This window comes from Pelodiscus sinensis, chromosome 23 (assembly GCF_052426305.1).
Source record: "Pelodiscus sinensis isolate ZL-2025 chromosome 23, ASM5242630v1, whole genome shotgun sequence".
Lineage (NCBI taxonomy): Eukaryota > Metazoa > Chordata > Testudines > Trionychidae > Pelodiscus > Pelodiscus sinensis.
Genome location: NC_143074.1, coordinates 5,612,992 through 5,757,170, shown reverse-complemented (window position 1 = coordinate 5,757,170; position 144,179 = coordinate 5,612,992). Strand labels below are relative to the sequence as shown.

Here is a 144,179-nt window from a genome sequence, read left to right as displayed (position 1 = left end):
AAAAAATGGTTTCTGTAATTTTCCAATACTTTTTTCCTTTGGTTTCCTCTTTCCTAGGCTAGCCAGCTCTCCACTTTGAGAACGCCTTCCTGGACACCCTGTCCAAACAAATCTCTGGACCTGACCCCCACCACCAGGGCCTGCAAGCAAGAAAATATTTTGCAAGCTCAGTTTAGGGTTTTTAGCAACTTTAAAAATGGTGTTTTCTGCTCACACCTCAGCATGATCATTGATATCGAAGAGCCTGGTTTGTCATTTCATTAGTCAAATCTTTATTTTCATGAATACAAAAATGTGCTCAGACAGTAGGACGGATAGTTTACTGGCTATTGGGGTGAACTGGGACTTGGGAGTACAATTCCTAGATCAGCCGCTGCCTTCCTTAGTCATGAGTGTACAGCCAAGTGCAGATACAAAATCTCTATCCGCGGATGCAGTGGATACTCACAGGGTCCTCCCAGGAACTGCAGTGGCAAAATCGGCAGCATGCCGGGCCACTACTCACAGCACCCACCTAAACAGCTCCTCTGCCCTTGCTGAATTGCCCCTGGGGCAGGAATCAGGCTGAATGGCAGCTGTTCCTGGCTGTGCTAGAGTGTGCAAGCAGCTCACATACTCCCAGGCAGGAGATAGTGTGGAAGGGACTCCCGTTCAAGATCTCATGATGATTTCAGTTCAACATTCCACTCCCAAGTGCTCCACCATCTTTCCATTCCATGCAGAGCTGCCAGGACCTCAGCTGCAAAGCCAGAGCACACAGCGAGACCCAGCGGTTCTCTCCCTTAGGGTATGTCTACACTAGCCCCCTAGTTCGAACTAGGGAGGCTAATGTAGGCATTCGAAGTTGCAAATCAAGCCCAGGATTTAAATATCCCGTGCTTGATTTGCATCTTCCCGGACGGTCGCCATTTTTTGAAATGTACAAGTCCGGACTAACTGCCCGCATCTACACGTGGCAGAGACCTGGTAGTTCGAAATAAAGCTCTAGTTCGAACTACCTGTTATTCCTCCTGGAATGAGGTTTAACAGGTAGTTCAATTTAGGGCTTTATTTCGAACTACCGGGTCCCTGCCGCGTGTAGACGCGGGCAGTTCATCTGGGCTTGTAAATTTCAAAAATGGTGACCGGCCGGGAAGATGCAAATCAAGCACGGGATATTTAAATCCTGGGCTTGATTTGCAACTTCGAATGCCTACATTAGCCTCCCTAGTTCGAACTAGGGGGCTAGTGTAGACATACCCCTAGAGATGAAGTGCTACAGCAGGCGAGATATTGCCTCTTGTTTCTGAGGAGACCATCTGACGTGGCTGCAGCTGGGGGCAGGCATCAGCTGTGTTCGGCGAAAAGTGTATGGAGCACGAGGCAGTTTGTTCTCCAGCTACATTTCTGAGCCTTCAATCAGAGCTCGAATTAGTTCTGCGTGTGGGGCCAAATGGACAGCAGTCCCTAGATGGGCAGAAGCCTAGAAGATACAGGGAGCTCCTTCCTGCCTTGCATTTCTCTGCAGAAGGCCTGCGTGATATGCTAGCTGCACTGCCTGAGCAGGGGGTGGACGGATGCTAATGTTGCCAGCAACAATTCATGACCCAGATGTGTCTGGCAAGGAGGGGACTTGGCCATCATTCTACTGCCCTGCAATGTTCCCACACATGGGGCAGCATCTGGTAGCCAGACTGGGATGGGTGTATGACGTTCAAAAGGGACTGTTGATGACTGCGCTCCCCCGGGACAAATGGAAGCCTTATTTCTCTCTGCCTCCAGAGGCAGATGACCTTGCAATGTCGAGAGGTCCTGGTGACTTTGTCAAGCAGAAATCTCTTTGAGATGGGGGTGGAGGGACGGGAGGCATCCTTCAGAAGTCTCCCAGCTACGACAAAAGGGAGTGAAGTTGCCTGGAAGTTTGTACTGAGCTGGAGGAGGGCTTTTGCGGGCGTGTATGTGTATGTGTATGTGCACAAGAGAGAGATGGGAGGTGGAGGAGAACAAACAGAAGAGAGAGAGACACAGAGGCAAAAAGCAAGAAACCCAAGCAGCAGCTGAGGAACACCATGTGGGCCTGTAAAAAGCTGGAGAAAGGCTTTGAGACCAAAGAGGCTTGGGGCTGTAAGCTAAGAAGCTGCTCCTTTTGTTCTTGGTTCCTGCTGCATTTGGAGAAGCAGGTGCTTTATAAATAAACAGGATGGCCCCAGGACTATCACCACTTTTGTCATTCAACTGGAACGTCCTCAAGGGTCCAGATTTTCACTAGCCACACAAGTCAAAATAGGGTAACACCTCCTTATACCACTGTCCGAGGGGCTGTGCCTCCACACAGAGCCTGGGCAAACTAATGAGGATGTTTGTGATGGAGAAACACCCTTGCCTCCCAAGTACATGGCTTGTCATGGGTTGGCTTTATTTTTTAATTGGCTCAGAGGGACTGTGATGGGGTGAGCCTTCGCGGTGTTAGGCTAGAAGGAGTCAGCCCTCATGGTGGATGGAGGAAGTCCGGCCCCTCTGGCTGTATCGAGCATGCTCGAAGCGCCAGGTCAGTATAAAAGGCAGCAAGAACTCCAGAGAAGAAGGACATGTCTACACTACCCTCCTAGTTCGAACTAGCGGGGTAATGTAGGCATACCGCACTTGCAAATGAAGCCCGGGATTTGAATTTCCTGGGCTTCATTTGCATAAACCGGGCGCCGCCATTTTTAAATCCCGGCTAGTTCGAGGAATGAGGAGTACAGCTAGTTCGGATTAGGAAGCCTAATCTGAACTAGCTACTCCGTAGCCACGCGGCACGGGGTTCGAACTAGCCGGGATTTAAAAATGGCGGCGCCCAGCTTATGCAAATGAAGCCTGGGAAATTCAAATCCCGGGCTTCATTTGCAAGTGCGGTATGCCTACATTACCCCGCTAGTTGCCCCGCCTACATTACCCCGCTAGTGTAGACATACCCTGAATGCATAACCTTACACTTCTCACTATTAAATTTCATCCTATTACTATTACTCCAATTTACAAGATCATCCAGATCTTCCTGTATGATATCCCAATCTTTTTCTGAATTGGCAATATCTCCCAACTTTGTGTCATCCGCAAACTTTATTAGCACACTCTCACTTTTAGTGCCGAGGTCAGTAATAAAAAGATTAGATAATAATGGTCCCAGAACTGATTCCTGAGGAACTCCGCTAGTAACCTCTCTCCAGCCTGACAGTTCATCTTTCAATATGACTTGCTGTAGTCTCCTCTTTAACCAGTTCTTTATCCACCTCTCAGTTTTCATATTGATCCCCATCTTTTCCAATTTAACTAATTCCCCATGTGGCACTGTATCAAATGCCTTACTGAAATCGAGGTAGATTAGATCCACTGCATTTCCTTTATCTAAAAAATCTGTTACTTTCTCAAAGAAGGAGATCAGGTTGGTTTGTCATGATCTACCTTTTGTAAAACCATGTTGTAATTTATCCCAATTGCCATTAACCTCAATGTCCCTAACTACTTTCTACTTCAAAATTTTTTCCAAGACCTTGCATACTACAGATGTCAAACTAACAGGCCTGTAGTTACACAGGTCACATTTTTTCCCTTTCTTAAAAATAGGAACTGTATTAGCAATTCTCCAGTCAAATGGTACAACCCCTCAGTTTAGAGATTCATTAAAAAAATTTGCTAATGGACTTGCAATTTCATGTGCCAGTTCCTTTACTATTCTTGGATGAAGATTATCTGGGCCCCCTGATTTATTCCCATTAAGATGTTTGAGTTTGGCTTCTACCTTGGAAGTAGTAGTGTTAGTGAAAAAAGTTGTGGATTCTAGAGTCTAGAATTTATTTCCTTTTATATTGAATAGGGGGTACGGAAAGTTTACTAAAAGCCAAGGGGGTATGGGGACCAAAAAAGGTTGGGAATCCCTGCCCTAAACCTTGGACTAGGAGTGCTGTGATTTAACCACAGTATCCACTCATCCGCCAGCCACAACCCAATGAGATGGACTGTGTGTATGACACAACAGGCACCACTGACCATTTCAAGGTCTGGTGTGTTATGATTGGCCAGGATTGGATACATGTGGAACATTGCATCTTTCTAATTTGGCGGTTCATGAGGTGAAACATCTCAAATTCTCATTATTTGGATTATGCCATTGCATGCCCCCTGAGCTCTGTGCTTGAAGAACAGCCTTCCGCCTCCATGCCCCCAACACAAATGTAGCTGTACTTGCAAGGATCTTAACTGGTCTCATTTATCTGAATATTTAATAAGTTTTTGGTACAGATTTTCCATTTTCAGTCATCAGCATGACTGTGCCTCTTGGATTCAGCCAGGGAAGGAAGCATCTCATACTGGATGCAACAAGATTTAGAGTCTGTAAGGTCAACTAGATCTCATGCTTCCGAGGGATAGCCTAGTTAGTCTGTAACTGGAAACACTTAAAAAACAACAAAGAGTCTTGCAGCACCTTAGAGATTAACAAACCATGTAGATAGTATTATGAGCTTTTGTGGGCACAAACCACATCTTCCAATGAAACTGCAATTCTCAGCCTAATTTCCACAATGACAAGGACAGGGGTAGATTTGGATACAACTTAAGAGAGGTTTTCTCCCTACAGGACTATTAGTCTCTTTCTTTCTTTGGTCCATTCATAATTAGAGATACTCCCAAAACCCCAGTCTTCAAGCCAGTGTTTCAAGGATCAGGTTATTTATGGTCCTAAGGAAAAAATAATATTCCATTGACGTGTTATTTCTCACCCCATATTTCCTGGTAATAGGTCAGGAGACTACACCTATGCATTCCTGATGTCAAACTCAACCGCATGTAGAAACCCTCTTCCTCCAGGTGGAATATAGTCTGTTGACACAGTTGGCTTTAATGTTAACGGCTTCCTCTTGTAGGGTCTGGAATTATCAGCCCTTTGACCTGACAGCAGGCCAGGTCCTGATCACATTTGTGGCAGGCTAAATTTGCATAACTCCAGTGATATCAATGCAGCTGCTCCGGATTTACATCAGCATCACCAAGATTAGACTCTGGTCCTAAATGTTCCTCTCAGCCGTTCCAATGTCTAAAAAATACCCCTGACCTTGTATGTAGACTTCCATGCTCTGCTGAAAACCACAGTCCAGACTGTAGGTTAGAAGTTCCTCAGCCGGTTAGAGGTTCCCATGATAGTTTGGTCAATATGTTGAATTCATCGGGTTCCTTTTGAGTGAGAAAAGGGGCACAGCTGCATGATAAACCAAGAAAAAGTTAAAATAAAGACACCTCATTCCCGTGGGGTGTATCTAGACTACAGGGTTTTGTCGACAAAAGTGGACTTTTGTCAACAAAACTATACCTGTGTCTACACTGCCGCCAAGTTCTGTCGACACAACGTCGACAGAACGCGGCAGTTTTGTCGACAGCGGTAAACCTCATTCTACGAGGACTAACACCTTTTGTCGACAGAGTCCTGTCGACAAAAGGCGTTATTGCATCCACACTGTCCTTTGCATCTACACTCTCATGTCGACAAAGCGGCTTGCTTTTTCTACAGAACTAGATATAGTTTAGTGATAGAATAGTGATAGAATAAACCATCTAATAAACCATCTAATAAACCATCTTGTTAGTCTTTAAAGTGCTACATTGTCCTGCATTTTGCTTTAGATATAGTTTAGACGCTCTTTGTCAACAGAAGCTTTGTTGACAGTATCTGTTGACAAAGCCTCTGTCGACAAAAGCCTGTAGTCTAGACATATCCCTAGTGTGATAACTCTCACCCATATCAGTGGGAAAATGCAAATTGCTAGACAGGATCAAGCCAATGATCCACATAATTCAATATCCTATCTGTGAAAGTGTCCATTAGCAGCTTCTTCAGAAGGAGATACACAGAACCCTAAAAATGGGTATTTTTAGCTTAACGGGCACATTGAGAGAGTTGCAGGTAAGATGCCATCAGGGTAGTTTAAGTGCCAAGCTGCTGTTTGACAAGACCTACTGTTAATGGCGACAGGATGTGAATGATTTGTGTTTAAACATTATTAGCAAGACCGCAGTCTCTTGTTGGGACAGCAAATTTCCCATTGTAGCAGCTGCAACTCAGAGAGCCTGGTCTTGTGCTGTTGCTTTGCACATGGGAAGCAGAAAGTGGCTTGAAACAAACTATACATAAAAGTGAAAGTAGAGGTTCTCTTTTCATTATGGAAAAACTAAGCAGGGATAAAATAGACGTCTGTAAGACAGGCAGGGTCCTATCCAGAACCCAGCACAGAGCACAAGCCTTCTCCACGTTGCTTCATGGCAGTGGGATTGGACAGTAGGTCTGTGCAGTCTGAAATCTGTGTGCAGGCACTCATGGGAAGGGCATGGACAGTTTGCAAACCCTTTGCTAGGCTCCCTGAATCCTTCCCTTCTTCCCTTTTTTAAAAAGGTCTTTTTCCAGTCATCTGGGACCACCCCTGGTCACCATAAGTTTTCAAAGATAATGGCCAGTGGCGCTACAGTCACACCAGACAACTCTCTCAGCACCCTCGGCTGCATTCCATCCAGACCCATGGACTTGTGCATGTCCAGCTTTTCTAAATAGTCCTTTTACCGTTCCTTCACTACTGACGGCGGCTCACCTCCTCCCCATACTGTGCTGCCCAGTGCAGCAGTCTGGGAGCTGACCTTGTCCAACGACTGAGGGGAAAGAAAACACTGAGTACTACAGCTTTTTCCACATCCTCTGTTCTTAGGTGGCCTTCTTCATTCAGTAAGGATCCTAAATGTGGATGTTATGTCGGTGAGTCTCTCTCTAGTCACCCATGGAGTCACACCTGCTTACCCCTGGGTAATTTATTCCTTTGCCCTCTGGCTTACCTCAGAATTTGACCCACAAAGTGTAAATGAGCCAAACCCAAACCCAAACCCAAACCTCACCCTATTCATTACCCCATAGCTTTGTAACCTGACTCTGTCCCTGTACACCAACAATTCTTAACAGGAGAGACTAACACGGCTACATTTCTACCACTATTTAACAGGAAAGACACTTTGCCATAGTCTTCTTCACTCCTTAGTTCAAGTACCATCAGCCTTAACATGCTCCAGGAGCTTGTTATTCAGAAAACCACGTGCTACTAGAGGTCTGTCCCCCCTCTCAAGCAAGGCAGAGGTTCGTTTAAACCAGCGCCGACACCCAGAAATGTCCATTGAGTCCCATAAGAGCTAGTCCTGAAATGAATTGTGCTGCAATCACATTATCTGTAAATGCTCCTTGTCCCAATGAGAATGCCAGGTCAACGCAGTCAGAGTTACAATCCATCCCACAGAGTGGGAGGAAGCCTGCTAGCTCAGGTGAACTGCTGAAGGGAACCTCTATGTCCACGTTACCTAAATCAGGGGTGGGGAACCTTTTTGGAGTGTGGGGGGGGAGACTCTGACCTGCAGGAAAATCAGTTGGGGGCCGCATACAAGTGAGAAGCGAGGAGACTAGAGCATCAGCACAGGCTCCCCAAGGCTGGCGGGGGGACCCCGAGCCTCAGGGTCCGGAATCAGGCAAGCTGGAGGTTGCATCCAGCCCCTGGGTCTTAGGTTCCCCACTCCTGATCTAAAATAACACAGACATTCAATGTCATTCAATGGAATTCACCCTGCAGGACAGGAGAGGACCTCCATCCCTAGCGGTTTTTAAGTCCCAGCTTGACAAAGCCCTGGCTGGGTTGATTGAGTTGGGGTTGGTCCTGCCTTGGGCAGGAGGCTGAACTTGATGACTCCTGAGGTCTCTTCTAGCCCTAGGACTCTATGGGTACGTCTAAATTACATGCCTCCATCGACGGAGGCATGTAGATTTGTGTATTCGAAAAAGGGAAATGAAGCCGCGATTAAAATAATCGCGGCTTCATTTAAATTTACACGGCTGCCGCGCTGAGCCAACAAACAGCTGATCAGCTGTTTGTCCGCTCAGCGCGCTAGTCTGGACGCTCCCCTGCCGACATCAAAGCCCTTTGTCGGCAGCCCCGGTAAACCTCATCCCACGAGGAATAACGGGGCTGCCGACAAAGGGCTTTGATGTCGGCAGGGGAGCGTCCAGACTAGTGCGCTGAGCGGACAAACAGCTGATCAGCTTTGTCGGCTCAGCGCGGCAGCCATGTAAATTAAATGAAGCGGCGATCATTTAAATCGCGGCTTCATTTGACTTTGCCTATAACCCTCATCTACATGGCTCCGTCGATGGAGCCATGTAGTCTAGACACAGCCTATGATTCTACGATTCTGTTGTTAGCCTCCCATGCCATAGGAGGAGTGCTGGCTGCACCATGCACTCACAAAGCATCAGGGTCCTCTGTCCCTTTTACTACCCCATTTATGACTGAGAGGAACCTCATTTCTCTGACTCCCGAGCCAACTCCTTTGAGCAAAGGAGGGATTTTCCAGCAGCTCATTTCAGTAGAAAGTATTCCTGCCAGCGCCAACCGCTCTCCCTCTGGGCTGCTAATTCCCAGCCCCCGGGGGGAGGGGCATCATACACAATTAATTAGAAACAGATACGGCTGCAGGTAAGATTGCCAGACAGAAGCCCATTCACGTCTGACACAATCTGCACAGTCTGCAGCATCTGAACAAGCCCCCTGGGGGAGGGGAGGGAGGGAGGGAGGGATGAATTTTTCACACCTGTTTCTCCAAGTTTCATAATAATAAAATAATTCCCTTCCATTCTAGGGAAGGCGGCATTCCAGTAACATTCTGCTTTTTCTGACTGACATTTCCCGTAAGACAGGCCTCTGGCTACGGAGTGGAAAATCTGTCCTCACTCACTTCCCCCCTGCAGTACTGGAGCAGACGTGCCGAATCCGCCTGACTTTTTAGTCCTGCCAGGGCTGCAGCAGTAGCTGTGGAACGTGGTGTGCTTGCTCAACCCGGGCACGGCCGAGCCACGTCAGAGGAGCTGGCAGCTGTGTTCCAGTGGCGGTGCCTAAGTCCCAGATTGCTTGGTTACGCAGCACACTGCGAACAGACCCTGGCAGAACGGGCCCCGAAAAGGAAAAAAAAAAGACATGATTTCAATGATAACATCAAAGGAATGTGTGTAAAGGCCATAAATGTCCGGCACCATATGGCCAATCACCAAAGCTTGCTTGACGCATTGAAGCATATGTTCCCCACTAAGCGATTTCCATTGTATTGTAACAATAGGACAATACAAGGCAGAGCATTCCTGAATGGTTATTGCTGCATGCAGGTGGTGTAATAACTGTGGCTGGAGGCCAACAGCTGGATGCGTTCAACTCCCCAAGCAATACAATAGCCACTCTCGAGGCAAAGCGTGGGGTATATTGATGGCATTACAAAAGGGAATTGCTATAACACAGGACTGAGGAATCACAACCTGATCAGTTATGTAGCATTGATGATATACCTGTTATATCACTGAAAATCAGTAAGAATGTCCCCATGTCTAGATGAACAAAGGGGACTTAGGTGTTATAATACTTAGGAGCATAAGAACAGCCAGACTGTGTCATGCCAAAGGTCCCTCTAGCCCAGAATCCTGTCTCCCAACAGTGGCCAATGCCAGGTGCTTCAGAGGGGATGAACAGAACAGAGAAACATCAAGTGATCCATCACCTGTCATCCATTCCCAGCTTCTGACAAACAGAGGCTAGGGACACCATTCCTGCCCATCCTGGCTAATAGCCACCGATGGACCTATCCTCTCTGTATGTATCTATCTCTTTTTTAAACCTTTTTATAGTTTTGGACTTCTTAACATCCTCTGGCAAGGAGTTCCACAGGTTGGCTGTGCACAGTGTGAAGAAATTCTTCCTTTGTTTTAAATCTGCTGCCTATTAATTTCATTTGGTGACCCTAAGTTCTTGTGAAAGATCTGGTAACCGTCTCTCCTTTGTATCCAGCGGCCAAGTCATTAGGAAACTCCTGTACAATGTAGGAGACTCTCGTTCAAATTCCCCATGCCTAGTTACGGGACTACTTATGTGCTTAAGTATCTTGCAGAGCCCTAGAAACTCCCTTGAGACAATGAAATCTGATCAGGTATAACCAAGAGTAGGAACAGGCCTCGGCATTGGTGGTAGGCCTACTCTAATGTATTCTATCCATTCTGGGGATTTAAAATCTTATTTTTCATATTGAGGCTGAAAGCCAAGGAAAACTGGCTGATTTGAGTTACTGCAGTTTGATATCAATTGTTTTCCTGTGCAGTGAAAGAGGTCCCCAGATGTACTGTAAATTTGAGGCAAATATTTACAACTTAAAATACACACATTGGAGGTAGGAAGGGTGATTTTATGTAGAAAAGAGTAGAAATATATGAACATGACTGATTACCATGGTGCTATAATCTACTTATTTTACCCCAACCCTACCTTCCACTTCAACCTCATTCATTTGTCTGTTTCTTCTACTAATCTAGTTTGGTTGGTAGCTTTTGGTGACAAGGACTGGTTTTTAACAGTGACTAGAATAATGGGGCCATGATCCTTGTATGAGGCCCTTCAATGCTTCTGTAAAATCAAATAACTAATATTCTAGCAGCAATACTTGTAAACTGATACCCAGGACAGCATTTTGACCTGGTTAGATCCCCCACCTTTCCCCCATCGCACCTGGCCCAAGAATATGCATAATAGAGCAGAAAGTTATCCATACTATCCCACTATTCACATTGTCTTGGTGCGCCTAAATAAATAAATGTATAAAGGAGCCAACTTCTCTTGCATGGAAATGCGAAGTCAATGCTCTGTTCATGAGATGAGTGTTTGCTCTGTTCATTACAATAGTGTTCCATTTGTCGATACCCTACCGATGCCCATCTCATGTGCTGTTTTGCATGGAAAGGGCCACCATCCTCCCCGGCTCCCTGAAACCCAGGCATCTCCAGCTCTACCATACAAAGAGATGTCAAGCAACCTCACCGTAAGCTGGAGAGATGCACATTACATCTACAATTTAGCTCAGCCTAACTAAGCCATTTAACAGTTTGTATTCACATCCCTGGGAGATGTAGTTAAGTAGACCTAATCCCTGGGATAGACCATGCTAGACATTAGTACAAACTGTAGGAAGAATTCTTTCATTGACCAAGTTACCACCTCTGGAAAGACTGGATTAACTACGGTGACCGGGAAAATTCTTTCTGCTGCTATAGTGTTTACTCAATATTGGGCTTCTGTTCTCTTCTATCTACCTACCTACCTACCTTTGTATTTATATCTGCTCATTACTGTGACATGTGATGGTCTCTAGCTTAAGCCTAAAGCAGACTTTACCCTCTTGAGAAAAGGGGAGAGAAGAGATAGGTGGGAGTCAGGGGTTAGGACTTAATTACAGGCTGTTCCATTACTATGTATTGAATTTACGACTGTGTTAGACACCAGTGACAGATGCCAAACTCCTTCTCTCGGTGGTTTAAGATTATTGCTGATTTTCAATGTCTAAGAGCACAGAGGCACAGCAAGGACTGAGCTAATCCATTCGAGGGAGCCTGGGATTACAGCTGTCTTTAATGAAATCCGAGTTGGCCACAGAGAATGTAAGTGAGTTAAATCTCATCTGCTCTGAGGTTTCTCTTTGGTCCCAGAAGAAGCCAAAGGCAGGATATGAGCAGAGGTGTACAGGCTTTTTCCGGAAACACGGAGAGAAAGGCAAGGAAAATGCCTCCCCCCGCTCCGTTTGTCTGCTTTTCTGATGTGACTTCATTGCTAACAACCTTATATAGCAATACAGGCTGCAGTACAACAGACTGCATAGCAAAGCAGTGAACAAAGAGAGAGACTTGTGATTTTAGCCTCTCCACCCCCAGCAAATTGGATTAACATTTCTGGACAGAGCCAGACTGGAGAAAGGCATCAGGAAGCGAATCCCCTCCCTCTCCGTGCCCTCTACCATCCTACTCCCAAACTGATCACACAGTCCATAGGCCTTGCTGGGGAAAAGGGTGGGAACAAGGAGCTGGGGGAGGAGTCTATGAAGAACCGCTGTCCACCCTCTGCCATGTGGAAGGGTGTGAACTGGGGATTCATTAATCTCAGCAACCAATATTCCTGAGAGCTCTCCTGAGCGGCATGGGAGCGGTCTCACATGTGAGGGGTTTCTTGTCAGCCCTCAGCAACATGGTTGCATTGGCATGGCTGGCAGGGCAGCCCTGAAAGGAGAGCTCCAGGAAAGGCCTGTGTTCCACACAGCTGGAGCCTGGGTGTCTGAAGCCTTTTCTTCACCTTGCTTCCTGCTTCATGAGCAATGAGCAATGCAGCCCGGAGGCAAGCAAGTGCAGCCATAAGGGACAGCTTATAATAGAACCTCTGCATCTGGCCTCTTCTGCCACCATGGTCTCTATCACGTCATGGTGGTTCAATATGTTAACGGCTTCATCAATGAAGCAATGACACACGCCGAGGGCCTGTTTTACTCCCAGCCCATAGGTTTATATTTGTGAATTTCAGGTTCCTCACTTAGCTGGGCCCCTCTTTGAAAACTGAGCCTTTTTTCCCCATTCCGCTCCAACGACACCACCAGTGTGTTTGTTCTACAGTGGGCCAGAGCAAGCTGCAAAGGCTAGGCCCGACCAAAGAGTTTATGGGACTCGAGGCAGTTGGTTCTGCCACATGGCCGGGTGCCTCCCAGCCAGGGCAGTGAGTGAATGGGCAGGAGGGTGGGTGCCGGGCAGCGTGGAGCCCTAAAGGCAACCTTGTCCTAATGCCGGGCCTGGCAAAGGCCATGAAGTTGTGACAAGTCTGTTGCCCAGCATGTCTGTATGTTCATAGCTACACTCTACCTTTCACCTGTTGGGTTAATAGCTGGGAGGGAGAATAACGAACTAACTTTTTCTGTCCTGTAGCAACCAATAATACTGCCCCACAAGAATGGGCTGTCCTGCCACATATCTAAAAAATCATTCTGCGGAGTTGAGCTGTGATTCATGATCAGCGCCTGGCAACAGCCTAGCTTTGCAATGCAGCAGCCATGACTTGCCAGCGAAGGCCATGACTTGTGTGTCCTGGCAATATAGCAACAGGAAGCTCTCAACTGGAGAAGGCAGGATTCTTCCAAAACCATGAGGTCTTCATAGCACTTCCAAAGCCTCATCTCTTCCTAGAACTCAGCCCAAACCAGTAACTTGGGAATAGTTTGAAATGCTCCATTGACTTGACTTGTTCTTGTTATCTGTTCATTTTCATGAGTGCTTGCACTTTCTCTAGTACTAGATAGATAGATAGATAGATAGATAGATAGATAGATAGATAGATAGATAGATAGATAGATAGATAGATAGATAGATAGATAGATAGATAGATAGATAGAAGGGACAGACTTGAATCTTTTTTCCGATCAGGGTAAATCAGGAATCATTAAGTTCTGGTATGTTTCACAATGACTCTGTGAACATCAAGGAAGCCTGTGTGTCACACAAGGAGTGTGGAATTCCATCCTAATGAGCAGAAATGACAACTCTTTTGGGTGACTTGTGCCCTGGAGAACCAACTTCAAGCTGTGAGTGTCTTGGGGTATGTCTACACAGCAAAGTTATTTCGAAATAACTTTCCTAGTGTCTACACAGCCATTCCATTCTTTCGAAATTAATTTGAAATAGTGGAGGGCTTATTTCAAAATTGGTAAAACTCATTCCATGAGGAATCGCGCCAATTTCAAAATTGCTATTTCAAAATAAGTGCTGTGTAGACGCTTATTTCGAAATAGGGGGCCTCCAGCCCTTCCCAGGGTGCCCTGCTGGCCTCCCTGGCCACAAGGTAACTTCTGACCTGATGCCCTGCTGGAACTGGTTCCAACCAGCCTTAAATGTGATTCAATGTCCACTCAGTGTGGATGCACTATTTTGAAATAGAAAAACTCTATTTTGAAATACATTGTGTGTGTAGATGCGTTATTTCGAAATAAGCTATTTCGAATTAACTATTTCGAAATTAGATATTTCTAAATAATGCTCTAGTGTAGACATACCCTTGGTGAGAAAGATCAGTTGTGTAACATGTAGTATTCAACAATCCTACAGGTATAGGACGAGCCAGCCAAAACAGCAGTTTTATGGAAGTATTCTGGCCACGTGGGCCTGGGTGATTTGGCAGGTCGGAAGTCGACGGACAGCATTACCCACCAGTAATTACTTCTTGTGGATGTAAGGGTCGATTTTGACTGGTAGCAGAGAGAACTACATCCAACCTGGAAGGATGCTCAGTAAGGCCGTCCCAATGCCAAAGGGGAGCTTTGAAGTGGGGAGGAGTGGACAAGAGAAATGGAATATGGGAATCTTGGTGGATCCTCTCCCCCACCCCACACAAAAATTTAATAAGTAATAACAGCTCTTTAGTCACATTTACAGATCAGCATCTTGAACCACCACCAAGCTGTAGCGCTCACTGCGACAGAAGACGCTGGGGGCAAAGGTTCTATTATCAAAGAAGGCCACATACTCACTGGGCCCCTGGATAAGTTGGGGGGGGGCAGATCTGTGCTCCTGGAAGGGGTGGGGCTTTGGGCAGAAGGGATGGGGATGGGGGCAGTCCACCCTCAGTGCCTCCCGGACTGCAGCATGCCCCGCCCCCAGCCCTAAGCACGGCCTGGAGCATGCCACATGGCGCTCCAATGGCAATTTAAAGGGGTGGGGGTTTGGGGCGCTGCTACTGCCACAGTAGCAGTGGTGGCAGCTGGGAGCCCCAGGCCCTTTTGAATCACTAGACTCCCTGGGCATTTGCCCCATTCACCTCCCTACCTCCCATCAGCAGGCTGTATTATATGGCTATTAATTATATGTATTACAGCAGCTCCAAGACTCAAAAGGGGAGCTGGGATAGTCAGCGGAAGAAGAGGGTTGTGCCCAGAAAAGCTCGTGATACCATCTGTATTGCTGTTAGTCTCTTAGGTGCTGCAGGACCACTCATTTTTTAAGCAGCTCCAAGAGGCACTGAGCTCCCACTGGGCCTGGCAGTGTGAAGACACCACAATCTCCACTCCAAAGAACATACAATCTAAAGAGACAAGACCGACAATGGGTAGCAGAAATGATGTGCTTTCATGCCCATTTTTCAGGTGGGAAAACTGAGGCACACAGCAGTTCAGTCACTTACCCGGGCCAAGACAGAGAGCTCATGGTAAGGCCTGGTCCTGAATGCAGATCTCTTGAGTCCTAGTACAGTACCGGGGACATCCTTCCTATCAGGGGAATCTTGCCCCAGGATGCAGGAAAGACTCCGGCAACCATTTGTGGAGGGCTGTTGATTTAGGCTATCTATGTCTACCCTAGAAATGCACCAGCAGTGCAGCGGTAGCACTGTCGTGCTTCAGTGCAGACATTTACTACTGCAACGGAAGAGGTTCTTCCATTGCTGGAGTAATCCACATTCCTGAGAGGCAGTAGCTAGGTCCACAGACAAATCCGTCTGCTGAACTACATCACTCAGGAGTGTGAATTTTTCATACCCTTGAGTAACATAGTTGAGTTGACCTAACTTTCTACTGGAGACCAGCCTTTGCTCTCCACAATCTTGACTCTTCTCCCATCCCAATGTAACCACATTGACTCGCAGGGCGAGTTACAATGGTAGGAGATAACAGTCAGGCCTTTCGGTAACCGGGTTTGGTTCTTTAAAGGATTTGAAACCACAGAGAGAGGAATACTTCTTTTTAGGGTCAAACAAAGATTATTTATTTTTTCTATTTACTTTATAATCAATTTTCCATTTAAATCAATTCATTTTTTTTCGGAGCTTATGTGCGGCAGCGAGATTCAGCGCCGGGGAGGGAGCCCTGGTTGATCAGACCTGGCTTTTTGGATTCGCAACCCGTCCGCTCGTGGTCTGTTTCAGCCCACCTTATATACCCTGTTTCGGTATTTTGGTACTCCTCCACTCGCCTGACAATTGCTGACGTTAGATTTTTGTTGTCTCATTCTGCCCTTACAAAAAACTTTCGTCTGCTCCATTTGGGGTAATCAGCACTTTGTTGCATACTGCTGTCTGAGTTACTTACTTCCCTAAAAGCGGGGTTATGGTTGGTCAACCAATCAAATTTTGTTTTTATTTTTATCTCCTGTATCTGAGAGTGCTGCCTTTCCTTTCCACTTACAATTAAACTGGTGCTCATTTGACATATTCTGGGTAGGCCTCAATACCTTCCTTTCACAAGACCCTACACCCTTCCCCTTCAGAGGAAACACTCCCACGAGAGGATCCATCCTTAAAGTCGTGAACAGTTTTCAAGGAGTAGGACCATATCTGTCAAAAAACGCAATGAGGGAGAAAGTTCCTCTGCTGAGATTGAGCGTTCAGGAGTCCTGGAATCTCCCTGGGTTCATGCCTATGGCATACGGGAATATTTCACTGCCTGGGTCTTATAGAGTTCAGACTTCTGTATATACTTCAGTGGAAAGGAAACTGTAAAATGTCCCTAACCAGCAGGAAGCAGACACATACCAGACTACCTGTCCTCTCTATGCCTCTGTTAACAATTAACAAGCTCTTGCTTTCCATTTTATTCTATGATCTCATCCATGGATTCGTAAGGAGGGGCCATAACAAGCCCATCAGTGAAACACAAAGCGAGCTTTTATAAATAATAATAATAAAAAAGAAAGTCAACTCCCTTCACAAGGCGCGGGTGAAAGCGCTTCTTGGCTTTTGAGAAACTTGTCACAGACAGATACTTACCTGGACATGCAGTGTGGCCGGGGGACTCTCACTACAGTACAGAAGGGTAGCACGTGGGTCTAGAACAACGCATTGTCACTAATTCAGAGTGGGGATGTGCTAAAGACCTAGGGCCAAACGTAAGTTTGCTGACTCTGCTTTCAGTCAAGTCTTCAGCAGGTAGAAAGAAGCAGAGTTCCCATGATGTGAATGGAGTTGCATCATCTGGTAATTTGACGCTCACATTTTAAAATAACCACAGAGGCAGAGGCTCCATTTTGCATCTCCGGCTCTGCTAGGATGGGATGCTCAGAACTTTAGAGCGCCTGATACCTCTGGAATTTCCATTACCTGCCTCCTAGGGGGAAATTATGTCATATTAAATTACAGAAGGCAACCCGTCTCAAAAAGAAGGGTGTGTGTGTGTGGGTGGGGGTGTGTGCGTACACAAAGCAGTGCTTCAATTATATAATAAATTATATAATAGCTAAGTATTAGTAGTAGTAATAATTAATCATAATTACATTATAATTGTTTTATACTCAGACCCATCACCATAACATCTGAGCCAACTTCCCCATGAATTCGACAGCAATACTGAAGTCCCTAGGAGATATTAATTTATTCTTGTTACAATTATGATTATTCTGTGTTTATTATTAATGCCCCTCTTTAGGAAACAACAAACTTTCAGCAAACACGTCAGGCCCTGGTTAACATGCATAGCTTTAACAGGAGGGTGAGTGGGACTGTGACAGGCTGGCTGGCCCTTAGAGAAGCCAGGCTCAGTCTTGTCTGTGGCCTAGCAACTAGCTCCCAGGTGACGGTGATATGGCAACTTAACGATTGCGATCCCAGCTTCAGGGGATGGGGAGGAGCGACTTCAACAGCTCAGGGAAGGCAGGCTAGGGAAGGGCTGCATGGGAGATCGGGGAAGAGTTAGTTCATGGGAAGAGCTTGGTGCAGGCAGGAATCTCTTGCAGGTAGAAGAACCCGTGGGAAGCAGTTTTGGGCTCCTGCGAGTGGGACAGCTGGGATAGGGCTTAAACAGGCAGGCGGGGCCACAGGGAGTGGCTTTGGGGAAGCCCTGTTCTAAGGCTGACAGAAAGCCAGGCTGTCTCTCCAGGGAAGCTGTCAGAGAAAGGGAGGCAGTGAGGGGAAAACCTGCCGTGACAAGCCAGAAGCAAAGGAAGAGCTCTGCGTGGGAGGCCATGAAGCAGGGTCAGTAATAGCACTTCAGTGTGCGTTGCATTTATTAGTTCAACAGAGGAGGGAGAAGCCTGAGGCCTAGGAACCCAAGGGGCCTGTGTGAAGCGCAGGCAAGAGAGAAGCAACACAAAGGGGTGGCAATATGGGTGGGGAGTGTGCTACCTTACAGGGACTAGCACCCAGAATTAAAGCTAAGTCGCACCTCCCTGCGTTTGGACCATAGTGACTACCAGGCGTGGGGGTGGTCTAACGGCTTTGCTGGTAGGCATTTGAATACGCGGGATGAGCTGGCCATGCTTCACTACCACAAAGCAGGGCCATCCTGCTGACAAAACCTGTCAGCCGCCCCATGGCGTTATTTATACTCTCACTCAGACAGCCACTTCTCTCTCGCTAGAGGCCTCAAGCTCTCTTTAGGCTCATCAGCTTCCAAGGGAGCTGGCCACAAATACAAGGAATGATAAAAGTGGGTCTGGCTCTTGCTCTTTGTCACTCTGACACCATCCCTGGCCTGAGGGAAGCTGATACTTTTTAAACTGTCACCCAGTGCTTCACGCACACAGGACTCCTTGCAATCCAGCGCTTGCTTGGTGCGGTGAATGTAAAGGTGGTGTTATACGTTCTGCCCTTGTAAGAATCTCTGATAATAGGAATATTATGCTCTTATAACACTTTCTGTCAGTAGATCTCAACGTACTTCACAAAGGCCACTGTATTATTCCTATTTCTCAGCTGGGAAAACTGAGGCACGAAGAGGGGGTGCGACTTCACCAGGAACACCTAACAGAGCATTGGCGGAGCCAAGGATAGAACCCATTATCTTAAGTCCCAGTCGTCTGCTCTAGCCACTAGGTGACACTGCCTTTCCTGATCTTTCTGGTGAGGGGACCTGAAATTACTTTGATAAAGACAGTAGCATCCTCATTTACCTTCTCCTCTTGTTTTTGGCTTCTAGTCTTCCCAGGTTCAGTGGAGGCTGTTCAGACAGACTCAGCCCCCAAAGGAAGAGTCAAAGAAGGGGATATGGGAATGCACCATTGTAACCTGCTTCCTCGGCAGACATATTCATAGAACCATAGGGGTAGAAGAGACCTCAGGGGTTATCGAGTCCAACCCCCTGCCCAAAGCAGGACCAACCCCAACTAAATCAGCCCAGCCAGGGCTTTGTCAAGCCGGGACTTAAAAACCTCTAGGGATGGAGATTCCACCTCCCTCCTAGGTAACCCATTCCAGTGCTTCACCACCCACCTAGGGAAACAGTTTTTCCTAGTATCCAACCTAGATCTCCCCCACTGTAACTTGAGCCCATTGTTCCTTGTTCTGTCATCTGCCACCACTGAGAACAGCCTCTCTCCATCCTCTTTGGAACCCCCCTTCAGGTAGTTGAAGGCTGCTGTCAAATCCCCCCTCACTCTTCTCTTCTGTAGACTAAATAAGCCCAAATCCCTCAGCCGCTCCTCGTAGGTCATGTGCTCCAGCCCCCTAATCATTTTGGTTGCCCTCCTCTGGACCCTCTCCAATGTGTCTTCATCCTTTCTGTAGTGGGAGGCCCAGAATTAAACGCAATACTCCAGATGTGGCTTCACCAGTGCCGAATAAAGGGGAATAATCACTTCCCTAGATCTGCTGGCAATTCGCCTCCTAATGCACCCTAAAAGGCCATTAGCCTTCTTGGCAACAAGGGCACACTGTTGACTCCTATCCAGCTTCCCATCCACTGTAATCCCCAGGTGCTTTTCTGCCTTTTTTCACAAGCCCAGAGGGTTTTACTCTTCAGCAGCTGCATCCCGCTACAATTTAGGGAACAAACACACTACTTCAGAAACATCCTGCCAATAGACACATTGTAAACAAGGAGGAGGACTTTTCTCTTCTCTTTGTAGGGTCTCCAACTTGCCCGACTGGATTTAGGAAGCACTTTTCAGGTCTTCCAAGTGTATCTTGTACTGGAATTACTGGCCAGTTCTGTTTCATGAGAGATTATTGGGGCATAGGTCTATTCTTTATATGAGTGATCCCTTGAAATCCACTGGCCTGCTCATATGAGCAGTGCTTGCTGGATCAAACTTTGCCCTCCTCAGCTGGAGGGCTTGTTGCTACGGGCTGTGTAAAGAGTGAGTGCTACATTTATAGCAATCTATCCTGAAGTCCTTGGTCACGTCAGAATCCCATTGATACTAAGAATTGACCTTACAGTTCGCGGACCTCTGGTTAATAGATCATCACAGTCCTTTTGTCCTGCCATGATTTAGGATGGGTCTAAGTCTATTAGCAGGAACTTCATCAATAAGATGATCCGAGGAATGGAAAACCTGTCTTATGAAAGGAGACTCAAGGAGCTTGGCTTGTTTACCTTAACCAAAAGAAGGCTGAGGGGGAACATTATTGCACTCTTTAAATATATTAGAGGGATAAATACCAGGGAGGGAGAGGAATTATTTAAGCTTAATACCAATGTGGACACAAGAACAAATGGATAAAAGCTGGCTAGTAGGAAGTTTAGACTTGAGATTAGACGAAGGTTTCTAACCATTAGAGGAGTGAGGTTCTGGAACGGCCTTCCAAGGGAAGTAGTGGGGGCAAAAGATCTATCTGGCTTCAAGATTAAACTAAATGGGTTTATGAAGGGGATGGTTTGATGAGGTAACGTGATCTTGGTAACTAATTGACCATTCATTATAAGTGGTAAATAGGTCAGTGGAGGGATGATAGAAGTTACTATACAGAACTTTCTGGGTGTCTGGCTAATAAGTCTTGCCCACATGCTCAGGGTTTAGCTGATCGCCATATTTGGGGTCGGGAAGGAATTTTCCTCCAGGGTAGATTGGCAGAGGCCCTGGAGGTATTTCGCCTTCCTCTGTAGTGTGGGGTACAGATCACAGCTGGAGGATTCTCTGCATGTTGGGGTCTTCAAACTATTTGAAGGCTTCAATATCTGAGATATAGGTGAGAGGATTATTCTAGAAGGGGGTGGGTGACATTCTGTGGCCTGCACTGTGCAGGGGGTCAGACTAGATGATCATAATGGTCCCTTCTGACCTTAAAGTCTATGAGGTCGGAGTCAGAGCTCAACTGTAGCTATCCACAAACTTAGGAATCTTTGAGAAAGTTTCTTATAAGTCCTGATATGTTCTCCATTCACCACTAAAATAAGTATTGGTGCAAGCATTCCTACAGTGGCCCTCTATCCTCTTTTAGAAAAGAGAAGACTGAGAGGGGACATGATAGCAGCTTTCATGTACCTAAAAGGGTGTTTCAAGGAGAGGGAGAAAAATTGTTCTCCTTGACCTCTGATAATAGGACAAGAAGCAATGGGCTTAAAGTGCAGCAAGGGAGGATTAGGCTGGGTACTACGGAAAACTTCAGAACTGTCAGGGTGGTTAAACACTGGAATAAATTGCCTCAGGGGGTTGTGGAATCTCCATCACTGGAGATATTTCAGAGCAGGTTAGTCAAGTATCTATCAGGGATCATGTAGATGGTGCTTGGTCCTGCCGTGAGGACAGGGGACTGGACTTGATGACCTTTCGATGTCCCTTCCAGTTCTAGGATTCTATGCTTCATGCAGCCATCCTGAAATCTCTGGATTGGTTTGGCAGTAATCAAAACAAAGAGGAAAATTAGCTACTAAATAGAAAACATGAATAGACAGTTATAAATGTGAAATACTCCAAGCAATGGACCCAGGATATTTTCCGGGTCACCAGTAAACAGTAAGTGGAATTAGTTTCACATAAACCACATGCTGAATAACTTCAAATTCATAAAAATTAGATCTATGTGTGACTGAGGCTATGTCTAGACTGCACTGCTTTTTTGGGATACCAGAGGTAGCCCGGAAAAGCAATGCCGTGTCCAAGGAATGCGTCCGCTTTTTCAGAAAAATTTTCAAAAAATGGACACGCTCTTTCGGCATCCCTGTAAACCTTGTTCTACGAAGCATAAGGGATGTGTCAAAAAAGCACTTTTTTCCAAAATTTGGTGCCATGTAGATGCACCACATTTCAGAAAAGACTCTTTTGAAAGTAAATTGGAAGAAAATACGCAATTTGAGTACTGCAAATTGCATTTCTTTTTCTGATTTAACTCTGCAGTCTAAACATAGCCTCATTTGCCAATGGAAGAAAATATTGAATGCATTGAGCAAATTGCTTCTTGCAAAAAGTGAAACTTGCTTTTGTAAGAAATCAAATGGGACTATTGAAAGAGAAGAGGATAGCAAGGTTACAAGCATAACAGTCAGATTCAACATGAGCCGGCTGAAGGCTAGAGGCATGCAGAAGACAAGACTTTAATGTTTTAGAAGCCCAATACTTTCAAGATAGGGAGTGAGGGAGAACACAAAGGGCTAAACGCCAGCCTGATGAAATCTTTTTATTCTGCTCTTCTTTCCTGGGTATCAGCTCCAAGATGAGACAATCTAACAAAAGGGGATTAAATGTGCTAGGATCACAAATGTCCCTGGGCAATTACTTGTCCTAAAGTCAACAGGGACCGTTCAGATCTGGGGTCCATTTAGTCAAGTAGAAAGACCCAATCTTTCCACAAATCTTTCATATAATACAAAGACTTTTCCCCCTTACTGATCTACGCTTCAGCTTTCTTCCACCAGGGGCCATTAGCTCAATGTTATTTTTGCTTCTAACTTCGGTGTCCACTGTGACTAATTAGTTTTCCTCTTTACTGTTTCACTTTTGCAAAAATCTCAGTCTTTTTATCTGGATTCACATAGACACATTACAACAGAGCTACATTTCTAACTTGCTTGGCATTCTGGAAAAGCAACCTGGACTAGTAATACGAAAAGGAGAACAGTCGGGATTCCTGAAGTCCTGCGCTAGTCGGCAGAAGACATTGTCACAGCCTGTCACGCTGACCTGTCATGTCTCAAGAGTATGAGTACCAAGCTCAAGGGGGACTGTTAAGAAGCAGGGCAAAAATTGTTTGAGTTCTATATTTAGATTTCATCAATCAATTATCAAGTGTGAACCCCGCATGCACAATAGCAGCCTTGCCATGGAGTCACAGAGAATCTCCTTGGGTATGTGGCTCTCCTTGCCATCCAAGGAACCTTACCTTTGTGACAGACAATTCCTTAAACTAATGATCACAGCCATGGGTGGTTGGTGAAGGTAGGACTGTGCCCTACCTTGTCTCTTGTCCTAGCTGAAAACTCCCAGTCTTAGAATCATAGAATCGCAGGCCTAGAAGAGATCCCAGGAGTCATCGAGTCCTGCCCTCTCCCCAAAACAGGACCAATCCCAACTCAATCATCCTAGCAAGGACTTTGTTAAACTGGGAATTAAAAAAACCTCTAGGGATGGAGATTCTCCCACCTCCCTAGGGAATCCATTCAGTGCTTCGCCACCCTCCTAGGGAAATAGTTTTTTCCTAGTATCGAACCTAGATTGCCCCCCTTCTTAACCTCTTTTTGTATGGAAGCTGTTCCACATTCCTAATCCTAGAAAAGTCAGTCCATGTGATCTCTATTCCTCTGCCTTTGATTTACCTCCCAACTTTGCAGTAACTGCAAATTTGCTCAGTTTTGCTGGAAACAAATCTCCTCACAAGCGCTTGTACTTGAATGTTTCCTGGGGTCTAAAGCCATTCACTCCAGGTATCTATTCCACTGAATAAAAGCATTCACCTGATCATTTATTTTTAATGAGGCAGATTCATTTGAGTTGCTGCTTTTCTGTCTGCATAATGCCACCGCAGGTTGTGTACATTATTAGGGTACGTCTACACAGTAGCATTATTTGAAAATAACTTAGTCCGTGTCTACACTGCAGGCAATTATTTTGAAATAGTGTTGAAATACTGTCAAGCTGGAGGACTTCTGACTTAGACTCATGTAACCCTCATTGTAATTGGGAAGTCGGAGGAAGAGTGCTCTTATTCAAAATAAGTGCTCGAAATAAGCTATTTCGGAATAAGCTACACAATTGACAGAGCTCGATTTGCTTAGCTTATTTTGAGTTAAGCCCTGCTGTATAGATGCACCTTTAGTGGCCTAGCAGGATCCACTAAAAACATAGGACTTCTCAGTGCTTCAGGCAAGCTGCTTTCAAATCTTATTGTCCACCACGATCTATCCTAGGCTGCATTATTCTGAAAGAGAATAGGCAAGTCTGTTAGGAATTCTAATCACCAGTAATTAACTCCCTGAGTGCCTGTAATCAATTTTCCCATAATATGATGTGATTTAATGTTCATCTGACCAATGTTTTCTAGAATCTCAATCCCTGAATATGAGACACTTGACTGGGATGTCCTGCACTTTACCATTAGAATCCAGTCATCCCTGGACACATCTAACCCTTATGTCCTTTTCAATGTGTCTTGATGTTCTGTAAAAACATGTCTTCACCAAGCAGAAGATTGAAGCTGACATGATCGATCTTCTGGAGTTTGATTTAGCAAGTCTAGTTAAGAGCCACTAAATCAAACTCAGAGGGTGTCTCCATTGGCAGCTGGTTCTACTGCTCCTGAGAGAACTAAGGGAAGCCAACTGGAGCATTTGTTCCCGTTGGCTCCCACTGTGAGAATGGTGGGGACACTCGAATCAAGGTGCGTTGACTCCAGCTACATAATTAACACTTTTGCTTTCATGTAGCATGAAATTCCTACCTCCCCCCTCTCTCTAAAACAAAGCTTGCTGTCGAATTTTATTTCTCAAGAGTGAATGCTGCATGCTGTGAGACATAGGGTTCTGTCCTGTTTGATATGGACCAGTGCCTAAATGTGCATCTCTGATCCAGAATCCTTTACAAGAGAACCTTACCACCCCATTGATTCAATTTTGTTTTGCTTCTCATTCAGGGAAACTATTAATACTGAAAAAACTTAAAAAACAACAAATAGTCTGGTAGCACTTTAAAGACTAACAAAATATACTGATACATGCATTGAAACATGATTAGGGAGGGCTAAAACTAGATAGGCTAAAACTAGAACACGCCTGTTAACAGGAACAGGTCTGAACTTTTACCTGACATAAATCTTATAGGGAACCGTGTCTGCATTTTACATAGAATAGTGGGTGGAGACAACAAAGAGGAAAATAATGGCTAACAGGTTTTAACAAGTGAAGGCAAAAGGTTGTTATTAACAACAGTTACCAAGAGAAAAACAGAGTGAAGGACTTTTCACAATCTGCCACTTTTAGCTTTCTGTGACAGATTATAAGTGTATGGATTGGGACAATGAAATTAACTGTTTCCTAAGCATCGCCTAAGAGACTGCTAGAAGGGACAACCCTGAATGAATCATAAATACAAGCACCATAGAACAGAGGTTTTCTTCTCTTAGATCAGAGCATTGATGCATCGAGTCTAGGATCATGCTTCAGCAGTAGCCAATAATTGAAATGTACTTGAGAAATGGGAAGTACCATGGCCTGAGTTAGACAGGGGGCCAGACAAGATTATCCTAACAGTCCCTTCTTGTCCTAAATTATGACCCCATGACCTTGTGAATGCCCGTAATACTCTTAGCCAACTGAGCAATGAATATATGGGGGAGAAACCTTTCCTGACCCCCATTATGTTTAAATGCCAAATAGATCACACTGCACTCAGGGTTCAACTTTTTGCTTTTCACAAGAGCCAGCTGTGGGGGAGATCTGTCGTAGAGCAAGTGAGCAAAGTTGGAGACATGCTCATGTTCTGTCTATCCAACGCTCCCACTGGAGTGCTGGGAGAGATATCCTCATGATAGAGCAACAGTGGAGGATTTCCCTGTCATTGTCAGTGCAGCTTGAAAGAAGATGCAGTCCAGGTCCCACCTGTCCAGAACCATGGGGATGTGGTATGTTTAGAAGACAGTGGTTGGCTCTTAGCATGTCTCCAACTTCTCTCCCAGGTTCTATTGGCGATTTGTTCATGGATTGCAAGGCCAGACGAGACCATCTTGCCTGACGCCTCTCTACCACACAAGGCCCAAAATTTCTCCAAAGTCTTTCAGATCATCCCAGCAGACCTTTTGGAAGAGCATCCAATTTCGATTTTAAAAATGGTGAATGATGGAAAATCCACCATGAACTTTGGAAAATTGTTCCAATGGTTAATTACTCTGACTGTTAAAAATGTGCATCTGATTTCCAACCTGGAATTTTTTTTGTTTCAACTGCCAGTAGGGGGACACAAAGGGTGTGTCTACACGGTAGACCTTAACTCAAAATAAGCTATGCAAATCGAGCTATGTCAATTGCGTATCTTATTTCGAAATCACTTATTTCGAAATAGGGAATATCTACACCGCACTTACGTTGAAATAGAACACTCTTCCTCTGACTTCCCTTATTCCTTGTACAATGAGGGTTACAGGAGTCGGAATAAGAAGTCCTCCAGGTTGACAGTATTTCAACATTATTTTGAAATAACTGCCTACTGTGCAGATACAAACTACGTTATTTTGGAATAGCGCTAGTTATTTCAAAATAGTGTTGCACCATAGACATACCCAACTTTTTGAAAACAGAACTATATGTAAACAATTAAAATACAGGACTTGTCATAAATTGGAAGGGGGAGGGAAGGGAGGTTTGAAAGCCTTCTTGTGTATTGTGTATTCTTGACAAGCTCTGCAGCTAATTGGAAAACAGGACAAATGTTTTGCACCTCTTCCCCCCAAAACAAAGTGTGAACAAAAATCACCCTGCTTTTTCACAGAAAATCAAAATTTGGATGCTTCACCAGCTTTATCCCTGATGGTCCTGAGCTGTCTGGGAAAAATAGAAGCCGCTGTTAACAAAGGATAAGCACCACCACTGTAAAAAAATGAGATATTTGCAATAGCCAGAATATAAAGAACAGATGCGAGACAACTGGTAACATGGAGATTTTGGAGCGCAGTGGTAAGAAACACTTTGCTTAAATACATCCTTAGTTTGTGAAGCCCATAAATCCCGTTTCTCTTTAACCCTGTACATAACTACTTCCTGAATCACAATTCTCTCCTGAATTCATGTATGCAGAGACGCAAACACACTAGATGTTACCAAAACAGCCACAACTGGAGATTTTGTTGACATTTTTAAACTTGGGGGGGAAGGCAAATTGGAGGAAATTTCCAACAATCTTGTGATTTCTTCCCTTGGTTTTTGGACTGATTGTGGATGTGGGTGGAATTATCTGAACTGTGACACTTCCATTTACCTTTCAAATGGGAGGAAGCGTCCAATACAAAATTTAATTTTCCATATCTTTCTCACCCGCTCCAGCTGATCCACAAGCGAGTCAAACAATAGAACGATGTGTCATTGTTTTTAAACAGAGACTGGATAATCTTCTAACCATTTGTATCTGGAACAATTATTATGAAAGTCTCAGGATTCAAGGTTTAAGATGACTGCCCCAGGTCAGGATTTCTTTTCCTCCGCTTTCTCCCTGTGTAGCAGAGCACAGCTGACCATATCTATTATGCTTGTCATGTGTAAGGGGCGGGGGGGGGGGAGGGGAATAGGATATTCCCTGGAGTGTAATTCCCCTAACACAGCAAGGACAGGTTGCTGCTGGAGGCAGGCTACTGGACTTGATAGACATGTGGTCTGATGCTTTGTGGCAAATCCTGAGTTCCTAGGAAAAGCCAGGTGACAGGAGATGCAGTCAGATGGGTGAAGTAGCTGGAAGGAGCTAGTCAACCAATTTTAATTCCAGCCAGGATCCAGGTGGTGCCCTTAGATTGTAGCTCAAAAAAGATCCCTCTGGTTTTTTAGGAGCTTGATTCATCACTCGTTGAAGCCAACCGCTCTCTTTGCACTGACTTCAGGGACTTTGGCTTGCCAAAGGGAGTGCATCCGATGGCCGTGCTTGCTTACTGGAAGAACCTCAGAGATGTGTGGTTGGGACAGAAGCTAGGGGAAGGCAGGACTGAAACTTAGAAAGTTTTTTAAAAGGTAAGTAAATGGGGTGGCTTGAATGGGCCAGTTTATAATGCCCGATAGGAAAAATTTGTGAGTTTTCTGACTCCCTTAAGTTGGGACACCCCTAATCCTTAATCACAAACCTGAGGTTCAAGCGAGGAAGAGAGAAAACAAAAAGATGCCCTTGGAATACACTGTGCAGAGTGGTCTGTGAACTACTGATAGCATTGGGAGAGGAAAGGGGTTGCGAGTGGGGGGGGGGGGGCTTTGTCCCCAAATGGAAGAAACACCAGCATCACAAAGGAGAACAGATTATCTCTCCAAACACCCCCACGCACTCCCGACACATAATCCTGTTTGATTGGCTCCTGAGAAGAAAGACAAGGCTTCTCTTTTCTCCGTCCTTTCCAAGGCGTCTGGCCGGAGCTCAGCTCAGACTTTGCTCCCCTGATTTCCCCCCCTTCACCCAGCCTTTGAGTTTGCAGCAGCCCAGAGACATTTGTTAATGAGACATGCAAGGTTGCAATTCCCTGGGCCTCCTCCTCATCTGGTGTAAACGGGCATCAATCCAGGGACGTCTGGCTGATTTACAGAGGCTGACGGGGCTGGGATGTGTGAGAGGTACCATTGGACCCGGACTCTGCAGGACACCCTGACTGGAGTTTGTTTCACAATATTAATAATGGGGGGTGGCGTTGTGGGGGGAGAGACACTAAAAACTCTGACAATATACTTTGCTGATGCTGTAAGGAAAATATTCTCTCTGAGTCACTTGCCCTGTGCTGACTTTTTTTTTTCCCTCGTGAAGCTGGGGGTTTCCTTCTTTAGCCATAAACTCATGCAAATACCTTTGTGTGTGTGCGTGAATGTGTGTGTGTGTGTGTGCGTGTGTGTGTTTCACAAGCTAACCCACGCTCCAGAGGGACTCTGGAGGCTGTTCCTTTAATTCGCCAACTGAAAGGGGGAGAAAAAAAACCGTGGAAAGCTTGCCTTGAGGCATCCCATTACAGTGGAATGAGACAAGGATCAGAGCTTCTAGCTCAGCTATAAAAACCAGGCAGAAGCTGGCTGCTCTGGCCACAGTTTGCCATACTGTCAAACCTCTCCCTCTCGCTCAGATACACACAGACTGTAAGACAAGACAACTTTTCCTCAGTTTTGACAGGACAGCAACAAAGTGGAAAGGCAGTGGCTGACTTTTACATCCTATTTATTTCATGGAGGCTGCTCGTGGTAGGATCTGAGTCATATCAAAGCTTGTAAGGTAAGTCTGCTTCATCAGACAATTGTTAAATCTAAAAAACCCCAAAAGAACAGCAGCAACAACAAAAAAAGCCCAGGAGCTTTTTCTATTTTTAAGCTTCAATCATAGAATCTGCCCTAGTGAACTTTACAGTCACGGCTTTTATTCATTGTGAACTGCCAGAAGATCTCATCTGGGAATGTTTTTTCATGAAGTGTGCATGTGTTCAGTCTGTTTTTATTTTCTGGTGTCTGATATAATCAGATGATTGTCTCAATGGCATTGGCTTGATCGAATGAATGAACCAATGAATGAATGAGTGTTGGGATTGTTGAGTGCTAGATTCTGTGGAAATGCAGACAAAATGTAGATGACAAGGTGGGTACAAAATGCACATCTGCTTGAAGTGGAATTCCTCAGGTGTATTTTGCTACTCAGGCAACTAAAGAAAGTGTCCCCCATAGGAAAGCTAACCCCACTTCTAATTCTGAGACACTTCAAATCATTCCCATCGCTAGACTGTGATGTATGAAGTGAAAAGATTTGGAAAGGTTTAAATTTTTAACTGGCCACTTACACTCACGCTTGTGCACATTTTTTTCCTCCCCCCTCCACTGAGCTCCAGTTTCTTCCAGTGACATCTGACTCTGTACTGGGGAACAAAAGACAAAGACAGACACAGCTGGTATTTTATTACTAAGTATTTAAAACAGGGTAAGGGGACTCCAGAGTAGAGGGTTGAAATTCTGCTAGCATGCTAGGTAAAAAAAAAAAGGGCCACACTGAGTGCTAATCAGAGTTACTTTGTTATGCTTAACCAGTTCTCTGTGCATCACAGTTTTGTGGTAACCCTAAGCGATGATCTTATTGACCTAAATTGGTATGACTGAGAGAGAAGATTATAATACTTGACTCTGTGTGATCGCTGAGTCCTACTTTCTGCAGTTAAATCTTTTGAAGTGTTTTTCTTACATGTTGTACAACTTAATGTCTGGTTAGTTGGCAGAACTGATTCCTGGCGAGTCTTTTCACCTTGACAAAACTGTCATTGCACTGGGCAGGTAAAATGTTATGTTCATTCTGTCTGGCATAAATAGAAAACCAGGACATGTCTCTAGTCACACACACTGTCCAGTGGCATAAGAATGTATTCTTTACCAACTCTTCAATTTATACAGACGCTAGAACAAAAGCCAATATTCTGCAGTTATCCAATGAATAGGGCAGAAAGTCTGATGTAATATCTCCCCCCGCATTTAGCAAATGCGTTTTATGAATGTTCATTTTTAAACTTCCCCTACAGTTGCTGGAATAAAGTAGTAGAGAGGAAAACATATAACTGCACATGTTAAGTATGTTAGCAAACATGCTCTAACATGTATCAGGAGGTTTTAGCTAGGGTACCAGGATGATTTAGTTAGGGTTGGTCCGGCTTTGGGCAGGGGGATGGACTTGATGACTCCTGAGGTCTCTTCCAGCTCTCGGATTGTATGATTCTGTGATTCTATACCTATATGTACCCTGTAATACTTCAAAACCAGAGCCTTTAAATGGGATGTATTCTTTGATGCTTTAGCAAGTGTTGGAACACTTTTATAACAGAGAACTAAAGAGAGACCTAGACATAGAATGAGAGTTTTCTCTTTTGTGTCTTTTCATTTCACATTTCTAAGTAATAAAGCTTAAACATTACATTTTTTTTTTGATTAAATCAATAGGGTCAATTCAAATCAACCAGTCTAACCTCACTGCATTTTTCACTGGTGGTGAATTTTGGACACACTACTAATGGGAGAGTTCATAGTCTGTCTCATGCGGCGGTTGTTCCACCTCTCCTGTACCAGCCCAGGAAAGAGCTTGCATCTGAAATGAACATGGGGATTAGCAGCTGTAAAAGAGCAGAGTAAGAAAGGATTATTCAAAGGACCCTGGCCTGCCCACTCCCTCATTGGCCCCTTTGCATTCATTGTCAGCTGCAAACTAGTATTCACGTGCTAGATTTTCTCTTCATTAATTTCATCCTCTGTCTCCTTTCATGCTAGAGAAGAGGCTTTTCTAGTTACTGTATTGATGCTTTGCGAGCAATGGAAGAGCCCCATGATCCACAGAAAAGCATGTATCTTGCATATTATAGCTTTGAGTCTTGTCTGACAGCGAAGTTGGTGTTATCTAGCGAGAGGCATCAGACAGTACGTATTGCTGAACTAGCACCAATAAAGGGAGTTCTAAAAAACCTTCAGTCCTTCCTCTGAGTTAATGCTCCTAGATGGCCCATAAAATGTGGCTCAGAAGCACTTCCCATAGTTACTCTAACTTTGGCCAGAGTGTGTAATTTTTATAGGGAAAAGCCCTTCTTTTCCTAGCCCTGCCACACTCTGGTTAGGCTATTGGCTGTCTCCCTCCCCAAAAATACTTGCAGTTAACCTTGACTATCATGTTACCCCACCTGGAATTTCTATTGGTTTTGAAGTTAGACAATGGTAGCTTATCCTCCCTAAACCTGACCTTTCTCAAATCCCTATAATAAACCAAAGGACTCTTTTATAGGTGCAGATGTTCTGGGATGCTTTACAAAGACTGTCAAAGCTCTCTTGATGACAGATATTCTTTTGCTTAGGGATAAGCGGGACCAGATTAGAGAGCAAAAGAGTCTCTGCTTCTCAGGGTAGATTCCATACTCTCCTTTCTATCTGCTGTCCCAGAAGAAAGACAAAATACTGAACTGAAAATGGGCTTGAAATACTGTGGTGGTTTCAAGTTTAAAGCTTAGCAGCTCCGTAACCTCCAAGGATTTTCTCATGCAAAATAATGGCCACCCACTTACAGCTGTTTGCTACTCTTCTGATACTACACATAGCTCATCTAATGTTTGTCTAGACCTCTATGACTTTGACATGTGAGGCATATTGGAAAGTGTTACGTATTAATTTGGTATTTTGGGTTGCATGAATTGACAATGAAGAATGTGGGCTTATATCAGGTATCTCCTGTGCCTAGCATTACATAATCTCACCCTTACAGAGCTGCTAAGGTGACTTTAATTATAATTAGAGTGTAGAAAACTTCTTACTGCATAAGATCTGGGTTCCAATTTGAACTTGGACACAAATGAAAGTGTCAGGGTGGTTTCTGCCTCCTTCCCAGATAGTCATTTGTCTGCCTTACAAACTCCACAGATAATTAAATAGAAGAGACGCAGGGAGGTTGAAAATTACTCCAGTCTGAAATCTGGGACTTGATATATTCAGCCCTGGACATGTGCCATAAAGGCACTGCTAAGTAAAGAGCCAATGACAGTTTTAAGGGTTAATAGCCCATAAACCTCCAGGGTTAGACTTGCATGATTTATACCACTGGAAAATTAGGAATTTCATTCTCTCAATGGTAGAAAGAATTTATTTTGAACTCTGGCAGGCTGTAAGATATTGGTCTGTACAATATGTTCTGATTTACCATCTTGTTTCCCCCCATCTACCTAATTTAAATCCTTCTATGGCTTTTTTTTCTAAGCAGCACCGTCGCAGGAACTGTGACGGTCATAAAACCAATAACTTATGAATGATATAAGCCTGAAGATCTCGCAAATCACTAATATCTCATTCCAGATAATAGCTGTAGCATGGTTCCAGAAAGAACATTACAAAGGAAGTAGGGAATCAGAATGTCATGATTTTATGGACCAGGCTCACATGATTTTCCAGGGTTGGAAAGCTTGTGACAGACAATACAAATCTTTTTAGGACCAGGAAAAAGAGGACCTAGATTTGTGCCTGAAAATAAACTTGAGTCCCTGAGCCATGGAGTGAAGATAACGGTTGCGGATCAATGCTGAGCTGTAGGACTTATTCTCATTGATAAAGTGTTTTCAGTGGCTGGAAAGGACTTGCAATGGTCTGAAATCAACTATCATGGTCCATAGTGATGAAGGCAGAAACCATATATTTGGCTTGCTATTACTACTTCAAGACAGGAAGTGCTACTGCACCCCTTAGTGTTACTGCCTAGGACCATTGCCTTCAATAGACTTTGGATCAGACATCTTAACAAGCTATTGTTGTTATGACTACATTACTAGTATGACTACATACTCTTTGTGCTAGGTGTTATGTATACATATAGGACACATCAATACTTACCGGGAGATCGATGCTCAAGAGCTTGATCTTCTGGTGTTTGATTTAGCCGGTCTAGTATAGACCGGCTAAATCAAACTCTGAGGGCTGCTCCCACCGGCATCCAGTACTCCTCCTTTTGAAAGAAGTAAGGGAAGCCAAGGGGAGCATTTGGATGTGAGGAGTGTGGATGCCACCAAGGCTCAGCTTAAGGTAAGCTGACTCCAGCTACACAGTTTACGTGCTGAAGTTGCATACCTTAAGCCGACCTTCCTGGCCTAGTATAGACCAGGTCATAGTGAGATTCACTATTCCCCAGAACCTTTCCCAAACAGAAACATTCTTATTACTGATGGCTTTAATAGCACTTTCTGAGGCTGAAACGAAAGAAGCAGACAGTTGTTTGAAGAAGAAAAATGCCAGCAAGGAACAAAATGAACAATTCTCAGTTACATTACTGAGCTATTTAAGGTTCCATGGAGCTGTGGGGTGTGTACTGATTAAACATCCCTGTAAATAGCGCACTGTCTGCTTGTGCGTTCCTCCCTCCAGTCAATCCAAGTTGAAATTGAATGCCTTCTGCAAGTGGGAAATATTAAAACCTGGACATTCCTCCAGCAAATCAAATCCCACTAAGGGTGATGGAACTAAGGTGCACAAATGGTTGGGGTAGGAGTGAGAGGGAATTCTTTGGGACACAAGAGCTATCTGTTGGCCTAGCATGATGTTTGGTTGTATAAGGAAGGTGTATTATGAAGTCCATAGTGCTGTGCAGAACCTTCCCCACACACACACCTTTACCTATGGTCTTTTTCTTGCATTAGTAAGTAGGGGTATGTCTAGACTGCATTCCTCTCTTGGCAGAGGGATGCAGATTAGGCAGGTCGACATTGCAAATGAGGCAGAGATTTAAATATCCCGCACCTAATTTGCATAAAAATGGCCACTGCATTTTGCTGACTTAGCACTTTCTCGACAGATCCCCCTGTTGGCCATTTTTATGCAAATTAGGCACGGGATATTTAAATTCCTGCCTCATTTGCAATGTCGACCAGCCTAACCTGCATCCCTCTGCCGAGAGAGGGATGCAGTCTAGACATACCCTAGGAGAAAAGCTATTGCAACATCAATGTGATTTGGATTATACATATATCATCATAGGACTCCTCTCCAGGTCCAAATCCCACTGTTAAGAAACCAAGCAATTTAGGGCCATATCCACACCGGATATAAATCAATGTAGCTACATGGCCTCTGTAAGAACTAGGCTACCTTACATCAGCTGAGGCCATAGCTCAAAACTGCACAACAAATCACAAGTCAGATATTGCTCCCTGGACTATGGAGCCAATGGAAATTATGTCGCATCTACCTCCATCCCCCTTACATATAACGGGCTTATTTGTAAGTTGGATTCAAAAGACAAATTCATTCCCAGTTGACTCAGCCATTAGAAATATCCTCAAATTGACATCCTTAATAGTATTGCCACTGTAGTTTCAATAAAACTAATCTTGGCTGTTGCCAAGTTTTAAGAACTTCTAACCAGAAAATCCCTGTGTGCAAAGAGCCCCAGGCATTTTGTATTCTTCAGCAAATGGAGAGCAACTTTGCCAAGTTTTCATTCGGTCATCCATCACGTATTAGCCATTCTTCCTCAGCAATAGGGGAGCACTGGTGGCTACTCATAAAGATTACTCACACAGAAAATGCTTTCCTTTTCAACAGAACTACATGAGGAACAGAAAGGAAGCTTTCTTCAATTCATATAGCTGTTCCGTTTCCAAAGCTCTAACAAAAATGATATTGTTTCATGGCTGGAAAACATATCCTTTTTAGCATTTGTCTAAGAAGAATATGGTGCTGGAAAATTAATCCTTTTAATACAGAGATAAACAACAAGCAAGTCTTAGAAATAAAAAAGGCCCATCAGGGTATCTGTTAGATACCTTGCCCATCCCCTTGCTGAGGTATAGATCTTGCAAGAGGTGGATTGCATAGACATTTAGGGTATGGCTAGACTACAGGGTTTTGTCAACAGAGGCTTTGTTGACAGATACTGTTGACAATGCCTCTGTCGAAAAAGCGTCTAGACTACAGCCAGTTCTGTCGACAAAGCAAGCCGCTTTTTCGACAGAGTCTAGACGCTCTCTTTTGAAACAGCACAGTGTTGATGCAATAGCGCCTTTTGTCGACAGAACTCTGTCACTAAATGGCATTATTCCTCGTAGAATGAGGTTTACCGCCGTTGACAAAACTGCCTCATTCTGTCGACTTACTGTCGACAGAATGCAGCGGTAGTGTAGATGCAGGTATAGTTTTGTCGACGAAAGTCCACTTTTTTTGACAAAACCCTGTAGTCTAGACACACCCTTAGACTGCAGTTTTTCAAGAGGACTCATGAAGGGGTCCTGAAACTGGTTATTTTCCTTTGAAAAGCATTGGGCAAAGGGCCCACAGAAAAAATCAGTCAGGGACCACACACAAGTGCAAAGCAAAAAATCCCTAAAACCTTCACTGATGTAGCCCCCAAATGAGAAGGAGAAAAACACTCCCCACATTCTCCTCACACAGCAGAGCCGTGGGGGCCCATGCTAGTAGATTTTGTGTGTTGCAGCCCCCCATAGGGGCAGGCTGGAGCACTGTTGTGGGCTCCCCAATACTGGGGGGAGGAGCCCTGAGCCTTGAGGGCTGGATCCAGGCAAGTCAGGGACCATATATGGCCCCTGGGCCTGAGGTTCCCCACCCATGGTGTAGTGGCTGTGATTTGGCCAAACACATGTGATAGTCTGCCCTAGTTCACCAGAGCAATTTAAGCACACGCTTTAAAGATTCTTGATGAACTAGGGAGTTCATCTTCAAGTTTAACTCTGTGGACCTGAGTCTCCACTCTGTAGAATTGTCTTAGAGGGGGTGTAATGTTTTTCACTCTGATGCTCAGGCCCCTCAATCCTCTGGTCCATGGGGTTGCTTCCCTTCACACCCACCCTTCCAGTGGACGTCATGATGGGTATCGGCATCTCTAAGGTATCCAACACCGTGGTACATAAGCACCGCTAAGCACACTGCTTTCCAGGAAAGCAATCAAAGTGTCATTTCCCCATAGGCTCACAATTCTAGCGACCTCTTGATAACTTAATTATTGTGCTGCCAGGTTTGATAGAAAGGGTACAGGAGCCAAAGAGTGTGACAGGCCAAAATGGATTGGAAATGGATTTCCTCTTGCGGGACATTCTCAGTTGGACTCTGAACAGGGTCACATCTCTGAAGCTATGTCCCTGCTCTGCTGATCTTATTTTACTGATTACATTACCCTCGATAAAGCACTGTCATGGGCATTGTGGAAAAGACAGTTTATACCCATCAGTCATTTGTTTTGATTCATTTGGGATCTCTTACAACCAGACTGTGAACCCTTTCCTCACATTGGTGGTCAACCACACACATGCCCATTAGGTGTAATGGCTCACAATTGTGACTAAGGCATTTACAGTCTGGCTCTGAGTTAATAGAGTTATTTTAAAGGGACAGGACCTGATTCTCAAGTATTCTAAGGCCACTTTACTCTGAATGTATGAAGAAGTTTTAGGACAGGTCCTCACTAGACCTAGAAGCTCAGATTAAGTTACACAACTCCAGCTATGTAAAATATGTAGCTGGAGTCGACTTACTTTAAGCGTGGTGCCATCTTCACAGTGGGAGGCCTCCTGTTGGCTTCTCTTACTCCTTGTCACTGCAAGGAGTACCAGCACCAATCAGAGCCACCCTTAGCATTTGATTTAGTGGATCTCAACTAGACCCACTAAATCGAACCAGAAGATTGATCTCTAATGCAGGAAGTGGAAACGTGGCCTGACAGTGGGTGAAAAAGCTTGAAAATGATATGTAAACGTTACCAGATGGGTGCAAAGGACCTAGTGTAAATGTGAATCAGGCCTGCAGTGTCCAATTTATCTTCAGTTGCTTTATCTATGGACTGACTTGTCTTAGTAACCGGGGAGCTGTGAGAATTGCATGGAGAGTTGGAAGTTGAATAGTACCAAATGCACAACACACCTTGTATAACATCCAGCCAGTTGTATTCTAAAGAAACTCCAGCTTGTCCAGGACGTAGCTGCCGGTGTTGACCTGATTGTAATGTGACCTGCATCCATGTAGGCCAGGAGTACCTCTCATGGAATTGCACCAATGGAAAGCCAGCGTGTGTGAGAGGAGACCTGGGTCTGTTCAATGTTTTCTGGTGGACAGAATATATTAGGCCTGTGCTTCGTTCACTTCATTGTTTGAACTTCATTTCTTTTCTGCATGCAATGTGAGGAATGGGTTTTCCCATGGGCAATCTGATGATCTTAGAGACTGCAATCGGCCTTCTCCTTTGATTTAAGTGTGTTGAGTTCAGGGGAGATCTGCTAGTATTATATTTGGCCCTGCCTGCCTCCTTAGGTTCCTCAGCTCAAGTTGCCAACAGACACAGCTCTTGAATGGAGAGATCCTTGGTTAATATGCTCAAGAGAATGGTTCAGGATATTCCTTCAGGATTTTCAAATCTCTCTTTCCCTCAGCAGAACCTCCGTTTAGGGACATTCCAACCAATGCACAAAATGTGTCTGTTCCTGAAGACTTCTTGCCTGGGTGCAATCATTAACTCAATCCACTACTTGCTCAGAGCTGCCTGTGTTCCTAGATTTTCTGTTCTGATACAAGCTAAAAGCTTTTGCTTTATATCAAAGTACAAAGAAACATTTCAAGCTGAGTTAACAAGGAAAGATCAATTATTTTTTCCAAGTGCTTTGCCCATTTCCCTCACTGTTTTATGGATTTGATCCATTGAGGAGGTTGGATTTTGGAGGGGTTTGGGGTTGTTGGGGGGTTTTTTTTGCGCTCTCTGGAGTTGACTCCACTCCATCTCTCCCTCTTGACAATATTTTTGTTCATCAACTAGAGGGTCTCAGGAAGGATTTATGACTCTATTCTGGGTTTCGAAAGAAGCAAGTTCTTGATTTCATGATAACTGACAGAAATAGGCCAAGCCACTATCTAGCCTGGGGGAAGACAGACTTCTAGGAATTACTTCTGTGGTCTCATATGTGTGGTAAAATGTGCATGTTCCTGTGAATTTAAAGTGCTAGTACCAAGGACAGAGGAGTTCCCAGCAGGGATGGAATGAACCAAGTAAACCACCAGTTCTTTATAAAGTGAGGGGTTGTCTCAAGGGAAGGATGCCAGCTCAATACCTCAGCACCTAGTAAGAGAGAGTTGTACCCTTGGGGTTGGGAAGAACGCAATAATACTTCATGTAGTTGAGAGCTGGTGTGGTCTGTGGGAAGCATCCTCCCAGTATGTAATCTGCAGAGCTGAAATCATTATGTGGTTAAAGCCAAGCAAAATTACAAACTGCAGTACAAATAACCACAATCATTACTTAAAATAGCCTTCTGCCTCTCAACCAATTGCCACTGATATCTTTTAAATGCTGCGGCTTTTTCCAGGCCAATGCACAAGTGTGTTAATTGTGTTCTCTAGTTACAGCTAAATCAGAAAGAAGAATACTATTTCATTGGCCTCTATATACAAAGATCCTTCCACAAAGAAAGGATAGTGGAATGTTTGGCTTATGGAATGGGATGTTAGATAATTGCATGCTGGCTTTGTGACCCTGGGAAGTAGTTTAAAGATCCTTGGTTAATTTCATCCCTGGACAGTGGGCACTGATTAGTTTCAACGGAGGACCTCCACCGGATGAATGTTATCTCCCAGTGCTTATGTCACCCACATATCTCGTGTGGATCACTGTCCAATGCAGTGGCACTTGGACCACTTACAGCAACAGATAAGAACAAGAGCCCTCTAGAGCAGTGTTTCTGAAAGTGCGCTGCAAAATCCCTTTCAGAAACACATTAACTGGCCCTCCCTGGTTTGTTTATTTACTGGCGCCGCGGCCACGGAGCCTCACGGCTGCCACTGGCTCCGTTTCACTCTTTGCAGCCAAGTGGAGCCGCGGGAAGCGGTGGCCCGGCCCACGCCGCTTCCCGCGGCTCCCCTTGGCTGCACAGGTTGAAATGGAGCCAATCGGAGCCGCAAGGCTCCGTGGACGCGGCGCCAGTAAATAAACAAACTGGGGCAGCCAGTTAATGTGTTTCTCAAAGGGATTTTGCAGAGCACTTTCAGAAACACTGCTCTAGGGGCTGGGCTGAGAGCCAACTGGCTTTTAGCTCAAGCGGTAGAGGCTCCTACACTAAACTTCAGAAGTCCCAGGTTCAAATCCACCTGGTGGCGGTTACACTTATGTAACACTATTCACCTTTATACTCTTAGCAACATGTATGTAATATGTCCTGGCTTCAGTGTAACTCTTTCCACTTGATAACATACTATAGTTTTCATAGGAGCCCATGTCCTGTGAAATAACAGACACGACCGCAAGACAAGTCCTCTGATGGGGTTGATTGGAGGGATGAATTGGGCATGTTGTATCTATAGGCAGGGCAGGAGCATAACCACAGCTTTCTGCAACATGAACATTCATTGAAATGTAAATGAATATTACATGCTCTCCTCCCTAACGGCAAGTGTTAGCATAATTACAAAAGTGTTTTTAAAAAGCACAGCTGTTATGTTTTCAGTGTAATAAAAAGGGAAAGTGAAGACGTGCTATTAATCAAACAATGCTCTCCTTTTCACCATTGTAATTCTAGCACAGTGCATTAGGCTAGTGTGGGGGTCACTCCCAATTTAAACCACTGTCTGTGAGGAAAGAGGCCCTGGAAATCTTAGAACACAGGAAAAGGAACCAGACACCCAAAATATGCGTAAGGGGTTCCATGTGCGTGAAATGTGTTCATAGTTAGTGGTCATGCAAGCTCCATTTTGTTTTTACACACCCTCACCAGTATTGCTGACCCCAGGCATTCGAAAACCATGAACTTGGCCAGAAAATGATGAGAATGGGGCAAAAGAAGGGACTCATTTTATTTCTCTTACAATTTCTGAGCCTTTAAGTCATGCGGTCTTCCTACTTTCAAGCTTTTTCCTGCAGCTAGAAGGCTAGAAACTTATTTAAACAAAACCTGAAAAACCTGCGGGGGTTTTTCTTTAGATAATGTGGGGTTTTTTAGATAATGTGATTGAGTTGATTTTTAGAAGAAATACCAAATATCACAAGACTCAGAATATCATGAGAATTACTCTTAGGCTACATTTACACTATGAGTTTTCTCGGCAAAAAAATGTGCTAATGAGAGACTCATTTGCATGAGTCACAATCTCATTTGCATATTTTCTGCCGATCCATTTTTTTTTTCACTAGGGGTTTTTGTGCAAAAACAAGCAGTGTGGGCATTTTCTTTTTGTGCAAAACCCTCTTTTTCTGCAAGATCCTTATGCCCCTAAAAGGAGGTATACCGATCTTGTGGGAAAAGGGGCTATTGCGCAAAAAGAAAATGCCCACACTGCTTGTTTTTGTGCAAAAACCCCTAGTGAAAAAAAAATGGATTGGCAGAAAATATGCAAATGAGATTGTGACTCACACAAATGAGTCCCTCATTAGCATATTTTTTGCCAAGAAAACTCATAGTATAGATGTAGCCTTAGTTGTTCCTCTATCTTGCTGATACAAGTTGGAAAATTAATTTAGTTTCAGCGTCTCCTTGGTGGGTTTGAGTTGAGATTTGAATGCCTTAAGGGTGATGGTCTTGTAGACTGCTCTGAAAGCTTCTCATGCCTACGGAGTAAAACGGTCAAAGGCGAAGATTATTTTTAAAGGTGCAGACAAAATGGCCACCTGAGGAAGCATCCTCTTGAGAGAGGTGGTGGAGGAAAGGGAACAAAGCACTAAGTCTAAAGACCTTTCAGTGAATACTGCTGCTCTGTGTGTTCAGGCACTGTGGTTGCTCAGCCTAAGCATGTGGTCAGATGGCTGTTTATGGTAAGCCTTGCTCCACATTCATGGCACAAATTATGCATCAAAATGTGGTTGGGAAGAAATCCCCGGTGACAGCACATTGGTAGGATGCTGTAGGTTTAAGTGCTTTCCTCTGGAGCAGTGAAACTTTATTGTGCACTTATAACGGATCCAGGCGGCTCTGCTCCTCGTCACACAGGTTCTCTGGGGCAGCGGAAGTGGGAGGAACCCTGGAAAACGCAATATAATGGCAGATCGGGGGACAAACAGAAAATCAAGTCACTTAAATACAATGAGTCTGGCTGTTTATGTCCCTTATTCTGTAGCCCTGCTTCTTTTCTTCACTCCGTCCAACATCTTTTCTGATCTGTCATCCTCTCGGCCGGTCCGCTGCATTGGCTATCTTGCTCACCCAGTGTTTTTTCCATTTGAAAGTTGACCGTGATTGAATTTACACCAAAAAAACACCCGTGATGGAGACGTAGTTTCAGTCCTTGATGACTGGCTGTCATGGGGCAGGACTCACCACTTCATCGCCCCCTGCTGGTACCTCTGCATATCCCTGTCTGGGTGGTGTCTCCCTTGTCTGCACTCCATGCTCTTGTTCAGGACCCACGTTGCTCCCGGATCATGGCATCCCTCCAGCAGTGCCCAGAATCATAGAATACTAGGACTGGAAGGGACCTCGAGAGGTCATCGAGTCTAGTCCCCTACCCCCATGGGAATAGTGGTCTCTTGCCCCCTTCAGCAATCGTTATTGTCTGATTTGTCTCAGGAGCAAGTCAGAGTCTATATCAGCCACACCTTGGTGGCAAGGGGAAAAGGGGCAGACCCAGGGCTGCCCACTATTCTGGGTCCTGACCTAGGGACTCTCTGGCGGCAGCCTTGTCCTGCCTTCCTGTACCCCCCTTCACTGCCTTCTGTTCCCTGGGCCACTTCCCCTGTGACCCTTTGCACCCTCCTGGCTCTTGTAGGAAGGCCACAGCCTGGCAGGTATCAGGCTGCAGCTTCCCTCTCTAGGTCCCCTGGGCCAGCCCAGCACTGCCCTTCTATGACAACCAGGTCCTGCACCTTCCATGGTCAGGACCTAACTCTTCACTCTCTGCTTGGCAGCTCCTTTTATACAGGGCTGCCCCAGCAAGCTACACCCTGATTGGATACTTAAAAGCCTCTCCCTCATTGACTAGGGCTCCACACAGGCGCTTCCCAGCATGCTTTAACCCCTTCATGGCCAGTGTGGAGCAGCTGCCCCCCACACTGCCTCATGACCAAATAAGTACAAAAGTGCAGACTGCTTCAGAAATGATTCACATCAAGTTCAAAGGATGCCAGGCAGGACCACTATTGCATTTTGTAACCCACATGCCTCTGTGGGTGATTTGGAAGTAAAATACTCCGATTCCATAAATCTGTGAAACAATGCTCAGTTGGTGTCACTAAGGAGGAAACTTTGTTTGGCTTGGGAGGCCTGGACCCCATTGGGTGGTCTGGACACTGGATTGGAGGAGCATGAGGGTACGTCTAGACTGCAGGAAGAGCAAACGTGCTCTTTCAGGGAGCCGTTTATACCTCATTCTGGGTGTGTCTAGACTACAGGGATTTTTTCAAAAAAAACTTCACCTGAGTCTAGACTGCTGCTGCGTTCTTTCAAAATTAAATCGAAAGAACATAGTAGTTTTTTCAACCGCGGAAAACCTCATTTTATGAGGAGCAATTTTATGAGGAATAACACCTTTTTTCAAAAGTGCTCTTTCGAAAAAAGGCATTATTGAATACAAACAGGGCTTTTTCAAAAGAGAGCATCCAGACTGCCTGGGTGCTCTCTTTCGAAAAAGTGGCTCGCTTTTTCAAAAATACTTATTGCTGTCTAGACAATCTCTTTCAAAAGAAGTCTTTTTGAAAGATTATTTCGAAAAAGCCTCTTTCGAAAGAGGCTTGTAGTCTAGACGTAGCCTCTATGAGGAATAAAGGCTCCTCCGAAAGAGGATGCTTTTCTGTCATTTGGCCCAATCTAGATGGAGCCAAATGGTGGAAAAGCCTCTTCCAGAAAAGCAATCAGAAAAAGCTACGCAAATTGCGGCGCTCAATTTGCGTAGCTTTTTCCGAAAAAAGCTTATAGTGTAGACCTAGCTCGAGTGTACACTGATGTACTTTTACCCTTCTTGTCTTCTTTCATATGTACTTCGGTTTTGGCTTAGTGACAATAACCTTCCTCCAATGAGCTCAAAGTATGGCAGAAATGTGGCTACGCTGAGTTTTGAGACCCTCTTGTGAGACTTTACATGCATTTTGCAGACAGCACAGCTGTGGGAGAGTCCAATTGCAAGTGGAGAGTAGATCTCCAAGGTGGCATATGTTAGAGAAAACGGCCTCAGAAATATTTTATTCCACTTGCCAGCATGTAAACCTGAATGACAAGAAGTCTAAATGGATCTAACTTACATTTCCCCCCAAACCTTTGGTATTTAAGAAGCTGTAAATTAAAGTAAAACACAGGGTATTTTAATTTACAGACTCCTGTGTGTTACATTTCTTGCCATACTTCTGCATTGTGGCCCATTGTCACATGAGATACGCCCATCTAGAGGGAACGGATGTGTAGGAAGATGTACATTATGTGACAAGGCTGCTACAGAGTGAGGAAAAGGCAGCCCAAGAAAGGTAAAAGGCCTGCTAATTAGGGTGGGGGGGTCTGCAGGACAATTAGGAGCAGCTGGCAGGGAGCAGGCCCAGGCAGATTGGAGCCAGCTGACTCCACTTCCAGCCTGCTGGAGGCTTTTAAAAGTACCCTCCTTCCCCTTCCCTCCTCAGTGAGAGGGTGGAGGAAAGAGTGAGAGGAGGGACAAGGCAGAGCACAAGAGTTAGCAACAGAGTATTGGTAGTTCCAGAGCTAGAAACTGCAGGGAGGGAGTCCCAGAAGGAGTGGCCGGGCTCCCTACACCAGAAAACCAGCTATAAGCCCAACCCCTCACCAAGAAGAGAGGGCTGCTGGCCCAAAGGCTGACCAGGGAAAGAGAGGCCCTTGCTAGAGTTACACTGTAATAGAAGGGAGCTTCACTCATGTCTAACAGAGTAAGTCAGTCAGTGTATGCTGGTGTAAGTTACATATTGGTGCAGGATCAGAACAGCAGCAGTGGAAACTCCTTCTATGTGGAATTACTGGGCCAAATACTGCTGTCATTTCCCTCAGCATAAACACAGGGGAACTCCCCAGGAGTGTAAATGAGAACAGACTTGTACAGTGAATCTTAATGTCTCTGGGCTCAGCTAAGGCATTGGTGCTCTGTGGCTTACCCAGCATCAGGCAGCAAGCCAGCAAAAGAACCAGGACCAAAACCCAGAAGTTCTGGTTCCCAGTTTCTGACCATTTGCTCTGATAGAAATAACCCCATATTGGACGATGTGAAATGGATTGCAGAGAGTATATGGAAAGTTGTGAAAGAAATGCTGGGGGTTAGGGAAATGAAACCAGAGCTCTGCATTTTGAAATTAGCATACAATTGTTTGCTGGGATGAATACAGAAAAGAATACAAACTTCTTCGTTTGCCACTGTGTGTGTGAAGCACTCAGAACAATGCAAAGTCAAGTCACTTCTACCCGAAAACAAATGAGCTCCTGAGAAAATGTAACTTGGCAAAGAAACTTTCCAACGGCAAGTTTAGAAACTGTAGCTCTTTTCCAGCCACGCATACATCTCTCCTAAAGGAAGAGCAGCAGTAAGCAAATATTTTTACCATTAGGAAAGGTTTTATTAAAAGGTACAGGCTGTAGGATTGATTATGATTAAGCACAAATGTTGCTTTGGCTGCAAAAGGCTTTTTTATTGGAAAAGGCACTAATCTGGTTTTTAGTTTCCTTGAGTGCTGCTTATGGACCTGTTTCCATATTTAAGGGTCAAGCAGCCCCGTATGAGTCTGTAGAAACAAAAAGGGTCAGACTGACTTCTGTGCTGAAAATGTGAGGGGCAGGGAAGCTTGTCACAGGAGACAAAATAAAGGAACTGCAAACCCAGATCTTCTGTTTACACAGTGTCATTTTGAGAAGGTATATTTTTATAGTGCTGCTTCTGTTTATAGAGCAGAGTCCTCCCTTCCCCGCCAATTCCATCCCCTTATTGCTGTTCACATTGCTGGTGTATACTGCTGTTTCTAATCTATATTCTTTGCTTAAGCTGTATCTGCCACAGGCGTTTTTCTTACAGCCCTGGAAAGTACAGAAAGAATTAAGATTGCTTTGCAGTTTTGGGAGCGGGGTGGGGAATCGTCTTTAGCAAATGCATAGTCCCCTTTTTATTTTATTTCTCAAGTTTGTAGCAAATTGTTCTACTTGGCTGAGTGCTTTGCACCCTGCTGGGGATTCTCAATATAGCTTAAAAGCACCCCACCGACCTGCTTGTTTGGTTTCTCTTTTGCAAGTTCCTGTTTCCAGAAAATTATGCTCAAATCACCAGGCCCTCCTCACAAACCAAGTTCGTGCACAGACTGGATTTCATGGTAACCTGTGCCTCTTTGGAGGCAGTGGGAACTGGGTTGAAAGAGAAGAATGGAGTTAGCTCTCCCATTGCTGCCTCCCGAGCTTCCATCTCTCTGTAATAGTGCTCACTCTGATCATATTTTGTTGTCTAAAGCATCCAGATTATCAGAGCTGGAATGAAAATCCCTCTGCAGTTTCAACTGGCTGTTGTGTTCTTACCTTTCATACATTTGGACAAAAGTAACCAGCTGTTCATCAGCATATGGCGTCTCGACACAACAATGTTTGGTAAAGAGCCGGCGGGTTTCGCCGTCGAGTCAGAGTGCATTTTGCGTGCATGTGTACCTGCATGTGAACTCACTCTACTATTCAGTTCACGAAGAACGCGGGAATTCTTTCAGATCAAAGGCATTGTGGAAATGTAAAATATGAGCTCCAAATGCAAAGTTTGGATCTTATTCCAGCTACAAATTGTCTGCAAAGGGTCTGTTATCGTTATCACTTAGTCCAGTAGATTCATCTTTTCGTAGTCTGCTGACCACATGTTGGCTCCAAAGTCTTCAGTCTCTCATTGTTCACTGAGACATTCTAAATCTAGGTAGCTTTGTGGTGTGTTGCCTATTCATTTTCCCATCAGGACTACCTCTCTGATGCAAAAGCTAACCCATGCGATAGATAGCATGGGAGGGGGAAAAAGGAGTTGCCCTGTCAGGGAAATCAGACACCAATTATTCTAATGTGTTTAATTACTGGCATTGCTGAGTATTGTATCTAAAAGTGAGCACATGGATTCTACAGTGCTTTTCAGTGCACTTTACAATCATCCAGTTAGCCACCTTTCCCCTTTGAAAATGTGTAAGTGGGTAAACTGAGGCACATTGGTGTAAGATGCCCAGTGCTAGGATAGAATAGTATAGAAGCTAGTAATCCTGAATCCTGCCTTCTGTTCTAACCAGTAGACAAGGCTGCTGTGAAACCAGAGCTTATAAATGTTTTCTGCAGACCCTGCTGACTCTAAATGGTTATCTGGGGACTCCAGCCAGCCTGCATATTGAGTCAGCTTTATTTTTCTGGTTACAGCTGAGCAGATCTCTAGTTGGGAAACTCTCATCTACACTATTGACCGGTGATAGTGTGTTTGAAATTGGAGAACTCCATCCACCTTGAATTCAGTTCATGTTTTAGCTTTACCATGATATATAGGGGTCTCTGCATCACCCCACAGCCTAATGTTGTCTCTAGTCTTGACCTTGGAAGGTGAGCTGGAAGAAAGAACTGCCCCTAGTACAGTGCAAAACCAAAAAGCCACTGCACAGCAGAAATGAGCTGTATGGCCCTGCCCTGTGCTCTGTTCCATATGTCCCAGCAGATAGACGGGCATCATAGGGTCAGGTCTAAAGGATATTTTCTCCCCTGCACTTGTAGTGACAGAATGCAGAACAAGGAGCAATGGTCTCAAGTTGTGGTGGGAGAGGTCCAGGTTGGATATTAGGAAAAACTATTTAACTAGGAGGGTGGTGAAGTACTGGGATGGGTTACCTAGAGAAGTAGTGGAGTCTCCATCCCTAGAGGTGTTTAAGTCTCGGTTTGACAAAGCCCTGGCCGGGTTGATTTAGTTGGGATTGGTCCTGCCTAGAGCAGGGGGCTGGACTTGATGACCTTCTGAGGTCTCTTCCAGCTCTATGGTTCTATGATTCTATGTATCCTGTTTAATAGAACACAACCCACTCTGGAATAGAGACTGGCATTGTAAATTTCATTTGAGATATAAGGGGAGAGGGCAAAGCACTCCAAAAAGAACATTCACTCTTAGGGTACGTCTAAACTACATGGCTCCGTCGACGGAGCCATGTAGATTTGTTGTTTTCGCAAAGGGAAATGAAGCGGCGATTTAAATAATCGCCGCTTCATTTCAATTTACATGGCTGCTGCACTGAGCCGACAAACAGCTGATCAGCTGTTTGTCCGCTCAGCGCGCTAGTCTGGACGCTCCCCTGCCGACATCAAAGCCTTTTGTCGGCAGCCCAGATAAACCTCATCCCACGAGGAATAACGGAGCTGCCGACAAAGGGCTTTGATGTCGGCAGGGGAGCGTCCAGACTAGCGCGCTGAGCGGACAAACAGCTGATCAGCTGTTTGTTGGCTCAGCGCGGGAGTCATGTAAAGTTAAATGAAGCCAGTCTAGACATAGCCATCATGTCTATACTAGGAAACTATTTCGCAATTAGTACATTTGGCTAAATCCCGATTAAACAAAATCGAACTAGCATGTCCACATTATGGGGAAGCCTCAAAAGCAGCCTGAGGCAGGCTCTGTTAATGTGGATGCACTACCTTGGACGTAGAGCCTCAGGAAGCACTGGAGAATTAGTCTGGGGAGTAGTTATTTCAAAATAACTGCACTGGAGCATGCACACGACCACTATTTCGAAATAACTATTCCAGATTTCGTGTTACTACTGATGAAAAGTACAAGTATCGATTTTAAATTAAGTGGCCCGTTATTTCAAAACATTGGGCTTGGCAGAGTGGACGCTTTGCTTACAAATTCACCTTAGGGAGGTTATTTCAAAATAAAGTCCTAGTGTAGACCAGGGTAGAGAAAGAGAAATGTTCTGCAGATTGAGGGCTAGATTCTGGAAGGCCTTTAGGCACCTAGAGATGTAGACAATTGCCTAATGGAATTTGCTGCAGAATCTAACTATAGATATTAGTTGCCTTGCCCCTTTGAAAATCCTATTAAGCATCAGTCTGCATCTCTTGGTTCTGAAATACCTTTGACAATCTGGCTGTAGGTTGCTTTTGAAAATGGCCGTAGGCTTTTAAGTCACTGAAGCACTTGAATGCTACCATGCATTAAATACCACAATATATATCCTTCCTCTAGGGCAGGGGTGGGGAACCTCAGGGCTGGGGGCTGGATGCAGCCCCTGGCTTGCCTGGATCTGGCCCCTGAGGCCCAGCATTGGGGAGACCACACTGGCGCGCTAGCCTCCCCACCATCCACTCGCAGGGCTGGAGCATACAAAATCTATTACCCTGGGCCCCCTTAGGCTCTGGTGTGTGAGGAGAACGTGGGGAGTGTATTTCTGCTTCTCAGTCAGGGGCTTCTCACTTTGTTTCTCACTTGTCTGTGTCCCGTGACTGATTTTTCTGTGGGTCAGAAGCCCCCAATCCAAAAAAGGTTCCTCACCTCTGCTCTAGGGCCTAGAGATCACAGACTGAAGAAGAGTGATGGTACTTTTTTTCCTGGCCACGTTCATTCCATAATCTTGAACCAGCCACAGAGAAAGCTCAGTCGCTGGCACAGGTGAACATAAGAACAGCCGTGTTCTATCTAACCCCTTGTCCTGTCTTCTGACAGTGGCTGGTGTCAGAAGCTTCAGAGGGAACAAACAGAATAAGGTAATGCCGAGTGATCCGCCACCAGTGCCAGCTTCAGGCAGCTGGAGGTACAGGGACAACCAGAATATGGGGTTGCATCCCTGACCCCTGTGGCTAAAAGCTATTGACAGACCTTCCTCCATGAATGTCTCTAATTCTTTTTGGACCCCATCTATAATTGTGGCCTTCACACAAGTTGACTGTGTTGTGTGAACAAGTTCTTCCTTATGTTTACTGCCTGTTAATTTTGGGGAGTGACACGGGGTTTTTGTGTTATATGAAGAGCTCAGTAATGCTTCCCCCTTCACTTTCTTCACCTCGTGGCCTTTGCCTATGTAATGGAGGTCTCCACTTCACCAAAGGAGCAAAGCCATCATACACGGTCCTCATCCGAGAACCTCAGATATGCTGGTCCCTGGCTCCCGAGCATTCTAAAGATAAGGACTCAAACCTTGGCATCCTCTTTAGTGGACGGGCTATCTCCTGCCTAGGAACTCTTGGTGATTCCTGCATCTTCTCTTATTTGGATTACATCTTCTGCACTGATGTCAGCACTCTCAAACCCCTAACCAGTTGTCACTCTTTCCTTCCCCTAGCCCTTCCAGTCCCAATCAGAAGATTGGATTATATCAGATTTTTTTTTTATTTGGTTCTTTTTAGTCCTCTGGCTTTTGAGCCCCCAGTGTTCATGGTTTTAGCTATTCCTGTATAGCCAGGAGGGTTGGGACTTCCTTGTCTGTTTCAGTGAAAGCTGAGATGGCCACATAAACACACGGCGCCAGTAACTGAGACGCTGAGAGCTCCAGGTGTCATGAGACACACAATAAAATTGTTGATTGACAACATGGTTTGGAATCTGTCAGCGTGCCATCATAATTGAGCTGGGCCTTTCTCTCAAGTAGGTGGTAATGGCAAAGTACAGCAGCACGGTGTGCTGGGGGCACAGTGACACAGTGAGATCATGTCGAGTCTATAACTCTAGTAAATTGATCACCTCCAGGCACTAGCTTTACATGGTGCTCCTGGTAAGCACTCACTTCCTAATAAGGTACTCTGATACCACAGTGATGAGGACAGGAGAAAAAAACACATACAAATTAATATACCAGCTGGGCAAGTGAACTCTGTATTTCCAATCAAGACCAAGGGCAACAGCAAATTACTGATGTGAAGTGGAATCGTTCTATTAGGTACAGATGTCTAACAGCAGCTGTTCTACAAGCTCCCTGAATCTTTGTTTGAATCCTATTAAGTAAAATACAGTAAAGCGACTTCTTTCAACACTGGTTGGAACTCTGATCCCATTAGACCTCATCAGCTAAGCATGGCTGGACCTGAGTAAAAACTCGACCATTACTGCTTGGAGGAAAAGTTAGATGTTGTAGTAAGTGCTGATAGCAATTCAGTATGGTTCTGTTTTTCCTTTTAAAACAAGCCAACTCCTCACCCAGGTGCTAACGGGCATGGTGCTGCTGGAAAAGCCACCTGAGATGTAGGTCGCTGTGTTTTAGTTGCAACTAGGTATAGACTTTCACATGAAACTTTTGTGTGTGTGTGTGTGTGTGTGTGTATGTGACAAATTCAGATTTGACAACATCAAAATGTTTTGCAAATTTGTACTGGTTTCTGCCAAATTGTTTAGGGAAAACCAAGCAATTCTGAAAATATCAAAACATTCTGATTTTTTTTTTTTTTGTTTTAAATGACTTTCAGTTTTCTTAAATTCTAAAAATGTTTTAAAATGATTGAAACTGAAGATTTCATTTGCTCCAAAACTTTTCTCCTCAAATTGCTGAAATGTTTGGAGATTTTTGTGTTCAAAATAATATATTCTTTTACCTCAAAACTGAAAAATCCTTTATTCTCTTAGTTCTCATTTTAATCCAAGCAGAGAAGTGCTAACCATAGTGGGCAGATCAAAGTGCAAGCTCGGAAAGTTTCAATTCATCTACTTCAACTTCCCCCCACACACACTTTGTCCCACAAACCCTTAGGTCAGTTCTACACTAACGGGGGAGGTCAAATCAAGATACACAACTCTAGCTACGTTAATTACGTAGCTGGAGTTGAGGTACCTTGATTTGCATTTCCCCACTATCCCCACAGAGGGAGGCTGACAAGAGCAAACACTTCCGTTGACTTCTACAGGCGCAGGAGTACTGTCCACTGATGGAAGCACCCTCTGAGTTCAATTTAGTGAGTCTTAACTAGACTAGCTAAATCAAACTCCAGAAGATCAATTGTGGCAGCGTCAATCTTCCCCTGAGTATAGCCAGGACTTTTGAATTAGGAATCTACGAGTGCAGAAGGAATGCTGTGTTCCAACCCCCAGATGGCCTCATTGCAGTGGCGGTGTGGAAAGACCCCTGTAAACTAGGTACAATTTGGAAAGTACATGGGGATCCTTCAGGCTGGAATGTGCAATATAAACGTGTACAGTGATGGCGCTAGAGAAATCCCTTAAAATAGATTAATATTTGTGAGCCTTGAGGATCGTCTGTGAACAATGCACCTCTTTCTTGCATCCCCTTTGCTCTTTGCCTACGTTGAAGAAAACAAAGCAAAAGAAAAGCCAATTTATTTATTCGCTGCTTCCAGAGGCTTTTTAAAAAGACCCTGCTTTTGTGAGTTGAATCAGCTGCTTGATAACAGACAAAGCGCTGCTAACTAGCATGGAGGCACAAAGAGGCCCCTTCAGAGGAACACATGACCTCATCAGCAGGATTACTTGAGTCCATGTATTCAGACTTGGTTGCTCACCTAAAATTAAGGGTAGGCTTGCTTTGCAAGGAAGCTTATTTAGCCCTTCCCCGCCCCCTAACACCAAACTTCCCAGCGGGGAAAAGCCTTTGTTAATGTCTTCCCTGGGTGCTGAGAATAAACATGTATGGAAATTCAGAACAGGAGGCAGACCTCCCTCGTTAGAGTCCGTGCAAGGCTTTCCCAGGCTTCCGGATGGACCTTCCTTTCCAGTCATTGCCCTCATTGGAGGGGCGGTAAGAGCGGCAGTTCCTAGAGCACAATGGGCCCTATTGAGCTTGTCAGTTGCCGTGGGTGCTTGGAATATTGAACCCTCTGGCCCAGTGTCTCTGCGGATTCTTGGGACAGTGCACACAGCAGCAGTTACCCTTTTACCAGCGTGCGGCATGTGCTCCTCCCACACATACAGGGAGAGAAGGGAAGCCAGGGTACTTCTTTACCAGGTTGCTGTGAACATTGGCATCTCCAGACTTTTCTACAGTGCAGCTGAAATTTTTCAAAGGAGTAGCCTAGGGGATTTGGATGCCAACAAGGTGTTGGAATCCCCTAGGTAATTTGAGAATCCCAGGCTTTAGGTATGAGGACCCAGATTTTGCTTTAAAAAACAAAAACAAAAACCCAAAGACTATGGATAGTTTCATGGTATCATGAGCTTTCATGGGCACAACCCACTTCTGCAGCTGAGTGAAGCAAGAGTCACAAAGGGGCACAGAAACCGCAAACATTTAAAACAGAAAAAGAGGGGAGAGGGAGAGGTGAAAAAACCCCTGTGAATTAATGTCCATGCGAAATGGTGCTAATAGAGTAGGCTGGAAGTGTCCAAGACTTTTGGGTATTGAATATAACGGCCCATCCAGTTAGCGCGTTTGTACAGTCCCAGTGTAAATGTGCCAAATTTGCATGTGAAGGCCAGTTCCGCAGTCTGTCTCACTAGTTGGCTCCTGAAATTACTTTGCAAGAGAATAGCCACTTATAGATCCATTAGTGAGTGTCTGGGCAAGTTAAAATGTTTCCCAACTGCTTCCTGTATGTTACCATTTTGAATATTTGATTTGTGTCCATTAATCCTTTGGCATAGAGACTGTCATAGAGTCCTAGAGCCCTAGGGCTGGAAGAGACCTCAGGAGGTCATCAAGTCCAGCCCTTTGCTCAAAGCAGAACCAATCCCAACTAAGTCAGCCCACCCAGGGCTTTGTCAAGCTGGGTCTTAAAAACCTCTAGGGATGGAGATTCCACCATCTCCCTAGGGAACCCATTCCAGTGCTTCACCCCCCTCCTAGGGAAATAGTTTTTCCTAATATCCAACCTAGACTTCCCCCACTGTAGCTTGAGACCATTGCTCCTTGTTCTGCCATCTGTCACTACTGAGAACAGCCTCTCTCCTTGCTCTTTGGAACCCTGCTTCAGGCTATCAAATCCCCCCTCACTCTTCTCTTCTGCAGACTAAATAAACCCAAATCCCTCAGCCTCTCCTCATAGATCAGGTCCAGTTTGGCCAGTATCCATGGCAAAGGGGCATTGCTGATACTTGATAGCATCTATCATAGTAGAGGATGTGCAGTGGTAGGAGACACTTGCACATGAGTTGGAGAGTATGGAGTATCAAGTGGCTAGGCTAGGCTAGGCACTGTACTATAGGGCTGTGTTTACAGTAATGAGGCCTGTTGATGGGGGAAGCAAAGAGGGTAGTAGCAACAGTGGCAGCCAGGGCCACAGGCCTTTTATATTGCCATGGGAGCACTGCACAACATGCTCTGGCTGGCTCTGAAGGCTTGCGGGGGGCACACCACAGTCCGGGTAGCACTCAGGGCTGGCTGCCTCTGGCCTCACCCCTTTCACCAGACGCCTTGCTCCTTCCTCTCCCCATGCTCACTTTGCCAAGAGGCCCGAGGAGGCTGTCAGCTCCCCTGACAGGAATTGCACCAACCTCAGCTAGAGACTGCACAATGAAGAGACGGCAACTGAGTTGCAAGCTAGAGGCATATTTGTTCTGAGCTGGTCTCTGCATAGCCAGGAGCCCAGGTAAACACTGGAAAGCAATGGATCTGCCATCTCCTGTTAATGAAGTAACACAGACGCAGACACATCATTTCTTTAGCTCTAATGATACACAATTAGCAAAGCATTACATGAGAGATCAAACACAAAGTCCTAATTCTGCATTATGGATCCACGTCCGTTAGGGATTATCTTTGTTTATTCAGAGCTTAATTAATTGTCTTTCATTCCAGTGGCATTGGAGAGGAGTTATTGGAAGCTTGTTGATTTCTGTGTTTAGAAATGGGGCCCAGTGTGGATGGCTAAATGTAACTAGTTGATAATGTCACCTTGGTTTCTTCTTAACAGAAGCATTAGATGTTAAATAACAGTGTTTAAATAATCTTAGGGGTCTGATGCAAGCCAAGAGCAAGATGGAGATCCAAAGGTCTTCTCTTGGGTCTGATCAACTCAGTGGAAGTCTTTGGTGGATGTTGCATTGGGACCCCAATGAATTTTGGTCCCTGCTTTCTCTGTTTCCCTACTGATTTCAGTGATGAATGTTACCTGAGCGACAGCCCCTGGAATCAGCCCAGGGAGTGTGCATTGATAAGTCACAACAAATCAAGCTGGGATTGGTCCTGCTTTGAGCAGGGGGTTGGACTTGATGATCTCCTGAGGTCTCTTCCAGCCCTTATGATTCATGCCTGTGAATTTCTTTTAGGGGAAAGAGGAAATCCAAACAACCTTAGGGTTGGCTGATGTAAAGAGCGGCTGGGGGCCATAGTTTCCACCCTCTCCTTTCCCCAGCTCCAAGGAAGCTAGGACTAGTCAGAAATGCTCCCTGATCACCAGGATTGGAAGTGAGTCTAGCAGTTGTCTCCTTTCACGGATCCTTCCCACTCTGTGCTCCCCTGGGGCAAGAAAGAGACTGATATTTACATAATCAACTTTCCTCCCCAAACTTTTCAGGATCAGACAAAATTCTTGATGAATCCAGTCAGTGTGGAATCCTGCAGTGCATGTCAAAGATCAAAGGCCATCGTAGTGCAGCTGCTTTGAGCTACGAAGAGGGAGAGTGCTTCTGCTGTAGGCGTTTTCATATATCGGTGGACAAACAGACAATGGATTGTAACTTCCAGTCTGGATTCCTCAATGCTCTGGACAGCACATCACAGCTGCTATCCTTGAGGCTGCAAAAGACAGGCCAGAACTAATATCCTGCAAACTGAAGGCTCTGAGTGGGGCCTTTCGGTGCTAATGCTGGCAGAACGCTACTCCTCAGTATGCCGGACTTATTGGGACGTGGAAGGCAGATGACACCTCTCACCATCCTCCTCTCTGTGGAGAGTGGGTCTGGGCCCCTCCAACACTCTGGCATGAGAGGACTGTGGTGGATGCATAAAAGTATTCCAACCAGGATCTCCCACCTGGCAGCTTGCAGCCCTATCGCTATGCTAAGCTCAATTTAATCATGTTAAACACCAAGTTGCTATTTAATATCCTCCAACAGGGTCCAGGTCCAGGAACGGCTCCAAAACAAACAGTCCAGCCTAGTCTACAAAGGATTACATAGGCAGGCTTTCATAAGAGTTTTATAGAGGCAGGCTTTTTTTCTAGCTAGAGACATAAAGGGTAACAAGAAGACATTCTACAAATATATTAGAAGCAAGAGGAAGACCAAGGACCGGGTAGGCCCATTGCTCAGAGAAGAGGGAGAAACAATAACAGGAAACCTGGAAATGGCAGAGGTGCTTAATGACTTCTTTGTTTCAGTTTTCATCAAGAAGATGGATGGTAACAGGATGCGTAACATAGCAAATGGTCATGGAAATGGGGTAGGTTTAGAAGTTAAAAATTACTTTAAAAAGTTAGATGTCTGCAAGTCACCAGGGCCTGATGAGATGAATCCTAGAATACTCAAGGAGCTGATAGAGGAGGTATCTGAGCCGTTCACTGTCATCTTTGAAAAATCATGGAAGTCGGAAGAGATTCCAGAAGACTGGGAAAGGGCAAATATAGTGCCCATCTATAAAAAGGGAAATAAGAACAACCCAGGAAGCTACAGACCAATCAGTTTAACTGCTCTGCTTAGGAAGATAATGGAGCAAGTAATTAAGGAATTCATCTGCAAACATCTGGAAGATAATAAGGTGATAAGTAACAGCCAGCATGGATTTGTAAAGAACAAATCATGTTAAACCAACCTGATAGCTTTCTTTGTTAAGATAGCAAGTCTTGTGAATAAGGGAGAAGCGGTGGATTTGGTATACCTAGACTTTAGTAAAACATTTGATATGGTCTCTCACAACCTTCTTATCAATAAACTAGGGAAATACAACCTACACGGGGCTACAGTAAGGTGAGCGCATAATTGGCTAGATAACCATTCTCAGAGGGTAGTAATTAAAAGTTCACAATCCTGCTCGAAGGGCATAACAAGTGGGGTTCCGCAGGGGTCTGTTTTGGGACCAGTTCTGTTCAATATCTTCAGCAAGATTTAGATGATGGCATAGAGAGGACGCTTATTAAGTTTGCAGATGATACCAAGCTGGGTGGTTTTACAAGAGTTTTGGAGGATAAGGTCATAATTCAAAATTATCTGGACAAACTGGAAAAATGGTCTGAGGTAAATAGGATGAAGTTTAAAAAGGACAAATGCAAAGTGCTCCACTTAGAAAGGAACAATCAGTTTCACACATACAGAATGGGAAGTGATTGTCTAGGAAGGAGTACGGCAGAAAGGGATCTAGGGGTCATAGTGGGCCACAAGCTAAACATGAGTCAACAGTGTGACAAAGTTGCAAAAAAAAAACCAATAAGATTCTTGGATGCATTAACAGGAATGTTATGAACAAGACACGAGAAGTCATTCTTCCACTCTACTCTGTGCTGATTAGGCCTCAGTTGGAGTATTGTGTCCAGTTCTGGGCATCACATTTCAAGAGAGATGTGGAGAAATTGGAAAAGGTCCAGAGAAGACCAACAAAAATGATTAAAGGTCTAGAAAACATGACTTATAAAGGATGACTGAAAGAATTGGGCTTCTTTAATTTGGAAAGGAGACGACTGAGGGTATGTCTAGACTACATAACGTCAACAGAACTCAGCAGTTTTGTTGATGGCTGTAAACCTCATTCTACGAGGAATAACACCTTTTGTCGACAGAGTTCTGTTGACAGAAGGCGTTATTGCATCTACACTGTCCTTTGCGTCTACACTGTCATGTCAACAAAGCGGCTTGCTTGGTCGACAGAACTGGATGTAATCTAGACACTCTTTGTCCACAGAAGCTTTGTTGACAGTATTTATCGACAAAACTTCTGTCAACAAAAGCCTGTAGTCTAGACATACCCGCAGAGTGGACATGATAGTAGCTTTTAAGTAACTAAAAGGATATTATAAGGAGGAGGGAGAAAAATTGTTCCCGTTGGCCTCTGTGGATAGGAAAAGAAGCAATGGGCTTAAATTGCAGCAAGGAAGGTTTAGGATGGACCTTAGGAAAAAGTTCCTAACTGTCAGGGTGGTTAAACACTGGAATAAATTGCCTAGGGAGGTTGTGAAATCTCCATCTCTGGAGATATTTAAGAGCAAGTTGGACAGACATCTATCAGGGATGATCTAGATGGCTCTTGTTCCTGCCGTGAGGGCAGAGGACTGAACTTGATGATCTCCGAAGGTCCCTTCCACTTCTAGTAGTCTATGATTTTAAGAATATTCTATACCCAGCCATCCTAACCACTGTCGTAGTCAATTTCAATGCTAAAACAACTATCAAACTATTTATTTCCCAAAGACATCTCCTCTCTCTCTCTGCACCTCTGCTCTTGTCTTCTGTATTAGCTCCCTTTTTAAACTGTGGACCCTAAATATTTTCATCTTTTGTCACTATCTGTAGTCACTCCAAGGCACATTTTTAGTGTCCTTTGTCTTAGAATAGCATGTCATGGACCCTCAATTAAGACAAAGGTCTAGTTGTGCTAGGTGCTGTACACATACAATAGAAGATTGTCCCTCACCCAATCTGCTTTATTTGTATTGCACAGATAGAGAACTGAGCCCGGGAGGAAGCAAAGTTTGAGGAGAATGGCAACTGACTTTCATTCATTTTCAATAGAATTTGGGTGCCTAACTCCCTTAAGTTCCTGCAGAAATCCCAACCCAGCTTGCTTGCCTACGGTTACAAAACAAATGGGGTATACCCCAAATCTCCTGAGTCTCAGCTTGGTGCCTTATCCACAAAACTAACCTTCCTCTGAATTCATTGACATTGATGGACTGCTAAGCTATCAGACTGAATTTACCTGGGATGCACATCAGCATTCATGGAGTCCCAAAAAAGAATCACTTTAAGCCTTTATGAAATCTAGTTATTGCACATTTTCTACTGTCATTTTTCCCAACTGTTTCTTGACCACTTGGCTTTATTTTCTATTTAAGTCACATGTAATTGCTCATCAAATCTAATCTTTTATTAGCTTTGAAGATGATTTCTGGTGTTTATGGTGTTGATGTTGGAAAGGAGCCACTGAGCCACAAACTGCCTCTGTGCTCGTTGAAAACTTTTCAGACCAACGGTTGATGTTGGAAATACATGCTCTCTGTCTTGAATCTTGAATGACAAGGGTAAGCCTAGGATGAGCATCTATGGCTGAGAGTGCAAACCTCCTGAAAGCAGAGGCTTAGACTGCAATCATAGAGTCTAGTTTCATTAGAAATAGCTGCAGCACTGGAGTAGATTTGGTCTCCAAGGGGGGATTCTTGTGTGCTTTATCACTCAGGATTTACTATTGTTCCTTTCACACTGTTTATGCAGGCTGGCTTTTTTTTTCCTTTCCCTTCGTAGTAATGTCATGATGATGCCTTTGTAATACAAGACTCGGCTAAATTCAAAATTGTACACAAAGCAATTAATTCAAACTCCTTCCAAAACACCCTTGGCAAAATGTTTTCTGCTCGCTGCTGTTCATCCAAGAGGGAGGGATGGAGGCTAATGTTAATCTTAATGGTTTAATTCCAGGGTGTTGTGCAGTAGGAGCTGTTTCAGCAAAAATTCTATAGCCTTCCCTTTGTAGAAATCCCAAGAAATTGCTCGGGGGAAAAGAAAAAGGGCCAAGAAACATATGAAAAAAAGTGAGCGGTAAAACAAAACCAGCCATAAGTGACAGGAATGGTTTTCCAAAGCCAGTGGCTACCAAAGGACATGAAGAGTAAAAAGCCAAACTTGTAATTAAGGGGTGGGAAGTTTTCAGCTGCAAGAAGAGCAGCTAACTGCTCCACTCCTGCAGAAAGCCAGAGCCGAGTGCCTAAAGCCTTCTGGGCCCTTTGCCTTATTAGAGGAAGATTAATAGGCTCCAGTGGCAGAGAGCTGGGAGAATAAATACAGTCCAGTGTGAGGAAAGACAAAAATATTATGCAGTGCCTTGAGTTTTGGCACTTAATCCTCGGGTCCTGCTGAGCTGTGCTTTGTATGAGACCCGGGCAGTCAAAAAGTGTTTATTTACAACTATGATATTGCTACTCTCTGATATGGAGGCTGAGTTTGGACCCTAAGGCTATGCCTACACTATAGGCCTCTTCAACTAGAAGCTTTTTGCAGAAGAGATCTTCCACAAAAACTTCTTGTGCAAGAGTGTGTCCATGTGGCAAAAATGCATCAAAAAAGTGATGCACTTTTGCACAAGAGACTGGCTAGATTGCATGGAAGCTCTCTCAAAAGGAAACTCTAGAATGTCCACCAGGGTACCTGTGCTTTTTTCTATTGCCTGTTCTTGCACAAAAAAACTCTGTTTCCCATCCACATACACCTTTTTGCACAAGAGCTCTTGTGCAAAAAGGAGTTATTCCTCAAAGAAAGAGGAATACCTACACCAGAAAAACCTCTCTCTTCTTTCGTTTTACTTGTGCAAAAATGTGCTTGAGATCTGGATGCTCCGTGAGTTTTTGCACAAAAACTGTAGTGTAGACCTATCCTGAGAGCACTAAAATAAGCATCTGGGCCTATTTATAGCTCCCAACAGCTTAATTTGTCTCAAGAACACTCGTATGACAATTCTCAATATTTTTTATACCAGGGAGCCAGGTCGCTGCCTTCCTAAACTTTGTCAGGGAGATCCCAGGGACTGGTCATTGGGAAGCGTTCCCCACCTAGGAGGTCTCCCAAATTGTTCTGGAATTAATGAGATTTCCATAATTGCACCCACCCCGATGTTTATGGTGCATGCCTTTTACACATAAACCCCCTCCTTTGCTGAATCCAAAGGAATCCCAAATTGAGGGTGCAATTATATTACATTCTGTCCATGGAAAATGGACACGTTCCGGGAGTCGTTAAAGAGGACCTTTGTAAATGTGGCCATGTGGGTCAGGCAGAGACATGCCAGAGCGAGATGAAACCCAGATGACTGCAAGCTGTAGCCAAAGCCGACCACTGTAGACATTTATCCACGTCAAGCCAAAGCCTCACTTTGCCCTTCAAATAAGAGCTGTTTAAACTGTAAAAGACAGGAACTTGCAAATGAGGTTATAGAACCTGGGCTTGTTCTTGTGACCTTCTCAGTGCCTGGTCTGGGAGGCTGAGGCCTCAAATGCAAGACAGAGAAGGGGTCTGGTGTGTTACGGTACTGGAGTAAGATTCAAGATGTCTGGGTCTGTTTCCAGCTTTGCCAGAGACTTCTTGTATTGCCTGAGCAGGGTATCTCTGCACGTCCCCACAGTTTGCACCATGCTGTGAAATGTATCGTGCACCAAAGTGCTGTGTTCCATCTCCCCCCTGTGGATGCTGAGGGCACGAATTTAAAGGTCCCTCATTCACACTGATGGTCTTGTTTGTGGGAGGACTATGTTAGTGCAAACTAAGGACCTTTAAGGTGGTGCCCACAGCATCCACAGTGGGGAGTGACAGCACCACTCTTTGATACAGACAACCCCATAATCCAAACTGCAGGGAAGTGTCCGCATGCCCCAGGTCTCTGTGTGCCTCAGTTTCCCATCTTTCAAAAGGAGGAATAATGCTTTCCTTGTTGTTTGTGATTGCAAGTTCACGAGTCCTCTTGGCATAATTGAAATAGTTGAGTAACAACAGGAATTAAGGACCCTCAGACCTTTGCCAGGTTCAGACTCCACATTTTTCACCCATTCTTTAAAACTTTTTCCCCAACAGTTTTCCTTGTGTTCCTGGGTCTTTGGGCAAGCTGAAAGATATGTTATGTGTACTCAGCATGTCCTATTTTTCTGCTTGTGTAACTATGAAGATACAAAGCCAAACTTTTCCTGCAGCCTATCTGATCTGCCATATGCCACCTCGTGAAAATCATCCCCAACGGCAATGCTTCTTGACTCATTCCCCCACACACGGGTCACCATAGCTGAGGGAGTGTTGGCTGATTTGGGTCTTAATCCAAGATGACACTTTATAACATAATAGCACATGACAGGGCTTATCTAAAGTGGGAAAATATCATTTCCTTCCAGCTGGCTGCCGTGTGCCTTTCAATATGCCATGGCCTGACATGGTATTCTGATAAGCAGAAAACTGGAGGGCATTTGGGCTCTCTTTTTACTCTTTATGGATTTCTCTTCAAAGTAAGAACCTTTCAACAAATGTATTTCTCGCACTGAATTTCTAGAGAGGGACACGTTCTATTCCTTTGGAGTTGAGTTTCAAAGGCCTTCAGATCTGGGCTTATGCTTCTGGAAAGGGGACATTTCAGTAATGCAAATGGGCATTCTTATAAGGCTCCTTGATGATCATTTGTTCTGAATTTTGATGTAATTAGGCTGTTTGGTTTGAAAAGGTTGCCAACTCCTGGCTTAGATGATGAAATTTACAGTGTTTAAAATCCCATGACCGTGAAATTGATCAAAATGGACAATGGATTTGGAAGGGCTGTGGCAATTGGCCCAAACCTCTTCATGTGGCCCTTTTGATGTATGGTGAACAAGAACTACCCTGGGTTAAGAACATCAGAACGGCCACACCTGGTCAGACCAAAGGTCCATCTAGCCCAGTCTCCTGTCTTCCAACAGTGGCCAATGCTGGGTTCAGCAGAGGGAATGAACAGAACAGGGTAACATCAAGTGATCCCTCTTCTGTCATGCATTCCCAGCTTCTGGCAAACAGAGACTAGACGCCATCCCTACCCATCCCAGCTAACAGCCATTGATGGACCTATCAAAATATAGCTAGAACTGTGAGTGAAGGAATCTCTCTCTCTCTCTCTCTCTCTCTTTTACTATCCCTTTTTGGTCCCTGAATGGTGAATACTCAACATAGCGTAGGAGTTTTCCATAGTGTCGAAGGACTAATTCCTGGATTTTCTAAAGAACTCAGCAGACAGAGTTTCCCAGTGAAACCAATGGAAATCTCAATGGGAGGCTGCAATATAGAAGCAGGCAAAGACTGTTGTTATAAATTATCGTTTCAGCTCCCTGGAGTAATTTCATTTAGTCTGCTTTGCAGTTAGCATTTCCCACTGGGTTCTTGGGTTCTTTGGCAGCATTTTCCTATGCTCAAAAGTATGGCAGCAGAAAGGACACCTGATTAGTTCAGAACTGTTCACTTGTTGCCCCGCCTCTACAAAAGCCTCTCTCCCCACAGCTTCTTTCTGCCTGGAAAACATTCCAATATCCTCCACTCCCTGCCTGAGCTGTGCTCGAGAAGATGGTGCAAAGTCGGTGTCTTGGCACTGTGGTTTTATTAGCTGATTTCTTTTGGATGATTTGAGGCTTTTGAAGCTCTAAGACCCCTAATGGAAAATATCCCAGAGCAGGACAATTCCTACATGCAGTTCTCAACTTAATTTCAACAGTGTGACCTGTGGCAAGAGTCTCAAGAAATCACCTCAGGTTTTGCCATCTTCAATGCAAGCACTGCAGAGCCATTTGTGACCACCTCCAACTCCTCTCCATCACAATCTGCCTTAAAACCGCACAATGTTCTTCTTTGCATACTTACATCACCATGTGTCCGCACAGTACCAGATGGTCCTGCCACTCCTTCTGAATTTACAGAATGAACTGAAAGAGACACTAGAATTACCAGCTATGAGACCATACATTTCTCTTCACACATCTAGCAGCTTCCGGCAAATTTCTCTTTTGGAAAATATTAATAGGTTGTGTTTCCGTACTAGGACTCCTGGGTTCTGCAATTATTGTGAATATTGTTTTCCATTTTCTGTGAAAAAATTGTATTTGATGTTTAAAAAAGTGAAAAAAAATCTGCTTTCACAACCAACCAAACAAGGTGCTTTGAGATCCTCAGTTATAAAATGCTGCTATGTAAAATAAAAGTGCTTTTTTTCTTGGTATTATAAAGAGTCCACCTACTTTCCATCATATATTATTTTTACTATTTAATATTCATGAATGATTATCAATATTTTATGGAGTATTTCTTAAGGAAGTTCCCCCATTGTTCTTCTCACAGTCATCAAATCTCTGTCCTGAAAGGTGTACGCATGATCCTTCCCAACCTTATCAACAGAATTTCTGAGTCAGCAAGAAGGGTTAGGTTGAAACTGCTGCAACTTTCTTCATCCTCCACCAGAGGCTAACTCTGCCACCCGTACAGCGCTTCACTGTCTCCACTGGCCCAGTAGCATGTTAAAGTTGCTTAGGCCCATTCTACACTACATCAGAAAGTCAATCTAAAATATGCAACTCCAGCAATGAAAAGAGTGTAGCTGGAGTTCATGTAGCTTCAGACGAATTTCTGCGGCGTCCCCACTGTGGGAGTTTTTCCCATTAACGCTGCTCCTCGCAACCCCCTGGAGTACTGAGGTTGACATTGTTGCCATCAGTGATCAGCTTATTGGGTCCTTACTAGACCCACTATATCAAACCTCATCAGATCAATCTCCGGAGCATTGATCTTGGGGTAAGTGTAGAGCTGGCCTCAGCATCCCCTCTGCTTATCTTTAAAAAACAGGAGTCTGGTCATGGTCTCTGTTCTGTATTATGAATGCCTGGCTGTGCGTCGCTTAATTCCCAAAGCATATGTTCAAGGCTTTAACAGTGTGATGTTGAGGCTGTAGCTGTAACCATAGCTGTTATAACTTCTGAGTCAAGTTACTGGAACACTTAATCTTATGACTGGCTTGGAAAATATAATGTTCTGCACTGATTCTCTTCCATCAGTACCATGCAATTACCCTGGTAACTATATGATTAATTCTTTCTTCAATCACTTCAGCATCTCAGATCGAGGGCTGTTTTTACTCTTCCTGAATCCTCCATCCTGGTGGATTATTTGACTTTCATGAACATTAGAAATAGTATTTTCAAAATCTCCTTCACCTTAGGAATGGAAGTCAATGGGAATTAGTCTCTAAGTCGTTTAGGCACTTTGAGAAATTTTACCCCAGGCAAGTATAAATGAAGTAAAGGAATGACTTTTGATCAGTGTTGTCAGCTTTGAAAGCAATGGGCTAGATTGAGCACTGAAGTCAATATAGAACACTAGCAGATTTACCCGGTGTTGTTTGGGTCCATAATGTGGGAAGTCCATTAGGTGTCTTTTGTTTCTTCATCCCTATAAACTTTTATCATTTGCTGTGTTTTAACAAAAAAAGGACCATAGTCAATTTGGTTGCCAATAACATTTTCTTCTAGTTTTCAAACCTTAAGCATTGCTTGAGCTGTGCCAAAACAGAGCACTACTCCAACTGTCTCCATTTTATCTCTTTTCTATAAAGTTTATTGAGAAGCAATCCTATTCCAGATTCATCCTATTGTTCTAGCTCAGCTTGTTTCAGTCCCTTTTAACATTCGCTCAGTTATGTCAATTTTGAGCACTGTACGTGCCTTGATGATTCTGTCTCTTTTCTGTCTGGCTTTATGAGAAGCAATCCTATTCCAAGAACATTCCATTTTTGCTAGCATAGCCAAGCCTTGACGATGCTTTACATTATGATAAGAGGAAGCTGCATACCAAATTTGGTGGTCCTAGTTCTTATTGTTTAGGAGGAGGTCTTGATCAAACAGATAGACAAACTCTCTAAATAGTTTTATTCACACCTAACGCTAAAGAGCAGCCTGTCCAAAAAAACAGTCTGATTAAAAAATATTCTGCCATGTATTTCCTTTGCAATGTATTTTTCTTCACTTTTTTGTGTGTTTCTTTGTTTATTTTCATTGTTACATGCTGCTTTTGTTCCATACAGAAATTCTCAGTTAAATAGTGGGATTTCTGTACGCAAAACAAGTGTAAGCTAATAGTCTAACCAGCAGTGTACACCACAAAGGAGAATTATGCCTGACACATGTTTTATACTGTGGTAGCTATTTTTCATGATTCTGCTGTATCGTAGATGAATACAGTAACATGCATGGACTAGTGAAGACTGGAAAGAAAGGGAAAAGAAAAATAAGACTGCAATCCAGATTATTTTCCCAGTCAGAAACTTTTTTCTATTTCATTTCATTTTAGCTAAAGAGCCTAAATAGTTTGTTTAATAAAAACATGAAAAAAAAATGCAAACTGCATTTATGATTTTTTTCCAAATATACTGTGTCTATAGCTAAGGTAACAAGCAGCAAAAATAATACACTTTGAATATTTATGAGAGATGGTTCTGCTAGAGCAGGGCTACTCAATTTTGGAAGCTCTGGGGAGTACAATGATATGAAATTCACAGTGATACTCTGGAGATATTTAAGAGCAGGTTGAACAGACATCTATCAGAGATGCTCTAGACCAAGGGTTCTCAACTTGGGGTATGCGTACCCCCAGGGGGTACGAGAAGCTTGTCAAGGGGGTACGGGGAATATTTGGTAAATAACTAGATTATCCTAATTGAACTATTCCAAAAGTAGTAGTGTTCGTGAAAAAAGCTGTGGATTCTAGAGTCTAGAATTTATTTTCTTTCATATTGGATAGGGGGTATGGGAAGGTTTACTAAAAACCGGCGGGGTACGGGGACTGAAAAAGGTTGGGAACCCCTAGTCTAGACGGAGCTTCATCTTGCTGTGAGGGCAGGGGACTGGACTCGATGACTTTTCGAGGTCACTTTCAGTTCTATGCTTCTATGATTATAACACACAGGCCCCATTTAAGTCAGTTCTCCTTCTAATAATAAAATGAAATATTTACCTGATTTCCACCCATATGACAGCACTTTTAATGAGCAATGACAGTCCAGGAATTTAACTACTAAAACACATCTCAACAGAAGACTATTCTATTGACTACTTTTTAGTTTTGGCTCCCACCCGCGGGCCGCGTGTTGAGCCCACGTAAATCCAAACTGGACCATGGGCCATAAACAAACGGGGAGTGGGCCGCATGCAGCCTGAGAGCCACATGCTGAGTGGCCCTGTGCCAGAGATTGCTGATTGAGGATTTGCTGATGAAAGATCAGACCTTGGAAAATGGTGCCCAGTGAAAGGAGTCGCCTGCTGCTGAAAAGACTCGTTCACACTTGTGTGGATGTGAATGAAGCTTTCTCTGGTTGAGCTCCGGTGTATCAAAAGGCTTTTGTTTCTGTTCTTTCTTTTCTTCTCCCAGTTACTGCCCTTCTCCCCTCTCCCCGCACACCTGCCTGCTGCCCTACCCTCCAGAAAGAGTGAAGTCGCTCACCACAGAGCAATCCACTTGCTACACTAGGACTAATACCCATTTCAGGCAGATGTAACTTGCTGTGGCCCCATCACCCTGTGGAGCAGTTATCAAAGTCCACACCCTCGATTCTTCTGCTGCATACACATTTACTGCTCGGCTGGGTGCAAATTCCTTTGGGGATCTACATAACAACGTATAGTTGGCAAAGAAGCCTTGATCTTGCTTCCCCTCTCCACCCCCAAGTCAACTGTCAATAAAGGGAAAGAGTCAACATTGGCTTCATGGCTGGGACTTGCTGGATGACACGCGATTTTGGTCTCATGTGGCCTGGTGCTTATTAGCCTGAGACCACTTGGCTCCTGGGCGAGAGGAGGGAGGGATTGTTAGTTTCTTACTAGAACAACATTAAATGTAATATTGGAAATCATCTTGATTTTTGTTGTATTTGTGTTTGACCAGTTCTGCTTCTTACTCTTAGAAAACCAGAGTCTCCTTCAGTAATAGCTCCCAAATGTACTGTGTGCAAAACTCTTTTCGTAGGGCCGGATTCTTGTCTTGGGTGTGCATGCACCGTGCCCACTCTCATCAATGGAATTTACACGTGTGGAGTGGCAGGTAGATTTTGTGTCCATTTTGGTTTCCATTTTTGAGCCCTGAGCTACCAGGTGAATCACTTAAACTCTCCATGTCTAGTTATGTTCACTTGCAGAAAGGGAAGTAATTGGCAAGTGCACTGGGGTCTTAGATGCAAGGTGATGGATTGTGGCGGTGTTTAGATGCATGCTCAGTGACTTGAAGGCTGATTGGCACTTGAGGTCAGCAGTCATGCTCCTGAACTCGATGAAACTTCATGCTTTTGGTTTCAGGAACTCATTCTGTGCAACTTTCCTTGTTGTTCTAGGGGAAAGCCCGACGGGAAGAGATCCGAAGTCCAATTTCATTTGCACTGGCTCTGCGAATTCTCTTCCAGACAGTGGAAGCAAAAGGTCATTGAGGAAGCTCCAGTTTCCCAAAGGGATTGAATATCACCATGGGGATTCCCATGCAGGTTTTAACCTGTGTCATCATAGCTTTGCTGCACCACCATGTCCACGGTGGGCTCATCAAAAGAATTATCCGTCAGAAGCGGGAGACCGGGTTAAACGTAACCTTGCCAGACGATAACCAGTCTGTGGTGTTCAACCATGTCTACAACATTAATGTACCCATGGGTTCCCTCTGCTCCGTGGACTTGGACTCAGCTAATGGGGACATGGACCTGAAGACCCAGGTTGAGCCAGGCAAGACCTACCAGGAGCACACGGTAAATGAGGGGAACCAGATAGTTTTCACACATCGCATCAACATCCCTCGCCGGGCTTGTGGCTGTGCGGCTGCTCCTGACATCAAGGATCTGCTGAGCAGACTGGAGGAGCTGGAGGGGCTGGTGTCCTCGCTACGAGAGCAATGCTCCAGCAGCATTGGCTGCTGCCCTGCTGGCCAAACCGCAGAAGGTAAGAGAGATGGGCAAAGCTTCTCTGTAGTGGAGTCTGGGGCCTGGCTGCAAATACATGTGAAAACCAGGGAGAATGAACCCCGTCTTTTTTCTTCCTTCACTTCTGAAATGCTGTCAAAACTGGAAATATTTCTGACCAGCTTGTAAAATGTGACTCTCAATTGGATTATCCACAGGCTGTAGCCATTCCACGTTTGTGTGTTCTTTCCTCCTACGCTCGTTCCTGTCTGATTCTGCAGCCAGTGTTTTTGGCAGGTTATGTAGCTTAGGCCCCAAAGGAAGACCAGAAGGGACATCATTAAGGTAGAGTTTGTTGAGACCATCAGTGCTCTTTGCAAGCTGATTGTGAGATGAGGGGCACATGTCTTCTCTTGACTTCCATGGAACTGGAAGGTGACATATGGAGGGAGATGCAGGGTCATGTCCCGTCCCCCCAGTTTGCTGATTGGCTAAACAGTGCAGCACCTAGAAAATCACCAGAACAACAGTGTGAGCCACAAAGCCACATTATGATTTCTATACAATGAAGCAACCAGGGGGAGGACGTGATCAGTGTGATCCACAAAAACCACCTCCACCAGCTGATAGGAGCTGCTGACGAGGGGTGTGTGCTAAGCCAGGACCCTCCCCAGGAGATAGGTGCTGAAATCAAGGCTTCAGGGAGGTGCCTAGCTCTGCTTAGCAATTTGCAGCCTGAATCCTTTCTCCTGGAGTCAGCTCTATACGTGCCCTTTGCAGGAGTGATGGCCTACCGCACTCTGCACAAAACTGCCAGAGCAGGGGAAGAGGATTCCCACCTATTGACTCTTATCCCATTGGTTAGAATGCTCACATGGGATGTGAGACACCCAGGTTCAATTCCCCCATCACTGCCGGGGGAGGGGGAGGAGAGAACGTTTGAACAGGGTTCTCACACAGTGCTCTAATCAGAGATGCCTGTTCAAATCCTACCACCTCCCCCTCTCAGAGAGAACTTAGTGTCTCCTACATTCCCAGTAAGTGCTCTAACTACTCAGATAAAATTAGAAAGACAGCACCTCCACTGCTGCCTTTAACAAGATTTTAAATGAAACCTGATCCAGTTGGCAGCATCTGCATGCAGGTTAGGAGGCCAAATGACCACGTTCCCTGTTCATGAATCTCTGTGGGGCTTAGGCCAGGTCTACGCTACATGAAAAAGGCAACCTAAGATACACAACTCTAGCTACAAGAATAGTGTAGTAGTGTACCTTAAGTTGAATCGCTGTGGTGTTCCCCACTGCAGGAGGTCTATGGGAGAAACTCTCCCATCAACAGAGTCAATGGGGGCAACATCAGTTGTCAATTTAGCAGGTCCTTACTAGACCTGATAAATCAAATCCCGAGAGATCACTCTACGGAGCATCCGTCTCAGGGTAAGTGAAGACAAGCCCTTAGGCTGTAGATACGCAGCCATTTGCCGAGATGGAGAAAGCAGCAAGTGAGGCCAGAGGCTGAAACATAGGCACCTTAGGAGCTTTTACTCTGAAAAGTTAGATTAAGTTTTGGTGGGAATCTTTTGGACCTCAGAGCAACCAAAGCAAAGCTATGCTTTGTAACAAGCAGCCAAGAATCGGGCCCTATATTACTGTGATTATTATTTATTATCATTTTGCAATGACAGAGGCTATATCCACACTACAAAGAAAAGTCTGAAAAAATACGTGAATTGTGAACCGCAATTTGCGTATCTTTGTCTGCTTTTTTTTCAAAAGAGACTTTTCTAAAAATTGGCACGTCTACATGGCACCACATTTCGGAAAAACCTGCTCTTTCAAGCCATCCCTTCTTCCTCATAAAACAAGATTTACAGGGATGGCAAAAGAACACATCCGCTTTTCCAACATTTTTTGGTATCCCGGAAAAGCGCTGCAGTCTAGACATAACCAGAGAGTATTATCCCCTGACTTGGCCAGAAAGTCATCAATGTGTGGTGTCTCATGAGTTCAAAGTGCTGAACAGCCTCTAATTCATCTTCACTGCCTCCCCACTCCACCTTATCCCCCTGTTGCAGACTGGTTAAATGAAGCACTGAGACTATATACTCACATGGCAGCATAGCCAGCATGTTTGTACTGCACCTTGCACAATGGGTCTGCATTCTTGGCTGGCTCTTAGGTGCTATTATAATAAACATGATTTAATAGTAAATAATATGTTGTCATAGCTGACATTGAAGCTCAGGAATTCCTGACTCTTAGGCTGTGTCTAGACTACATGCCTCTGTCGTCAGAGGCATGTAGATTAGACACATAGGCAAAGGCAAATGAAGCCGCGATTTAAATGATCGCGACTTCATTTACATTTACATGGCTGCCGCGCTGAGCCGACAAACAGCTGATCAGCTGTTTGTCTGCTCAGCACGCTAGTCTGGACGCTCCCCTGCCGACATCAAAGCCCTTTGTCGGCAGCCCCGTTATTCCTCGTGGGATGAGGTTTACCGGGGCTGCCGACAAAGGGCTTTGATGTCGGCAGGGGAGCGTCCAGACTAGCGCGCTGAGCGGACAAACAGCTGATCAGCTGTTTGTCGGCTCAGCATGGCAGCCATGTAAATGTAAATGAAGCCGCGATCATTTAAATCACGGCTTCATTTGCCTTTGCCAAAACAACAAATCCACATGGCTCCGTCAACGGAGCCATGTAGTTTAGACGTACCCTTAGTCCAATGCTTAGTCCACTAGAACAGACAGTGAGCACAGGAATAATAATGGAAGCTCTCTTCATTCTTGCTTCCAAGCATTCTCTAGTAAAGGCCAATGAAAATACAGCACACCTAGGTCGTAAGCCAGAGTTAAGGGGAGCAAAATGATACAAGAAAAAATGAAACTTTTTCCTTTGAGTTTCTATTTTATTGACGTTAAGAGGATGGATCATACAGAAGAGCAAAGACATAAAGTTACAACAGCCCACCTAACAATTCTTACTATGCACACGACAACATCTTATATGGTGTCCCATTTTTGGGGTCAGCATTTGATATATAATGATAAGACCTCTAATGGGATAGTCAGGAGTATTCTTTCAAACATTGTGTCAGGGTCACGAGGAAGGGAAGACAAAACTAATGAAAGGGACAAGCCTGCTAACCTACAGAAATGTAGTAATTGGCAACAGCTTTTCCCTGTGGTTCCTGTGAATTTAAAAGTTGCCAATGAATTAAAATTTACAGGAGAAACAAAGGGGTATTTTGACCCATTAAGATGCCTTAAAGAGACCTGATCTTCAGGAAATGCTGAGCAACCGCTCTGAAAAAAGTCTCCAGTTGGGAACCCAAACCAGAAATTCCTGGAATCACTGGTTATTTTACAGTTTTTAGCCCTTTGGAAGAATTTCTTACTATTATCTTGGTATTAAAAATTTAACACACCCCTGCTCTTATTGAGTTTTGCCAAGGCTGTCAGAGCAGCTGAATGAAGGATGTGGACGCATTGGAGAGGGTCCAGCGGAGGGTGACCAAAATGATTAGGGGGCTGTAGATCATGACCTATGAGGAGAGACTGAGGGATTTGGGTTTGTTTAGTCTGCAGAAGAGAAGAGTGAGGGGGGATTTGATAGCAGCCTTCAACTTCCTGAAGGGAGGTTCCAAAGAAGATGGAGAGAGGCTGTTCACAGTAGTGAGGGATGGCAGAACAAGGAGCAATGGTCTCAAGTTACAGTGGGGGAGATCTAGGTTGAATATTAGGATAAACTATTTCCCTAGGAGGGTGGTGAAGCACTGGGATGGGTTACCTAGGGAGGTGGTGGAATCTCCATCCCTAAAGGTGTTTAAGTCTTGGCTTAAACAAAGCCCTGGCTGGGTTGATTTAGTTGGGATTGGTCCTGCCGTGGGCAGGGGGCTGGACTTGATGACCTCCTTGATGACCTCCTTGACTTCAACGAGGAGTAACAGTAGTTCGGATTAGGAAGCCTAGTCCGGACTACCTAGTTCGTGCCGCGTGTATCCGCGGGCACGGAGTCCGAACTAGCGGACATTTAAAAATGGCGGCGCCCGGCAACATGCAAATGAAGCACGGGAAATTCAAATCCCGGGCTTCATTTGCAACTCCGGTTGCCTACATTACCACCCTAGTTCAAACTAGGGTGGTAGTGTAGACATACCCTATGTGATATTTGTGTGAGCAGGCCACATTGGTACCATCCCACTTCGCCCACCATTACAATTTTATTTTTTAAAGAGAAGAGGTAACAGTAGACCCCGGGGTCAATGGATGCTCATTGTACCATTTAATGCAAACATATAACATTTTGTAACCCTGAGCCCTGCCATATGAAGGGTCTTACTAACAATCTTCTGTGTCTAAATTCTGTGATGCACATCACAGCTCATTAAGTGTAATGAGTTTTCTGATTCATTGATACAGGTCTAGTGGACACCGCACCATATTGCAATGGACGAGGGAACTACAGCAATGATCTCTGCGGCTGCATTTGTGAACCTGGCTGGAAAGGACCCAACTGCACAGAACCGGAATGCCTGAACAACTGCAACAACAGGGGTCGTTGTGTCAATGGCAAATGCATCTGTGACAAGGGCTTCACTGGGGAAGACTGCAGCGAGCTCGCCTGCCCCAATGACTGCAGTGACCAAGGCAAATGCATCAATGGTGTCTGCCTGTGCTTTGAGGAGTACACCGGGGAGGACTGTAGTGAAGAGCTGTGCCCAGTGGCGTGCAGCGAGCATGGCAAGTGTGTGAACGGGAGATGCGTGTGTGACGAAGGCTTTGCTGGTGAGGACTGCAGTGTGCCGCTCTGCCTGAACAATTGCCATAACCGGGGGCGCTGTGTGGAGAAGGAGTGCGTCTGCCACGAAGGCTACACGGGGGAAGACTGCAGCGAGATTATCTGCCCCAATGACTGCTATGATCGTGGCCGCTGTGTCAATGGGACCTGCTACTGTGAGACAGGCTTCACCGGGGAGGACTGTGGGGAGCTCACCTGCCCCAACAACTGCAACAACAAAGGCCGCTGCAAGAACGGGCTGTGCATCTGTAACGAGGGCTTTGTGGGCAACGACTGTAGTGAGCGGCGGTGCCCCAAGGACTGTAACAAGAGGGGGCGCTGTGTGAATGGGAAATGCGTCTGCAATGAGGGCTTTGCTGGTGCCGCCTGTGGCCAAGTGAAGTGCCCCAAAGATTGCAACAACCGGGGCCGCTGTGTTAATGGACAGTGTGTGTGCCAGGAGGGCTTCATGGGTGAAGACTGCAGTGAGTTGCGGTGTCCCAGCGACTGTAGCAACCGGGGGCGCTGCACCAATGGGCAGTGTGAATGTGATGAGGGCTTCATGGGCGAGGACTGCAGCCAGCTGAAGTGCCCCAATGACTGTCACAACCGTGGGCAGTGCATCAATGGACAGTGCGTGTGTAATGAGGGTTTCATTGGTGAGGCCTGTGGAGAGCTGAGGTGCGCCAATGACTGTAACAACCGGGGGCGCTGCGTCAATGGGCAGTGTGTGTGTGAGGAGGGCTTCATGGGTGAGGACTGCGGGGAGCTGAGGTGCCCCAACGACTGTAACAAGCAGGGGCGCTGTGTCAACGGGCAGTGTGTCTGCGATGAGGGGTACATGGGAGAGGACTGTGCTGAGCTGAGGTGCCCCAATGACTGTAACAACCGTGGCCGCTGTGTGGATGGGAGGTGCGTGTGTGATGACGGCTTTGCTGCAGAGGACTGCGGGGAGTTGGTGTGCTTGAACAACTGCAACAACCGAGGCCGTTGCATCAACGGGCAGTGCGAGTGTGACAATGGGTTCACAGAGAGCGACTGTAGCCAGCAGCGGTGTCCTAGTGACTGCAACAACCGGGGGCGCTGTGTTGACGGACTGTGCCTGTGTGACGAGGGCTTTGGCGGAGCGGACTGTAGCGAGAAAACTTGCCTCAACAACTGCAATGACATGGGCCGCTGCGTTGATGGGCAATGTATTTGTGATGATGGCTACAGTGGGGACGACTGCTCCAGCGGTAAGTTTTAGTGTCCGTCTCAACCAGCCAACCACCCTTAAATTATCCTCTGTCTATCCATCAGTCAAAGGAGATGTAAGGCCTTTTCCCCCTAAAGGTGGTGGCTGATTCTGATCTTGTTCCTGATGTGGTAGCCAGGAATAACCTCAGTGAAGTCAGTGCAGCTGAGGCAGGTTTGATCAAGGTGAGTAAGACCAGAATTCTTGCAGTCCCTTCTGTTCTTGAGGCTGGACGTTACCACTTGATGGCCAGCCAATCAAACAACTGGTGAGGTTAGTACTATAGCTGTGGTTCTCATCTGGAGTAAATCCATCCAGTTCCCATGCATGTCAGTGGCTGACAATACAGCCCCCGGCACTTTTGCATTCCCATTACACTTCTTCTGTTCTATCCTTCTATACTGGCTGTATCTAAAACGCTTCTAGCTCAGCCTTTGGGGAGGTAAAGAGTCCTTATGATAGAGACTCAGCAGGATTTGCCAAGGGAAGTAGCCTTTTTTAGTCTAGAGAGAGCTCTGACTTGAAAATCAGACTTACAGCCCTGCCAGAATACTGGAGTGCAGGCTAACAGCTTCCCTGATTGACAGCCGGAGGTTTGTGTATGTCCAATAGCCGGGTGGCAGGGTAAGGATGCATTTCCTACATGATGACACCTCTTGTTCATGCTGAACTGGGAGAGTGGGCTGTTGCGCCTGCAGCCTGCCCATGGTTACAGGTGTACAGAACACACAGTGGCATCCAGCAAGGAGAGGCCAAGGAGCTCAGCTAGTTGACGGCTCCTTGGGAGTAAATCACCAACTCATTGAACATTAGCTATGGAATGGGAGCAGTCTTGGCTCCCACGACCTCCGACTGCCCAGTCATCAAAGAGGTGCCAGTGCTGGGAGTTCTGCCATTTGCTGTTCGCACAAGCCATGTTCTTGAGATAAGCTTGAGGTCACTCCTATGGGAGGTATAACTCTTAGGCTCTGAAACCCTGCTGGGTTCCTTTCACTGGCCCTCTGGTGTTAGCTCCAGTTCTTTATCTCCCCCAGTTTCCTCGTGGCAGATGAATCCTGAGTCACAGTTTGATCTCCCACCCATGAAAATCTGGAATAATTCCATGGAAATTGCTGGATAGCTGACCTCAGACAAGATGACAGTAGCATTCAGTGTGTTCAGCAGTAAAACCATGGGCCACTAACAGCTGAGATAAATCACTAAGGATATGTCTACACTAGCCCCTAGTGCGAACCAGGGAGGCTAACGTAGGCATTCGAACTTGCAAATGAAGCCCGGGATTTAAATATCCTGGGCTTTATTTGCATGTTCCCATCCGGGGGACATTTTTAAATCCCACTAGTCCAAACTAACTGCCCACGGCTACACACGGCAGTCAAACATTAATTCGAACGAAGTCCTTAGTTCGAATTAACTGTTACTCCTCATGGAATGAGATTTACAAAAGTCGGAACAAGCCATCCATGGTTTTGAATTTATTTTGAAATAACAGAATGGCTGTGTAGATGCTTGCATTGTTATTTGGGAATAAGGATTGTTATTCCGAAATAATGCTTCTGTGTAGACGCACCCTAAGGGTACGGCTAGACGACAAGATTTTGTCGGGAAAAGGTACGCAAAATGCATGTTGCATTTTGCGTACCTTTTTCCGATTCTTTTGCCAGAAGAGGCTTTTCCAACATTTGGCCCATCTAGACTGGGCCAAATGTTGGGAAAAAAACCCTCTTTCGGAAGCCGCCTTCTTCCTTGTAGAATGAGGAATATGGGAGCTTCTGAAAGAGCGCATTCGCTCTTCCACAAAAAAAAATGGAAGAGCAAACGCATTTCTTGGATGCGGTGGAGTTTTTTCGGGATACCTCCAGTATCCCAAAGTCTAGCCGCACCCTAAGTCCCTGAAAAGGCAGCTCTGGTGGTCTTACAAACTTCTGTGCTATTAGAGGGGCACATGCAGCATGACAAACAGTGGCTGCCTATGGGTGTGAGAGCAGAGATTAGCCCAGTGTCTTCAGGTCTGTCTGATCTTTCCATTGATTTTTTTTTTCCTGGCAGTGTCTCCTCCAAGCGACTTGACAGTGACAGACGTGACGGATAAAACGGTCAACCTAGAATGGAGGAATGAGAATCTAGTCACCGAGTACCTCATCACCTATGTTCCTACTAGTGTTGGTGGCCTGGACCTGCAGTTCCGGGTGCCTGGAAATGAGACATCTGCAACCATCCGTGAACTGGAGCCGGGTGTGGAATACTTTATCCGTGTGTTTGCCATCCTACAGAATAAGAAGAGTATTCCCATCAGTGCCAGGGTGGCTACCTGTGAGTCTATAGTAAACAGAGATCTCTGTGTTGGCCATCTCTCTGTTCCTTAATATTCCTTCACTTGGATCTTTTTCTCTCTTTGGGACTTCCTTTTTATAATTCTTTCTCTGCTGTGTTCCTGTTAAAGTCTGGACCAACCCAGAGTCTCCTCAATTTCCCCTCCCCCCCCCCCACCCCCCGGATTCTCTCTTTGAAATGGATGCATTTTTGTTGTGTTGTTGGAACTTTCCTTCTCTGTCTGAGGCCTTCCATTGAATATCACTGGGGTCCTGCAAACTCTCGTTTCTGTCATGGCAAGCTACATTTGAAGGTCTCGGGGCTCCACCTGTCAAATTGTTTTCATCCATCCCAGTACAGTAAAAGCAGTTAGGTCCACGCTATTGTAATTAGCAGAGTCCTGCAAATCCATGGATAGCTGCTTTGTAATTGCAGGTATCTGCCTTCAAGGGTGTGGATGCCAATATCACCGCTCATGTTTTGCGGATACGAATGCAGACGCAGATGCCAATTTTGTCCCCTCTAGTAATTAGAACTGAGATTTTTGATTTTCAGTGCGTCCAAGTACAACTCACTTTCATTGCACATCGCTCTTCCCTTTCTTTATGATATCTCAGGACCTTTCACTACTACTAAGTTCAGGCCCTCGCAAGGCACACCAACTCTACTGTTCTACACCCGTGGCCCACCTGCCCATTAATACTATTGTTATAAGCCGTTGCTGTAGAATAGTATGCTTTTTTAAGAACAATATGAGATATCAACACAAGATGAATTAAGTGCATTCAGTCTTCGTTGTCCTCATGTCTCTTCCTTGCCACCCAAATATGCTCAGATATTTCCAATTGGCCCACCTGAGAGAGCAGAGCCATTGTGGTTGTATGTAATATAGTTGCCAATTTATGAATGACTGTGCCAACCACTATGCTGGGTAAAATTATAAGGAAAGGGACTTCTACCTGTAGCCAGAAGGGGCGAAAGTCCGATTTCAGCTTTGAGATATATTGCTGCTATGCAACAGAGAACTGCTAAATTGGCATGTACTTAATTGTGCATGTCTCTTATAAGGCACCAACAGATGTGTGAGTGTGGTGGAAATCTAAAAAGAAGCTCTAAAACAGAAAAATGTAGGGCAGTTGGAATATGAATCCCCCCTTGTTTGCAAAAGGAAATCATAGAATCATAGACTCCCTGGGCTGGAAGAGACCTCAGGAGGTCATTGAGTCCAGCCCCCTGCCCAAAGTAGGACCAACCCTAGCTAAAGATTCTATACTGCATTTTTAGTCTAGCTAAAACTTCACATATGATGGGTAGAGAGGAGGGATGGAGGAGCCAGGATGGTGGATAGATGTTTCTGTAGTTTGGTATGTCCCAAATTAACTCTGGTATCTTTGGGGAAAGAAAAAAAAGCCATTCATCCATCTACAGAATGCATTTTTTGACATGTGCCCACCATGGCCACATCTACACTGCACGCTTCTTGCACAAGAACTGTTTTGCACAAGAGCTCTTGTGCAAAAGGTCTTGCGCAAGAGCGCATCCACACTGCCATGTGCTTTTGCACAAGATATGTGCTTTTGTGCAAGAGCGTCCATGGCAGCATGGACACTGTCTTCTGCAAGAAAGCTCTGATGACCAGTTTAGCCATTGGGGTTTCTTGCACAAGAAACCCCTGTTGCCCCTCCATACTGCCTTCTTGCACAAGAGATCTTGTGCAAGAGATCTTGTGCAAGAGGACTTATTCCTCGTGGGGAGAAGAATAACTCCAGCACAAGAAGCCCTCTGTTCCGACGCTTGACTGTAAATTGACTTGTGCAAGAGTGCTCTGTAGAGCCCAAATTTAGTTGTGCAAGGTAGATGCTTTGCAAGTTTTTGCGCAAGAATGGTTGTTCTTGCACAAGAAGCCTGCAGTGTAGATGTAGCCCATGTGTTTGTTCATTGTACTAATTCCTTTTCTCTTTCTTTCTTTCTTTCTTTCTTTCTTTCTTTCTTTCTTTCTTTCTTTCTTTCTTTCTTTCTTTCTTTCTTTCTTTCTTTCTTTCTTTCTCCAGTTTTGTCTCTAGCACCCATCACTGTAGTATGTATGCATTTTTATAGTATCTAAAAAAAAATGTCCCTGGTGATTTTCACCATCGTACTCATTTGTGAATATCTTGTTCCCTGAGCTGAGAGGACACTATGACCCATGCAGCTACCCTCTTGCTGTTCCTCCTCATAGATCTGCCTGCTCCTGAAGGCCTGACATTCAAATCCATCAAGGAGACATCTGTACAGGTGGAATGGGATCCTCTAAACATTCCATTTGATGGATGGGAGCTCATATTCCGGAATATGGTAAGGAAAAAGCTTATCCAGCAAGCTTTTGTGTTCAAGTGTAGAGTGCTGGTTTCTTTTTATGCTACATTCTAACTAGAACTGGCCAGAGAATGTCTAATTTATTTCACAATAACTTTTGAGAGTTTCATATTTTGTTTTCGTTCCTCACTGGAATGAAAACCAAACCTTTCCACTGTTTTCACAAAATGGGAATGGTTCCCAAAGGTCTGTTTTTTGATTCAGCACTGTCTCCCTGGAAATGACCAGAATGTCTCCCCAAGAACCTCCAAAACCATCCCAGCCAAACCTTTGTCAAAATCAATCTGTCTGCAGGAGACATTTCAGTTTGGATGGGGAAAAAAAGCACAAGGTTGAGAATGTTCTGACTCCTTGTCATTTTTCCTAATTGCCGTGTGTGTTACAGAAAAAGGAAGATAATGGGGACATAACCAACAGCTTGAAGAGACCAGAGACGACATATATGCAGCCAGGTCTGGCACCAGGACAACAGTATAATGTATCCCTGCATGTTGTGAAAAACAAAACCAGAGGACCAGGGCTGTTTAGAGTCGTTACCACAAGTAAGTTCTATTCTGTTGTTTGGTGCTCTCTGGGGAGATGCTAAATGGAAGGAAAACCAAGCCGCACAACACAGCAGCCTCCCTTTTGAAAACACGAAGCAGGGAAGAGCTGCAGTAGCTGACACAAGGAATTCCTGGGCTCCCTGTCTGAGGAGGAAAGGAGATGTTCCTTCTAGTTGGCAGTGGACCAGCATGCACTGTGTTCCTGTTCAGAGAGTGCAACCATGAGCAGCCGGTAATGAAGGCAAGGGAAGGCACAACCTTCCCAAAATTGCCTACATGCCCTAGCTACCCGGGAAGGCTGGGGCCATAACATGGCATCTCTGGCCCTGCAGGTGGCCAAGAAGGATCAGGCAGATGGTAGGCGGGACTTGGATCCAAGGGCGGGCCTTGGGCAGAAGGGGCGGAGCTGGGGCTTGCCTTCCCCAGCTGGGCCTTCACAGGCCGCCCATGAGTGAAACAAAGTGAATCAGGCTCCACATCACTAATCTACCACATGAAACTACTTGGCCCCAGCAGGATTCCTCATGCAGCCAGAAAACCGGCTTGGACATTGGCTCATCCTTGTTGTGCTAGTTCAGGACCTGCTCAATACACATCCCCTTCCCTTCCTGCGTTATGCAGCTCTTTCCATCTACATTAGTGGCGTATTAAGCAAGTTGGCATGAAGAGTTACAGTTGTTAATAAGAGTTGCTCATTAGAATTTTGCTTTGATTCCACCGTGAAGGGACAGTGTCCAAACTAGGTTTGCTCTCTCAGTGGTGGGATCAGAAAATTCATTTTTTTCCTCTTTCTATCCCAGAGTTGGATGCCCCAAGCCAGATAGAGGTGAGAGATGTGACAGACACCACAGCTTTAATCACATGGTTCAAACCTTTGGCTGAAATTGATGACATGGAGCTCAGCTATGGCCCCAAGGATGTCCCAGGGGACAGGACGACCATTGACCTCTCTGAAGATGAAAGCCAGTACTCCATTGGGAATCTGAAACCACACACAGAATATGAGGTGACGCTGATCTCTCGGCGCGGGGATATGACCAGCGACCCTGTGAAGGAAACCTTTGTCACAGGTACAGAGCTTGTTCAGCTATGACCATAGCTTCTTGTCTTCTGCTCTGCTCTATCCACCACCTGCACATCCATGCTAGTTAGTTGGAGCCTGTTGCTTCATTGTACGGTTATTGTACTGGCACATCCCTATACCAGTCAAAGAAGTTTATGGCAGTTGAATAAAGTTTTCAAAAGTGACTTAGGAACTTTAATCCAATTGGTTCCTGGAGAGACTTGGGCTCCTCATGCCTGCATCTCATTTGAAAATTAAAATTAGGTTCCAGATCACTTAGGGTATGTCTACACTACCCTCCTAATTCGAACTAGGAGGGTAATGTAGGCATACCGCACTTGCAAATGAAGCCCGGGATTTGAATTTCCCGGGCTTCATTTGCATGAAGCCGGCCGGCGCCATTTTTAAATGCTGGCAGTTCGAACCCCGTGCCACGCGGCTACACGCGGCATGGAGTAGCTAGTTCGGATTAGGCTTCCTAATCCGAACTAGCTGTACTCCTCGTGGAATGAACTCCTCGGGGTTCGAACTGCCGGCATTTAAAAATGGTGCCGGCCGGCTCCATGCAAATGAAGCCCGGGAAATTCAAATCCCGGGCTTCATTTGCAAGTGCGGTATGCCTACATTACCCTCCTAGTTCGAATTAGGAGGGTAGTGTAGACATACCTTTAGTCCTTTTGATACTTTCACCCTGAATCCCCTATTTTTCCCCACCAATGCACAGGGTTCCTCCTACCTTATCTGCCTGTCTGTTTCTTAAGCTAAAGTTTCCCTATAACTCCATTACCACAGTGTTTAGTTCTGAACAGAAACATTATTATGCCTGCATCCCTTGTGGATTAGAGGAGAACTCTCTTCTTTTTTTCCTTCTTCAGTTTTGGATATGTCTGTCTGCTTTTGTTTTTAATTCAGTTTCACCTTCAAGTATGCTGGGAATGCTGTTTTAAAAAGTAGGCATTTTACTGTGCAGCCATGGTTTGGATCTTAGTGGAGCCATATGACAATGCTGGGGAATAAAAGGAGCAGGAAAATGAAATCCTTTTTCACCCCAGGATGGAGTTGTTTCATCAATCCAGGATTTGAGTCTATTTGGGTGTGAATTATAATAGCTCATGGAATTTGTAGATAAAATCCCTATTTCATTCCAAGAGATGAAATCCTGTAGGCCGGGGTTGGAGAGTTCAATGATTTAGTTGGGGTTGGTGCTGCTTTGGGCAGGGAGCTGGACCCAATGACCTCCTTAGGTCTCAAACAGCCCTGGGATTCTACCATTCTGTGATTGAGGGGTATCTTTGAATACTACATTCCAGGGCTGGGCAACAATTTTCTGTCACATCATTGGTTCTCAGTAAAACAAAAATTAAAAAAAAAAAAATCCCAGGAGGTATCTGCTTTCCTTGGAAATTTTCAATTTTTCTGAATTTTTTTTAGCATAAAAATGGATTTTTGGGGAAAAGTCAGAATTTTCCACCGAGATATGACATGGCATTTTTTACCAGCTTTAGTGAATTTCTCTCCTTCCTAAAAGAAATTGGTCTAATTAGGGCAGGGATTATGAGAGGTAAATTCTGTGGGAAAATTGAATTCATCTTGTAGATGGTACCCTATGCCAGGTATGCAAATCATTCTCCCCTTCTGCCCTAAGAGAGAACCGTTTTCCCTCCTCAGAGTTGGATGCACCGAAGAACCTGAAACACCTGTCTCAGACAGACAACAGTATCACCTTAGAGTGGAAGAACAGCCATGCTAGCATTGATAACTACAGAATCAAGTTCGCTCCCATCTCAGGGGGAGACCATGCTGAGATCACTGTGCCAAAGAGTAATGAGGCTACAACCAAGGCTACACTCACAGGTAGGCTGAAACTAAGATTATTTTTAATGCAACTGACACCAGTAACCAGCTAACGACCTGACCTCTAGCACCCTGATGCACTGTGGATACAGAAGCATCTAAGGGGTTACAAATAGAACCCATGTACCCTGCCGTCGTATGGTTGGTCTGGGGCAGGGCTATAAAAATAAAGAGGAAGCTGCTGTCTGGAGAAGACCTTCTCCTCTCCCCTCCCAGCTGTGGGATGTTAAGTTAATAAAATTAGACTGAAAGAAAGAAGAAAGGGATCTTCAATTGAACCAGAGTTTGGGCTTTATTGTAAGTCCCCAGCCTCGGACCACCCTGTTACTCATAAAATGGAAAGGGAGGGGTCTAGCAGGAGGGACAGTTATACTGCAGAATGACCACAAGGGGCAGCAAGGAGCCACACATGGGGAGCAGGATAAATATAACCACATTGGGCTGACAAGGATGGAGAAAGAGACAGCTATCTACTATATATTTCAGAGAGTTTGTCTCTTTGCGTGTACTCCTCCCTCGGCTCTAATTGATGCAGCAACCCTGGACAGGCACTTCTCACCTGGCCTGAAGCTTGGCAGTGAGAGAGACCTAGGGTTGTCCTTTATTCCTGGAGCATCCTGCATACTGAACCCCTTATCCCCAGCTCCAGCCCAGAACAATGATTTAAATGAAGAAAAAGAAAATGTATTAGAGTTAAGACCCAAGCATAACATAACATAAGAACTAGAGGTCACCAGATGAAATTAATAGGTAGCAGGTTTAAAAGAAACAAAAGGAAGTTTTTCTTCATGCAGCACGTAGTCAACCTATGGAACTCCTTGACACAGGATGTTGTGAAGGCCAGGACTGTAACAGGATTCAAAAAAGAACTAGATACAGTAATTGAGATTAGGTCCATCAATGGCTATTTGCCAAGATTGGTAAGAATGGTGTCCCTTCCCTCTATTTGTCAGAGGCTGGAAATGTATGACAAGAGAGAGATCATGTAATGTTTACCTGTTCTGTTCACTCCCTTTGGGGCATCTGGCATCGGCCACTGTTGGCAAACAGGATTCTGAGCTAGATGGACCTTTGGTTTGACCCAGTATGACTGTTCTTATGTTCATGCAATGCTGCGTAAATCTTCTAGTATTTATATAATCACAATATGATTGCATCCATACTTTATAACAGTACTGTTTTCATTAGGGTCTCATTAGCTATCTAGGAACATCTGGTCTTCCTTTGCTAGGAACAGAACTTTCCCTGACACTAAGAATTATTCATGCACAACAGGGGAACAGGAGGCCCTCTTAGTGTAAAGTACTGTAACGTCTGAATGGATTACAAAGAATTTACAAAAATGTAAAGCTATAAAGCAACACACTGGAGAGCTGCAAAGAGAAATATGATTACTTATGAAAGAGACTTTAAAAACACACTGAAACCCATGGGGACTGGGATAATAAGCATATTTGAATCTTTTATGGTATTGAAGTAATTCAGGATGTGAAAGACATCGAAGATGATTTAGATATCAGGTGACTCATTTTTTACTAACCAGGGCACATAGTGTCTTTGTTCCTTTCAAAAGCTGCATTTTCAGTGAGATTTTTAAAGGTATTTAAAGATGCAACCAGCACCTCACGGAATTTTCAAATACATTTTGAAACCAACGCCAGTTGATTTTTAGTCACTTTTCAATCTCTTGGGGTGCCCATCTGAAACTCCAGGTACCGAAATCTCTTTAATTCGCTGACACTGAGTCTCGGACTCACCGTGTCACTTTCTCATGGGCTTGCAGAAAGGACCATGCACCTTTTCTAGGCAGTTTGGATTTTCACATTCAACGTGTATTTCTACACACTCATGCAGGTTACATTTAAATTCCTGGCAGGAACTGTCACTTGACTCATCTGAAGAAGTGGGCTGTTCCCATGAAAGCTCAGGATACTCTATATTCATATGCTTGTTAGTCTCTATGGCAGGGGAGGGGACCTAAGGCCCAGGGGCCAGATGCAGCCCCTGGGTTCCCTGGATTTGACCCTCAAGGCTTAGGACAGCCCCCCCCAGGATTGAGGAGTCCATGATAGCACTCCAGAGCCACCTTTCTCCCACCACCACCTCCCCGCAGCCCCCCGCCCCAGACTGATTTTTTCTGTGGGTCAGCGGCCCTTGACCCAAAAAAGGTTCCCTACCCCTGCTCGAAAGTGCTACAGGACCACTCCATTTTTTTAATGTTTGGACAGTGCCTAGCACACTGGGATCCCGGTCTTGGTGGCATCTCCAAGTACTAGAATAAATAATAATTATAACATTGAATAATAAATAATCAAGTTGAATGGACATGCAAAAGATTTTTCCCAACACTGGAAGCCAGCTAAGCTACGTCTACACTATGGCACTATTTTGGAACACTGGAAATTTCCTGAAATAGCTATTCCACGTCTTTTGAGTGAGCCATTATTTCGAAATATAATAGGCTCGCTATTCCGACATCCCTGTAAACCTCATTCCAAGAGGGTTAAGAGACATTTCAGAATAGCACTTTATTTTCAAATTTGGTGCAGTGCAGACTGCGCCAAATTTTGAAATAAGCTATTTCAAAATTACCTTGAAATAAACTACGCAACTTGTGTCGTGCAACTTGTGCAGCTTATTTTGGGGTAAGGGCTCAGTGTAGATGCTCCCCTGGAGACTGACTGAAAATTTGGCTCTTAATGTTCATAGCAAAAGAAATATCCTATGCTGCTTCATACTACAGCTTTCTTATTAAAAACAAAACCAACACACTTTTTGGCTAGCACCAACCCTAAACAGTGACCGATCTCTCCTGCTTCTCCATAGGTCTGAGGCCTGGAACTGAATATGGCATTGGAGTGACAGCAGTGAAGCAGGACAGAGAAAGCATTCCTGCCACCATCAATGCTGCAACCGGTGAGATGTTCCTTTCTCTTTGCCACCTGGGGGGAAATGACAAAGAAAGCTGGAGCCATTCAGGAGCCCCAAGTAGGGGAAAGTGTAGCTGTCTCATAAATTGTGCAGCCCTCTTGGTCTTTTGAAGGTCAATGTGGCTGCTGAGGACAAGAGCAAAGCCCACAAAATATGGCATGATCCAATTCCAAACCCATCAAATGTGATCATTGAGTACACAGCTTAGTGAGGGAGGGAGCAAATTCTCCATCCCTTGGAGTCTTTTAACCAGGATTGGATGTCTTCCTTTAAACATATTACCTCTGTGCGAAGGAAAGTATAACTGCAACCCCCTAACATCTGTCTGTGGCATCCCCTCTCTCCTCGGGGGCCATGCTGAGAAACTCTGCTCTGGTTTCATCTCAAGAGCTCAGAGCAGGAGTTACTGGCTGAAACTGAATGTTGGTTAAAAAAAAAGGAATAAACCAGGGGGTCAGATTCTGCCTTTTCACCATGCAGTGGGTTGAAATGAACGTTAGTGAGGGAGCTCTGGAGTCCATTTGGTTTGCACATAAACGGAATCTCACCTGCCAATACTTAGATGAGAGGATAGGATCTGCAAAGACATAGAAAAGGAAATCACACCCTCATTCCACATTGAATCGGTTATTGCGGTGGGTATAATGGTTGCTCTTTCTGCAGTTAGCAAACCCCAATGGCAATACACAGCTCTTGCACTGAGGAACATAACAAAAATGTGGATGTATAAAAAACTTCTATGTTTTAATGTGCAGATCTGGATAATCCCAAGGATGTGGAAGTCAACGATCGCACAGAAACGACCCTCTCCCTCCGCTGGAAAAGACCACTGGCCAAGTTTGACCGCTACCGCCTCACTTACGTCAGCCCCTCTGGGAGGAAGAATGAAATTGACATACCAGCAGACAGCACCTCTTACATCCTGCAAGGTCTGGAGGCTGGTGCAGAATATACCATCACCCTGCTGGTGGAGAAAGGCAGGCATAAGAGCAAACCTACGATGCTGAAGGACTCTACTGGTAAGTAGCAGCCTCTGACATCAGGTTCTCTTTTGTAAAGAGTGGGTGAGAGGATCAGTCGAAGCAAAATGGCACCTGCTTTCCAAGACACTGCCGGGGAGCAGCTGGTGCAAACACCTGGTTTCTCTCTCAAGTGTGAAACCGAAACTGAGGGATAGCCCTGCATTTGCCTTATCCCCTTGTTTCTCTCCATCTTCTCTGCTGTGTGCTGGTTTATCCCGTAAGGCAACCCATTCAATACACTTATTCTCCAGCGGGGAATGTATAACCTCATTCATTGCTTTAAATTGCACGATTTCCATGTGTGTCTGTCTTAATGGTTTATTTTGTTTTCCTGCAGTTTACAGCAATCCAAGAAGAAAGGAGACGTAGACGTTAACACACCTGTGTCACATTTCCCCCACTGCTTTAATGAATTTTCATTGCAGCCTTGCTTGCCACTGAAAGGATCCGAGCAGTGTCGGAGCACTCAAAGCCCTGCTTTTATCCTTCTCCGTTGTTTTCTTTCAATTGCATAGGAAAGCTAATGGCCGGAGGGTGGCGGGTTCAAGTCCTCCACCTCCCCGGGAGAGGTGGGATAAAGGGCGCCCTGAAGGTGAGGTGGTGGGGCGGGTGAGGCGAGATAAGAGATGCTTTGAAGGTAGCCCCTTGATTCCATTAGCTACCAGGACTGCTACGCTTCTCAGTAAGAAAGGGCCCATCCTGCTGCCATTGTTCACTAGGAGCGGCACCTTATTCCTCGAGGAGTTTCTACTTCTGGTGAGACTTCTGGTTGAGTAAAAACAACTAGGGATCCTGAGGCATCTTAAACATGAAGGGCACGTCTACACTACATGGAAGGTTGACACTGCTAGATCAAACTCAGCGGGTGCCCCCATCAGTGCCATATTTCTGCTCCTCATGAAGAGTAAGGGAAGTTAAGAGGAAAGTTTACTCCCATCGGCCTCCCACTGTGTGGACAACACAGAAATGTGTTGTAAGGTATGTCGACACCAGCTACGTAATTTACGTAACTGGAGTTGCCTATCTTACTTTGACCTTCCTAGGTCATGTAGATCAGACCTAAAAAATTTATTTGGGCAGAAGGTTTCAATGGCTGGAACCCACTTCATGAAATGCATCTGATGGAGTGGGTTCCAACCCATAAAAGCTTATGACCAAATAAATGTGTTATACTTTAAGGTGCCACAGGACTCCTCATTGATTTTGCTGAAACAGACTAACACGGCAACCTCTCTAAGACTCATTGAGTAGGGAACTCTTCTATATCTGCAGGTATGACCGAGAGAGGGCTATATTAGGTTATGGTTGTAGGGTGAAAGATAATTAGGCCCTACATATTTTTAGGGTCATTTGTATTTAAATATTGTGGGCTAGCCCTCACCTGGTATAAATCAGTATTGCTGTGCTGATAACAGTGAAATTAAATCAGTTAAAATAGTTTGATCAGTTGATCTAGGCCTGTTAGTTTCATCTTATTTCTATCTGGAGGACAAACCCAAGCAAGAAACCCCAGACCTTACACAGTCACGTTTGTAGACAGCGCAAATTGCCTGGTATTGTGACGTCTCAAAATTAAAGTAGGCACCTTATTCGGCTGCCACACAGTGCATCCAACCCAACTAACTGTATTTCCCCTAGTAATTTCCATGCCAACTGTGCTTATAACTGGTTTACAGAGTTAAATAATTCAAGACAGCTGAGAGTTCAGATGCTGTAGCCATCCACATTAGTAAATTGAATGATGAATTAATAAGGCCAGTAGCCAAGTGGGAGAATGCATAGGAGGAACTGACACACAAAACAAAGCCAAAGGTTTACGCTACAGGGATGAACAAAGCTTTGATCTGCCTAGGGTTATTTCTCCCCCTTCTCTTTGAAGAATCTTCAGACCCTCACAGGAAATACAGATGGAGGGTGAAAAGGCTTAAACAACATACATCAGAAGGCACTTGCTGGGGAGTTTCACAAACTAGTATTCCCAGCATCAGAACCAAATCCCCCACGCCTTGCTCTTTATCGTCTTGGGATATTTTTTAAAAAAATATGCATGAGACCAGCGTAATTTTGTTAAGTGTTTGCTCTGGGCCATGCATAAACTGAGTTTGTCCTGCAGCATCACCTACAATGAAGCAGCCCCGGCCGATGTAACCTCTTTCTGCTCTTTCCCTTCACTAGGGATGGATGTATCCCAAATGCACAAAAATCAGGCACTGTAAAATAAGAGCGTGTGAGCTGGGAGAAGTGGGGCTGCTTCTTTCTTTGTTCCAGCCACATCCCAGTACATGTAAGATCCTACAGTCCTCTGGGTGAGCAAAAAAAAAAAAAAAAAAAAAATCCTGTCAGCTCTCATGCTCTGCTCACAGCTAGAGATGACTCCTGGGCCATTTCACTGCGGGAGATGGGGGTGAGAGATTGCTCTGCGCAGCAGGGAGTAGAGAGTAACTGATTCAAGTGGAAGGCACCAGGAGCAGGGCTAGGACCGAACCAGCTCTCTGCACCCTAGGAGGGATGCAGCGGCAGAGCCCCAGGGACGGGCCTTAGGACCACTGATTCATTGAAAGAGAGAAAAAGAAAAAGGGTCCAAGCGCCACTTGGCGAGTGCAAAGTTTGATTTCAAAGTTCCCGTCCTTTGGCCATGTCATGTTGTTCAGTCTTTCACCTTAATCCTCCCTGATTTCTGCTTGTTCAGTCAGATCTGCAGAGGTCAGGGAGCTTTTGGTTTGGTTTGGTTTTGCAAGGGTTTTTTTGGTTGCATCGGTCAATTATCTCCTGCTGAAATCCTGTAAGATAGGCATTGCTCCTTGAGTGGCAGATGTTATTTTCTTGTGCGTTGTCTCTCTCTTTGGCAGTCCCTCATACTGCCTTCAATCTCCCGCTGAGGATATAAACAACACTCACTGCCTCTGTGTGCATGCACATCCACATATAAAGAATCTTGGCACACTGTGTAACACAATGGCAAAGGGCATGTCACGCTTCCTGTTAGTCTCCAGCTCACTAGTGGATCACAATCATCTACTGCTGCTAAGTAACTAAATGGATCCTTTAGCTCGTGAGGCAGAGGATCGTGCTTTGGTGCCGCTAGTCCTGGTTTCAAAATCTGCTTAGATGGGTCTATTCACAGCCGGGTAATAAATATGAAGTGCCCAGTTCATTGACTTTTGTTCTTTTTTAAAAAGGAAGGAATTAAGTTCTCTACTTTGCTTGTTTGTTTCTTTATAGCCCCCCGTAGTCTAGAACTAAAGTGGCAGGTGACTCCTGGCCCAGATGAATACTCTGGATCTTGGAGCTCAGAGGCTTCAGGGATGGGGGAGGATACGCTGAGGGATGTGGTGGTCTCCAATGTGACGGCGCATGGCTTTAGTCTTTCGTGGAAGGTGGACTCAGGAGCCTACACTAGTTTTGTGGTGGAGTACAAGGAGGTGGATTTGGCAGCAGGGCCCTTTGCAGAAATCTCCGTCCCTGGACTCGTCTTAGGCACTGTGATTGATGGCCTCCAGGCTAACACCTCCTATAAAGTCAAGGTGTACGGAATGGTTGGAGGACAGCGCTCCCATCCTCTTGAAGCTGTGGCTACAACAGGTACAGCCTTTCTGTTATTAACTAAGGGCTCCATAGTCAAAGCCCACTTTGTTAGATGTTCCACCCAAGATCATGGTATATTTGCAGTTGAGAATGACCTGAGAAGTGAAGGAGAATACGCTTTACATTATCCAGAAAGGCCATTTCTCTAGCATCTTTCCAAATATATTTATCGACACAGAGTCAATGTATAGTGTAACCCCCACATAGCCGATCTTTGAGGAAACTGAGCAGTCAGACTGCAGCTTTGTTTCTCCCTGCCCCTGTTCTGGAGCAGTGCCTGAGTAGCACAACGTGGATGCTGGAGAAGGAGGGACAGTAATGCATGCCTGGCATGTGGAAATAAAAGAATGGACTTTATAAAAGCTGAGTGTCCACGTAATGTTCCTTTGCAGCGGTGCGCAGATTGTCCAGTGACCTGTCTTGAATGAGATGCTCTCTTGCATCTGGAAGGGAGTTACATGCTAAGAACTGATTGGGAGCATGGCTTGGAGAAGGTAGCTTCCTACGCTGTTGAATGACTAAAGCAGATTAATTCTATCTGCTGAGGACTCTTCTGTGTCAGTCTTTTTTCTTACGGCTTCTGCTTGTCTAAAGTCGTGTCCCCATTTTCCCACATGCTGAGTACCATTATCAACCATGAATAGGTGTGCCAGCCTGATAGGACCTGCAGTGGTTCCCACTGAAAAGTAATTTGCCAGCAGATGCTACACGGTTACCACGTCTGATTCCTTTTTAAAGTAGAGTCATAAATGGGTATTGCAAATATCAGTATGCAGTGACTACTGGCCATACAGAATTTTTAATGGTAGTCATTGTGGTATTCACCTCAAGCAAGACCCTAATTCAGATCCTGGCCATCAGTTACTTCCCCTTTGGTGTTCTCTGGTGGTACAAGGCTAACTAGCTGAAACCGAAGAGAGGGATATTTAAATGGAGGGCCCAAAAGAGGATGAAGAGTCCATGGTTGATCCTGATGCTGAAATTCTAATGTGGGTGTGTTGAAAGCGCCGAGACACAGAACTTGGGTTGAGTGGAGATCTGGCACTTAACTGATAGTGCCCAATAAATAGGGCAAAAGACACAAACAAGAAATACTAGAAAGGAACACTCCCTGTTCCATCCCAAATACCTACACCCTGGCAGGACATCAGTGTGCTTTATAGTGACAGCATTAGTGAGGAATTAAAATGGAATTCCTCTGGAAGGCCCAAGAACATCCATAGCGGAATACAGACTATAAAAGTGACACCTCCTGTGGAAAGTTTTACTCTCAGGATAATAGATATAGATATTTCACTGTGACAAGGAATTCTCATAACAATGTATCTGTTGTCCGTCTAAATGTTCTTTCATGGGTTTAACTCCTGAGTGTCTGCTATTCATTCATCTTTTTACAATGTGTCATTTTATCTGGCTCTCACGCATGCACCCAGAGCTTCTAGCTCTGTCTCTCGTCCATTTGTCTAAATGTGGCTGCCTTCACATGTTTCTACCACCCATCCACATTGTTATTCAACCGTCACACTGTTACTTGCATTTTCTGTTGTCCATTCTTCTAGCTGTTAACAGTCTCATGCATCGATAGCTATTTATAGCTATATTACTTGGATGTTTTTGATGTATCTAGCTTTTCTGCATTTCTGTCTCACCTCTGCATCTGTACACTAAATCATATATTTTTCTATTATAGGTTAGCCTGCTTAGCACCAAACTTTCTCTCTACTTATCCATCCACCCATTTCCCATTGGTGGGTCTTGTTAACACCCCTAAACAGTATCCCTAGCTAGTTGTGCAATAAAAATAATGTAAATAATATAACTGTGTAGCTTTACTTGCATGGCATAGACTACTTTATTCACTGCAGCTGAAATCAATGGAGTCCCATGAGAAAAACTCAGAGCTGAGTTTTTCCCAGAATGTTAATCTGACTGTAAGATCCAGAATTCAATACTAGTTGCAAGCATATCCCCTTCAAGTGAGTTACTCACTGGAGTTACCACATATTCCACCATTCGGCTTTCTATTAGTAACAGACTGCATGAAAAATTAAGTCCTTGTCTGTAAATAATAGAATAAACAATTAATATGGAGTCATTTTCTACACAGCATGCTAGAAAAAAAAGGAAGTGAATTGTGTGCAATTTCTTTCAAAAATCCCCTTTTTATTTTATTTTTTTATTTTGGAATTTCAAAATTTAATATTTTGGCAATTGAAAACATTAGATCAACTTTTAAGCTACTCAGACTGATAGAGGGCTAGAATTTTGTGGAACTACCACTGAAACCTTTCCCCCTTTTTTCTGAATTTTAAAATGTTGTCAAAATTCCGAAATTCAGAAATTGTCAACTAGCTCTAATTTTCACCCTTTCCCCTCCGTTATATGTTTAGCTCTGTAGCAAGTGCAGAGGGCTTTGTACAGTCTGTCTTTTCCTCTCACGTCTTTCCATGTTGTGCTTTCTTTTCACCATGCCTACATGACCTCCATCTCAGTTGCAGGACAATGTAGCACTTTGTCCTGCATTTTGCTTCAGCTACCCCAGACTAACACGGCTACATTTCTATCACTCTCCATCTCAGTTTGCATCATGGAGTCTGTATCTGTGTGATAATTTTGCTGTCCTCCTAGTTCTGCCTATTTGTGCATGTATGCATGCTTGCATGTCTATAGACTTGCATGTACTCTGCAATGAATGTTAGCTAGCAGCATGCATATAAAGTGGTCAACAGTTAGTACCACGTTCTTCAGAATCTGTTGTTGCCGCACACTTTGCCACAACAGACTTTGCAATTCCAGTTCACAGACCCAGAATAGGTTCCTATTTAGATGTTGCACGCTTTCCTTGTTTTTTCTCCCCATGGATGTCACATTAACATCATGATTCATAAGGCCTTTTAATAACTGCCGGCTAACTCAGTATCCTCACTGGCAAAATGGGAATTAGTGTAGTAATAGCTAATGTACTATCATGATGATGAAGCTACTATCTTTGAGTTAGATGGTATATAGGACCTAGGTCTGGTCTCACACCAGAAGTCAGTAATAGCATTACAATGATCCACGACCAGTTTAAGTGGATTGTTCCCATAGACTTTCAGATTTCTTGGAGGTCAGCGGAAAAGGTATTTTACCTGAGTATTTGTGCTGGGAATGCCCTTTCTAGATATTGTTTTTTTCTTCTTCTTTTGTTTAAAGATGTTTTCAATTGTTCTTTCTCTTCTGCAAACACTGTTATGACATGCTAGCACAAGGGTGGGCAATAATTTTTGCAGGGGGGGCCACTTAATGAATTTTTGCACCTGGTCATGAGCTGGCTCCACCTCCAAAAGGGGCGGAGCCTGGGGCAGAAGGTGCGGGACTGGGGACTAGCCTCCCCCCAGAGTCCTCAGGGGCCGAGATAGCGCCGTGGCCATGAGCCATTTAAATAGGATCCTGCTGTCTGAGTCACTGCCTGTACTTTTGGTGGCACAAGAAGCAGGATATAAATAGAAAGTGGCCAGCTGCATCCCATGGGCCAGATCAACGTGTTAAGTGGGCTGGATCCGGCTCCCAGGCCACATCTTGTCCAGCCCTGTGCTAGCATCTTGCCAGTTTGGAGACAGATATTGAATCTAGGTCATGTACCATGCTGTTCTGCATGATGGGGGAAGTCTGCTTAGTGTCTTTTAAATGAATGCCATGGAGCCAAGGAAGCAGGACAGCCAGCGTGGAATGATGTGGCTAGTCCACTGATGAAGGGAGAATGCTGCATGACTAACTGAAGTCTGAGAAAAGTTAGCTGCCTGTTAAGTTGAGATGGACATTCACTCTTATCTGTGCTACCCTGAGAATCCCAAAGTCTGATGATGGAATGAGGCATGTTAAAAGGAGGAGTCGTTTGGCACCTTAGGGTACATCTACACAGCAGCGTTATTTCGGAATAACATAGTGTGCGTCTCCACTGCAATCTGTTATTTCAAAATAATGTCAAGATGGAGGACTTCTTGCTCCGGCTCATAGTAACCCTCATTTCACGAGGAGTAAAGGAAGTAGAAGGAAGAACACTCTTCCTTCGACTTCCTACTGGGTAGACAGTGCCTAAAGCTGAGTTTAACTATTTCGACGTCAGCTACGTAGTTGACATAGCTGAAGCTGTGTAGCTTAATTGGACTTTAGCCCTGCCTTGTAGGCTACGTCTACCCAGAAATATTATTTTGAAATAACTTAGTCCATGTCTACACAGCAGGAAGTTATTTCAAAATAATGTTGAAATACTGTAAAGTTGGAGGACTTCTTACTCTGATTCCCATAACCCTCATTGTATGAGGAGTAAGGGAAGTCAGAGGAAGAGTGCCCTATTTCGAAATAAGTGCTGTGTAGATGCTCCCAATTTCTTAATAAGCTATGCAATTGATGTAGCTCACTTTGCATAGCTTATTTTGAGTTAAGCCCTGCTGTATAGATATACCCTTAGAGACTAACAGATTTATTAGGGCATAAGCTATTACTCTTGAGTTGCATGTTAACGCTGTGTACAGAGCGAGTGCTGGCTCATCTCTTTGTCCTGTGTAGCTCTTTAAAGAAAAGGCTCCCTAAGATTCTTTCCAGGTTGTTTTTTTTTTTTTTTTTGTAAGAACGTGGCATGTGTATGGACAGCCAATAGCTCCATGCTTGTTTTTCTTAGGGTTGGAAAAAATGTAGCAACATTCCAGCTATAGCTGAATTCTCAGTCTGCATTAGCTATGTTTGCAGTCCCAGCATGCGATGCACTTCTGGTTTACATCAGTAACGTTAACTGTCATATTGTGTGGCTACAAGGCATGTTGAAGAGATTGAAGGCCAGCTCCTTAGCCAGTGTAAATCAGCATAGCTCCGGGGAAGTCAGTGGAGCGATATTGATTGACACTAGTTGAGGATCTGATTCAGTATCTCGACTGAAAACAAGTGCCCCTAAATAGCGAGCTATCGAGATTGATGCTCTAGAGCTACCCTTGACTGTGGCTGGCATGAGACTGATACTAAGTTATTACATTTTCTAAAGCTGCCTTTGCTTACAACCTGGATTCAGTCTCCAAACAATCAGCTGCCCCATCTGCTTTCTCTGTGTGTACAGATCTTTAATGCAAACCACAGAAACAAACCTTTCTCAGATGTCAGGTATTGTTTGGTTCTTTGCTTTTTTGTTTTTAATAAGGAAAACTTAACTTGTGATTTGCCTCTGTTTAGCACATCTAGTCACGGCATCTGGAGAATCAGACAGTGAAACAACTCTTAATCCTACCAGCCCAGCACCTACTGAACAAAGTTATGTGGCACATCCAAGCACTGAGTCTCATACTCTGGGGTCAGTGCCCACTGATTTTTCCATCCTGGATGCCTCTGCCCAAATTCATGACCTTAAAATAACAGGCAGGACTTTCAATAGTTTCGCAGTGTCCTGGGCAGCACAAGATGCATTATTTGATCAGTTCCTTCTCACTTTGAAAAGCCTTCCCGGTTTAAACAGAATCCAGGAAATCTTTGTGCCAGGAAACCTACGAGAAACAGAATTTACTAATCTCATACCTGGCACACAATACCTGATTAATCTCCATGGAAGCACTCAAGGTCAGCTGAGTCGGTCCCTGGATGCTCTAGCAGCCACAGGTATTTTCGATGGATTTTGTTATCCATACGTTCTCATTTCTGCTTTGAAATTCTGTGCTTCATCTCGGACTGCAGTTCCATTGCAGAAACGCCAGGCTTCCCGAGAGACAGCTTCCTTCTGAAATGATTTTCTGCATGGGACAAAACTCCAGTTGCTTTGGAATGAGGGCATTGAGTTCTGTAGCATGGGCCGTCCCCCACCCAGCTTTTGAAGGCACATAGCATTGATTCCCCCTTGCATGAAAAGAGGGAATTCGATGCATCTGCTATTGACAAGACATGTGGTAATAGCAAGATATGACCAGGCTTTGTTTGGATTGTGATCCAAGCAGCAGGGAGATTGCAAGGCGGTACCGTCTGGCAGTGTTTCCATGGAAGTGGTGATGTCTTAAGGGCAAAAAAAAAAAGATTGTAACACATTGTGTGTGGCAATTTTCAGAGTTTTTAAACAGCCTCTTATTTTCCTTTAGCATGTTCATTTCTCCATGAAAGGAAACGATCCTATAAATTCACTAATGACCAGGTACCAAGGTGCAAATGTACAGTTGGAGAACTAGATAAAAGACGAGCAAGTCTACATTCCAGTAACAAAATCACAGAGATGTAGGATTTACCCAGAAGCACTGAAAACTCTGGAAATGGTTAGAATAGTCTCCTCTTTTCCTATGATGTGTTCTATCTTTTTTTAACCTAAGACACATCATCTCTGCATCTCACTCCCCATTTTATCATCATTTCTGTTGTCATGTCTGGTTAAGGCTTTATTTGTGAGCCTGGCTGAGCTCCCAAGCAACCAGAATTGGTGTCTTGCATGATTTGTGTATGTGAACAAAAGAGCATGATTGGAGTTGGATACATTTCCAGATCAGACATGCATGTCCCCGAACAGGAAACTGAAAGGAACAGTGTTTTGCTAACACTCGGTCTTGGAAGAGAATGGAAACTGAGCATTATATTTGGGGAAATCTGAATGGCTTTTAAGTTGTTATGGCACTTGCAGAACAGCTCATGTTTCTCCTTGAACGACTTTGCGGCAGCTTTATTTCTTCCTCGTGTTGGGAGTGGGGGTATTTTGATTTTAAAAGAATGTCTTGTATGTCTCGGCCGCAATCAAGATCATTGATTTCTTTTCCAGCCTACATTCTCCCTTTCTAGCTAAACTGTGCTACCTCGACTGGATTTGCATTACAGCATAACAAATGTCTGATCCCTATTTTTGTTAAAACATCTCAGCTCTGGATTCATGCAAAGTTCTTGAGCTGTGCTAATGAGAAAAGTCATAGGGGGATGGGAGCAGCTGTTTGGTGCGTCAGAGGACTGGGGTGATATATCACTTTTCTATAGAGACATAGGGCCTGAGCATCCATAAGTCAATGGGAGCTCCCAATGGCTCAGCATCTTTTGAAAATTACACATACACACACACACACATGTGCAAACACATTGTGTGCATCCCTTACTTTCCACGATGAGCACCTATACAAGTAATCTCATTTGCCCTGATTCTCATTTAGGCTAAGGCCCCTTTGCACTAACTTGCCTTAAAATGGGTGTAAGCCTTTAAAGTGCCTTTAAAGGAACCTTGAGTGTAACTGAAAGTCAGGTCCTAGTGTAACATCTCGCACGAGTACGTGCCCAGCAACATGGGCAGGGGTTGCAGAATCAGGGCCTGCCATCGTCATTACAGCTGCAAATAAAAGAGAGTATGGAATGGGCCCTATGCAGAAGCTGACCACAGATTAAAAGATGAAGTTCCCCATGCACGACCATCAGAGAAGATGTTATTTTTCAGTGTGACTTTGAAAAGCTCAGTGTCAGTTGCTTCTAGGTGCACTGACCAGGGTGGGAGGGGGTGGGGAAGGGATTAAAGGGGGAAGCTGCCCCAGAGCCTGACAATTCAAAGGGTACTGGGGCTCCCAGACAGAGCCCAGGGCTCCTTTGAATCACCGCTGGAACGCCAGAGTGCCACCCTGCACAGTCCGCATGGCTCTGGGAGCTGGGGAGGGCATGCTGTGGTCTGGGCAGTGCTAAGGGCTGGCTGCCTCTGGCCCCCGCCCCCTTCCATAGGGTTCAGAGCTGCCCCCCGCCTTGCTTCAGGGCCCATGGTGGCTGTCAGCCCTGCTGGTTGCTTTCCCCCACAGCAGGAGGGCTTTCTGTAGCATGTCCCTGAGAGTCTTATTTTGAAATAACAATCTTGCCTTTTTAAGAAGTTATTCTTACCTTTCCTGATAAAACTTGTGTTAACCAATAGCAAAAGAAGCATTCGTTCTAATCAGGGCAAATCTCTAAAGATCCCATTATTCAGTCTTTGTTTAAAAAACATTCCTGCTTCAAAACGGCAAAGAGACAAAAACAATCTAATTTCAAGTACACACGAGGGTTCCCTCTAATATTTTTCCATTTGTACACAGAATAAATGTTTGTGTGCACTGAGGCATGGGCAGATGTGCACCACCATTAACAACACATGCTGCCAGCTGTGGGCATTCTGCTACTCAGTTGAGCAGAACCTGGATCTCTCCTTGGTGTGGTGCCCAAACATTCAACTTATAGGGAATACTGCTAGATACCATTAAAAACACAAACATTCACAGCCTCCAGTACTTACATGAACTTCTGTATCAGTCTCACCTTGGAACAAGGAAACACTGCAATGTCACAATCACTTTAAAGTGGCAATCATTGAATTGTTAATGGCAGCTGTAAAATGGTTATAGAAATACTTACTTGACTCACAAGGAGGTTTAATTAATGCTTGTAAAATGCTTTCCGCTCCAAAGCTGCCTCCTACATGAAATATTGTAGTATTAAAATGATTATTTATTATTATTTCTCTCTCCTAGTATTGCTCTGCATTGCTAAGTCTCTGAAGGTTTCTACTGAGTTACTAGGGACAGACATAAATCTCAACGTGTGTGTTATAGTGCATCTCTATGTACACTAATTATAACTGAAATTCATTAGCATGGAAAGTCATCAGGTAGCACTCCATCTTCTTGGTCAATTTAATCTGTAATTTGAGTAACTAATTGACTCTCTGTCCTTATTCAGAGGCGGAACCTGAGCTCAGACAGTTAACAGTATCGAACGTTAGCTGGGACGGTTTCAATCTCAACTGGAAAGCAGCCAAAGGGGACTATGAAAACTTTGTCATTCAGGTGCAAGAGGCTAACAACCCCGAAGAAGTTCGGAATCTCACCGTCCCAGGCAGACTGCGCTTTGTGAATGTTACTGGCCTCAAGGCTCACATGCCTTACAATATCACCCTTTATGGTGTGATTCAAGGCTACCGGACCAAACCCCTTTCTCTTTCCACTACAACAGGTACCCTTTCTAATTCATTCGCCAGTTTCTATGCACCTGCCTTTTTTGCAGATAGGGATATGAACCAGAAGTATTTCAGCATCCAGCCAGAGCTTAGATGTCTGGACTCTTTTGCATGAGCATGCTCAATCCTAGCGGCTTATCAAAGCATGGCTGAACATTTTTTGCCTGGAAATGTCTCATGATTATCCCATATTTTCCAGTGAGAGCCTCAGAGCCACCATGCTGTCACTTGCTTTCAGGAATTTCCATTGTCCTTAGCATGATTTACTTTTCCTTACTTTTCCCATGTCCCTGGTTGGAACTAATTGCAAGGCCCAAATCTCCATTGCACGAGATCAGTAAGAGCAGAAGTTACTCTGTGAAAGTGGTGAACCGGATTTTAGAGCCCAGATGCCGCAGGCCATAGAATCATAGAGCTGGAAGAGACCTCAGGAGGTCATTAAGTCCAGCCCCCTGCCTAAGGCAGGACCAATCCCAATTAAATCAACCCAGCCTGGGCTTTATCAAGCTGAGTCTTTAAAACCTGTAGGGATGGAGATTCTACCACTTCCCTAGGGAACCCATTCCAGTGCTTCACCACCCTCCTCGGGAAATAGTTTTTCCTAATATCCAAGTGCCATGAGCATTTCTTTCTTGGATTAAAAAAGCTATTTCCAAACCAATGTGCAAAAAACAATATGGAAATGAATTACTGCTAGGGTGATTTCACATACTGGTCTGTTACTGCTTTAACATTGGTGTAAATCAGGAGAAACTCCACTGAAGTCCACAGAATTACACCTGTGTAAAACTAGTGTAAGCAAGAGAAGATTCAGGCCCTACACAAACTGAAATGGTATACAATTATCCATAATAATAATGAAAGTTATTTATATGGCTCATCTATGCACTTCCCTTTCTCTGTTGGATTAAAGCCCATCTCTGCTTTGTATAACCCAGATGTCATTCACATCAAGATGTTGCAACCCTAAAAGCTGTCATGATTTTGGTTCAAACCTATCTCTCATAAATACAAGATAACTTTCTCTCAGTGATCCATAAATCTCTAGATAATTAACCCTCGGATAAAGAGAGCTTACATCATGTGTTCTACCTGCCCCGTGAGACATTTGATTTTCTTTCATTTCCAACGTGGATTGTGTCCCTCATCTTTACCTTGCAGATTTCCCTGCAACACAGAGCACTTCTACTGTCACAAGACAAACGTAGTCTTCATTGGATTGTTCCATGCCACTGCCGCTTGTAGACTTCCAAAAAGGATTTAATTAAGGGGACTTTCTAGGTCTCATTTATTCAGTGGCAACAGCTGGACACAATGGTTCTTCCTTCAGATGCACTAATGATCTGTTTCGGGCAGTATCCTCAGAACCCTTCATTAAGACGCTTCGTAACTTGCTGCAACTTCTCTCTGGCTTGGAGGACAGCTCAGGCTTATCCTTGTTTGCAGTCTCTGAGCACATTTTATCCATCAGCTAGAAGGAAATAGGAAAATGTATAATTGAATCACAAAAATGAAGATGCACTGCTTGCTTGTGGTGGTGTGTGACACAGCTTGGCTGGAGTGGTTATGACTTGAGTTGCTCATTTTGTGCTGTACACTGCCATTGCATTTGCATTAAAAACTTCAAGTAGGAGCTCCGAGCATGGGCAATATCCAGCGATAGTCTAGTCATATAGACATAAATCCCCTTTAAGTGGACAAAACAAATGTTAGGGGGTTAAAAAGAAGCCAGAACTCTGCTCAAGCCTAGGCATCTATACTGCTATTTTTAGTATCATAGAGCAAGTCCAAGTCTGTAGGCTCTGGCTCGAAGACTTGGTGCAAAGGATTTTTGCTTGTGATGTAGACATAAGAAGATAAGAATGGCCATACTGGATCAGACCAAAGGTCCATCTAGCCCAGTATCCTGTCTTCCAATTTTGGCCAATACCAGATTTCCCAGAGGGAGGGAACACAACAGGTAATCCTCATGTGATCCCTATTCTGTCACTCATTTCCAGACAAACAGAGGCTAGGCACACCATTCCTACCCATCCTGGCTAATAGCCATTGATGGACCTAACCTCCATCAATCTATCTAGCTCTTTTTTGAACCCTGTTAAAGTCCTAGTCTTCACCACATCCTCTGGCAAGGAGTTCCACAGGTTGATGGTGTGCTGAAGGAAGAAAAACTTCCTTTTGTCCAGTGTATGGCTTACACATTGCGTGCTCTCTCTCTCTCTGTTAGTTCAATGGAACTATGGTCACCCTACTGGGGTTGTTCTTTCTATTTCAGTCACATTCTCCACTTAGCTTTTCACGACATTTCTTTCTGGGGGATTTTCCATTGTCCGAATGTTCTGTTTCGGCTTCTCTTAAAACGGCAAAATGTATTCTCCAAGATTTAAGGTCTTCAGCATGTTCTTGTGCATGTGCTTTCATGCTCAGACCTCAAAGGGTTCGTTTACACTGCTGCTGGGAAGGTACTGCCCTGTTCAGTTAAACAGATGTGTGCCCTAGCTCTGTTTGAGCTTATACACTAAAAATAGCAGGGGATAGCAGCTTGGGTTTGCCAAGAAGGTACCCAAAGAGTCCAGGTGGGTTCATAGTCCCCTGGCTACTCTGAACAGGTGCCCGTGGCTATGTTGACCACCCTACATTGAGTAGAACTAGTCTGTCTACCTGCACTGGGGAACATGGTGCAGATGCAGTGTAAACATATTCAGGGATGCTTGGCTGTTCTGAGAAGCATGGAAAACCATTGCAGTCTTACAGCTTTCATGTGTGCAGCATTGTTAGATGCTTTCTCCTTTTCACTTTATTCTTCTCAGCTCATGCCAGCTCACCGCACGTGTTATTCGAACCCTCTGCTCCTCTTTTCAACTTAGACCTCTGGCAGCTATAGATGCAGGCCCAGCATTTCAGAGCACCAGACATCAGAAGGGTATTTCATTCTCACTCATTTTGTTTTCCTGTTTAGCATTGGAGCCCGAAGTTGGTGAACTAACAGTTTCCGGCATTACCCCTGAAAGCTTCAACCTTTCCTGGACAGCCACGGATAAGGCCTTCAAGATCTTTACCATTGAAATTATTGATTCTAGCAGGTTCCTGGAGCCCGTGGAGTACAACATCTCAGGCAACTTAAGGACTGCTCATATCTCAGGGCTTTCTCCCAAAACTGATTTTATTGTCTACCTCTATGGGAGCACACGTGGTTTCCGCACAAAGGCAATAAGTGCTGCAGCTACTACAGGTATATAAACCTACCTCGCATACTAACGCAACTTTCTCCTAACTCTTCTTTACAGGATTTTCCCTTTCCCCAGTCCTTACCTGTCCCAACCAGCTGTCCGACATCAATTCCTCTACCTTACCCTATAACATCTTCCGATGAAGAACTGCCGATGTTATTCTAAGATGTAAAACTGTGTTTAGGTCCCACCATACTTGTCCCAGGCAAGGAGAGGTAACCATGGTGATGAGGCATGTTCTTATTCACAACAAAAATAATCAACGGTCTTTCCTCTTGGCTCCATCCAAGCAGGGGCAGCTTCTGCTAGAGAGGAGAACCTCAAAAAGTTGGCTCAGGGGGCTAAGCATGGCACCAATACTTTTCTAGACACCTTGGCCTTGCAACATGTGTCTGTATCTGTTATGTTGCGTGGCAGGGGGAGGTGAGGTATTTCTCTTGAATAGGCAAATGTATAGGCAACATTTTTTTCTCCTTTTTGAATGTGGTTTGTGGGAAATTGACTCCATGGCAGAGGAACTATGCAAGATCTGTGCACTTTAACCCCATTTGAGACCTCAGATTTCGATTTCGATGGGACTGAAGTGTTTTACATCTCTGGGCTGGTTGGCTGGCTGCATAGGTTGGGATTTTGTTCTTAGCACCGAGGACATGCAGACGTTTCACATCTGGATGTCTCTCTCAAATGAAAGAGGGGATCCTACTGTGGTATGTGTGCTAGTCATCTATAAAATGAAATTGGAAGTGGAGAGCTAGCAAATTACAAAAGTAGATGGAGGGTACATGCCCTGATCTTTTATTATCCATATTGACTCTGCTAATCTGTCCTCTGCAGATGGTTCCCTGCACAGTTATCTCAAAGTAAGGTGTCTACATTAACCTTCCGAGAGATTATACAAGTAAAGCAGGTTATATCACCTCACAGATTGCAAGGAACAGACCTTGTTTTATCTTAAAATAGGGATAAATTGGGGGAATTGTAACAGTGGGGATGTTGCCGCTGGCATGACTGATGGAAAGGTCTATGGAACTGTAGGGTGTTGAATGCACTTCAGCATGCTAGCAAGTATCTGCAATCAAGTCAATGGCCGGTATATTTGTAAGTGGAGAATGGTACCCTGGCAAAGGGATGAATTAGGCATGTCTCAGTCTGGGGACTGCGACCCCCCCAGGAGGACTGCAAACAGGTGTCAGTGAGTCAAAATCATGTGCCCATCTCATACTGCTAATTTGGGAGGGGAATCCTGACTAGATCTTAGCTAAGAGGGGTGGGAGTCCTGGTGCAGAAATTGTGATTAGATAGGTCTGTTCCATCTCTGACTTCTCTGACATATTTTATTTTATTTTATTGTTGGTTCTAATAATTCCAACATGTTTCCATTTGTTTCTCTTCCTATAGTAGAAGAACCTCTCCTTAGCAAACTTGCTGTCTCAAATGCTACCTCAGACAGCGCGTCCCTCACATGGGAAGCTCAGGACGATGCCTTTGATCACTTTGTTTTAGAAGTTAGAAATTCTGACTTGCCTTTGGACTCCTTGGTGCACACGGTGCCAGGGGCCTCGCGGAGTTTTGTAATCACCAACCTAAGAGCCACCACTAATTACACTGTCCAACTCCATGGTCTAGTTGATGGCCAAGGTGCTCAGACTTTGACAGCACTGGTTACCACAGGTATTTCACCTTTCAAGATTTGCTTTTTCTGTTCTCTTTTCCTGCCCACCAAACTGCGCTAGAATGTGGCTCAGAAATGCCATCACTTTTCCTCTTCTAGATGGCCCTTGTTAGCAAATTGCAGAAAGGGTCACTCTGAGGACAGGTTGAAATAAACCGAATCTGTGACTGCTTTGAAAGAAATGAATTTTAGGCCTGGAAATGGCTGAAAAGTTTCCCCAGAATTAAGGAAGCACAATGGTAAAACTTCAGTTTATTTATATATACACTTCTTTGCAAGCTCTCTGTGTATATATAAGTGAATCACTTATATATAAGTGAAATGATTTTCTGGAACATGGTTGCATCTGACCTGGAATATTCTTTGTGTCCATTCCGTCTCATTTGCCTGTGGTCTTTCTTATCATGGGAATGGAATCTGTGTCTTTGACGTTCCAGAAAGGCAACTGCATGCCATTTTGGTTCTTGTCATAAAGGTCAAATGTCTCTTGTGGCATTTGTATCTTTTACTGGTGCTTTGTGGAGCATGTAAATGACCCAAAGGAACTGCATGGAGTAATCCAGTTATCTAGCACTGGTACCACGAGGGTTTTTTTTCTGCCTGGCATCTTTCCGTATCCCCCAGCAGTGAGCTGGGATTGGAAAGGAAGTCCATCCCTTCTTGACGTTCAGCCTCATAAACTATCACTTGCACGGTTGCCAGTGAGTCTTGTAAGGGAATGGTCCACACAGTGCCTTCCGGTGGATGCCAGAGCCTCTCCGACACTGGTGGTAACCGTAGGATGTTGGGAACCCACTAAGCCTTGCCTGGAGAGAGATTTTCAACCTGCGTTGCATGTAGTAACCTTTCAAATCTGGGTGCCATGACATGGGCCTGCCTGACCAGGGTGCGAATGGCATGTGAAGGAATGTGCCCGTTTCGGGATCAGTGTAGAAAAGATTGATCTCTTCAACCTGCATGCAAGGCTGATGGCACCGTGCCTGGTTTCACCACATTGTTCCTTTACATCTGTTTGCGTCTTGACTCCTTTCTGGTCTCCTCCGCCATCTCCCGAGGCACCGAGCTCTCGCTGTAACAACTTCATTACCAACCATGTTGGTTCTGCTGGTCGTTCTGACAGCATGATGACAGTCCCAACATGCATCCTTAATTGGGGTCATTGAGAGGCCCCTCCTCCTGGGCTAGTCCAAGGTGATACAGAGGAAGGGGTACCAATTGGGCTTGCCCATTTCACCTAGGTCTTGGGCGGGTAAATTTTGGCAACTTGCATCAATTCCTTGCAGGCCTCTCTGTGTTCTTAAATTGTTCTGTTGTTCACTGAGATTTGTCGTGATTACATCCCCAAGTGTGAGTCACTGACCCAGCTACTCCCCCTGAATATCAGTGTTTCCATTTAACCACTGCTTTCCTCTCCCCAAAACATTTTGACAAGTGGGGTTTGAATAGATGCCTCATTGCTGAATTGTGTGAAAGCTGGATGGAATTGGCTCTAATTTCCCAAGCTGTTCCTATGGGGATGAGATGGAAATTTTTGCCAAAAGGAAATATTTTTCCTCCAGACGTATTGTAAGGACCTGAAAAAAGGAGGTTGCAATGATCTTGTGCCCTCCAGTTAGTGATCCACAGTGTGTCCTAGAGAATAGGACACTGGACTTGCACTCAGCTAGCCTGGGTTATTTTCTAAGCTGACCTGTTGACCTCCTGTAGGTGCTTGGGCAAATCATGTCACTCATGTGTGCCTCAGTTTCACCCTCTGAACAGTGAGGATAATAACTCTAAGCTGCTTTTTTAAAACAGTGTAACATGAAGTCCATTAAGCATGCCATGGCTTGGAGCTGTGGTGTCCAACGTGCTAGCCACCAGCAAATTGTCGCTATTTGGCCGGGTGAGTGTGGCTAGTTCGCGATAGCAGTAGCCACTACAGTAGCTACCGCTTCAGAACTGGTTGGACACCACGAGCTTAGAGATTTGGCTTCTGCAAAAATAAAGTCACAGTTCAGATTTGTGCAGGCTAATTTTCAGAGGTGCTAAGCATCTGTGGTGCCCATGAACTTCACTGGGAGTTGTGTGCACTTAGCATGTCTGCAAATCCAGCCCAAGTTTAGGTCAGAATTTTGCAGATATTTAACAGTGAACAAAAAAGAGCAAGAAAAAAATGAAAACTAATAAGGACCTGCAGAGGGCTAATTGGAAGCCCTTATTAATGGCTAAGTGTAATGCCCAGTTTCTTATTTCTTCACCCATTGCTCAGCAGATGGTAACGGCTGGCTATGTTGCGCCACAGCCTTAAACAGCCATAACTCTTCCCTTCTTTAAGCACTGCCCTGCTCTAAATAACGCTTTCTCTTCACCTGTGTTCCTTTTCCTTCAGAGGCCAAGCCACAGCTGGGCACGCTCACACTCACAAACGTTACCCCCGACAGCTTCAACCTCTCCTGGACCACGCAAGATGGGCCTTTTGCAAAGTTTGTTATAAACGTTAGAGATTCCTATTCAGCCCACGAGCCGCAGGAGTTTATGGTGCCAGGAGGTGCCCGCAGCGCTCACATCTCAGGCCTGGTAGATTACACGGGTTATGACATTAACATTCAGGGCACCACCAATGCAGGGGTCGACACAGAACCCCTCAGTGCTTTTGTCGTGACAGGTACCCATTTAAAGCCTGCTGCTTTATGTGTTTTCTTTTTTCTTTCTTTTTTAAAAAAAGATCAATTAACGTGTAGGAATGGAGAGAACTGGGCCGGTTGTTTCTCTGTGAAACTGAGCAATGTTGACACTTAAAGAGATCATCCAGCTATTGGGTGGGGCAGAGGAGGACAAGTTCAAGTGAATTAAGAACCCATTCAAATCTTTGCTCCTAATTTCACCTGAAATTCACTGAGATTAATACAGGAAGCAATGTACACGCATTTCATAAAGTCTAAACACATTGTTATGATCCCACTGCTCATCTTCACGGTACTAACACATGGGTGAAACAGACTAGTTTCCAGCACTGAATTTGTCAGTGCTCAGCAGAGACCTAACACCTTGACAACAGCTGGTACTTGATCTGCCAGACTCACACCCTTCACATTCATCAAATTCTAACAAAGCCTTTGGCACGTCGCTACCTGCACATCAAATCTGACAGATTTGTATATTATAAATATATGCTGTAGATGGTGGGAAAAGGGAAACAATGTCTCACACAAACACAAGGTGCCCCATAGTTGTTTCACTGGTTCTTCCCTTGAAGATAGTAAGAAATACTTCACTGGACTGTTCATGCCTAGTTTTTGAAGTGCTGTGTGGCTTTGTAGTGAAGATGGGCTCAACCCAAAAAGTTCTGATTCTGATCAAAACTGAAGGTTCATATCTGAGCTCCTGGACGGAATGAAGGCTACAGTTGGAGCCAAGGGATGTGGTTCCCGGTAAACACAGAGATATACTTGCTTTGGGTCTCATTGGGCACATCTATACAGCAGGACTAAAGTCGAGTTAAGATACACAACTTCAGCTACATTAATTGCATAGCTAAAATCGAAGTACCTTAACTCAGACTTTGGCGCTACACTGCAAGAAGTCGAAGGAAGAGCACTCTTCCTTCGACTTTCCTTACTCCTCATGAAATGAGGGTTACAGATGTCGGAATATAGGCTTGTTATTTTGAAATGTTTTCAAAATAAAGGGCTTGTTGTGTAGATGTGCGCTGTTATTTCAAAATAATGTGAGATATTTCGAAATAAATGTGCATTGTAGACATATCCTCCGAGTCATAGAATCCTAGAACACTAGAACTGGAAGGGACCTCGAGAGGTCATCGAGTCCAGTCCCCTGCCCTCACAGCAGGACTTAATACCACCTAGACCAGGGGTTCTTAACCTTTTTACCTTAACACCTCCCCTGAAAGTGAACTTCATGTTCACACCCCCCTGGGACCTATTTTGTGCACAGCCTAGCCCTGCCCCCTCACCTGACAGGAAGCTAAGGGGCATGGCTAGGACTATAAGAACTCTACCAGGGCGCTCAGTCGGGGCCCAGCCTCTGAGGGAGACAGAGGCCTGCCCAGAGCTCCTGGCTGACGAGGCTGAGACCTGGCCTGGGCCTCCCACAGCTGCCTTCCCTGAGGCCAGTGAAGGCTTCCCTGCCTGGGTGGACGAGGCCAGCCCAAGCCGGCCAGCAGGGCTACTCTCTGACCTAGAGGAACCCAAGGCTCTACTGGTGCCTGGCGATTTGGAGGACCAGCCTGAGCTGAAGGCCCGGCTTGAACCCCGAGGCCTGCCTGAACCCTGGGACCTGGCGAACCAGCTGGACACAGCCGTCCGAGCTAATTCCCAAGTCTGACGGCTGGTGGCGCTGCGGGGTGAGTGAACCCCGTTACAATGCCTAAATGAATAATATGAGCTTTTTACTTTGGACCTTTTCCTAACAAAGTTACGTAATATTTGAAGATGAAAGTCGGCAAGGCTCACGTACTATTATTGTAGTGTGTCGTCACATAGGCCTGATTGATTTGCACTGCTATTGTAGTGTGCCGATCTCTAGGAGTTAATAAGAAATTCATGTTTATAATTTTATTCATAATATTAATTCTGAATAAATCTAAACTTTAGAATTTTATACATTGAGAAGGCAATTGCGATAAATTTTCTGGGAGGCACCTCACACCTCCCCTGTATCCCCTTCACACCTCCCCTGGGGAGGCGCACCTCACTGGTTAAGAACCCCTGACCTAGACTATCCCTAATAGATGTCTATCTAACTTGCTCTTAAATATCTCCAGAGATGGCAATTCCACAACCTCCCTAGGCAACTTGTTCCAGTGTTTCACCACCGTGACAGTTAGGAAGTTTTTCCTAATGTCCAACCTAAACCTCCCTTACTGCAGTTTAAGCCCATTGCTCTTTGTCCTATCCTCAGAGGCCAAGGAGAACAATTTTTCTCCCTCTTCCTTGTAACACCCTTTTGGATACCTGAAAGCTGCTTTCACGTTCCCTCTCAGTCTTCTCCTTTCCAAAGTAAAGAAATCCAATTCTTTCAGTCTTCCTTCATAGGTCCTATTCTCTAGACCTTTACCTTTAGAGTCAGCCCACTAAAAACAATATTGTGGCCATGACAGCATGTTAGCAAACAGCATGGGCTGGCTAAGTCTAGTACTCACTGTGAGCTACAAGCAGGCCTTTACTCAGACCAAAGCCCATGCTGCCATTTGCTGCTGCTCATACAACCACAGTCACGCAACCAGAGGCTCTCCTGCTCAGAGAGAAATCGCACAGGTATGTCTTGGTGAGCTGGGAATCACACTCCAACCTCCATGTGGAAACATGGTCTAAGCTGTAGAATTCAGCTAAGAAACTTTCTCAGACACCTGAGCTGAGTGTTTCAGATCTATGGCTCTGATGTGGGCCCATCTCTACTGTTCAAAGTTCTTTATGTAGCCCCTATTGAAATGGGTCAGGGTTATTTTAGGGTGGACGGTCAGGAAAGAAGCAAATCAAGGAACACATCTAGCCAACACTAATGAGGGATAAACTTCCACTGCGATAAGTAATAATATTGAGTAAGAATTGCAAGAGTCCATGAGTGGGCTATAGGAAACAGTCAGGCCAGATTTTTTTTAAAAAAGTTTAAGGTCAGATTGTCAAGAACTGTATATCCGAATCAGGGCTAGAGTCTCAAACATGTTCCCAATAGCTCCCATTGGGACTCTGAGGACCAGATTTTCAGAGAAGATCTACAGGCTTGGCTCCTTTGAAATCCTGGCTGCTTATTATAGTGCTTAAATGGAATTGGATCTCTTTTGAACTAATGGCCCCAGGCCTCTGAACTTAAACTAGTGCCATTTTGGTCTGAAAATTACCAGAAGAAACATTCTTTATTGGAATCTCTTTAAGTTGTCAACATGTCAGTTAAAGGGGAGAGAGGAGGAAGTGGCTGGCTATTTAGATTTTTAGCCAGTCTGATCTTCAGCGTTAGCTGCAGTCATTAGCTGTTGCTGACAATCTCTGAAAGGAACAATCCTTCAGTTGTTGGAATTCTATGCTTGCTGTGACCCATGCTGGTTTAAAGCCTGGTTCTGCTGGGTCTGCCCTTGGAAAGCAAATTATACTGGTGTGAAGTAGTGAGATATATCAACATTGAGGCTTGTCCCTCAAGCATTGGTGATGGAGAAGGGAGAAGGGCAATAGATATCTTACTCAACTCATCTTACACATGTATTATTCACAGTTAATTCTGTGTGCATGTAAAATTCAGGAAACTTGTTTCGGTACCCAGGTTGGGGATTTTCAAAGGGACCCATGAGAATTAGACACTATTGACATGCAGTGGGAATCCCATTGACATGCAGTGGGAATTGAACACATAACTTCCTTATGCTCCTTTGAATATCCTGACCTTCTTGTAGCTGCCATTCATTTCCATTAAATCTTACATATTTCAGGGGAAACTTGTGACTGATGTTTGTTGGAAGCTGTAACACTGTCTAACTCGCCATTTTTTTTTTGTTTTTTTTTGCTTTTTTTTGCACTTTCCTTTCTTAGAGTCCATGCCCTCACTGGAAAACCTAACTGTCTCTGACATTAATCCTTATGGGTTCACGGTGTCCTGGATGGCATCAGAGAATGCCTTTGACAACTTTCTAGTAATCGTGGTGGACTCTGGAAAGCTCCTGGACCCACAGGAGTTCCTCCTTACAGGAGCCCAGCGGCAACTGGAGCTTAAAGGCCTTATTACTGGCATTGGCTATGAGGTTATGCTTTATGGTTTTGCCAAGGGGCGCCAAACAAAGCCCCTAAGCACTGTGGCTATTACAGGTATATTATCGTGGGCAAACTGTTCCCTTCCATCCTCTCTTTCATGCTTCTCTTCTCACCTGGATGATGTTGTGTACAATCCATTTGCAAAATAAACCATGGCTTTTGCATCTCCTTTTTCACCCTATCCTCATCATGACTGATAGGTTCACAATTGTGATGTCATTTCTACATTTCTTGGTGTTTTCATTATGTTCTGCCTCTGTGGGGTCCAATGGAGAAGAGTGGAACAGGGTTGAGGGGTAAATGGCTCAAATTGCTCCATGCAAGAACCCGTAGTTGGAGAAAGGACACTAGGTGCAGGAGTTTGCAAGTCGAAATCCACCAGGTACCTTGGTCTTCTTCAAGTGTTCAAATGTCAGGACCGTTCTGGAGAGTCATACTGGGCTTCCTGACCAGGGACTCCTCTTCTTCGTGCTCTCTCTCAGAAAAAACCACAAGATGATCAATACAACCAACCGAGTTGGGCGTCTCTCAACAAAGCATTGCCTGTGTTGTCATTTTCATCGTAGCTGAGTTTTTCCAGCTGCATTTGGGTCTTCTTGAACAATTTATTGCTATCTGAATGGTTCTTGTCACCAAGTCTCAGCCGCAAGATTTGCTCATTTCATGCACCAGCAAAGATGGAGTTATATAGCTGAACGTTGGTAACAAAATAAATATGGGTCTTGTGAAAAATATAAGTGCAATGGAGATGCTGTTAAATAGTTACTGTTCTGGTAGCTTTCCTACAACTAGTGATACCAAGTGTACCCTATAAAGCAAATAACCACAATAATAGTGACAAAATCATCTTGGTTAACCACTAGAATCCTCTTTGGTGCCTTCCTCTACTAAGGGTATTAGATGAACCTCTTTGGACATAAGTGTACAGTTTTCAGAATATAGATTTTTCTTGATTTCCCATTGCTACTTCAGCATTGATTCCAAAGGAAAAGTAGACACTGTAGTTTTGATCAGAAGCATCAGAACGTCCAGAACCACATGCAATAATCATTGGGAATGAGGGAAAAAGATCTTTTCAATGATTCCTCTACCGAGTTCCTATCGAAGGGCAAGAAGCAAGCAATGTTATAGGCACAGCTGCAGATTATTAACAATCACTTATTTTTATTTTTCATAAAAATCTCAGAAAGGATGGGCAACTCTAGTGGAAGACAGAGAACAAATAAGCATCACTTTTACTACTAGCATCTTTAATAGTGCATGAGAGGCAAAATGGCGTGTATCCAGATATTAATTTTGTTTTGGGGTATTGTAAAAGTTGGGTACTCCTCTACACACACTCATATATATCCTGTACAGTACATGTATTACTCTTAAATATTCAAAGCTTTTTTTTTTCTTCTTTTATAGCTAGCAGATTGTTCCAATTTCTTTGAATTGTGGCTGGATTTTTTGCAGCATGCTCTAACCTGATGTAGAGCAGTCATGATGGCCTGGTGGTGGGGGTGGGGAATTTAATTTCTTCTTCCTACTGCTATTTTTCCTTTTTTAGAAGCGGAACCCGAGGTCGACAACCTTCTAGTTTCAGATGCCACCCCAGATGGTTTCCGTCTTTCCTGGACCGCAGATGACGATATCTTCGACAGCTTTGTTCTTAAAATCAGGGATACCGATAGGCAGTCTGACCCACGGGAATTAATTGTGCCAGGACATGAACGCACTCAAGATATAACGGGGCTGAAGGAGGGTACTAAGTATGACATTGAACTCTATGGAATGATCAGTGGACGACGTTCCCAGCCCATAAATACAGTAGCTACCACAGGTATTGTCTCTACAACAGAGGGAGAAAAGCATTGTGTGTATGTCTGTCTCTCTTAATTTTTCTCCTTCTCACATCCAGTTGGACTAACAAAGTGTTAAAAAACCTTTTGTACCCCACAACTCTCATCAAGATTTCTTTTCTCTGCAATCTGCTCCATCTGACAGAGCCTACTCTTGACCTTGATTTTCTTCACCATATTTAATAAAACACAAGGTTTATTATCTAAAGGTAAGCAGCATAGTCTAGTGGTTAGAGCACAGGGCTTTGGAGACAGGAGATTTGCTTTCTGTTGCAAGCACTGTCAATGACTTGCTATGTGACAGTCAGTTTTCTTCACTCTCCCTCAGTTTCCCACCTGTGAAAAATGGAGGATTAAAGTTTACCTAACTCCCAGAGCTATTAAGAGCCTACTCAGTTAGGGCAACATGTGGAGCATCCTCACACTGATTTTAATGGGTGCTAATGAGGCTCTAATGTTCATGGGAATCTTCATTCTTTTGATAAAGTGCTTTAAAGTTCTCAAATAGAGGCCCCTATAAATAGCTTCAGTGTGAGAACAGTATGTTGGTGTCAGTCACTATTTAGTTGAGTCTTCCAGTTAATGGTGCCCCCCTAGGAAAGAGGTAGACACCAGAGTTTGTTAGTTCTGTTTTGATTAAAAACCAAGGGCTGAATTCTATACTGTATCATACCAGCTTTACTCGGGTGGGTTTCCATTGACTTTGAAGATGCTTACCTGGCATAGAATGGAATTCTGCCAAGGCCCCAGTGTCTAATACCTGGATGCCTTTCAAATCTCCTGTGGAATAAACTCCTATCCAGACCATTTTAAACTGCCAGATTGTTAGAAGGAGGCCAGGGTGAAAATGAGAACCATGCCCCAAATCTAGCTTGGGAACCTTTAGACCAGGGCTAAAGATAGCACGCAGTCCGGTTGTTTGTGGCCTGCAGTGTGGTTTGGATTTATGTGGGGCTCAACACATGGCCCACGGGTGGGAGCCAAAACAAAAAAGTAGTGAGTATCAGTAGTCTTCTGTTGAGATGCGTTTTAGTGGTTAAATTCCTGAACTGTCCTTGCTCATTAAAGTGCTGTCATATGGGTGGAAATGGGGTAAATATTGCATTTTATAAATATCAGCAGAACGGACTTAAATGGGCATGTGTGTTGTGTAGTCTTGCCTGAATCTTTGTATTCATGCCCGTGACGCTTCATGCAGGGATGAATTTCAACCATGCATAAGAATTTCAGGATCGGGGACTGCCAGAGGCACCTGTCTCCAGGGCTTTCAATCCACCAGCTTTCACCAGCCACTGAATCCACTATCGGATTATTCCCAGCTCATTTTCCGACAGGGGTTTTCTTCTTTGCTGTTTCCCCCCAGATCATGGATTTATGGCAAAATCAGCAGCAGCTTTTGTGTGGCGCAGTTTTACCAAACTCCATTTGCTTTATCTTTTCACCCCACCCCCGGCTTTTGTTTTTGAGCAAATCCAGCAGGCCCAAGGGGGACAGCGACTTCTCAGGGGAGTGCAGGTTGTTTTCCTTTCCTTTCCTTTCCCTTCTATTGATTTAGAGCCCTGCTCTTGGAGCTCAAAGACCACCTGGAATCACAATCACAAATCACCCTATTTCCTGCAACCTTTCTTTCCAAGCCATTTCACCCACCAGCTCTTTCTTTTTTTCCTTTCACCTTCCACCCTGACTTTGTCTCCACTGATAATACAGCTTGTGTTTGGTATTTATCACTCTTCAGCTAATGGACTTCTTTTGTGGGGGCTATTTATTTTTTTATCAATGATCAGAGTTGGTTTTGGGGTAGTCTAAAGGGCAGATTGGGACTGAAGGCGGCATATAAACTTTCAAACACCCTACCTACGGTGCTGGGAGCCCTCTCCACCGGCAGATCACAGTCGCTTCAGGTCTAAATTGTTGAATTACTGCTCAGTCTGTGGCAAACATTTAGAACACATCTTCAGATGGAATCTCTTTCACACATGTTTTCCTACTTATCTGAGTGGGTTTACGTGTCTGATTCACGCCAGCGTGCATACAAACTTAGGAGCCAGTGTTGGAAAGGCATCAGGTTTTTAATAAAAGTGTGCGTAAGTATGTTTGAGAAACCAAAGCCCCAGATGAGTGTACTAAGGTCACCATTCTCTCCATCTCCGCTCATAAGATATCTATCCCCAGTGGTTCCACCTATTCAAAAATATGTATGGGGCCATATTCACTGTTGCATTCTGGCTGCTTTATGTTGCTCTCACAATGCAAATCAGCCATCAACTCAGCTGAGCGTGTGCGTTTATGGCTGTGTGTACACAGCAGCCAGGGAATAGTACTAATTCTTCTTCAAGTGGCCCTGTGGGTGCTCCACTCTAGGTGTCGGGTCCATCCCGGCGCCACTGGTTGGAAGATTTCGGCTGCCTGGCTCTCAACATGTATATACTTTACCTATGCCCCTTTAAATTCTGCTTAATGACGCCCCCTACTTTGGAAAGAGAGAGAGAGAAGCGAAGGTTTTATCCATAGGAAAAAAATCCAAACAAATTCCTTCCCCGCCCTCCTCCTGTTAAACGATTTGTTCTCTGGCTCTCACTATCCAGTCACTTCCTAGCCAGGGAATGTGTTTTCCCCTGCTTGCTCCCTGGATGAAATTCTGTTTTCCTATGCAAGGTTCAGGTTCAGGTTCCAGAGGGGAGCTCTACATGGAATCCTCCCCAAGTTCATAGGCAGGGGGCAGAAGGGCTGGCCAGCCAGGTCACAGGTGTTCTGCAGCCTGTCGTGGTGGATGTGTGTAGTTTGGGTCCCACTGGCTGCCTTTGAGTCTCTGCTGCAGGCCACTACAAAGAGAGAAATGCCCTCCAGAATTGTGCTCCATGGGGAGTGAATGGCGTCTTCTACGCACTGCCCAGCCTGGAGCCTTACTCTCTAGTGCCATGGGGCTGCTAAGTTCCCTCTGCACTCCGGACCTTCCGTGACTTTGACGAGGAGTTATTGTGATCTCATCTGGGGCTTGATCCTGCAAATTGCTAAGCATTCTCCACCTCCTTTGTCTCAGAGACAGCTGAGGGCACCCAGCCCCTCTCAGGATGGGGCCCTTGATACACTGACTGAAGACCTTTTGGGGGCTGGCTGCCCTCTGGTCACTTGGCACCGTGAGAGGGCTAGCTCTGCTTCTGAAGAGTGCCGTGTACAAATACTTCTCAGGGTGTGGGACTCAACATAGACCAAATGAAATTGGCCATAGAAAATTTTTTTTGGGGGGGGGAGGGGGCAGAACAAATTCTGTGCAATATAGAGTGCAAACTCAGCAATGGATCTAAAGACATTACTGTTTAACCCCTGCAATTGCCAATAGTCCCTGCAATATACTATTAATAAAGTAATAATAACAATTAATCATTAATTAATAATACAGTTAATAGCTTTTTATGAAGCTGGACATTGCTGTAATTTTGCTGGAAAAAACCTCCCTCGAAATCAGGACCAAAAAATGATTATTCTGGGCAGGTAATAAAATTCATAGCTGTGTGGCACTTTCTCTAGTCTGGTTTGAACTGGATATTTATAGCTTCATCTCCTCTGATAGAAGACTGAGGTCAATTGTTATTCCAGCAAAACATGATTGATAAGCACACGCTTTAACTCTTTCTCTGCGTCTGTTTTCTCTCCCTCTGATTCCATTGGTAGCTGTGGGATCGCCCAAGGCAATCACTTTCTCTGACATTACTGAAAACTCAGCCACAGTCAGCTGGACGCCTCCCCGGACCCGAGTGGAGAGCTTCCGAATTTCATATGTCCCCATCACAGGAGGTAAGAAAGCAGAAGGACGAATGGTGCAGTGGAGAGAGTAGAAATCAAGTGAAAGGGACTACATAGCAGTCCAGTCTGCCTATCAGGCCACAGAGGTTCATTCTCGGGCTAGCCAGCAGATGGCAGGCTCAGTTCGTGTGCACTTAACTGGTTCCAGTGGGTGGAATTAGTGTATGAATGGTACATCTAGTACCGGTATGTCATGGATCAGATTTGCAAAAAAGGCCAGATTTCCAAGTGCTCAATATTGGAGACAGATTTTCCAAAGAGCTCAGCTCCCATTTAGGCTCCTAGGCAGTTCAGAGTGTGGGCATCAGGCTGCGCACCTTTGAAAAACTGGCCCTGGAAGATTAAAAATAGTTTATTTTTAAAATGTCACCTGCAGCTTTGACTGTGTTTTCTAAGTCAACACTTTTTGAATCGCCCTTACGGATGTTTCATTCCCTCCACACCCTGAGATCTCTCCGGCTTAGTGCTTTGGGTTTTTGTCTTTGTGATGAGTAGTAGTACCGTTCATGGGACCATTTCATGGGAATGATGAGCTAACAGGGACTACAAGAAACATGCTGGAAACATGACAGAACAGAAGAGAACTGGAAGGAAATTGGGATGAAACTACAAAATGGGAAACCACCACCTTGGGGCTGGTTTTTCACCTAAGATTTAGGCCTTGATCTAGCAAAATCCGTGTGTATCTTTAAACTCATGACTCATCACTTTGAAATTATTGGGATTTCTCAAAAGTATAAACTTACACGTGTGCTTAAATGCTTTGTTGTAGTAGGACCAGAATTTGGAATCAATAAATTTCCTGAGTCCCTGTTCATGTAGATAGGACCTCTCAGGCTATTACTCACTCTGTCTTGGGCTGTGATTAAAAGGGCCATGGAGAGAGACTGAATAGAGATCTGGTCTTTCTTCGCCTCCCACCAGAAACAAAACCAAAGAGGTCCAAAAGTCCAAGACCCCCTTAATTTCTTTGTATTTAATTGCATGTGCAAATACCTACATTTGCATGTGACAGTTACATTTTGCACTTTTGAGGGAAGTTCTGGAATCCCCATCACTGGATTTAAAGAACAGGCTGGATACACACTTGGCAGGGAGGGTCTAGCCACTGCAGCCTTTATTCACTCCTGCCTCAGTGCACGGGGCTGGACTTGGTGACTTCTCGAGGTACATTCCAGCCCTGTATTGCTAGAAATGATCGTCTTTGTTGAAGCACAGCACAGGAGTCTAAACTCTAGTTGGAACAACATTACACCATTGCCTTGACATTTGGTTTGCTCCTAGGTACTCCCAAAGTTGTGACAGTGGATGGCACCAAGACTAGAACCACGCTGGTGAAATTGATCCCAGGTGTAGCCTACACTGTCAGTATAATCTCCATCAAAGGATTTGAAGAAAGTGAGCCTGTCTCTGGAACTCTGACTACAGGTAACATCCAAAAGAAATCAGGTGCTAGTAATCTTGTTTCGGTATATTACATGTGTCATACAGAAGACTCATAAAAAGACCCATCAATCACATTTTAGCTACCCCTTTATGCTGACTAGACGATTTCTTTCTTCAGTGTACTGTCTGGTGGTTTACGATTCTTTGTATTTGTTTCACAGATGAGTCTAAAGGCTTTAATTGTGATCAGGGCCCCATTCTGCTAAGCACTGTACCAACCTGTAGTAAGTGAGAGAGACCCTACCTCAGACAAGAGAGAAAGGATTATTAGCCCCGTTTTGCAGATGGGGAACTGAGGCACTGCTTAAGTGACTTGGCCCCAGTCAGACAAGGAGTGAGAGGCAGAACAAGAAATTTGTCTTTGGTCTCCTGAGTCTGAGCCCAGTATCAGAAAACCCTCCCCTCTCTCGTCTTTCCGTTGTTTAGCCTAGTTTCCAGTAACCCACCGACAGGGTCTCCCCCATGTCCCTTTGGAAACCATTTGCAGTCTAGTTGGTTCATCATTCTCCTGGGCTCATAGAGGTACAGAGCACTGGGAAAAAGGAACCATGCACTCATCTCTGGAGGTCAAGTCATATTTCACATCCCTCTCCCCATGCATGGTGTCTGAGGGAAGATACAATCCGCACAAGAAAGAAAAGCACAGAGTGTGATTCAAAGGAGCTGTGGTTGGAGGTCTGTTGAAGGCGGTAAAGGCCAGGGGCTGCCATCCCCAACAATCTGTCTGGAGAGAAGGAAAGAAATATGTCCAGTCTGAGACTACGTCTACACTGCAGCCTTTTGTCGGCAGAGACAACGCAAATGAAGCGCTCATTAGCATTTGTCACGCTGTCATTTGCATATTCTCTGCCCATGCTTTTTGCTCAAGAGTTTTTTGAGCAAAAACAAGCAGTGTAGGTGGGGCTGTTTTGCGCAAAAAACCCTCTTTTGTGCAAGATCCCTTATGCCTCAAAAAAGGAGGTATACTGGAAGTTGTGCTAAAGGGTTTTTTTGTGCAAAACGGTCCCATTTACATTGCTTGTTTTTGTGCAAAAACCTCTTCGTGCTTCATTTGCATTGTCTCTGCCGACAAAAGGCTGAGAGGGGCCACCAGACTGAGGATGTCAGGAGTTTTACCCGAGAGCCTGTGGAACTGAGACTTTGAATATAATTCATATTGCTGTGTCTCCTCCTCTCCCATGATGACCTCTTTCCAATAGCCTCCCTTCCCCCTGCAATTCCAAAGAGGACCATACAGCAGCAGCAGCCTGTGAACAATTTGTACCATGTGCCTGGTGCAGCATGGTACCTGCTGCAGGGAAGTCCTTAATAGGTATAGTCTCCTCATTATGGTATTGTGTATCTCTTCAGCTCTGGACAGCCCATCGGGCCTGGTAGCCGTGAATATCACAGATTCTGAGGCGTTGGCAGTCTGGCAGCCAGCAATCGCGGCGGTGGACAATTACATCATCTCCTACATTGCTGAGGATGGTAAGATGTGTCCATGGGGAGTCTCTGAGCTTGACCACCGGTGTAGGTGCCCCAGGGTGGAATCTCTCTATCCCTAGAGGGTTTTAAGTTCCAGCTTGACAAAGCCCTGGCTGGGCTGATTGAGTTGGGGTTGGTCCTGCTTTGGGACGGGGGCTGGACGCGATGACTCCTGAGGGCTCGTCCAATCCTAAGATTCTATGACCACAGGGCAGAGAGTGAGACTGGTGCTCTGAATTGGATGCAGTGACTGGGAGAAGATGAGAAAGGTTAAATGTGAGGGGTGCAGGCTGGTTAGGAATATGTTACAAAATCCTCCTTAAAGAAACTTAGCCCTAATACAGGTGCTGAGCAGCAGTGGTGCTATGTGAGTTTTATCCTGAAGGTGAAGAACACACACTGTTATTTTCAGCATGTACAGGAGAGGGGGCTAATACTTTTGTATGGAATTGACTATAGAATGAACAATTTACTTGCACCTTTGGTGCAAATTGAAGGCAGCAACTGCCCTGAGCCACTGTTTCTGCTTATTTCAACCTTATCCTGAAGCATCAGGAAAATGTGTCACCTTCCAATGAACGACCAGCCCTTAATGCAGAATGTGATCATTCAAACAGAGGGGTGGTGTTAAGCCTCCACCTGAGAAGTGTGCATCACTTGTGGTGAATGCCCTGAGCTCTAGTAGCCCGTAAGCTAACGTTATCTTCCATCTTTTGTGTGTTTGTTGTGTAGAACCAGAAATTACCCAGATGGTATCCGGAAACACTGTGGAATATGACCTTAATGACCTTCGTCCTGCAACTGAATATACACTGAAGATCTATGCCATAAAGGGACCACAGAAGAGTGAAACGGTCTTCACCAAATTCACTACAGGTGGAGTGTCCAGCTTTTCCCCAGCATTGCAGCCTCTTGTAGTGTGGCAACATTGTATTGTCCACTGCCAGCAAGCCAGCACTGCACTCACTGTATTTTGTTTCCTTTAGGCATGGATGCTCCAAAAGATTTAAGTGCCTCTGAGGTTCAGTCAGAAACAGCAGTGCTGTCTTGGAGGCCTCCACGTGCTTCGGTCACTGGCTATCTTCTTATCTACGAGTCTGTCGACGGCAGAGTTAAGGTACCAGACTTGGATCTCTAAGGGTATGTCTACACTACCACCCTAGTTCGAACTAGGGTGGTAATGTAGGCAACCGGCGTTGCAAATGAAGCCCGGGATTTGAATTTCCCGGGCTTCATTTACATAAAGCCAGGCGCCGCCATTTTTAAATGTCCGCTAGTGCGGACTCCGTGCCGCACGGCTACACGCGGCACGGACTAGGTAGTTCGTTTCACGAGGAGTAACGGTAGTTCGGACTAGGAAGCCTAGTCCGAACTACCTAGTCCGTGCTGCGTGTAGCCACGTGGCACGGAGTCCGCACTAGCGGACATTTAAAAATGGCGGCGCCCGGCTTTATGCAAATGAAGCCCGGGAAATTCAAATCCCGGGCTTCATTTGCAACTCCGGTTGCCTACATTACCACCCTAGTTCGAACTAGGGTGGTAGTGTAGACATACCCTAACCTATTAATTCTGTGTTAGCCGCTATGCTTGCAGAGCTGCTCAAAAATGCCAGTCAGTGGGGTGTAACCACACATGCAAGCACTTTCCTGACTCAGAGCCCATAATGAAAACTTAGCTGCAGACTGAAAAACATTGAGCCTATGTCTACACAGCAACCCTGATGGACACTCTGACATCGACCCCCCGGTAGTCAATTTAGCAGGTCTAGTTAAGACCCACCAAATCAACTGCAGATCGCTCTGCAGCTGACCCCTGTTCTCTACCCGAGATAAGAAGAGTAAGGGAAATCGATGCAAGAGTTTGACCCCATGGTAACCTGACCTAAGATACATTGACTCCAGCTACAAGAATAACATAGCTGGAGATGTGTAGCTGAGGTCATCTTAGGATGTTAGTATAGATATAGCACATCTTCCCTTCGCAGAGAGGAAGGGAGGGCAGAATAAGACAGCAGAAGCTGCCTTCTCATATCCAAAGTCTATGGCATAAATACAATAGGCAAGCAGTCTAAAAACAACTTCTGAATTTGGATGCTCAACTGGAACCATTATTAAAGACCCATTTTTTGTGTGTGTTCAGTACTTTCAAAAAATCAGGTCTCTTCAAGGTATTTCAAGATGGATGTCCCAAATTGTCATGTTTGGAAATTCAGGTCAGTGGCATCTACAGACATACCACAAAAGACAATCCGGCTTAATTTTTGATTAACTTTCCCCCTACGGCAGTACATAATGTGCACATATCAGCCACGTTAACATGCTCTACCATGGCTTGCTTTTAAGCTATGCTACTTAAACATTATAATATTAAACATTCATTTCTAGGAAACCTTTCTCATGCTACTAATGTACGTGAGCATGGTAAGAATCTCATAGGAATCTAGTGTTTCACAATCAATCATTTAAATGGTTAAAATACCATCAATCATTTACATAAAAAGGCATTGGGGAAAAAATCTGAAATATGTAACGGTTCCAGTCCATATGTTTATTCATTGCAGAGTTTTACTGGGATTTTTTCTTTCCACAGGAAGTCATCCTGGGACCTGAGGCAACTTCCTACAGCTTGTCTGAGCTGAGCCCATCCACCCAGTACACCGTGAAACTACAGGCACTGAACAGAGGCCTGAAGAGCAGGATAATCCAGACTGTTTTCACCACAAGTAAGGCTTTTGCTCAGCATGGGGGGTTGGCGTCAGCTACAAGTTTCCTTTCTTAGGGCCAAGTGGAGCTCTGGAGTGAGCAGTTGCAGCTCCATCAAAGGGCAGTTGCTTCTCCTGGCTGTAGGCTGCGGGCAGTGCAGCTCACTCGCAGAGTGTGTTTGCATTGCAGTCAGAGGCCTGACTATAGTTCAAGTTGCTTGAGCTAGCGCTGAGCTAGCTAGCTTGAAAAACAATAGCAGTGAAACCCCAGCAGCACGGACCATGCAACCCACCCCTGGGATCCTGAGCATCCACTCAAATGACTAGCCTCCATGGAGAAGGCTAGCGTGAGGATCCCTGCACCACTTAACCTCTGTACAAGGCAGCAGTCCCATTCACTGCCCTGATACAGGAAGGAAGGAATTCAGCTATTCAGTCCCTCCACATTTTTCTTATACATTCTGCCTGTGAGTGGGAGAGGCTTGCGCTCAGGATGAATTTGGCTCTCAGCACTTCATCCTGGCACTAGCTTCTGCCCTGCCTTCTCCCCCACTGAGCTCACTGAGTCTTCGCACTGCTACCCCAGAGGGTTCGTTCTGCCCGACCTGTGAAGGCTCACCAATGAGCTGAATACTAATGGATCCGGTATTCTGGAAGCCTCATCACAGCTGACACTGCTAGCAGCCAGTTCTCCTACTGGCATTTTTGATGGCAGGGAAAATGCAATGACGATTTCAAGGATTACTTGGCTACATAATTCCACTAGCCACTCTCTGCTCTTCTCACAATTCTCAACCTTCCAAATACAGCAGCCTCTTCTGTTGTTTGCCTCTGACTTCTGCCACCATGCTGACACCTGACCATGTGCTTATAAAATTGAAGTTAATGGAGATATGCTAATGAGCAGGAGCAGAATCAGACCCAGATATTCAGGTCTGCGGACAGGATAGGGGCAGAAGGGGACAACTGGAGGAATTGGAGAAGGTCCAGAGAAGAGCAACAAAAAGGATTAAAGGTCTAGAAAACACGAGCTAGGAGGGAAGATTGAAAGAATTGGGCTTGTTTAGTTTGGAAAGGAGAAGACTGAGAGGGGACATGAGAGCAGTTTTCAAGTATCTAAAAATGTGTGAGGAGGAGGGAGAAAAGTTGTTCTCTTTGCCTCTGAGGATAGGACAGGAAGCAATGGGCTTAAACTGCAGCAAGGGAGGTTTAGGTTGGACATTAGGAAAAACTTCCTGTCAGAAGGGTTAAACACTGGAATAAATTGCCTGGGGCGGTTATGGAATCCCCATCCCTGGAGATATTTAAGAGCAGGTTGGACAGACATCTGTCAGGGATGATCTTCTAGATGGTGCTTGGTCCTGCCGTGAGGGCAGGAGACTGGACTCGATGACCTCTCACGTTCCCTTCCAGCCCTAGGATTCTAGGATTCTAACTTCCCTGTGGTCTGGTGATGCGAAAGGGGCTGGAGCTCCTAACCACCACCGGTGCCACTGCAGCAGTACCATCAGGAGCTCAGGGCCCTTGCTGCAGAGCTCTGGGAAGTATGCTCCAGACAGTGCCGGGGAAGGAAGGCTGGCCCACTCCAGCTACCCTGGCCCCACCCTTCTGCCCAAGGTCTTGCTCCTTCTGGGAGCCCGGAGCTGCCTCCTCTGCCTCCCACATTACCCAAGGACTTGGTGAGTTTGTCACCTTGCCTGCAGATGTGCTTAAGTGACATCTGCCTTCTTGGTCATGACCAGGAACAGGAGGCCTCCAAAGCTGAAGTATGAATCTCTATAGCATCAGCTGATGAGTTAGTCCCTTATTCAGGCAAACAGATAAGCACAGGCTTAATTTTAAGTACATGCTTGAGTCATGTTGATTTCAGTGAGGAGGTAAGCACATGAATAAGTGCACTAGTAATTGCCCTAGGTAGGAATGTTTTCCTGAATGGGAGACCTAAATCTCATGAGAGGGATCTGTAACACAGTCAAATCCTCTGGCCCAGAGAGCATCACACAAGACACCATGGATCTTGAGTTACATTTTCACAGCTGGCTTGGAGACTAAACAACAATAATAGTAGAAATTCACCTAATATACACCTAATAATTTCCAGAACAACACCTAAATACAGCTGAGCAGTTATTTCCACTGAATATGCTATACTCAACCGCATTTTCAGACATTTCAAAGATGGCAAGAAAATACCCCAGACATTCACATTTTCATAGTTTTGGAGATTTGGGGTTTAGAAATTGTATTGCACCTATGCCTATATTGTCCAGGTGGGACCTCCCTGGTCCGGCACACCTGGGACCTGAGCGGTCCCAAATTACAGCCTAGCTGCACTGCAAGGCTGCACTCCCCACTGCCAGCCCCATGTGGCTTGCACTCCTGAACCTGGCCAGCTGTGGCTGTCCGATCCAGCAAATGAATTACCCAAACTACAGGAAGGTTTTGATGCTCCTTTTCATAAATGAGTTCTCACACATTGTTCTCTGTTTCTTTCCTGTGCAGCTGGATTTCTCTATCCTTTCCCTAGAGACTGCTCCCAAGCCCTGCTGAATGGAGAAAGTGCCTCTGGGCTTTACACCATTTACATGAACGGAGACAAGTCGCAGCCTGTGGAGGTGTATTGTGACATGACCTCTGATGGAGGTGGATGGATTGTGAGTATTCTGTGGGAAGGGATCCAAAACCGCTATGTCCCTGTTCTCCTAGGTCAAGAACATGAGACAGAGCCCAGCCTCGGTCAACATCTTCTGCATGATTAACGAAGGTGCATTAACGTGCCAAAAGACTTGGAAAATGAAGTTTTAGTTCTCAACCGGACTGCAGTGGGGGTGGGAGACTCAAGCAGAGGTGAAGCCACTTCCAAAACCTTGCAGGAGAAATGAGGGTTGAGAAGAATGCATTAGTTCTATGGCCAGACTGAGGAACTGGTAGGCAGGACACTAAAAACAGAGGCAATAGGAATAGCCAAGTATAATGCTGAGAATCAGCGGAAGCCACCTGGAACCAAAAATCCGAGGCAAGTGAAAGAATGAAGGTTAGGAGCTTGAGAACCACTGAAGCTCCATAGATACCAGGCTGAGAGATACAGAAGTACTTGGCCAAAAGGCTGAATGACTGAGCATTAAGGGATTGCTAAGAAAGCAGAAGGAAGGTACTATAAGGCTGCAAAATACAGAGCAGACTAGAAGCCAAAGATAAAATTTGGGCCTGGCTTAAAAAAATATTCAGTGGTTCTGATAAAATCTGTGCCAGTTTGCTTGAACAATGTCGGTGCCCATGTTGCTTTGGTATGGTTAGTGTGTAGGAGCCCTTTGTGTACAGAAATCCTCTGTGTATAAAAGTCATAACTGTTGTAAATGTAAAGCTCCTTGCATGTTGGCATTGTAGGTGTTCCTGAGGCGCCACAATGGAAAGGAGAATTTCTACAGGAATTGGAGGACTTACGCTGCTGGGTTTGGGGATCCCAAGGATGAATTCTGGCTAGGTAAGCGATTGCCAAGAGCTTTCTGAAACAAAAGAGAATGAGTCACTTATAAGCATGACAGCCATACTGCCAAATATATTATTGGCTTCCCTCTAAAGAGGCTCATGGCAGGAAAATGTAACATAGGGTAATACGACATGAGTGCAGAAGATCGAGAGAGAGAGACCGCACAGTGGTTCTTTATACATTTGTCCATTCGTTACCACAGGTCTGGAGAACCTCCACAAAATCACTTCTCAGGGCCAGTATGAGCTGCGTGTGGATCTGCAAGACAAGGGCGAGACAGCTTACGCGATCTACGACAGGTTTAGCGTGGGAGACTCCAAGACCCGTTATCGGCTAAAAGTGGACGGATACAGTGGCACAGCAGGTGGGTTAAACTTATATTTTTTCAGGCTGGAAAAAGGGGAGGATGGAGGGGGGAGAGGACGGGAGGGGGAGGGAAGGAAGGGGCTACATTTCCCCACATTAGACTTGAGCTACAATTTACTTCCACTTGGTTCAAAGCAACAGCTTCTGTACACAGGCAATGGGGATTGTTGTCATGGTGGGTAATTATTTTTTTTTGGTGTGTGGGGGGGTAGATTTGAAAACATGAAAGGCTTGTGATTCCATTCCTGTGTGATTCCACTCTCAGTGCTCTGCTCTCTGACACCCACGCTTCGGAACACAGTGACAGAACGTGAAGGAGCATATTAAACAGACTTGTTTTAGCAATCCCTGCCTGCCCTTACTAGGGTTTCTGATAGCTTGCCACGTGCCACTGGTGCCTGTTATAACATGCGTCCTCCTCAGCTTCTGTATTGATAAAGGAAGGACCAAGGGCTAAAAATCCGGTGTCCCCAGAACAGAAGGGCTGGGAACCTTTTGTGGGCCGAGGGCTGCTGACCCACTGAAAAATCAGTCAGCGGTCAGGGCCTGCGGGGAAGCAGCCGGGGAGCTGGAGTGCCAGCATGGGTTCCCAATGCTGAGGGAGGCCCTAAGCCTCGGGAGCCAGATCCAGGCATCCCAGGGGCCACATCTAGCTCCAGGCCTTAGATCCCCACCCGCCGTCACCTTAAACAAAGAGAAATACTACAGAAAGGTCTGGCAACTGAGCTCCTTGCTCTCTGCATCGCTGAATAGTGGGGCAGGGGTGTGGCCAATGGCTTAGAACAGTGTTTCCCAATTTTATTTGGCCACAGAACCGTTTTCAGCTTGAAAGAATTTAAAGGAGCCCCTAGGATTCCTTGGCCTGCGGCAGTTTGTTGAGGGGAGAAAAAAAAAAGTCCGAGTCGTGCTGCAAGTTGTCTCTGTCTCTTTAAGAGGGGGCAGGAGAGTGCCGGGTTCTCGTGGGACCCTTACTTTCGCTTTGTGGAACCCCAGGGTTCCACGGAACACCAATTTAGAAACACTGGCTTAGAAATTATACAAACCCAGTAGCTAAACTCACCCACTATCCGGCAAACATAGTGAGACAGAGACTGCTGCTTCAGCTCATGGGTCACAGTAGCAGCATCACTGCTGTGCCGCCAGCTGAAGAGGAGACTCAATTCCTTTATGCTGGTACATGGCATTTCACGTGAAATTTAGGACTGCGTTTTCAAAGGGGTCTTTGCAAAACTTGTGATGTGCACCACCAGGTTTTTGCAGCAGGAACAATCACGGTATTTCATGCCCAAAATCTCAGAGTTGCCCCTCCCCTTTGAATCATTTGCACATGCAGAATACCTGCTGAGTCAAAACTGACACAACTCTCTTTATTTCTCCCATATAGGTGACTCCATGACCTATCACAATGGCCGATCCTTCTCCACCTTTGACAAGGACAATGATTCTGCCATCACAAACTGTGCTTTGTCCTACAAAGGAGCTTTCTGGTACAAGAATTGTCACCGAGTCAATCTGATGGGCAGATATGGAGACAACAACCACAGTCAGGTGAGTTTGCCGTTTGAAAGCAATGTGGATCCACAAGACACAGGAATGTAGAGCTGGCCATACCAAATCAAGTCACTGGGTCATTCGTTCTGTTAGTCAATTTCTTGTTGTGGGCAATTGATAGCGCTTCAGAGAGACAGGAGACATCCCATCATTAAAACCAAGTGAATTATGGGGGGCGGAGGGAGACATTAAATCACGTTCACCAAATGAGAACTGCAGTTACATCCAGATATGTTCTCATTCTGTTTTGTTCATTGTTCCTAGAAAGTTCATGTGAACACTTGGGACTGAGGCTTCTATCACTTCAAATTCAGGTTCTCATGTTTTTAAAAAAGAGCATTCTCTTGGAGATGAAGTAGACAGCTTTGGAGAGACAGTTTTGGAGAGAGTTCCGTGTTACCCTAGCCCAACCCGCATTTAGTCAGACCTCCTCCAGCAGGGATTAGTTAGAGGAATGACATCATAATACTGACTTTGGTGGGTCTCAAAGTCCTACTACAGCCTCATTAATCCTACACCAGGAGTTGTTCTCGGGGGCAAAAGTTGTGCAGAACCCACTGCTGTTCTATTCATAGATGGTTCCTTCTGGAGTTGGTATAGGGGACCTGATAAATTCTTCATCAGTCTTTATGTTGAGGTTGGAACTCTCTAAGAAATACACCCCAATTCAACTACAGATTGTTGGCATTGATGCGGGAATCACTGCATGAAATTCTACAGTCTAGGTTGTGTGGGTGGGATGACCATAATGATCTTTTCTAGCTTTGGAGTCTATAATGCAAAATAATAACTACTGCAACCTCTCTTTTATGAGACTAGGATAATGCATTTACAGTCAGCATTGCCTAGTTGACAGAGATCTGGACAGAGATCTGACTTCAGCTCTTGGCTCTGTTGTTGGCCTGATGAGGTGACCCTGAACAAGTCAGATCACCTCTCTTGTACCTCTGTGTCGCCAGCTGTAGAGTGTTTTGTGCTCTCTGGCCGAAAAGCACTATGTGGGTGAATCTACACTGCGCCATTATTTCGAGATAACTAGCGTTATTTCTAAATAACAATGTGAGTGCCTACACGGCCATTAGAATCATAGAATCATAGAGCTGGAAGAGACTTCAGGAGGTCATTCAGTCCAGCCCCCTGCCCAAGTCACGACCAATCCCAATTAAATCAACCCAGCTAGCGCTTTGTTAAGCCAAGACTTAAACACCTCTAGGGCTAGCTTATTCCAAAATCTGTAAACCTCATTCTATGAGGAATAACACCTATTCGGAAATAGCTATTTTGAAATAAGGTGTGTAGACTCTCCACTGCTGCTATTTCGAAATAGCCCCTCACCGGGGCCATTCCTCCCCAGTGCCTCTTGGGGCTCTAAATCGAGATAGCACGTCTACATTAGGGAAGCCTGCCTCGGACTAATTTTGAGACTTCCCTGCAGTATAGTCGTGCTATTTCGAAATAAGCTATTTTGAAATAACTATTCCGGAATAGCTTATTTTGAAATAAGTGTGCAGTGTAGACCTACCCTGTAAGAGGAAGATATGCATATTATACCAATGTGGAATAATGTTGCCTGTATGTTTTTGCAGGGTATTAACTGGTTCCACTGGAAGGGCCATGAATACTCCATCCAGTTTGCAGAAATGAAGTTGAGACCCTCCAGTTTCCGGAATCTAGAAGGGCGACGAAAGAGAGCATAAACCCCAGAGATGGAGGAAAGTTTGGGAAGCAGGGCGGGGGACAGTGGGAGGGGTTTTTGGAATAACTGGGGGGGAAGGGGATAAGGCAGCTGGTAATCTTACCAAAGCATCAGTGATGCTTGCCCTAACTGGGACTCCTTCTACAGTCCAAGTGACCAGCCTTATGCAACCTCAGCATCTTCTGCCGCCCAGCTTTGGCTGCCCTTCACACCAAAGACAACAATCTCAAGGGTTCTGCATTGTTTTTTACAAGTTGGGAGAGGTTCCGTGGCAAGATTCTTTCATGGGCACTTGGGCAGTCCCAGCGAGGGGCGGGGCCATAGGTTGGTAGGTTGGTCGTTTGAGAACCAGCCACATTTTACACACAAATTTGCATGATTATCATTATTATTATTATTATTAGTTGAAATTCTGTTGGTCATTGGAAGGCTTTATATATATATATCATGCAACGCAAAGAAAGATGGGGAAAGGAAGCAGTGCAGTTTAAAACACAAGCAAAATCTTCATTTTATTAATTTAATGACATCACAATAATAATAATAATGATGATATTAAACTATGGTTTTGTAAGGGATCCATGCTTTCCACAACACAGCAGGACAGTGTCTGATTGTATTTTTTGTTAAATAAAAGCACAATTACTTTTAAATAATCTCTACATTTTCTTCAGGCATCAAGTTTGTGCACGTCCAGCGTCTATGTCCTTAAGTAGGGGAGTAAAGAAAGCTGAGAATGATCAGGGTGCTAAATTTATTCAGAAAGCACACTCCCTTTTGTCAGTGTTTGGGTGTAAGTATTCTGGTGGGCTTATTCCAGCGGAATGCTCGTGACGACTTTTAGAGGGTGTTCCTTTTTTCCATTCCCACAAGCACATCCGCCATGCCATTTCTAAGTGTAACTGACTGACTCTTGCTTTCAGCTAGGTGGGAATCATTAACAAAAGAGGCAAAATGCAAAGTTGGGATTAGCTACCAAATGGTGATTCTGCACCTGTGTGTAAATAAAGGGCTCTTTAAAAAAAATAAATGAAGCCTCTGTGTAGTTCTCTGTACCATATTCTTTGATAAAAGACAATAAAAATCTTTTGTTGTAAGCCCTGGAGTCCGTTCCTTACCTTGCTCTCCCCAGTTGTAGGCCTCTGCCATCTCTGGACTCAGGCATGGAAGGAACATGCTTGCTTTGTGAGCACAGATGTGAGTGGATCTGTTCTAGCAGGGAGAGCCCTCATGGTGCTAGCCAAGATTGTTGTGCCTTGTTGCAACATCTTCCCGCAAAACTCAGTCCAAGCGTGAAAATCTACCATCAGAGTGTTATTTTATTCCCGTCTCCCTGAATACCTGATATTTCTATATCATTCAGGAATTAAAATATTGGTTAGGTTAAAAATACATGTGGGACTATCTAATGACATAAAATATCTCCCTCTTCCCCCACATTTTGCCTACACATGGGGGCTGCGTCTAGATTGGCAAGTTTTTCCGCAAAAGCGGCCGCTTTTGCGGAAAAACTTGCCAGCTGTCTACACTGGCCGCTTTGAATTTGTGCAAGAACACTAACGATCTAATGTAAGATTGTCAGTGTTCTTCCGCAAATACTATGATGCTCTTGCGCAAATGTATTTGCACAAGAGGGCCAGTGTAAACAGCTCAGGACTGTTTTGCGCAAAAAAGCCCCAATGGCGAAAAGTGCTTTTGTGGAAAAGCGTCCGTGCCAATCTAGACGCTCTTTTCCGCAAATGCTTTTAACAGAAAACTTTTCCGTTAAAAGCATTTGCGGAAAATCATGCCTGTCTAGACGTAGCCAGGGACAGCACCTATCATAAAATCATAGAATCCTATGGCTGGAAGAGACCTCCAGAGGTCATTGAGTCCAACCCCCTGCCCAAAGCAGGACCAATCCCAACTAAATCATCCCAGCCAGGGCTTCGTCAAACTGGGACTTAAAAACCTCTAGGGATGGAGATTCTACCACCTCCCTAGGGAACCCATCCCAGTGCTTCACCACCCGCCTAGGAAATAGTTTTTCTTAATATCCAACCTAGCTCTCCCCCACTGCAATTTAAGACCATTGCTGTTTGTTCCGCATCCGTCACTACTGAGAACAGCCTCTCTCCATTCTCTTTTAAACCTCCCCTCAGGAAGTTGAAGGCTTCTGTCAAATTCCCCCTCACTCTTCTCTTCTGCAGACTAAATAAGCCAAATCCCTCAGCCTCTCCTCATAGGTCATGTGCTCCAGCACCCTAATCGTTTGGTCACCCTCCGTTGGATCCTCTCTAATAAATCCACAACCTTTCTATAGTGGGAATCCCAGAACTGGATGCAATACTCCAGATGTGGCTTCACCACAATAACTTCTCTAGATCTGCTTGAAATGCTCCTCCTAATACACCCTAATATGCTGTTCATAGCTACAAGAACACACTGTTGACTCATATCTATCTTATTCACTGTAATCCCCAGATCTTTTTCTGCAGAACTGCTGCTTAGCCAGTCGGTCCCCAGCCTGTAATGGTGCTTGGGATTCTTCCATCCCAAGTGCAGGACTCTGCACTTGTTCTTGTTGAACTTCATCAGATTTCTTTTGGCCCAATCCTCCAGTTTGTCAAAGTCACTCTGGCCCCTATCTCTATCCTCCAACGTATGTGCCTCTCCCCCTAGCTTAGTGTCATCCTCAAACTTGCTGAGGGTGCAATCCATCCCCTCACCCAGGTCATTAATAAAGTTGTTGATTTGTTCTGACCTGAGATTTTGGCTCCTCTTGCCAACACTGTTATCACGGCCTGTTCTTGCCTGTTAAAGCCCTGTTCAAAAGATTCTCCCCCTCACAGTGTTTCCATAGTATATTTTTTTGAAACTGAACCAACCCCCTCTCCATCTCAACGTTCCCCTACTGTTATGGATCCTTCCCGGGCCCAGAGCCTGCAGCTAGGTGTTTGAACACAGAAGGGCAAAGCCTGCCAATTCAGCTGGCAAGCTGCATGTTAAGATGAGATGGAGATTCTGCTAGAGCAGTGGAAGAAGCAAGGCCAATGCCTTGACAGCAAGCGGTGATGCTCCCTGAAGTGCTAGCATTGGAGGCCCTCTCTTCTGCCTCCTCAGTCCTCGTCTTTGACAGACTAGAGATTTAACAGGAACGTCTACAGTTCAACAGAAAACTTCTTGTGGGATCAAGAGGTCCCTGGTTCACATCCCAGTGATCCCTTAGACATTGTTTTCTGCTTGGGGCATGGGGTTGGACTCAATGACCTCCTGAGGTCTCTTCCAACCCTAGGATTCCATGATGCAGCACGATAACTCATAACATTAATGAAAAATCACATCTGGATATTTAAGTTCAAATTCATTTATTCCAACCTGAGATTTTGGAATAATCAAGGCAGAGACAACATCCTAGACTTTATATAAGTTCCATGTGTGGTTGGACAGCTCACTTTTGTGGAGGTTTTCAAAAGCACCTAACAGATTGTCTTTTGATGGGATTTCTGCTCCTAAATCCCTTGGGCTATGTCTACATTATGGGGTTTTTCCGGGATACCAGACGTATCCCAGAAAAACTCTGCTGCATCCAGGGAACGCATCTGCTCTTCCGCTTTTCTTTGCAGAAGAGCAGACATGTTCTTTTGGAAGCCCTGTCTTCCTCCTCCCACAAGGAAGAAGGGCTCTTCCAAAAGAGGATCCCTGTAATGTAGACATAGCCTTGGACAGCTTAAAAAATATCCCAGGGTATGTCTACACTACCCTCCTAGTTCGAACTAGGAGGGTAATGTAGGCATACCGCACTTGCAAATGAAGCCCGGGATTTGAATTTCCCGGGCTTCATTTGCATAAGCGGGGAGCCGCCATTTTTAAAACCCCGCTGGTTCGAACCCCGTGCAGCGCGGCTACACAGGGCTCGAACTAGGTAGTTCGAACTAGGATTCCTAATCCGAACTACCGGTACACCTCGTTCCAGTTCGAACTACTTAGTTCGAGCCCCGTGTAGCCGCGCTGCATGGGGTTCGAACCAGCGGGGGTTTAAAAATGGCGGCTCCCCGCTTATGCAAATGAAGCCCAGGAAATTCAATTCCCGGGCTTCATTTGCAAGTGCGGTATGCCTACATTACCCCGCTAGTTCGAACTAGCGGGGTAGTGTAGACATACCCCCACTTTGGCAGAGCTGTGCTGCCATCCATCTAACAGCTTCCCTAAAGATGAAATGGAAGCCTATTCTAGTGGTTAAGGTGCTAACACCTTCTGGGTTTGGTGTACTGTCCCATCTACTGGCTCTTACAGAGAGAAAGAATAAGGAGTCTGCTCTAAAGCCTTAACTAATAGCCAGCAGGCTTTTAGCTCATGTGATAGCTGGGATTACTATGGACAGAATGGCTTTTTCCTCTTTCCTCTCCTTCTGAAAGAACTCCCTCTTCCCCTTCCACACACACCTTTTTCTGAAAGAGCTCTTTCACAAAAAGGTTTCTTCCTCATAGAAAAAGGATTACCAATGCCGGAAAAAACCCTCTGTTCTTTCAATTTTCTTTCGAAAGAACATGATTGCAGTGTGGATGTAACTGAAGTTTTTTTCGGAAAAACGGCCGTTTTTAAAAAAACTCTAGTGTAGACATACCCTCAGTTGGTTTCTTGCATTTGTGCTTTGGCTGCTTGAGAGTTGTAAGACCCCAGAGACATTCCTCTCCAGCTTCCTGAGCAGGATTTTGGAGCAACTGAAGAGACCGACTACCAGTGAATCTATCCATGGTTTTATGCTGCCAGCACATGCTGCAAATGAATTAACTTGAGGAGTGCAGCCACAGCCACGGCTATGTGGCGAGCTCAGATGTGAGCAATAAAACTCGCAAAAATCTGCCTTCCTATCAGGTTTTATTGTCTAGGTATCAGAAACAGCCTACAGGTTGAACCTCTCTAGTCCAGCATCCTGGGGACCTGCCTGGCACCAAACCAGAGAATTTGCCTTTATTTACCAATGTTCCCACTGCTTACTGGGATGTTTGAAGACATTTAGGGGTAAATTAGGGCTAAATAACAGCACAGAACCCTGAGATAACACCCATGATAAGCAAACATCCAGCTAACTAAAATTAGGCCGGGCCACAGATGTTGCCGCACCAGAGAGTGCCAGACTAGAGAGGTTCTACCTGTTCAACAGGACACATTGCAATAGCTGAGACAATACAACACACTTTTACGAGTCTCCCATGTGACCATATCATACAACGTGCAAGTTACTCACCACATAACACGGAAGGTCAGAGAATTACATGCAAGGAGGCTATTAAATGAAAGGTTGGTAACTGGAAACCCCTTTGCGGTGAAATGGCTAAGCGTGTTGCCTAATAATAGCCAACGATTTTTAACAGATCTTGTTAGTCACATCTTAGCTCATCCTAACATCTGGTGGTGGGGACTCAAACTCTCTCTCCCACTCTAATTTATACAGACTTCACCTATTAGTTATTTCCATCTTTTAACCAGCAGATGGCAGACTAGTTCTATCTTGCACTGTGTCTAGGCTTGTTCTAGTCCCGATTAATGTACCAGGCCTTGCCTTTGACTGCATTTGTAAATCCTTTGCTCCAGGTCCCTAGGAAATTGAATTCAGGGCTGCTGTTCACATCATCCCTACCATGCCCAGCATTTGCTGCCCGATTGTTCGTTCCAAGGAGGAACTCCGGGTCCAAATACAAAGCTGATTAGCCTCTCTTGCACGTCAGCAGCATGGGAAACACCAATGAGGAAGCTGAAGCAATGCCTGAGGCCACAGACGAGTGATCAGTGCTAAAAGGATTACAAGTGGCTTACATTTGAAGTGGCCAAGTCCTAGGGTTGCCAGATGGTTTCAGAAAAAATGCCAAACAAAAAACAAACAAACAAACAAAAGGATCCCGAGAGTTATTAAGCAAAAAACCCCAAACAAACAAAAAAAAATACCCCACCCCACCCCACAACCACCATGGCCCCTTTAAAAACCGCATGGTGAGGCTTTTGGGCCCTAACAGGCTGCTGGCAGCCCCCCACCATCTTTCCTCCCTGTGCCGGGCCGGACAGCCCAAGATTTTCACTTCCTGGCTGGGAAAAAATCAGAAAGCTCCAGACATTTTAGGTGTACGGAATTTTAATACTCAATGCCGTTCATATTTTGGGGCACCTATGGGAAAAGCCATCTCCGTCCTTTAGCACAGGGCTGGGGAAACTTTTTTGCAGTGGGGGCACTGACCCACAGAAAAATCAGTTGGAGGCTGGGGGCTGCGAGGAGGCAGCCAAATGGGGAGAGCTGGAGGAGAGTCTAAGCCACAGGGGTTATATCCAGGCAACCCAGGGGCTGCATCCAGCCCCCAAGCCTTAGGTTCCCCACTCCCTTGGCACAGGATAGGTAACAGCTTTTATTGGCCCAATTTCGGTTAGTTAAAGGAGATAAGCTTTTCAGCTCTGCAGGTTACGTCTACACTGGCAATTGAATGAAAAATTTATCGGGGAGAAGTGTTAACACAAAAAAACCCCAAAAGATAAAAGTTTTGCTGTGACCAGAGTCAGTATGAATAGCACATGGTCGGCAGGCATGCTCTCTTGCCAACAATGTGCGTGCTGATCGTTGTGGGTGGATGTATTTTGTCAATGAAAGAGCCAACAAACAGCAGCTATACTGTATAACAAACAGCATGCATCTGACAAAGTGGGTCTTTGCCCACGAAAGCTTATGCTCCAACACTTCAGTTAGTCTATAAGGTGCCACAGGACTCCTCGCCGCTTTAGCAGCTATACTGCCTGACTTTTGCTGACATGGCTGTGTTGTCCCTGCCCCAGGTCCTGATGAAATGCATCCCAGGATACTCAAGGAGCTGATAGAGGAGGTATCTGAGCCTTTAGCTATGAACTTTGAAAATCATGGCAGACAGGGGAGATTCCAGAAGACTGGAAAAGGGCAAATATTGTGCCCATCTATAAAAAGGGGAATAAGAACAACCCAGGAAACTATAGACCGGTCTGTCCCAGGGAAGATAATGGAGCAGGTAATTAAGGAAATCATATGCAAACACTTGGAAGGTAATAAAGTGATAGGGAATAGCCAGCATGGGTTTGTGAAGAACAAGTCATGCCAAACTAATCTGATAGCTTTCTTTGATAAGATAAGGAGCCTTGTGGATAAGGGAGAAGCGGTGGATGTCATATACCTAGACTTTAGTAAGGCATTTGATACGGTCTCGCATGATATTCTTATTGATAAACTAGGCAAATATAACTTAGATAGCGCCACGATAAGGTGGGTGCATAATTGGCTGGATAACCGTAGTCAGAGAGTTGTTGTTAACGGTTCTAAATCCTGCTGGAAAGGGATAACAAGTGGAGTTCCTCAAGGGTCTGTTTTGGGACCTGTACTGTTCAATATCTTCATCAATGATGTAGATATTGGGATAGAGAATACGCTTATTAAGTTTGCAGATGATACCAAACTGGGTGGGGTTGCGACTTCTTTGGAGGATAGGGACATAATTCAAAATGACCTTAGCAAGTTAGAGAAATGGTCAGAGGTAAACAGGATGAGGTTTAATAAAGAGAAATGCAAAGTGCTCCACTTAGGACTGAACAATCAGTTCCATACATACAAGATGGGAAGCGACTGTCTAGGAAGGAGCATGGCGGAAAGGGATCTAGGGGTCATAGTGGACCACAAGTTGAATATGAGTCAACAGTGTGATGCTGTTGCAAAAAAAGCAAATATGATTCTAGGTTGTATCAACAGGTGTGTTGTAAGCAAAACTCGTGAAGTCATTCTGCCGCTCTACTCTGCACTAGTTAGGCCTCAGCTGGAGTACTGTGTCCAGTTCTGGGCGCCACATTTCAAGAAAGATGTGGAGAAATTGGAAAGGGTACAGAGAAGAGCGACAAGAATGATTAAAGGTTTAGAGAACATGACCTATGAAGCCAGGCTTCATGAACTGGGCTTGTTTAGTTTGGAAAAAAGAAGATTAAGGGGGGACATGATAGCGGTTTTCAAATATCTAAAAGGGTGTCACAAGGAGGAAGGCGAAAATTTGTTCCTCTTGGTTTCTGAGGACAGGACAAGGAGTAATGGGCTTAAAGTGCAGCAGGGGAGGTTTAGATTGGACATTAGGAAAAAATTCCTAACTGTCAGGGTGGTCAAATATTGGAATAAATTGCCAAGGGAGGTGGTGGAATCTCCCTCTCTGGAGATATTTAAGAACAGGTTAGATAGACATCTGTCAGGGATGGTGTAGACGGAGCTTGATCTTGCCTTGAGGGCGGGGGGCTGGACTCGATGACCTCTCGAGGTCCCTTCCAGTCCTATGATTCTATGATTCTATGATTCTATGCCCTTAAAAGCTGTGTGGTGTAGACAAACCCACACAGCTCCTCATCAGGTCAGGGAAAGATGCTCCATGTCACAGCTACAGACGGGCTGGGGGTGAACAGATTGCTTAGCGTAAGTAATTAATACACATTGTAAAAGCCAATTCAAGGTGAAATGGCCATAGGACCAAAAAAAAAGGGGGGGGGGGTAGTGAGCTACAGCGGATTTCAAGCCATAAATTGCCTGCTTTTATTAAGACAATGGTTTTAGTGTATAGCAAAGTTACATATTTAAGCTCCCTGGCAGTGTGCAAGTTTCCTTTGAGGATGAGGCTAGAGACAGGCATGGTGTAATCAGTTTGTGAAAAGCAATCCCCCTTGGCTGGTATGCTATTTTTGGCTTTTATAATCTTTCCGTGAAAGTTCATTCATGAGTGTCGTGATTGTCTGGATTCACCACATTGCTGCTATTGAGGCTTTTGGTGCACTACTTAAATTTCTTAATCTGTGCCCCCTTTGTATTTAGCTATAGCACTCAGAGTGACTTTCTAAGGGCTCATCTTCACTTAGGGCACATCTACCCAGCAGGGCTACAGCCGAAATAAGCGACGCAACTTGAGCTACGTCAACTGCAGAGCTTAAGTCGAAATAACTTATTTCAGCTTTTGGCGCTGTCTGCACAGCAGGAAGTCCAAGAAAGTGCACCCTTCCTCTGACTTCCCTTACTCCTCCTACAATGAGGGTTACAGGAGACAGAGTAAGAAGTCCTCCAGCTCGACAGTGTTTTGACATTATGTTTAAATGACTGCTTGTAGTGTAGACACCGAGGCTACGTCTACACTGGCCCCTTCTTCGGAATAGCCATGCTAATTTAGAACTTTGTAATAGGGAAATGCATGGGGGATTTAAATATCCCCCGTGGGATTTAAATAAACATGGCCGCCGCTTTTTTTCCGGGTTGGGGAAAAGCCGGAAAAAAGCGGCGGCCATGTTTATTTAAATCTCGCGGGGGATATTTAAATCCCCCACGCATTTCCCTATTACAAAGTTCTAAATTAGCATGGCTATTCCGAAGAAGGGGCCAATGTAGAGACAGTCTGATTGTGTTATTTCAGAATAATGTCAGTTTATTACACTGCTATTAATGCCTGTTCTAGCTGGACACACAGCGTGTATTTGTCACATACCATAATTGTGTCCATACCCTTAAGTTAGTAAGTCATTAAGGCACTTTTAAAAGTTGTAGCCCACACCTCTTATTTGTTTTTAAATCTGTAACCCTTTTTGAACATCCCAATTAAGATGCACCTTAGGAAGTTTAGAAGGAAATTGGACACAGAATCTGGATTGAACATTTGCATTACCACAGTACCCAAGATACGCTTTCAGCGTATCTACTTCATGAGCTGCTCAAACTCTGAGGGACATCTAGACTACACGCTTCTTTCGAAAGAGATCGTCTAGACAGCCACAACTTTTTTCAAAAAAGTGATTCACTTTTTCAAAAGAGAGCACTCAGGCAATCTGGATGCTCTCTTTCGAAAAAGCCCTGTTTGCAGCCAAGAATGCCTTTTTTTGAAAGAGCTCTTTCTCAAAAAAAGACATTCTTCCTTGTAAAATGAGGTTTACTGCTGTCAAAAAAAGTCTAGATGCGGGTGAAGTTTTTTCGAAAAAACCCTGTAGTCTAGACATAGCCTATGATTGGTGTAGTTGGGAAAACACAAACGTGAGTAATTTTACTTATGGGAGTAGCTTCATCTTTCAGAGACACTCCTCCAGTGGAAGTGACTTTACTAGTGGTGGCATTAGATTTCTTTATGGGGACATTACTGAAAAGCCCCTGCAAGGTACAGCTGAGGGAGTGATGAGAAACTGTTGGGGCTAATGATAGGGCTTTTAAAATTACAGGATCACACTTGTATGTTAGTATGGAAGATTATTTTGTTATAGCTCCATCAATCTAAGCAGAATTGATTTTTGCCCGTGTTATTGCCTAGTGAAGTAGTAAACAAAGAAACAGAGCACATGTTTAAACACAACAAAGTCTGAAGGAGATATAGTCTATGTCTTCTCACCAGAGCCTTCTCTCCCCAGATTCTTCCCATGAAAGTGCTTTTCAGTGCTTTTCAGAGAAAATACATGGGATTGCATGCTGAGCTTACTTCCCAGTAGGCCCTGAAGGTAGCCCTACCTCTTGGACCCTGGATAAAAAGGATAGTCCGCTGGCATCACTGGAGATATTTAAGAGCAGGTTAGATAGGCATCTGTCAGGCCTGATCTAGATCAGGGGTACTCAACATGCAGCCCGTAGTCCATTTGTTTGGGGCCTGTGGTGCGGTTTGGGTTTATGCAGGTCTCAACACACGACTGAGAGCCAAATCAAAAAAGTAGTCAATATAATGGTCTTCTGTTGATATGCGTTTTAGTAGTTAAATTCCTGGACTGTCATTGCTCATTAAAAGTGCTGTCAAATATTGCATTGTATTAATATCAGCAGAACTGACTGAAATGTGCCCTGTGTGTTATGTAGACTTGCCTTGATCTTTGTATTCATGCCCGTCACTGTGAAATAAACTATTTGCATATATATATATTTGTATGTAAATACAACCACATTTAAGTTGCAGCCCTCAGCATGTGCTGTGAGTATCATTGTGGCCCCCGGGGCTTCCAAAGTTGAGTAGCCCTGGTCTAGATGGTGCCTGATCTTGCCATGAGGGCAGGAGTCTGGACTCAATGACTTCTTGAGTTCTCTTCCAGTTGTAGTATTCTACAATTCCCTGTGCAGAAAGTTGTTTTGGTTTATTTTCCCATTTGCCCAGCTGTCACTCTGGGATGGGAAGAAGATTATTATTGTTCGTTAAAAATGTCAATTTTCAGCTCCGGGTTCCTTTCCTGAAGAAGGCTGGAGTGGGCAGATGGGCATAGAAGGAGAGGTCGAAGGGCCTGAATGAAAAAGAGCTTTGTCTGTGTAGCTCAGAGTCAAACACAGTGGCTGTGTCTAGACTGCACCCCTTTTGCGGAAAAGGGATGCAGATTAGACACAGCGCAATTGCAAATGAAGCAGGGATTTAAATCTTCCCCACTTCATTTGCATAAACATGGCTGCCGCTTTTTTCCAGCTCGGCGCTTTGCCGGCAAAAAGTGCCAGTCTAGACGGGGATCTTTCGGAAAATAAAGCCTTTTCCGAAAGATCCCTTATTCCTCAGGAATAGGCTTTATTTTCCGAAAGATCCCCGTCTAGACTGGCGCTTTTGCCGGCAAAGCCCCGAGCCGGAAAAAAGCAGCAGCCATGTTTATGCAAATGAAGCGGGGAAGATTTAAATCCCCTCTTCATTTGCAATTGCGATGTGTCTAATCTGCATCCCTTTTCCGCAAAAGGGGTGCAGTCTAGACACAGCCCTTGAGAGGAAGTGATTTGCCCAAGGGCACACACAGAATCTGTTGCAAAGCCAGGAAATGAACCCAGATAATGAGTCCCAGTCAATTGCCTTAGCCTTGTCATTATATTTCCTCTGGTCATGCCCTGCTATGTAGTTAGTTGTGCAAGCCTTTGAGCTGGAAGTTAGAGGGATTGGTAATGATTCTATAGAAAGGGTGCTGGAAAGATAAATGGTGAATGCAGGTTGTGACGTAGTGGGGGGCTGTCTGCTTTGTAACCCGGTATTCACACCTGCCTGTACTATGATGTGTGATTCCCACTGACTCACTCCACATGTGTGTATCGGCTCAGACACCTAGTCCCAGCCTGAGCAGATAACAAGGCTCTTCCCTGGGGGAAAGACAAAGGCAGGGAGGTGGAGATGGCCACCTGGCTGGGGGGCAGGGCCTGGGAGCTGGTCGGTCTTGGTTGGGGAAAGGATGAAGAGAGCAGACTAAGTTCAGTACGGGGGGAAGAGGGGTTCAGGAGCCTGTGTACCCCTCTCCCCCGAGAGGACTAAGGCTGTCTGCCCTGGCTCCTATGTCAACATCGAGCCTATGCTGTGTTGTACCTCTGAAAAGCAATCAACCCTTCTGTTCTACTGGCTGGAGGAGTCACATCTGGCTGCGGATGAGGGTGCACGGTCGGGGGCTCCCCGACGGTCGTAGTCACACAGGTAATGATTAAAAATAAAGCGAAAGAAAAGCTCAGTTCTGTCCTCTTCCACCAACCCACAGATCTCCCCCAGACTAGAACTAAGAGTGGCCTAGCTGAGCATTTTATGGCTTGGAGAATTTTGTGTGGGCAAAAGAGAAATGGGAGGAAAGACAAAAAATGAGTCATGTCACCCAGCAGCTCCAATGGCTGGTGGAGCTAGCTTCAATTCAGAGTTCCACATCTCACATTTCTTTGAAAATATCTGTTCAGGCCCTTGCCAGGCTCATGTCTTTGTGCGTATAGGCGCCCTTAGGGTACTTCCCCGTCTCCCTCTACAAGTAAAGAAATCTCAGCCTCCCTTGCCGGAGAAACCGTGTGTGGGTAAGACATATGAGTGCTCATAAACAGCGTCTGATTATCACAGAGGAAATGCAAGCAGACATCATCCACACAGTAAACAGATAATCTTAATTCCTGGAAAGGCTAACAGCCTCCCCATGAACGAATGACTTGTTCGGTAGAATCTCATCAAGATAACAGAGCAATCTCGCCGGTGGTGAAGAAAATGCGAGTTGAGATGAGAGGTGGGGGAATCTCTGAGAAAAAAAAATGGAAAAGGAGAGAATAGCTTTGGTTTTCTAGGTCGTCCTCCTCTCTCACCAACCATTCCTGGCTTTTTGGGAGGTCAAAAGCAGCCTGAGACTCTCAATAGGGAATGCGTTTAATTAAGTAACAGCTGAAAATGTCAGTGGTTACACACCGGGGGAAGGCAGGCGGCTCCCCAGCAGCTGGTGCTTGCGGGGAGCCAGCTTTTAAGTCAGCTCCCCATGCATACCAGCTCCCACCTGCTTCCCTCTCATGCTGCTGCCTCTGATCCACTGGGAGTCGTTGTGGACCAAGAGACGACTTTTAAGCCAGCTCGCCATGCGTGCCAGGAGCCTGCATGGAACCGTGAAGATTAATCAATGAGCCCAGACTCATCGGTTAACCGTGTGCACGGTTACACTTTCACATCTTTAATTCTCAACCCCACTGAATTCAACTGAAAGGCATCTGCCACTTTCACAGCTCAGGAATTTCATAAGAACATAAGAACAGCCGTACTGGGTCAGACCAAAGGTCCATCTAGCCCAGTAGATGACAATGAGCAAGAGATTTGTCTCGTGCCGTCCATCTCCAGCCTCTGACAAAAAGAGGCCAAGGACACCAGTCCTACCCTCTGGCTAATAGCCTTTTATGGACCTAATCTCCATGAATTTATCTAGCTTCTCTTTAAACTCTGTTATAGTTCTAGCCTTCACAGCCTCCTCTGGCAAGGAGTTCCACAGGTTGACTACACGCTGTGTGAAGAACTTTCGCTTATTAGTTTTAAACCTGCTACCCATTAATTTCATTTGGTGTCCTTGAGTCCTTATATTATGGGAACTAATGAAGAACTTTTCTTTAGTTACCCTCTCCACACCACTCATGATTTTATAGACCTCTATCATATCCCCCCTCAGTCTCCTCTTTTCTAAGCTAAAAAGTCCCAGTCTCTTTAACCTCTCTTCATATGGACCAGTTCCAAACCCCTAATCATTGTAGTCGCCCTTTTCTGAACCCTTTCCAAGGCCAAAATATCTTTTTTGAGGTGAGGAGACCACATCTGTACACAGTACTGAAGATATGGTGTACCATAGTTTTATACTTCCCCTCCTCCTTCTTCCCCCTTCCAGCTCCCTCCTCCCAGATTTCCCCCTCCCCTCTCCCACCCTTTCTCTTCCCCGCTCCAACATCCACACGTGTCCTTTATTTTTTACATCAGGAAGTGGGGCTAGGGAGGGATAATGGGAAGGAGGTGAGGGAGGAATGGGGCACGAGCCCCCGATGACGAGGACAGGGGTGACTCTGTGGGCTCCTCAGGGTGGAAGCTCTCCTGCAGGGTCTCCTGGATCCTGACAGCCCCCAATTGACACCCCCCCCCCCGCGGATGGCAGCCTGCGGCAAGTGCAGCTGGGCTGATGGCTGAGTGCTGTGATGTGCCGAGTGTGGGCACTCAGGGCACTCCAAGCCAGGACTGCTTTGCTGTCCCTCATCGAGTTAGACAAGCAAGCGGGGAACCCTGAGAACTGTCTGTCCGAGGTGGGGGGTGGGTCCCTTTAAGCACAGCCCTCGGCTAGCCTGAGGCAGCAACTCCACACTCTGGGTATGTCTACACTACAGCACTAATTCGAACTAATTTAGTTCGAATTAGTTAATTCGAACTAAGCTAATTCGAATTAGCGCATCTAGACGTAAAAACTAGTTTGAATTGGCGTTTTGCTAATTCGAACTAGCATGTCCACACTGAGTGGACCCTGAACCGGGGTTAAGGATGGCCAGAAGCAGTGCCGGCAGGGCATCAGATTAGGACTTAGAGTGTGGAGCTGCTGTCTCAGGCTAGCCGAGGGCTGTGCTTAAAGGGACCCGACCCCCATCTCGGACAGACAGTTCTCAGGGGTTCCCCACTTGCAAAGCAGTCCTGGCTTGGAGTGCCCTGAGTGCCCACACTCGGCACATCACAGCACTCGGCCATCAGCCCAGCTACACTTGCCACAGGCTGCCATCCGGAGGGAGGGGGTCAATCAAGAGGCTTCAGGAAAGCTTCCACTCCGAGGAGCCCGCAGAGCCAGCCCAGTCCTCCCCATCGGGGGCTCGTACCCCATTCCTCCCTCATCTCCTTCCACTTACCCCTCCCTAGCCCCCCTTCCTGATGTACAAAATAAAGGACACGTGTGTTCAAAAATAGAATCTCTCTTTATTGAACAAAACTCGGGGAGGCTGGGAAAAGGAGGTGGGAGAGGGGAAGAGAGAGGGTGGGAGAGGGGAGGGCAACGAAAATGATCAGGGGTTTGGAACAGGTCCCATATGAAGAGAGGCTAAAGAGACTGGGACTTTTCAGCTTAGAAAAGAGGAGACTGAGGGGGGATATGATAGAGGTCTATAAAAGCATGAGTGGTGTGGAGAGGGTGCATAAAGAAAAGTTCTTCATTAGTTCCCATAATAGAAGGACTCAAGGACACCAAATGAAATTAATGGGTAGCAGGTTTAAAACTAACAACAGAAAGTTCTTCTTCACAGAGCAGTCAACCTGTGGAACTCCTTGCTGCAGGAGGCTGTGAAGGCTAGAACTAAAACAGAGTTTAAAGAGAAGTGAGATAAAGTCATGGAGGTTGGGTCCATGGAGTGCTATTAGCCAGGGGGTAGAAATGGTGTCCCTGGCCTCTGTTTGTGGAAGGCTGGAGATGGATGGCACGAGATAAATGGCTTGGTCATTGTCTTCGGTCCATCCCCTCCAGGGCACCTAGTGTTGGCCGCTGTTGACAGACAGGCTACTGGGCTAGATGGACCTTTGGTCTGACCCAGTACGGCCATTCTAAGTTCACGGCTCAGGGTCGGGGGTCTCAGTGGACCACCTTGATTTTCATGCAAACCTGCTCCTGGGTAGCCAGGCTGGCAGCTCTCCTGCCCTAGACGGCCACTTTCCTGTGCCTATTGCGGAGGTCGTGGATGAGGTCCACGATGTCCGCACTAGACCAGGTGGGCGCCCGCCTCTAGCGGACCTGGGCAGGCTCCTGGG

The 144,179-nt window shown here is 45.0% G+C and overlaps 1 protein-coding gene and 1 non-coding gene across 9 annotated transcripts; one reads left to right on the top strand and one right to left on the bottom strand.

The window, feature by feature from the left end:
* The first annotated feature begins 28,638 nt into the window (after nucleotides 1-28,638).
* TNC (tenascin C) lies at nucleotides 28,639-129,293 on the top strand. Of its 8 annotated transcripts, XM_075905935.2 has the most exons (29): nucleotides 28,639-28,951; nucleotides 67,001-67,592; nucleotides 71,974-73,566; nucleotides 75,615-75,878; nucleotides 78,097-78,212; nucleotides 78,619-78,775; nucleotides 79,579-79,848; nucleotides 81,510-81,695; nucleotides 84,522-84,611; nucleotides 85,382-85,645; nucleotides 88,871-89,230; nucleotides 94,439-94,858; nucleotides 97,910-98,182; nucleotides 101,146-101,418; nucleotides 102,815-103,087; nucleotides 105,460-105,735; nucleotides 109,613-109,885; nucleotides 111,384-111,656; nucleotides 115,348-115,470; nucleotides 116,764-116,907; nucleotides 118,276-118,395; nucleotides 119,125-119,268; nucleotides 119,379-119,509; nucleotides 120,982-121,114; nucleotides 123,596-123,747; nucleotides 124,481-124,577; nucleotides 124,786-124,947; nucleotides 126,334-126,497; nucleotides 128,087-129,293. In XM_075905935.2, the coding sequence occupies exons 2-29, from the start codon at nucleotides 67,130-67,132 to the stop codon at nucleotides 128,195-128,197; spliced, it is 7,305 nt and encodes a 2,434-aa protein (XP_075762050.2). In that variant the 5' UTR covers nucleotides 28,639-28,951; nucleotides 67,001-67,129; the 3' UTR covers nucleotides 128,198-129,293. The 8 variants fall into 8 exon arrangements, with proteins under 8 accessions (XP_075762050.2, XP_075762052.2, XP_089629122.1 ...); XM_075905937.2 differs by lacking the exon at nucleotides 88,871-89,230 and having other exon boundaries at nucleotides 28,641-28,951; XM_089772996.1 differs by lacking the exon at nucleotides 102,815-103,087 and having other exon boundaries at nucleotides 28,641-28,951.
* LOC149521737 (small nucleolar RNA SNORD17) lies at nucleotides 47,366-47,556 on the bottom strand. Its single transcript, XR_016347782.1, has one exon. It is a non-coding gene; the product is annotated as a small nucleolar RNA SNORD17 (small nucleolar RNA).
* Nucleotides 129,294-144,179: the final 14,886 nt, after the last annotated feature.

What these genes read in the sequence shown, in the direction of transcription:
- TNC (XM_075905935.2), top strand. Translation starts at nt 67,130, where the DNA reads ATGGGGATTCCCATGCAGGTTTTAACCTGTGTCATCATAGCTTTGCTG. An exon ending in TGCTGGCCAAACCGCAGAAG is followed by an intron (nt 67,593 to 71,973) that starts GTAAGAGAGATG and finishes TCATTGATACAG; the next exon opens with GTCTAGTGGACACCGCACCA. An exon ending in CTTCACCAAATTCACTACAG is followed by an intron (nt 119,269 to 119,378) that starts GTGGAGTGTCCA and finishes TGTTTCCTTTAG; the next exon opens with GCATGGATGCTCCAAAAGAT.